This window comes from Petaurus breviceps, unplaced genomic scaffold (assembly GCF_028583685.1).
Source record: "Petaurus breviceps papuanus isolate PSGF00001 unplaced genomic scaffold, PetGlider_PUasm1.0 90752, whole genome shotgun sequence".
NCBI lineage: Eukaryota > Metazoa > Chordata > Mammalia > Diprotodontia > Petauridae > Petaurus > Petaurus breviceps.
Genome location: NW_027187336.1, coordinates 11,816,836 through 11,961,014, shown reverse-complemented (window position 1 = coordinate 11,961,014; position 144,179 = coordinate 11,816,836). Strand labels below are relative to the sequence as shown.

Below are 144,179 nucleotides of genomic sequence, written 5' to 3'. Positions count from 1 at the left end.
GCAAGCAAATCACTGGGGAAGAACAGGATGACGTGCTCACTGCTGCAGCTCTGATTGGATGCAGCTCGGAGCGCGGCGTGTGTTTGGTGGGGGGGGATGGGGACGGTGCATACAGAGGGTACCGTAATGTAGCGTGTAGCGCAGGGGATCACCTTCACTTCAGTAGCAATCTCAATAGGGCTTATTTTCAGGGGAGGGCTTATTTTAGAGGAATTTTACACAGTAAGGGAGGGCTTATTTTCGGGATAGGTCTTATTATTGGGGAAACACGGTATGTATATACATATATGTGTATATATACATATAGATAGATGTAGATATACAAATATATCCAGCTCTCATCAACGATTGTCTGATTGACACAAGTAGAGTACATAAAGGCATCTCAAATTCAATATATCAAAAATGGAATTCATTATATTTTCCAGAAAACCCATTCATTCTTCAGATTTTCCTACTTCTATTGACAGTAACACTACCCTTCTAGCCATTCATGTTATTGATAGGTATCATGTCTATATTAATTTTTATGTACATAGACACATTTCTTTAATCTCACCCTTGAACTCTAGTTGTATGCCAGCAGCTATCTGCTAGATCAGTGGTATCATATTCAAATAGAAACTGATCCCTGAAGGCTTCATATTGATTTGGAAAACCACAAATTAACATTATCTGTGTTTTATTGTAATTTTATTAGACATTCTCCATTGGTTCAGGCCACAGGCTGCAAGTTTGACACCTATGTGCTAGATATCCTGTAAGCGTCTCACACCCAACATGCCATTATACTATCCTCTCCAATTTCCTATTTCTGGTCAGAGAAGTATCATTCTCCCAGTTATCTAGGTTTATAATCTCAGCATCATCCTTGATTTTTCATTTCCTTTTATTTCCCATATCTAATCAGATATCAGGCTTTTTCAGCTTTACCTCCAGCATGTATCTTAATAACTATCATTTATATAATGTTTTAAGGTTTGCAAAGCTTTATCTCAGTTGGTACAACAACCCTGAGAGACGGGTGCTATTATTATCTCCATTTTGTTGTTGTTGAGTTGTTTCAGTGGAATCCTACTCTTAGTGGTTCCATTTGGGTGTTTTTGGCAAAGAACTTGGAGTGGTTTGCCATTTCTTTCTCCAGCTCATGTTTATAGATGAGGAACTGAGGCAGAGTTAAATGACTCACACAGCTAGTAAGTGTCTGAGGCCAGATTTGAATTCAGGAAGATGAATCTTCCTGTCTTCAGGTCCAACACTCTATCCACTTTGCCACCTAGGACAGGCTGGAATTCAAGAATTTAAGAGAGGAGGAGAAGACATTTCTGGTGCAAGGCATAGCATGAGCAAAAGTAAAGAGAAGGGAAAGTATGGGGGACCTTTCGGGGACAACAAGTGGACCAAATTTAACAGAGCTGTTTCTCCCATTAGATTGTAGGCTCTGTGAGGACAGGCACTTCTTTTGCCTCTTTTTGTATCCCCAGCTATTAGCATAGTGCCTAGAATCTAGTAGGCATTTAATGTATGTTGATTACTTGACTGAATGAATACAGATCCATGAAGAGGAATACTATGAGATAAACCTGGAATGGTAAATTGCCAGCAGATTGTGTCAGATCTTGAATGCTGGTCAAAACACTTTTAACTTGGTAAAGAATAGGAAACCACTGAAGATTAAATTAGTCTTGTCCTTGACCTCAGGGTTCTGGTTAACCTGTACCCTATGAGTTTACTTTTTTACCAGAGGTATTTCTTGTTTCAATCACAGGTTCTTCTTATCTTATAGTCACTTCTCCAATTCCAACCCCTTTCTTAGGTCTGACTTGATTTTTTTGTGTGCTGTGTTCTACCCATCATATTTTTAATGAAAGACCACTAAAAGCCTTGATGAAAGTTTGGGGTGACAAGGGACCCACAGTTAACAAGAAGTTATTATTAGGAATTACAAATTCATTTAGCATTTCAACATCAGTCATCGGATGTGGGCATTTTGTTGAAAGAGACTTTGTTTTGAACAGTGACAGTGCAGAAGCCCTGTGGAAAGACCTACTACTTTCAATATGTTGTCTTACTTGGTTATAGCATTAAGAGAAAAACACCAATGTTGTGTTATACTAACAATGTCATTGCGAAAAATATTATTTGGATATTTTCTACTCCAGATAGTTTTGTGCTAACTTCCCCTTACTGCCTGTCTTTATTTCTTTATTTTATTTGTATATCTTTTTTGGAAATAAACTAACATGAATGCATATCTGAGAGGTATTTCACGAACTGCTATCCTTCTTGATTCTTCCCCTGTCTGCTGTAATAGTATCCCTCAAAACTATTTATTAGAAAAATAGTGAAAACGATGTTTTCTTAAGACTGTTCTTATTGGGGAGAAACTCTTGAATTGTCCAAAACTGTTTGCAGCATGCTATATGTCATGTTGCTAAAAATAACATATTGTACAAGGTAAAACCCAGTATCTCACATTCTAGCACTCATATTTCTGTCATGTGTCCTTTAAGGTACATATTTTCCTGCATCTTAAGCAATGGTATATTTAGAGCAATGCCACCGTGGTTAGGAATTCGGCATATTACCCAGTAAAAGGATGAGGTGAGTCAGGGAGGCATCCAGGAGGCAGTGGGAGATGGAGAGCAGCACATGAGCATTTCTTCTTCAGACTATACTGGAACTCTCTGAATTTGCTGGATAGGCAGGTGAAACAGGGAGGAGATAGTATGCTCCTATTACATATATTTGCAACATCCAGCCCTAATGGTTTTAACTCAATATGCATTGACTTCCCACCCTTGCTTTATAGGTGACCTTTCCTCCAATCCAGAAGGAAGGTCCAGAATGTTAGCGTTTGAAAGGATCATAAAGATCACTTAGTCTAACCTCTCACTGTATAGATGAAGAAACTCAGAGTCTCAGAGTAGTTGAGTGACTTGCCAGTAGTTACACAGCACTTGGCAGAGCAGGGACTAAAATTAGGTCTTCTGATTTTTAATCCCAAAATCTTTCCACTATACCAGGCCACCTCCCTATTGTTTATTCACTAGCAGATACAGATACATGTAGCTGTAGCACTGGCAGTAAATATCCTTTTATATACCTATAAAGTAATGAACTTTGAATGATAGGCGCAACTTGAGGACTATGAAATTGAGTCATAAGTAGTCATTAAAATTAACTCAAAATTACATGACTATGTAATCTATGGAAAGGAAAGAACCTAGAAAAATTAAATGGAATTTTTTCATATGACTTGTCAAGGAAATACTGTATTGTTTATTTTACTTTTTTAAACTCATCCTGGCAAAGAATAGGGAGGAAAATCTACAGAATAAGAGAATAGAAAACAGAGGGAGAAGTAGGAAAAGTGGAAGTCAGAGTAGGGTCAAAAGAAAGGGAGGGGAAAGAAAAGACAAAACAAAACACCAAAGTAGAAAATAAAATCAAAATGTTAAAGGATTCTCTTGTTTGATATAAGCTTGGGAATAGTGTTAGTGTGGAGGAAAATAATAAATGAGGAAGGCCTATGGTGAGTGGATGGAGGGGTCCTAACATAGAGAAGAAAAATAAGGTCTTTGAGATAAGTTTGGAGCAAGTCAGTGAAAAATTTGGAACAAGGAGGGAAAATATTATAATAACAACATTTTTTATAAGAGCATTGAAGAAGAAATGAAAGAGGAAGCCAGGGTGAAGGTTTTTATATGTTGTGTTTACACAAGTATGTATTATTTATTTAAAGTTGGTTGAGAAGTCCAAGTGAAAAGCAAGTGGTCAGTGCAATTAATCCATGTCCATCTTTTAAATAATCCAAATGTAACTTGTTTGTTCCATATATTTTAAACACAGGAATTTAGGACAATGTAACTCCTTCCTTTAAAAACAAACGGTTTTCCCTCCTATACACATCATAATAGAATTGTTGGCCTATGCCGTGCCTGATACCCCTGAGTTTGGCCTGCTCCCATCCCTCCCTAACAGCTTTCGGAGTTTCCTGGTGTTATGTGCACTTGAGGAGTTTTCTTTTGGCCCGGACCTGTTTATAGCACTAGGGGAGGAAGAAACAAAGCAATTGTAAAGCTTGTTAAGAAGTAGTTCGAATGATATTAAAGGTGACCTTGCCACTTCCACTCCTATTTATTCTACTTCCTTCCACATCAGGGCAAATCCTTCCTTCCAGAGCAAGAGCACCACTTTGTGGATGCAGCCTGTGGGAACCTCGAAAAGTTCAAGCCCTCAGCTTTCAATTCATTCATTACCCGAGCCTGGAAATACAGTATTTCCCATTGACTCGAATGATGTGTCAGTAAATCACTGCTTCTTGGCAGCCGTGGCTGACAATCGCCTGCTTTTTGCCATTGCCTTGGGGACAGCAGTATTTGTTTTTGTTTACTGGGGAGATTATTCACTTTGGCAGGATTTATGGTCTGGTGAGCTGACCGCTCTAAAGCATTTAAAACATTTTAAATTTTATGTTTCCGTAGGAAAATTATTTTCCTGTTTCTTTTTTGTGACCTTAAAACTTACAAAAAGCATGGGATCAACAACAATCTTTGAACAGCCATTGCAAAGTGACCTAAAGAAAAGGGACCAAAGTTCTTCCCAAGCATGAATTTAAGCTGGCTGTGGTGGAAGTCTTGTTCTGTATTCATGAATTCACCAGGAAATAGAGGCATTTCCTGAAGGTCCTCAAATACCCATCAGGTGCAATGCTATTTTTAACCTTACATTTAAGTGTTGTGATCTTTGGGAATGGAAAATGTTTCTATAGTATTTCATCAAATCTGACTTTTACCGGTCCTTCAAAGTCTAATTCATAGAATCATGGAATATTAGAGTGGAAGGGAAATTTAGAGATGATCTCGTCCAGGTCAGCAAACGACAGTCTATGGGTCATTTTTTAAAGATATTTTGTTGTATTTTTTAAAAATATGAAAAACAATTCTTAGCTCTCAAGTCATACAAAAGGCAGGGAGGGGGTTGGATTTGGCCTCCAAACTGTAGTTTACCTACTCCTGATCCAGTCCAACCCCCGTATTCTAGAGAGGAAGAAAGGAAAGTCCAAACAAGATCCACCTTTTCCATTAAGACTACCCTAGCTATTTTCTATGGCCCTCACTTCAGACCTTATTCTATAGTGACTTGTATTCTTAACTACTTTTCTAGGCATATGTCTTATTGCCCTAACAAGACTGAATCTCCTTGAGGGCAAGAACTATATCTTATACTTCTTTCAATAAATCAATAAGCATTTATTAAGTGCCTGTGTAATCCTAGGAGTCGCTGCATTAGACCCATGTCTTATGAAGCAGGTTTTTTTAAATGCTACCAGTCTATTCTGGCCTTGGAAGCATAGTTTTAATGTATATGAATGGCTTGTGATTATGTGCCAATTTAGAGAGTGGAAACTCTAACAATGGGCTGGGGGGTTGGTATCCCAGGCCTGCTCTAGGAAAAATGTCATTCTCTCCTGTGTGGCTCTCAGAGCTGTCCATCTTCATTTACAGATTCGAGTTGGACTTGTAAGATATAATGAAATTCTAGGACAGAATCAAATGAGTTAACATATACAAAGTGCTTCACAAACCTCAAAGCACTATATAAAGTTAGCATGTATTATTAACATTATTATTAACTATAGGTGTTTATGAGAAAGAGGACTATATCTGTCATTTGTACCAGAGTCTTACCAGAGGGCTGTTATATCTACAACATGCCAAGAATTGTGCTAGGCACTAGAGGCACAAATATAAAAGTGAGACGCCTTTGCCTTCAAGGAGTTTAATTCTACTAATTTTAAAACTTTTTTGACTGAGAGCTTCTGTATAGTAGAATCTTGATAAATAATTGTTGATTAATTTCTATGGAATTGTTGACCAATTCCCAGAATTGTGGAAAAGGATTTTCATTTTTATCTAATAGAGTAAATTTAGGAAAATTTAAAAGAAATTCTATTTCTACAGAAGATAATAAGCACATGAGATTCATTCTCTCAAGAAATTAAAATATAAGTAGGTTTATAGTGCACTTAAATTAGTGAATGGTAGATTTAATATGGAAACCCACATTAAGGGAAGCAAGAGGGCATTTGAGAGTATGTCTATAGTAACCACTTGAATATCTCAACAAATCCATTATTGCATAGATGTGGGTCCATTTCCTAAAAGTACAGAATGCAGCCTATCCATGCCTTACTATCCTGTGCAATCCTTATCTGCATCCTCCATAGAGGGTCTATGGAAGGCTCTGGAGATTTTCATCTAGGTCCTTTAAAATTCTGTTAAAAGAGAAAGCCTCATTCTGCCCATTTGTTGTACACTCTTGCTACATAACCCACACACCTTGTTTTACAATCATACACTTCCTGGATAACATTTTTTATGCTACTTCTTGCACATAAGTCCTCTTTAGCAATATACTACATCCTACTTATACCTACCACCTGCCCCCATTTTCCTTTAGGTCATTCACACTTTTGATTCCTTAGATAGTGGAGTAGGCCATTATGTGCAGTTGTTTAGCATCACCTGAAGAATATTGGTGTTTAAAAGAGATTGTGGTGTGTGTGTAGTCATCTTAGAATCACTGAAAGCCCCATGTAGTTTCTCAAACATGAGCCAGTCTACTCACTTTCTAGTATTCAATTCTGAGCCCAGATCACTATCCATTTGAAGGAACTGTCCAAGATATATATATATAGTGATGGATGGACTAGCTCAATGGTCTGTCCATCCAACTGCATGTCATAGAGAACAAGAGAACAAACAAACATTAATTTGTTTTTTTCCTGTGTTTTTGGTCATCTTTTTGAGTGGTTATGGGGTTCATGGAACCAACCCTATGGTATTCCAGGGTTTGATATAATCCATATAATGACATCCCAAAACAGGAGCATCTGGAAAACCGCATTGCCTCAGGGAATCTCACTTCAATTTAGACTACCTGTTTAATAGATGTTTAAAAAAACAGAGGATTGTTAAAAAAAAAAAAAACCCAGAGGATTCTGTGGTTGTAATCATCAGGAAATACTGTATGCTCTTAACATGTGTATAGGAGGTATTTCATTGGAGGAGAGCCTTTAAGGGTACATTTTCCTTTGCTGAGTCAAATGTTCTTTCACATTGTCAATAAATCATTAAAATTTTATTCTCAATACCTTTTAATCAATTTTGTCAGTGTGATGTGGCCGAAAATAAACCTAATGTGACCTTAACCTGCATTAAGAGAAGCATAATAATTAGGCCAGGACTAGGAAAGTGCTAGTCACACCCCTCTTGTCTGGTCACACGAAATCTGAAATATTATGATCAGTGATGAATGCCATTTTTAGGAAGGACCTTGATAAGCTAGAGATTCAAAGGAGGTTGACTAAGCTGGTAAAGGACCTTAAGCCCATACATGTGAAGACTGGTTGTAGGACCTTGAGATGTTTAGTTAGTAGATGGGTAATTCAGGGATGAACATACTAGCTATCTTCAAGTATTTGAAGAACTATAACAAGCTATAGTCTTAAATAATGACAATGGAAACACTAAATCTGAATTCTAACATCATCGTCCCTGGTGTACCATATTTAATAAATAGCATACAAAAACCCAAAGATGGAAAGAGTAATTATATTAGATCAAGCATATTTGAATTTTGAGGTAATTCAGAACTGATTCTCAAAATATTTGAAAGAAAGGAGGATACCAAATCAAAGGGGGGAAATCACAGATGTTATTACTACTAAGGAAATACCAAGTACTACTTTCCCGTTGTCACAAAAACTTTGTCTATGAGAATTAATTAAAATAGTCTGTATATGTATTGAAAGCTGAAGGTATGAGAAAGTTTCACAAATGATATTATGTAGCAGAAAATTTGACTAAAAGATATAAAGAATGCAATGTTCTATGCTGGTTAGTTTGTTAACCATTAAAAATCCTGTTTTCCATAGAGCTAATGTCATACTACAGGTTCTCCTCCAAAGAGGTGATCCCATGTATATTTACAATTATACAGGATTTCCTGAAAAATGCTAGGTATATCACTCGTTAGAACAATGAAGAATGCCCTATATAAGACCATTATAATTCAAAACAATGTAGCCCAACTATTTAGAATGAAAAAAAACAAATGGATAAAGAATAACTATTGCCATCCTATGCTATGTAGTTGAATAGATGTGACATAGATCCAGGTCATCAGTTCATATATCTTGGATGGTCACTGAAAATGAATAATTAACTAGGCCAAGAATTAAATAGGAGGAAGAAAAGAGAATGAATTACTTTTTTTTTTTAAAGCAATCAGGGTTAAGTAACTTGCTCAAGGTTACATGGTCAGTTATTTTTGTGTGAGTGCCGAGTATCTGAGGCCTACACCGATCCCAGGTCTCCCGAGGCCAGGGCAGTGCTCTTACTCACTGCACCAAGTGGCCGCCCCTAAGCAATTGGGGTTAAGTAACTTGCTCAAGGTTACACGATGAATTACTTTTTACAAAAATTCCCCCATGTTTCTCCCTGAAAAAAGAGCCACCTTTTTTTATATCGCTATTCTCCTGATAAAGCTATATGATTGCTAATCATCAAATATCACATTCCAAAGAATTAAAATCACATGTCACTAAAAGAGTAATAAAGAAAAATGCATGTTGGGCATATATACACTGCAGCATATTATCAACAAAAAAATTGCAAAACAAAATCAACATAAAAGATATTGCCTTCAGTGAAGCATATGGCCAGAAATGGAAGAGGATCAGTCATGTAAAGAGAGTGGGAGATAACAGATGTGATCTAGTGATGTCAAACTCAAACAGAAACTGATGGCTGCAGGGGCATATTGACTTAAAAGACCAAAAATTAATATTATTTGTTTTGTGTTATATTTTTATTTATCCTATTAAATATTTCTCAATTACACTTCAATCTGCTTGGGTAGCAGTGGGAATTTTGCTGCACTTGTGGACAGTGGGCAGCAAGTGTGACTCTGCTCTATACCATGAGAGGGAATACCCATAGTGATGAGATCATTAATCCATATCAAGTATTGAAATTTCATCTAGAATAAGGATTAGATTTATTCTGCTCAGTCCTGGAGGACAGAATTACAAGTAAAAGTGGGAAGTGGCAGAAACATAAATAGACAATGTTCAGAAAAACTTTCTTTTTTGTTGCTTTGTTGTTCAGTTGTGTCTGACTCTTCATGACCCCATTTGAGGTTTTCTTGTCAAAGATAATGGAGTGGTTTGCCATTTCCTTCTTCAGCTCATTTTATAGATGAGGAACTAAGGCAAATAGGGTTAAGTGGGTTGCCCAGGGTCACATAACTAGTAAGGGTCTGAAACCAAATTTGAACTCAGGAAGAGAAATCCTCCTGACTCCAGGCCTGGTACTCTATCCACTGCACTACCTAGTTGCCCTTATATGTTTGATATTAGATCCTTATTATTGATATCAAGACAAAGATTTGTTTCCTATTCAAATACTACCCTTAGAATTTTGTTCATGCAAAACATTTCAATTTTATGTAATCAAAATTATCTCTTTTAGCTCTCATAATTGCTCTGCTCCTTGTTTGATTAAAAACACAGCCCCTACTTACATCTGTAAAAGGCATATGATTGCTTCTTCTAATTTTTTTCTCTTATAATCTTTAATAGCCATGTCATATAACTATTTTGAATTTATTGGGGAATATGATACAATGGTCTAAATCTATTTTTTGCCATACTGCTTTCCAGTTTTCCCAGAAGTTCTTATCAAATAGGTCATTCTTTCCTAAATAACTTTTTTTTCACATTTCCTAAATAACTTATGTTTTTTTTTTCACATTTATCATACACTGAGTTATTGAGTTCTTAAAATTTAGCCTAATTTAGATGAAGAAAGGAGGTATGAGGATCATCAATTTCAAATGAAACAATTTAGCACTAAGTCTCTGTACGAGAGGAAAATATTCCTAGGAACACTTTTAGCATATATGATCCTCCTGTGTACATGGAAATTAACAGCAGCACATTTCGTGTTAGAGTATATGTTTCCCAGAGACATTTAACATTCATCCCATGTTTATCAAGTGTCTGTTATAAATAAGAAGGTATCAGAACTTAAATTATTAAAAACTGGGGCAAGGGAAAGAGGATGGTAGATGTAAACAAGCTTCAGGGTGTTATGATTTAGAACTTGTATTTACAAAGTAGAGGAAAAGACATAACCAAAGATATATATCATCAGAGATTGAAGTCAGATGGCCATGATACAAGAAGTATGAAGAATATCCTGCCTCTCAATCCTCCAGCCTAAAATCAAAATAGATCTTGAAAATGCACCAGACCTAATCAGAAAATCCAAAAAATAATGCAGTAAGTCCCAAGCAGACAAAGAGCTATACAAACAGTGGGGATGGGGTCTGGCCAGGAGCCTACTGCATGGAACACTGCAGGGTAGTGAGGTACTCACATCAGGGCAAAAAGAGCTCCCGGATCCATCACAAAGGGGCCTAAATTTGTGTACGATGCAAGAACAGGTAAATCTCTGTTGCTTACTACCCAGTTCTGGGTCATCTATCCAGAGCAGACTGAGGGAAGGAACTGTGCCTAAAAATGGCATTCCAGGATGAAGAATGGTCCTGAGCAAGGAACAAGTTCAGAAGCAAGTAGCAATAGTATGGGTCAGACTCCAGGAGGGGAGTGGGGTCTCAGTTGCCAGCTTCTAGACAAGTCTAAATTCCAGACCAAAGGAGAATTGACAACTCTGTTTTTCTGAGCCAGCAGGATGCTCCAGCTAGCTGATAGTGACTGAATCCAGCAGCAACTTACTGAAATTCCAAATGGGACAAGCCCATGGAATTGTTGCTCAGACCCAAAACCAGATCAAGAACTTGTGTAACTCAGATCAAGGGGAAAGTGATCAAACTTTACCCAGGATCAGATCACTTTGGGAGCACAGAAAGTTGTAGGTCCCTAGCCAGAGTTGTCCCTAAGAACCTGGAATGATACTATACTCAATATTCCCAAGAAAGCAGCAGCAGGACCAGTCCAGATCTCCAAAAGTACAGAGAGCCTGGTTCTCACATGTAGTCCAAAATCAGAAAGCAGACTGGAAGAATGAATGAAAGAGAAAGTCACCATAAGAAGCTATTATGATGACAGGGACGCTCAAGATACAAATCAAGAAGACTCTAGAATATCTACAAGTAAAACCTCAAAGGAAAACACAACCTGGGCATAAATTCAACTAGAATTCCTGAAGTTATGAAAGAGGTTTTTTTTAAGTTAAAATGATTTTTATAAGGAAATGAGAGAACTAAAAGGGAAAAAATAGAAAAGAAGATGAGAGTTATAGAAGAAAGAATCATAAAGGGAAATAACAGCATGGTACAAGAAGTGCAAAACCTTACTCAAGCAATAAACTAGCTGAAAAATAAAAGGATCAAATAAAAATTAATGGATGACTCCATGACACAACAAGAAATGCCAAAAAAAAAGTTGAAATATTGAAAAAAAAATAGAAGACAATGTAAGGTATCTCATAGCAAAAACAAGTGCCCTGGAAAACAGATGAAAGAGAAAAAAATTAAGGATCATTGGACTACCTGAAAGACATGACCAAAAAGATCCTAGACATCACATTTCAAGAAATCTCAAAAGAAAGCCACCCAAATCTCTTAGAACCAGAGTACAATATGGAAATACAATCCACTAGTCACCTGGAAGAAACTCCAAAAATGAAAACTCCCAGGAACATCACAGACAAATTCCATAGTTTCTAAGTCAAAGAAAAATGCTGCAAGCTGCCAGAAAGAAAGAATTCAAGTTCTCAAAAGCTACAGTCAGGATCACACAAGATTTAGCAGCCATACCTATGAAGGAGCCAAGAACTTAAAATATGATCTTACAGAAAGCAAAGGGTGTAGGATTACAGCTAAAAATAATTTACCAAGCAAAACTCTGTGTAATCCTAGAGGTGAAGGGGATACAGTGAGGGTGAGAATTAGACTTTGATGACATAGAGGATTTCTGAATATTCCTGATGAAAAGACCAGAGCTATATAGAAACTTCGAAGTGCAAACAGAGGAATCAAGTGGATCATAAAGAAGTAAACACGAATGAATAATTATAAGCAACAAAAAAAGGATAAACTGCTTACATTCTATGGGGATATGATACATGTATCTTCTCTGATATCTATCATCATCAAGGAATATAGGAGTCTCACTAGACAAAAGCCTGGAAGTGGTTCAATTATGTCTTGATGATCTTAAAAGAAGAATAAAAATAGAGGAGAAGAGGAATAAAACTGTGGGGCGGGGGGAGAGAGGAAGGTTAAGGAAATTATTTCTCACAAACAAAGTTTGCAAGTAGAAGTCTATAAAAACAAGGAGGAAGAAGTGGGGTAGCAATTGACATTAAACCTCACTCTCATTTGAACTGGTCAAAAGAGGGAAAATACACACAGAATACAGATTAGATACAGAAATACATTTCACTCAATGGGGAAATAAGAGGGAAAGAGGAGAAAGGTGGAATTAGAGAGACAGGAGATAAAAGGAAAGATTAGTCCTAAGCAAAATAAACTCTAAGATGTAAAAAATTTTATAGCTCTTTTTGAGGTAGCAAGGAATGGGAATCTGAGAAGGTGCCCATCAGTCAATTCAGAAATGGCCAAATTGTGGTATGTAAATATGATGGAATATCACTGTGCTGGATGAAATAGCAAAGGGGAAGGTTTCAGAGAAACTTATGAGGTCTTGTATGATGCAAGAAAATGGTTAATGACAACAGTATTGTAAAGACAAGCTACTGTGAAAGAATTAGGAACTCTGATCAGTAGAATGACTAGACATGATTCCAAAGGACTCATGATGAAACATACTACCCACCTCCTGATAGAAATGTGATGGACTCAAGGTGTAGAATGAGACGTATTAGGGGGCAGGGGAAGTGTGTGTGTGTGTGTGTGTGTGTGTGTGTGTGTGTGTGTGTGCGCACGCAGAATAAGGCTTATATAGAAATTTATTTTGCTTGACTATATATGTGTTTTTCTTTCTCAGTTGCAGGGAGAAGATGGTAAGAGGAAGGAAAGGTGCATTTTTGCTGATTGAAAAAAATGCAATTAATTAAAAAAAAAGATATTTACAACCAAAAAGGAAGTTGCTCATGCAGTAAAAGTGAAAGATAGCAGATGAGCAACACAATTAGTATACTAGTATCCTGGAAACACTGCCCTACCCACCTACCCAAACACACTCCAAAAACAAACAGGTAAGCCTCACAAGAGAAAGGCCTATATAGCATTCCAGATAAATCTTTTGCAATGGGGAATATCAAACCCTTTAGGAGTTCAGAGGAAGGAGAACTCATGTCCATCTAAGTGGAGGGTTGAAATAGGGGACAAAATATGATCAAAGAAGGTTTTATGAAGGAAGTGCCAATTGAACTGAACTTGAAAGGATGAACAGTAGGAGTGACTAAGGGGAGTGCCTCCTGGGTGAAGAGAACAATCTGAGAACAGAAGAAGAAACTGGGACTTTTGGGAAATGGTAAATAGTCTAATTTGGTTGAAGGAAAATAGTAGAAAATAAACATAGAAAGGTAGAATGAGATTCGACCATGACCATGGAGAACTTTAAATGCCATACAAAATAATCTGGACTTTAACCTGTAGACATTGGAAACCCATTAAAGGTTGTTAGGTGGAAAAGTGACATGATCAGTACTATGCATCAGAAAAATTAAATTGGTGGTAGTGTATAGGATTGATTGAAGGAGCATGGAGGTAAAGACCAGAGACAGGGAGACCATTTAAGAGACTACTGAAATGAGGTGAGAACTAAAAAGAACCCTGTCAGTGCATAGAGGTATGAGGTGCTAGCTAGAGACATTAGAGAGGTAGAGTGGGCAGGGCTCACAGACCTGGGTGAAACCAAGTGGTATGCTCCAGGGTGAATGATACAACAAAGGGGTGGAAAGCACTTTGAGAAGAGTACTGTACCAGGATTACTTTTTACCATTGATTTTGCTGAAAGACTATATCTCTCTCTCTCTCTATATATATACACACATATACCTATATATGGATATGTACACACACATATACTTTAACTTGAGACTTGAGACTTTGATGTGTTACATCTATGCTTCCTCCACTTTTTTCCTCCACATTGAAGTTGAATTGAGGCAATTTCAGACCAAAGACTTATTATTTAGGAAAAAGAAATTACAATATTTTCATTAGTTCACTTAAGGTATACCTGTTTTTTTTCATTGACTGAAATAGCATATGCTTTGCCAAAAACCAATTTATTCTTTTTTCACATAAGGTGACAATAGAGTATTTCTACATATTCCTGATTATTTTATCATTAAAATATCATTAAATTATCATTGGAGATCAGGTACCAATTAGAAGACAGCTAACCTTATGTAAATAGGTTACAAATAAATACAGTGCTTTTTTGGCAAGGAAGATAGAAAGTAACTGTACTTTGGTATATACAACTATGATTTAAAAGAGGGCTTATACATCAACTCTCTTCAAAGGACATTAAAGCATTTTATAAATGTTAGAAGAGCAATGAAAATGTTATAACACCCTTACTTAAAAGGAAGATAAACCAAAGTACAGACAGACATCAAATTTACCTACCATCCAGAATGGAACCAGAAATAAAAACCAGTTCTCTGCATGGGAGTTTCTAAATAGACTATAGGGGCGGCTAGGTGGCACAGTGAATAGAGCACCAGCCTTGGAGTCAGGAGGACCTGAGTTAAAGTTCGGCCTCACACACTTAACACAAAACTAGCCATGTGACCTTGGACAAGTCAACCCCAACTGCCCTACCTTCCCCCCTCCAAAAAGAAAAAAAAAAAAGTTAAAAGATAAATTAATTAATAGACTATACCTTTTTTCCTAAGCTCATGAAGACAGTAAATGAAAATAAAGACTAACAATAGTGACACATCTCTTAGCAACATTCATATTAGATATGTACCATGTGCATAGAACTAATGGCTTAATTCAAAGCAGGTCTTACAAAGGCCTCCCCCTTCCTCTGCCTTGTAAGTACTCTTTTCTGTGTCGTCTTTCATCATTAGAATTTAAGGTTTTTGAGAGAAGAGACTGTTGTGCTGACTTAGATTTGCATCCCTAGCTCTTGGTACAATGTCTGAAACATAGTAAACCTCTAATAAATAATCTATCAAAGGTTATTGCCTATGTGGTATGATTTAAAGAGCACGGCTCAGAGAAGGGGAGGGAAAAAACCTGCCTCAATTATCATCTCTGTCTTTTGGGTTAAGGGATGCAGAAATGCAAACAATTCTGAAAGGGTCCAGTTATTAGCTATTATTAATTAATTTAATTAGTTTATCAGACCATTTCCAAATTGATAGCTAGTTGAGTGCCTTGACCTTTAGGACAAGATATACAGTATGTCAGTTCTGAGGTAGGGAGTAAGGGGAGTCATGATGAGTTGGAGGATTACAAACCTGGAAATTCTTCTGTACTTTTACATTGCTAGAGCAAGAGCAGCATTGTTCTGCCATCCCTAGAAACTCCTGTTAGTGGCCTGGTACCATTTGTCAAGCCTACTTTCTACAAGTCAAAAAAACCTCACAAACTTTTAGATGTCCATGGAACCTTAACAATCATCTAGATCTTACATAACAGCCAACTGAGGCTCAGTCAAACTAAATGACTTTCTCAAGCAAGGTAAAATGGCCAGTTAGTGTCAAAGCTAGAACTGAGACCAGAGCTCCTGACTCCCAACCCATTGCTCTTTTCATTATACCATAATGCCCTATCGACTCAACAGCCAGCTGTTTCCTCTTCTACTCTCCCCTATTCTCAAAGGACTTCGGCCCATTCTATCTCAGACAAGAGTCTTGGAGCCAAGCCTTGTTACAGACTATAGACCTACCAGTGACTCTGCTAACACAAGCCTGCTCCTCTGAGGACCACTGACAATCCTTTCCTACCCCCAACAGTCCATACAGTTTAGGACTCCAAAAAGTCATAGAATCATCCTCTCCTCTGAGAAACACAGGTTAAAAAAAACAAACAAACAACAATCTTGTCCTACCAGAAGCCATTGACCCTAGTCGGCGTATATGGATAACATTCTAAAGAAAGAGCTGTATCTATGACAGCTATAGGAATAGTGTCCCACGGACCCTATGGTCCTCCCAAACAATTATCCCATTCTAATTGCAGTCTAGCTTCAGGTTTAATCCACTGGGTGACTAGAATTTGGATGCCATATTATCTCTGGAGCTGAAGCTAGCTATTATATAGTGAGTGAAGAACAATGGTATCAAATTCATTCTAGTTTGGATTCCAAAATAGATTGGAAGAATATTGATTTCTAAGGAATAATCCCCTGTAAATTCAGAAGGGGCAAGTAATGGAGGCTGAATTTCCCCTTGACTAGATCAATCCTCTGCTTAATTTTGATTAGGTATAGGAGGCTACCGAAAATAGACAACAAAATAATTCATTGTGCCATATCTCCCATTGTATAGCTCAATGTTACGCATGACTTTTTTTTACAAACTAATAATTCCTCCGGGGGGGGGGGGAGTAAGTTATATATGCATATGCACATATATTTATATGTGTGTGGAAATACATGTATAATTTTCACATGTGGAGATATATTGTGTATATTTCAGCACAGGAGTGCATTTATATGTGTATATGAATGTCTCTTTCACTAACACTGGGGTCATTTATCCTTGGGAGAGGAGTGGAAAGTCTTAGTGCCTTCTTTTTTCTTTAGTAAAATGCTACCTAATATAAAAAACAAAATTTATGGAAAATATTGTAGCCAAATTAATTAATGCAAATTATGCAGATCCATAATGCATAAATAACATCAGAATAAGGGCTCTTTCTCTTAGCTAAAAACTCCATTCTTCAAAAGCAAGTTATCACTCAGAACCCCCAAGTGTTTCTGTAGTATATTTAGTATATAAATGACCCATCTAAAGTATAGGAAATGGAATTAACTGCAGTTTGACTTTTTGCAAGCAATTAATGGGATTTTTGATTAACGAATTAATTTGGTTATTGACCAAAAAAAAGTGTTTAAAATCCAAGGCATTTTAAAAGCCTGATTAAAGTATTTCTCAACATAATTTACATCTCATTTGTACTCCTTTAGCAGGTTTGCCTCTGACAGGCATAAGGGGTCTGAAAATAAACCCTAATAGCATACTTAGCAAAGAAATATTCACCAGCTGACTAACTATTGATTTGCTATTTTATCACCTCCATAGTTCAATCAGACATATCAGCCAGTCACGGTGAATTATTTGGAGCATCTTCAATGAACCAAAAAATGAGCAATTCCTTTCAAACCAAAGAGATGTATTTAATGTGTTGGAAAGATATAATTCTCTGCAAATAACATAATGATCAAGTAAAGAACTGACTCAACCTGAATCAGTTGCTCCCTCCACATTCCTATAAAATTTAGCTTAAAGCAAATTACTCACATAGCATTTGCCACACACTGCCATGTATTATATTTATGTACAAATTTTATATGTTTTACTATACTATAGGCTCTTTGGAAACAGTTGGACCGTCATTCATTTTTGTATCCTCCGGAGTACTTAGAATGGTGCCTTGAACTGAGTAGGTACTTATTAAATGAATGTCGGGTATAAATTTAAAAACCACTACCTCCATTCTGCCTGTTGAAATCCTATCATCCAAGACCCTCCTCCATGACACCTTCTTTGATCATTTATTCTTCAGAGCACTATGCTGGTTCTGTGGAAGATACAAGAAGGAATAAAATGTGGTCTCTGACTCAGTCAATCAACAAACATTTATTAATAATCTGCTACATGCCAGGCACTGCACTAGACTGGAGATACAAGGGGAAAAATAAAACAGTCTCTACCTTCAAGGAGCTGACATTTCTTCTTCTTCTTCTTCATCATCTTCAGTACCAAACATTTACACAATACTTTAATTAAGGTTTACAAAGTACTTTTCATAAATTATCTCATTTGATCCTCAGAATAACCCTATTCTGTTGGGGAGACAACATGTACATATATAATTTTTCATAGACTATATATAAAATGAATACAAGGTAAAATGAGGGAAGGAAGGTAGCAAGCATTTATGGAAAACTTATTATGTGCCAGCCACTGTGCTAAGCGCTTTAGAAACATCGCAACAACCCTATTATTATCCTTATTTTACAGTTGAGGAAACTGAATCAGACAGCATCAGACTTGCCCAAGGTAACAGAGCTTGTGTCTGAAGCAAGATCTGAATTGAGGTCTTCCTAACTTCTTTCCTCAAATCATTCCATGCTGCTTTAAGTTGCAGGCCATTGAGTCAAACACTTTCATTTTGGACATGAGAAAACTAAGGCTGAGAGAGGGCCACATAGATAGCAAGTGCCTGAGGCAGGATTTGAATTCAAGTTTTCCTGACTCCAAACCCTGTACTCTATCCATTGTATCAATAGTAATGTTGATTTTTTTTCAATTGTTCCCAAAGCTTTAAGTGAGGAGTTTGGAGCACAGTATTTTGGATGCAGATGGTTTCCATTTTGACTTCTATTAATAATTGTGTAATTACATGTCTTCTTATTTTCCCTAATAGATTACAAACTCTTTGAGGACAGAGACCATGTCCTCCATCTTTATAGCTCCTGAAACGTCTTGTATTCCTTCAACCTTAGGGATCTATGATTTTGTTAGGAAGATCATTACTTCTGCAGTGTATGGCAGTTCCTCTGTAGCTTAATGGTCTTCAGAAATTGATGGGGTGAAAAAAAATCATCACCCTGAAACTAAACTGGAGATCCCAGTAAAATGTCAGCTTCATGAAGGCAGAAACTGGTTTGTTTTTGTCTTTTTATCCCTTACATCTTACATATAGAGTATATATAACAAAATGTGTTTAATTTAATTGATGAACCTCTACCAATTTAGCTAGGTTGATCCTCAGATTGCTGGCATACTGACCATTATCTGGCTGAAGCTGGAAGTCTTTGCTAGTCGATAGGACTTGCTGGAGATTTGAGATTGCCAGCATAGCCTTCAAGAACTCAGGGTCACCTCCTGACCATAATGATACCAGAATAGGAATTTGGTACTTATTCAGGAATGATAAGAAGAAACTAATTCAGCAGTGTAAAATATTTGCCTTGCATATTGTAGGAGCTTATTAAATGGTCATTGAGTAAATGAATGAAAGAATTAAACTATTCATTCATTCAATAACTTTATTAAGCATCTACTATATATGAAATATTCTACTAAGTGCTAGAGAAGTTACAAAGCTATTTCAAAATGATGCCTGCACTCAAGGAGTTCACAATGTAGCAGGAGGAATATAAAGCATTCACAAATAGGTAATGCCATAGAATAACTATAAAGCATTATAAGAATCAAATGAGAGTTTGGTTTTTGAGTTTGCAAAATGACCTTGTTAGTGAAAGAAGATTATGATACAATTACAACAATGTAAATTCAAAAGAATTTTTTAAAAATCCTGAACAGCTATATAATTATAATGAATAAATTTGGTCCCAGAGAAGAGCTAAAAAAATATGCCTGCCTCCCTCTTTGCAGAAATGGAGTACTGTGGATTTGGAATATTGACGATACAGTTGGTTTTGCTAAAGTGACTTTTTTTCTCTTTTTAAAAAAAATCTGTTACAAAATGGTTCTCTGAGTAGAGGAGTTGGAAATGAAAGTGATGTAAAAACAAGAGATATCAATAAAAATAAGATGGAAAGATAAAGTATGCTAAACCACATTTCTTGTTCTCAGAGAAAGTAACTTCAAGTACATTTAAAATAAAAAGTTTTGAGATCATTATGCATTAAACAGTTTTTGGGTTCATAGATTTTCACCATTATTCCTTTGTCAGTCTGACATAAGAGTGAATGACTTCATAAACAGGGATGAAAAAAGGCAATGTTAATTTTGGTGGGCATTCACACAAATAGAGCTTTGGTCTAGTTAAGGAAGACAATAATGTGTTTCCACGGCTCACACATGATATTAGTATAATAGTTATTATATCCTACTTGCTATCTGCATTGAATAGTGGTTAATAACTCAAATTCATAGAATACTTTGTGTTTGCATAGTGCTTTCCTTACAAAAATTGTGTGAGGTAGGTAGCAAACGATTATTATCCCTATTTGACAAATGAGTTAAACAGGGGTACAGGGAGACTGACTTGATCAAAATCACATAGCTGGTAAAAATCAAGCCCAGTTCTCCAAAGTTCATCAGTCTCTACACTACACTATGCTGCTCTTCTGCCCAAGTAAAAGCAGTTATCATTATTGCTTTGGCAAAAGATTTGTCCTCCCTTAACCTCAATTTCCACTAGTGATAGAATCAAAGGTAGTTGGATCATCAAACCAATCATTTAACTTTAAAAACTTTGCCCTACATCTTAAAAAGTCAGGACAACTACTTCCTATGTCCCACAGCAGTGAAACTGTAGGGAAAGGATGCTCTTCTAATTTTTAAAGGTGGTTTCCTCTCACTTGCCCATCTTTACATATTTAACTAGTGGCAGACCTGGGACCAGAACTCAGATTCCCTAACAGCCAGTGTAGGGCTCTACTATTGTTACATGAAAGAAATATCGCCAAGATTTTTCCCTCCTGAAGGGAAAGACAAGGTTTCATTTGACAACCTTTCATCAAGAAGACTTTTAACATTTGATGAGAGACAAGCTATAGCCTACTGCAATACTTATTCCACAAATGAAGGTAGTTTATCTTCCTCATAGCATAGTAAAGACAACTTGACTGTCACAAAGAATTAAATTCTTTATCTATGGTCCTTGTCAAGCTCTAACCCCTTAAAAGAAATCAGCCTAAAGCAGGTGCAAAGACCCGTCAGACCTTGAAATTTGTTTTGAAACCAGCCACCTGTTACTGTAATTGTGTAGCTGTTTTTCCTGGCTTATGGGATTTTAGTTCAGCTGTTGTTCTCAGGCTAACGTTTATTTCCTCCAGGAATCACCCAATACGCTGGCACTAAACTTAGCATTTACACGTAAAGATCGTCTGGAGGCTGATTCAACAGATATCTGTCTGAATCATCTCTCCAGACTCCAGAAATCAGCAGCAGATTCTGTTGACACAGAAGTCTTGGGCTTTCTACTGAAGAAAGTAAGAAACGTGTTTAAAGTCTTTTGTTACAGATCATCATTTATCTGAATTTTGCCTGAGGGACAAAGGGAAGTTGCTAAAGAATCAGCTTTGGTGCAGACTCCTAACTCGGGTTTTTGCAAATAACAGAGCAGTTCTGTTCCTGCCATTTGTACTCTACACTGAGTCAGCATTTGTACTAGGAATCCTGACTCCACTTAAAAATCTGTGAGCCTGTAAAAGTTTAGTCGAATGAGAACTTGCTAGACAAAGCCTTCACATAGACGCCATTCACTTTTCTCTGAAATTGTGGAGGATTCATAGGAGCATAGATTTAGGGCTGGGAGAGATCTTCCTGCACTCTTATAATTCCTTCCACAATTTCCTCACTTTAACAATGTACGGAGGACAAAGGAGAGAGAGGCAGAGACAAAGAGAGATTTGAAAGGACTTTGTTGTGCTTCTGAAGATCATTTTTCCCCCAAAGTAAAATGTAAGTGATTTGTCTTTTAGTAGTTGGGAAACAATAAATCAAAGAGTCATTGTACAAGTGTATGTAGGGTGATAGGACTGCCAACAATTCAATATTTATCCAAACAGATCAGAATACACAGTTTTTGTTTTGTTTTTTTAATGCAGGGATCTGGAGAAATATTTCAAAAATCAGTATTTTCCAGGCTACCCAGGTAAATTATTAGTGACAGAAGTTGTAGTGATTGCTTAAGCAGTTGCAGCTGCTAACTCTGAAAATTTGCCAGCTAGAAGTTTCTGTCCAACCAGGACCAGGCATGTGGGCACAGGAAGATGGTGAAACACTGTGGAGTGTACCCTATAGATCAAATGCCATTAAAACAAATTGATTATAGCAAAAATTTCTATATGTCACACAAAAAGATCTCTAAGTCCTCAGAACAACAAAATAATTCAGAACAGCTCCTTGGAATTCATCATCATAGAATTTTACCAAAAGCAATGGTAACTCAAGAGGCATCATGGACAGTGAGTTGATAGAGAACTGCCCTCAGAGTCAGCATGATTTCACAGTACTGCCTTTGACACATAAGGGTAAATCCTTTCAATGCCTCTGGCTTTCCAACACTTTAAGTTGCAATGCATCTATCTTGGTACTAGTATGAAAGGAACTCCCTATACCTATAAAATCAGAAGTCTTTTATATATATGCATTTATAAAACATTTTCCTTACAACTATCCAGTGAGGTAGACAATGCAAGTATTATCTGAATTTTACAGATGAAAAAACAATCACAGGGGTGCTGGCTAGGTGGTGCAGTGAATAGAGCACTGGCCCTGGAGTCAGGAGAACCTGAATTCAAATCCAGCCTCAGATACTTAACACTTACTAGCCATGTGCCCTTGGGCAAGTCACTTAACCCCAATTGCCCTGCCTTCCCCCCTCCAAAAAGAAAAAGAAAAAAAGAAAAAAACAATCACAAGAAGTTGTCTTGAGTTGGGATTCAGATCCAAGTCTCTTGATACCAAATCTAATGGTTTTTTTCAACGTAGCATCACCTATTCCTACCCACAGATGGAGGAAGAGTCAGAAGATTATTCTTTAAACAGGTGTCTTGGTAGATAAAGCACTGAGCCTGGAGTCAGGAAAAACTGAATTCAAATACCAGCCTCAAACACTTACAAGCTATGTGACCCTGGATATGTCACTGAACTCCTGTTTGCCTCAGTTTCCTCATCTGTAAAATGGGAATAATAACAGCACCTACCTCACAGGATTGTTGTGAAGATCAAATGAGATAATAGTAGCAAAGTGCTTAGCACAGTGCCTGGCATTATAAATATTATACAAATGTTAGCCATTATTATAATCCTATTCTTATTACTTCATTATTTTCAAGGGTGATGGGGAGGTGATGGGGTGGGAGTATGCTATAATGCAAAGAGTACTGAATTTATATTAGAGGACAAGTCTATGCTTGAATCAAATCCTAGTTCTGAGATTTAATATCAGTATGACCTCAGGCAAGTCATTAAACCTGTGAAGGAGGTTGTGCAGGGGACATTTCCTCATACTTCTAATGAAGAAGGAGCTGGACTAAATGTTCTTTCAGATCCTTTCTAACTCTAAAACCTATGATACTACATAAGCAGATATTCAGTTCATCTATTTTCCTTAAAAATCATTACTATCTATGTCCATCTCTGTCTCTATGAGTATTCCCTGAAGAAATATTTTTTCCAACTAGTCAGCAATATAGGTGGGGCAGTAGGTATGGAAGCAAAGAAACTGGATTTAAAGCCCATCTCTGACTATGTGACCTTGAGCAAGTCCTTTCTCTATGGGACTTATTTTCCTCATCTGTAAGTTGAGGAAGTTACTCCTATCTTTAAAAATGTGATGTTATAAGTCATCAGACACAGATTTTCATGACAATTCTTCTACTTGTTGTGTGACTCTGAGCAAGTCACCTAATCTCTCTGAGGTTTAGTTTTCTTTTCTAGAAAATGAAAATAACAAAATCTAACCTGCCATTTCTTATTCTCTGAAGATCAAATAAGAGGATATAACAATGCAATAAAAGGTGTTCTGAAGACATGGAGTCTGGTCTAGAACAAATCTGGGCCCCATTTGTCACCGTGCGCTGTCCTCAGGGGACCAGAACTTGGAACACAATGCCAAGCAGGAAAACAGTTGTTCATGACTGACCTCACTGCTTAGGACTTCTCTGGCCCTAGAAGTGTGGGTGAAAACCAAAGGGAATAATTATGAATAATTATGGGGAATAGTTGTCAAGAGAAATTCCTACCACAAAATACTAACATAATGAAAGTTTTGTTGTAATTGGGCTATTTTTGTTTGGCAATAAAACAGATAACATTCGTCAAAAATCTCACTATCAGGACAGCCAAGTGGCACAGTGAATAGAGCACCTACCCTGGAGTGAGGAGAACCCGAGTTCAAATCCAACCTCAGTCACTTAACATTTAATAGCTGTGTGACCTTGGGCAAGTCACTTATCCCCAATTGACCTGCCTTCCCCCCTCCAAAAAGACCAAAAAAAAAATCTCACTATCAAAATTAGGAATAAATTTAAAGAGGAATATCATAGAATCACGGATCTATGAGACCTCAGAAAAATGAGGTCCAAGATGTTAATCAACTTGCCCAAGATCATATGAGTAGAAAGCATCAGAGGTGGGATTTGAACCTATTTCCAAAATCAGTGCTCTGTCTACTCCAGCACACTGCCTCATGTCACCAACATGTAATCTAGAAGGAGCCTGACTAATTTTCCAAAGTGAATTCACTCTAATGCAGTTTATTACCAGTGCCTGTTAGGTCCCACCTGCTCATTGCCGCATACTGGCTCCCTGGTACCATCACACCCTTGCCAACCTTGGTATTCCCCTATGACAGCTGCCAAGTTCCTGGTGATTCCTGCCACTTTTTTATATGCTCTCACTATAAATCTCTCACCCTTCCCCATCCCATAGGCAAAGAATGAGGACTGGACTAGATTGGGATGGGATGGAGAAGCCAGGTTTATAGAATGTGGGACTTGGAATCAATTCAAATTCACTTGGACTAAATTTGGATCTTGCCTCAGATACTTCCTAGCTGTGTCACTTAACTTCCCTCATCTTTCATTTCCCCATCTACAAAATGGGGATAATAATAGATCCTACCTTACAGGGTTACTACAAGGAACAAATGAGATAGTGTATGTAAAGTGCTTTGCAAACATTAAAGTGATATATAAATGCTATTGTTCTTATTGTAGAGATTTAGGGATGAGCTATGGGCACAAAAGAAAGAAGATGGCATAACAGAATGCAACAATAAATAATATTTCACCTTAAACAAAACCACCGTTTAATGTAGTTTGTTACAGGCCATAAGATGTGATGTCTTCTCCTAAAGGATAATCTTTCTAAGATTCATTCAGAAATTGGACCATGTACTTCTTAAATGACAAAGGATGCATCTATTATTTGTGTAAACTTTTTGTGGCAAGTGACATATCCCTTGTTTGTTATTATAAGCACGTGCTTTCCTAAATTTCCTGTTTTCGAGAAGATTTATGAATTGAAATTTCTGTTTGTAGGAAGAAAATGATATTATTGAAGTTTTAAAACAAAGAAAATGACTATGACTTTAATCCTCTGAATAAGTCTTTGTTTCCCACTGACTTAAAACTTCCTAAAGGAAGTAGAGCTGGGAAAATTCAGGAAGGATTTGTATTTTATTTTACAAGAGCTTTGTGAAGGAAAAAAATATCATTTGAAAACCTTAGAATTGCTTTCCTCATCAGTGTGCATCAGAATACACAACAGAGTATGGATGGACCTGTAAGCTCTGGCTCCTTGCCCACCGAAAACTTCCGAAATCCAGATGACAATTTTGTTTTGTTATTGTCACACAGACATTCACATACGTTCATCCTGTGCATGATTTCAAATGTTCCAGGGATATGACTAGGAACAGGTGGACTCATAACTTCTTTAAACACGTATTTCTTTTACATGGCTTTAAAAATGTATTTATTTAAATAGATTTAATTTAGCTTTTAATGAACAATAGAAATGTAAACAAGGCCAAGTGTCAGTGAATAAAGGGGAATTATCAGTATTGGCCATGGAGAAAAATTGCAGAAGACCATCAAGAAAAGATATAAAATGAATTCTTTTAAAGTTGCCTCCTAGAACTGTACTTCTAAGTACTTCACTGGTATATATACTGGTTTTTTTTTTTGAGTAAAATTATATTTTCCTCTCCAATTTCTTTTTTTTTTATTTTTTTTAGTTTACAGGATTCAATTCCACAATTCCTTGAGTTTCACATTTTATCCCTCTCCCCCCCCATGGCAGCATACAGTCAAGTACAGGATCTGTAAATACTTTCACATTATACATTAGTCAGGTTATAAGGACGGATTGTACCAGCTGGAATGAAAAATGGTAAAGAGGACATAAAACCAAACAAGAGAAGGAAAAAGATCAGGTATTTTGCTTCCACCTGGATATAAACTCAGTTCTTTCTAGTTCTTTCTCTGGATGCACATATTTCTCTCCATCGTGAGTCTTTTGGGATTGACTTATATCACTGCATTGCTGAGAAGAGTCCAGTCTATCAAAGTTGGTCATCACACATATGTTGTGTCTGTAATTGTGTACAAATTTCTCCTGGTTCTACTCTTCTCACTCAGCATCAGTTTGTACAAGCCTCTCCAGGTAAATATGAAGACCGTCTGCTCCTCGTTTCTTATAGCACAATAGTATTCCATAACATGCATATACCACAACTTGTTCAGCCATTCCCCAATTGATGGGCACCCCCTTAATTTCCAATTCTTTGCTACCACAAAAAGAGCTGCTATAAACATTTTTGTACATATGGGTCTTTCTCTCATTTCTATGATCCCTTTGGGATATAACCCTAGGAGTGGTATTGCTGGGTCAAAAGGTATGAAAGTATTTATAGCTCTTTGGGCATAATTCCAGATTGCTCTCCAGAAAGGCTGGATCAGTTCACAACTCCACCAGCTGACTGGTGAGATGTGGTACCTCAGAGTTGTTTTGATTTGCATTTCTCTAATCAATAGTGAATAAGAGCATTTCTTCATGTGCTTATAGATATCTTTAATTTCTTTCTCTGAAAACTGCCTGTTCATATCCTTTGACCATTTATCAATTGGGGAATGACTTGTATTCTTATAAATTTGACTCAATTCTCTGTATATTTTAGAAATGAGTCCTTTGTCAGAGACATAGGTTGTAAAGATTCTTTCCCAATTTCTCATCTCCCTCTTAATCTTGGTTACATTGTCTTTGTTTGTACAGAAGCTTTTCAATTTCATATAGTCAAAATTATCCATTTTACATTTTATAATGTTCTCTAATTCTTGTTTAGTCATAAAGTCTTTCCCTGTCCACAAGTCTGACAGGTAAACTATTCCTTGTTTTAGAAGACTGCTTACAGTATCAACTTTTATACCTAGATCATGCACCCATTTAGACTTGATTTTAGTATATGGTGTTAGATAATGGTCTATGCCCAGTTTCTGCCATACTATATTCCAGTTTTCCCAGCAGTTTTTGTCAAATAGTGAGTTCTTATCCCAAAAACCAGGGTCTGGGGGTTTATCAAACAATAGATTACTAGTCATTGACTTCTGAATCTCATGTGCCTAATCTATTCCATTGATCCACTCCTCTATTCCTCAGCCAGTACCAAGTAGTTTTGATGACTGCTGCTTTATAATACAGATTGAAATCTGGTAAAGCTAGTCCACCTTCCCTAGCATTTCCAATTTCTTTTTAAAGGATGGAAAAGGCCAGTTTTAAATCTCCAGATACTGATGTGGTCATAGCTTTTACCTCTCTGCTCTGTACTTGACTATATGCCCCAGGCATAAATTATTTAGCATCACTGAAGTCTATTAGACCCCATTGCGTGAGCAAAATGTAGGCCTTGAACATCTGCCTCACGGTTGGTTTTTCAGTGATGTCATCCTCATTCATTAGTCCCTGATGAATGAACAAAGACTAATCATCGTCTTTATAGTGGCTCTCTCTTGTGGCTTTTCCCCAGGTATAAGCCAGGGCACACGTTTCAGATAGTCATCATTTTGAGTATCTTTCCAGGCAGCAATTGCCAATTAAATGTCTGTCTCCATAAATGACTTTTCTGTAACAGAAGGGGCAACGAAATTTGGGGTTTTGTTTGTTAACTATAATTAGAGTAGGAAAAAGTACTCTTTACCCATGTACATAGTAAACCAATGAGCCTCCCTGCTCTTATTAAATCACACACTGAGAAAAATAGAATAGTCATCAGTTAAAATACAGAATCAATTTTCATCTCCTTTCAAATCTGTTTGCTTTCTTCTAATTCAGGAAAGATTCTCCAAATACTTTAAGTGAGAAAGAATTAGAAAAGAAAGGTGGGGAGGAATCTCTAGATTTATATAGATAATGGGGCAGGTAGGTGGTGCAGTGAATGGAAGCACCCGCCCTGGAGTCAGGAGGACCTGAGTTCAAATCAGACCTCAGACACTTAACACAAAAACTAGCCGTGTCACCTTGGGAAAGTCACTTAATCCCAATTGCCCCCCGCAAAAGCAAAAATAAAAATAAAATAAAGTAAGATTTATATAAACAATATTTTTATACTTAAACATTTAGTGTCATAGTACATAAGCAGAGGAGTAGAACAAGCATTTATTAAACTGCCCTCTATGTGCCAGGCACTGTGCTAAGAGCGCAAATATTATTTTATTTGATCCTCACACAAACCCTATGAGGGTTTATTCTGATACAGATGAGAAAACTAAAGCAGACAGAAGTTAAGTGACTTGCCCAGTGTCACACAGCTAGAAAGTGTCTGACACAGCATTTGCAGTCAGGGCTTCTTGGATCCAGGCCCAGCACTCTACCCACTATACCATCTAGCTACCTCTAAACTGAACTGCCTACATAACTACAAAATAGATTACCTTATATAAAAAGAAAATAGAATTTAGTATCCTATGTAACACCAAAAATAGAAAAAAAAATTTAAGGGCCTAATGAATGTCCTTTGAACCAAAGATTCTAATGCCAAAATATGTACCAACAAGTTTAAAGTCAGAAATATCCAATATATAACAAACATTCATAGCACATTTTGTAGTAACAAAGAACTAGAAACAAAATTGATACCCATAAATAGAGCTAAATAAGTTGTGGTACATAAATATAATGGAATATTATTATACCATAAGAAATCGTGAATATTAAGAATTCGGAGAATCATGAATCAATGGCTGACTGAAGTGAACAGAACCAGGAAAACTATAGGCAATGATTATAAGGGTATAATTGGAAAGAACAAAAAGAAATGAAACTGATCTCTTTGGAATTATAATGCCTGAGCTTAGACCCAGAGAAAATTTGAGGAAAAGTATGTCTACCTATATTTTGCATAGGTAGGGGGGTAAATACTATTGTACATAATATCAGCTTTTTAATATATGTGTTGATTTTGCTGAACTGCCGTTTTTTCTTGTCTTTTTTTATTCTTTGTTTTGAGGGAGGGACTTACCAAGTAGAGGAAAGGGGCAAAGATAGACTCAGAAAGTAATACAATGCAAAAACAAATGGTATTAATTTTTTTTAAGGAAGGGCATACGGGCAGCTAGATGGGCATAGCACCAACCCTAGAGTCAAGAGGACCTGAGTTCAAATCAATCTGGCCTCAGACACTTGACACTTACTAGCTGTGTGACCCTGGGCAAGTCACTTAATCCTGACTGCCTTACAAAAAGGAGGAGGAGGAGGAGAAGAAGAAGAGGAAGAAGAAGAGGAAGAAGAAGAAGAAGAAGAAGAAGAAGAAGAAGAAGAAGAAGAAGAAGAAGAAGAAGAAGAAGAAGAAGGAGAAGGAGAAGAAGAAGAAGAAGAAGAAGAAGAAGAAGAAGAAGAAGAAGAAAGAAGAAGAAGAAGAAGAAGAAGAAGAAGAAGAAGAAGAAGAAGAAGAAGAAGAAGCATTTGTAGAGCTCTTACTATGTGTCAGGCCCCAAGTGTTTTACATATATTATTAAGTGCTATTAATCCTCACAATATCACTGCAAGGTAGATGCTATTATTATCAACATTTACAGGTAAAGAAACTGAGGTAAAGAGACTTGCCCAGGGTCACACAGCTAGTAAGCATATGAGACCAGATTTGAAATCAGGCACCATCTAGCTGCCTACAATACCACCTAGCACTGAGTTTTCATAAAGAAAAAGAAACATCTCTCTTCAAGATAGATGATAACTAATGAATTTTTTTCTGGTGACAGGATACAGAAAACACAATCATAATTTTTATCATCTAGCAATTTAAATTCTAAGAAGATATGACACATTTCAATCATGATGGGTTTTAACGTCTTTCTTGGTCACATGGGAAGAGACAATTTTTAAATCTGATCACCTGGGGAAGTGTACTGCACAAAGGACTTTAAATAATGATTAAAGGAGAGGTTTTTGTTGAATGGAAAGCAAGAAGTTCAAGACCAATAATTTCTGTGTTTGGGGCAAATACAAAGACATTATTTTTTATTCCCAAACAACAGAGAGCCTCAGAAAATGAATTGTTCTGAATTCCTGAGTCAAAGAATTTGTCTTGTTCTATTTGTTCCAAAGAAGGAAGAATTAGGATGAATGTATGGAACTTACAGCTTGACAGATTTCACTTCAAAATAAAGAATACCTTCTCTGATGATGACAAAATTCCAAGAGACATAGTTTCCAGGTAATGTAGTTATTTTATTAATAAGGCCAGCATATTATCAATAAAAGGATGATCATTTGGCCATCTCTCTTAGATCAAAGGCTTCTAACATTATATGACCTTCAAAGAGAAGATGTTCCTGAGGGGTGGCAATCAACTCTGACTGGTTAACACAATGGGAAGTGGGCTATATTAAAATGAGGGTCTTGGGGTACGTGACTTGGATTACCCAAATCTTGGTCAAAAAGACATCAATTTCCATATCACCTGTCTTGACAAAAGGGAAAAATAACACTTCCCCAGATGTATCTGAGCAAACATAATGAGCAGTAATACACCCATTAGCCCAAACTTAGAATTTCTACTATCTGATGAGATCTTGACCTAGGGTAAGTCTTTAAGAGAGATTTCCCACACTGGTTGGTTTCTAGATGAGGGGATAGAAAAAGGGAAAAACCTTGACCCTGATACAATAATTAATTATTAAATATAAGAGAGAAATAATTTCTCACACTTCCCAGCAATTATGAAATATTAAAAAATGGAAGGAGTTACCTCTGGATTTAGTGAATTCTCCATCACGGAATGTCTTCAAGCAGAAGCTAGTTGACTTCTTGTTGGGGAAGCTGCAAAGGCTCTTATTTCAACTGGGGTTGAACTAGATCACCTCTAAAAAGAATTCTTTCAATATTAAGATTCTACATTTTTTCTATATTGCTGTGAGTTCAGCAACAAGACTCCTTTTATTTTAGCAATTCTGAATTGTTTCTGTTTAAGTGGCAATAACATACCATCTTACTACCCTCAGTAAGTGAAAAAAGATCTTGTCTTTCTCCTCATGGTGGTCACGAAGGAGAAGAGAACCTAAAAGCATTGACCTGCTTCTCCCTTCCAGCCCCTTCACTATCTTTCCAGCCACAGCCACTGCGAAGTTCCCTTCCCCAACAAAATAGGATGATTGTCTGCTTCACCTGTACTAGTTCCACACCTTTTATCAGGCTGGTCACATGCCATAGGATGCCTTCCTCGAAGGCTCAGTTGTGTTCTGTGCTGACAGCGACAGAAAGAGCAGCAGTGATGGAAAGGGGGGGCACATGTGCACTGATGACAAATCCCTAATGCTTGGAAGGTTCTTCCTCCTCACTTTTGCCTCTTTAAATTCCTAATTCCCTTCAAAGTTCACTTTAAGAGCCACATTAAAACTTTCCTGACCCTCCCAGCCAGCAGTTCCAAGCCATTTGCCAAGAGTACTTTGTATTTACCCTTCTTGAGCCAAGGTTAACTGCGGTTGAAACGCACTCCCTCCTCACACCTGGTGGTCATGCTGTAGGTATGCAGTCCAAAGTTTGAGAAAAGAGCTCCACCCCCTCAGATCCTGTTTTTGTACTGTACTAGTGACCCAAGTCTTAATGCCCTGACCAGTTATAATACCTTTTAGGGAAAATCTAGACTAACCTGGCTAGGGCAGGACCTGAGTATATGGCTTACTTCACAATTTTGTAGGTATTAATGTATTCAGATTTATATTTATATATGTATATATGCTTATTGTTTGATTGCTATGTAATACATGCATTTTTAAATTAAATTGAGTTGGTATGATTTGCTTTTGAGCTATTTTTAAAAAATAATTCATTACTCCTTAGGCAATGATTTAAGACACTGAACCAATATAAGGCTGGTAATCACAAAATATAATGGCTGGCATTTGTATATTTCTAAAGCACTTTACATGCACTATATTATTTGATCCCCATAATAACTATGTTATATAGGTACTACAGATAGAGTTCTCCCCATGTTACAAATGAGCAAAGCAAGACTGAGTGTAAGTTACTTGCCCTTGATCACATAACAGTTAGTATCACAAGAAGGATCTAAGCCCAGGTCTCAGCTCCAAGTCCAATAGTTTATCCTCTACTGACCTTCTACTTCCCATATAAATGGAATATCATATATTTGGCCAATGATCCCTGTCCTTGAACTCTGCTAGTTAATTATTCAATCAAAAAATATTAAGGGGCAGCTAGGTAGTGCAGTGAATAGGGTACTGGCCCTGTAGTCAGGAGGACCTGAGTTCAAATCCGACCTCAGATACTTGAGGTCACTGTGTGACCTTGGGCAAGTCACTTAATCCCAATTGCCATGCCTTCCCCCCTCCAAAAAAAATTTAAGTGCCTACAATATTATACAGAAGTCAAAAATTCACGAACAACAATATCTATAAGCACCTACTTCAAGCAAAGTAGCATAGGGATAAAGATAAAATTAAAATAGTGCCTCTTCTCAAGGAGTTTACAATTCTGCTAGAAGATTATAGCACCTGAGTTGAACCCTGCATGGTCTTTTGCTTCCTTCCCACAACAGCAAAAAACCTAGTTTCTACAAAATGTTAAATCCTAATAATGTTGTGGAGGAAAAAAATGGTAGGCCCTGGTAACTAACTTAATTTGGCAAAAAGAGTGGAAGAGAATTCAAATTTACTCCAATATTACTGGCTTGAATGACTAGGGCAAAGATATAACTAGGAATTTTCATATCTAGGCAGATAATATAAACCTTGCTTGATGCTCATAGCTTAAAATGCAACATTAGTTGAATGGGGTTAGGTAGGAAGAAGACAGACACCATGGCACACTAGGAGAGAAGATAGAGACTGCAGGATATTGGCCTCTGTTTGGGAGTCCATTAAGGTGGAAGAGACAAGGACAGGGTGGAGAAGAGGTCACCCTAGTCAGACATCTGGTAGTTTTCCTTTTTTGGAAGTCAAACTTGTAATTTCATCTCTAGGAGAGATTCCATTGTGGAGATTTCCTTTAAAGATGCAGAAAACAAAGAAGACATCTAGTAATCCAACCCTAGCACAAGATGAATAGGCATGGAAGAGTTATGATTTGCACTGTGAAAGGGCTCGCAATTATGAGATAACAGATCTATTGGACTATTAGAGTACCAAAAGCAACTCCTGGCGTGGTGACTCCTTCCACCAATGCAGATCAAGAACTTTTCTATAATTATCTTGGAGAGTTTCTTGGATCATTAATAAGAGACTTACCCATGATCACACAGATAGTATATGTCAGAAGGAGGGCTTGAACCTGGGTATTCTCAACTCTAAAGCTGGTCATCAATTTTTTAAAAGGGTTGGAGTTTGGGTTTGGGGGAGAGGGTTGTTTGTTTTTGCTGACTCATCCAGACTCATCATTCAGCTCTGGTTCCTTTCCACATTGTCTGATTATCCAATACCACACTGCCCTTATAGCTTTTAACTAATTATTCTTGCTAACTAAGCTGCTGAAGAAATATAAGTCTTTTAAGAGCCCTCTAACTTCAGCACACTAGAGAAAAGATCCAGTCATTCCATCATGATTACACTTCTCAACTACAGAGTAGTTGTACTTTCTATAGAAACTATGAAAGTGGATAAGGGGAAAAGCAGATTATTGATGGGAAAGAATGGAAGAAGGATAAAAAAGACAAAGATTTTGGAGTTTCAAAGTAGAATATTTTGAGAAAAAGAAGCAACTGTTGTTTTCATAATATATGATATATTTTCCTTACTTTTCTTTAGGATAGAAGCCCTACTCATTTTTATTTTATGAGGCAGTGCGTTTTTATTATTCATTTTACTATTTGTCATTCATTGAATACAGTTTCTACCCACTATGTTTACAACTCACATAAAATACTGAAGACAATCAACTATACAGAAACAAGACAAGGAAAAGCAATTCACTCAGCAGAAATGTAGTTGGTTTCTAGTAGCAGCTGCACACTGTAAAACCATGGGAAAGTCTACCACTAGAAGGCCAGCGGAAAGGGCATCATCCGTTTAGGTGATAGGAAAGGCATGAGAAATGAGTTATCTTGAATGCTGGGGTAGAAAGTTTTCTGGGAGAAAAGCTTGCTCTAAATGATCAATCAGGGACCAAGAAGAAGTTATTTTAAAAAATTTTTTAAAAGAATCTAATGAGAAAAGAATAGAGAGAAAAGTGCAGTATTATAGCAAAAAGAGGCATTAGAATGCCTCTAGGGTAAAATTACTAGGGCAAAAATAGTAGAATAGGGGTAGATGCCAAAATGGCGGAGTTTTAAGAAGCAATGCTGTGAATTCCCTCCCCCACACCCTCTTCAAAATCCTCCAAACTAGAGGGCTAGGGTTGGAATTGCAAAATGCACCAGACAGACTCTTGATGGAGCCATCAAGAAAAAGTCATGACGAACCATTTGGACAACCCAGCTTAGCACAGAGAAAGAGACAGAGAGGTCTTTGGATATTAGAGAAGGGTCAGGCTAGGAGCACACTGCATATAGAACACTGCAGCACCTTAGAAGAAGCTGCAGACTTGTGCAAGAAGAGGTCGTAGACCATAGTGGGGCTCTGCTGGACACATACTGGCACACCACCACAGGGACAGGTGCCAACTGACAGCTTTATCACTTAATACCCAGTTCCAGGGGTGAAGTGAGAAGAGGACCTCCACAGGGGAGGGGCATCCCATGGATGGAGGCCTTGAGAGTCATATGTAAAAGAAAGAAGTTCAGAACCAGTACTAGTAGCAGTGTACAGATCAGACCCAAATCTCAGAGCAGGGTCTCTTCTAGCATCTATTTCAGCCTGCAGAGAAATAATCAGAGCAGGAATCCCAGACCAAAAGGCACCTTACACTTCTGATACTTTCTAACTGACTGAGTCTAGCAGGTTGCTATTGCTCAGGTCCAATGGACGTGGGGTGGTGCTTAGAGGGCTCAGACCAGGAGGGGCAGCAATCAGACTTTGCCTAGATCAGACCAGTTGGGGAGCACTAAAAGCTTGCAAGTACCCAGTATGTCCCTAAGATTCTAAAATAACTCAACCCTCAGTGCCCCCAAGAAAGCAGCAATAGGGCCAACCCAGGACTTCCCTCTAGAAGTGTGGCAGAGCCCAGCCCTAATATCAAGTCCAAAGTCAGAAAGTAGGCTGAAAGAATGGGCACACAAAAAAAGAATCACACCATATTGTGCTGTTATGGTAGCAGAGATGTCCATGATATAAATGCCAAAAGAAATGACTCCAAAACATCTACAAGTAGTACAGTATCTGGGGGTGGGGGAGGAAAACAAATCCTGAGCACAAATAGAATTCCTGGAAGAAATGAAGAGTAAAAATGTGTTTATAAATTAAATGAGAGTATTTCAGGGGAAAGTTGAAAAAGAAATGAGAGATGTAGAAGAAAGAATTGGAAAGGGAATTAACAGGTTGGTACAAGAAGTATAAAACCTTGCCCGAACAGCACATTCCACAAATATCAGAATGGACCAAAGAAAAGTGAATAACTTCAGGAGGCAACAAGAAATTTTAAAATAAAGTCCAAAGGCTGGAAAAATAGAATAAAATGTAAAGGTATATCCTAGAGAAAACTGACCTAGAAAATAGATTGAGAAAAAAATTTAAGAATCATTGGACTATCTGAACACCATTACCGAAAAATGAAACTAGACATAATGTTTCAAAAAATCTTAAAAGAAAACTCTTAGAATTAGAATAGAAAATAGAAATAGAAAAAAATCTACTGATCACCTCCTAAAAAAAACAAACACACACAACCCTGGGGCAGCTAGGTGGATCAGTGAAATAGAGCAACCAGCCCTGCAATCAGGAGGACCTGAGTTCAAATCTATCCTCAGACACTTAACACAAACACACACACACACACAAAATTAGTCGTGTGACCTTAGGCAAGTCACTTAACTCCAATTGTCCTTCAAAAAGCAAAAAAACAAAAAACAAAAAAAAACCAACCCAAAATGGAAACTCTCAGGAACACCACTGCCAAAATCCAGGGCTTTCAGGTCAAAGAAAAAGTACCACAAGTAGCCAGAAAGAAAGAATTTAAATACTGAGGAATCACAATCAGGATTATATATGATTTAGGAGCCACTACTATAAAGAAGCAGGAAACCTGGAATATGACATTACAGAAAGCAAAGGATCTTATAGCCAAGACTAATTTACTAAGCAAAACTGAGTATAGTGCTATAGAGGAAAAAAATGGACCTTTAATGAAATAGAGTATTCTCAAGCAAAAGATCTGAGTAGCAGAGCAACTATGAAGTACAAACACAGGAATCAACAGAAATATAAAAAGGTAGGTGTGAATGAACAATAACAAACTAAACAAGAATAAACTGTCTATATTAAAAAATGGGGAGATGTGATATGTGTCCCCTCTGAACTTTATCATCAACAGAGTTCAGGGAGGGAGTTAAATTAGGTAAGATCTAGAAGTAGTTTTGTTTTGTCTTGATGATTTTTTAATTCTGAGTGCAAATTGAACTATAGTTTTTTACTCCATTTTTCTTGCTTTTTTACAACACAGCTAATATGGAAATATGTTTTGCATGATTTCACATGTATAATTGATATCATATAGTGTGCCTTCTCAATGGGTGGGGAAGGGATGGAGGGAGAGAGAGAATCTGGAACTCAAAAATAAGTAAAGCAAAACCAAAAAAGAATAAACAGTGGGATGGGGGGCAAATGTTAGGGGAAGTCATCTCACATAATCAGAATGTACTAATACATTTCAATACAAACAAGGAGAAACTGAGGAGTGGCCATTTGAACCTCACTCTTATCTGAATTGGTCAAAAGAAAGGATGCAAACAGAGTTGAATACAGAAATCCATTTTACTCAACAAAGAAATAGGAAGGAAAGGGGGAGAAGGAGGGAGAGGGCATTAGAGGGAAAGTAGACTAAGAGATGGATTAGTCCTAAGCACAACAAACTCTAAGGATGTACAGAAATATTTATAGTTCTGCTTAAAGTAGCAAAGAGTAGGAATCTGAGGGGATACCCATAAACCGGGGAATGAATGAACAAGTTATAGTATATAAATGTGGGGTCTTGTGACATCTAGTCCAGCCCTCTTCTTATAAACCAGTCAACACAAATGAGTAACCACTGAGTGCTTACCAGGGTTTTAGCAGCATAGATCAGTTTATGACACTTATAAAATCTTCTTCTATAAGGACTCTCTTGGGATTCCTATCCATTTTTTCACCCAATTCTTCATGTTTGGTTCCCAAACAAATCCAAATATACTGCAAATAGCATAAAAGAATCTATTTTTTTTTTGTCCTGCAACCATTTGTCTTTATGGTTCTACCTTACTGCTAATAAGTATTTTAATAGATTTTCTATTTTTCAATCATCACACTCTCTCAAAGACTGACACCACTCTTTTTCTGCTCCCTTTCACCAGTGCTTTCTCACATGATGATGCAAGGCATGTGAAAACAAAACACTAGCAGAATATAATGGTGAAGAATCAATTAACAAACATTTATTAAGTGTTTGCTGTGCCTGGCACTATTTAGAGGTTGGAGATGTAAAGACAAAAATGAAACAGTCTCTGCCATCAACTTACATTCTGTGGAAGAGATGTTGTACATGTGTATAAGTAAGTATACTAAGAATAAACACAAAGCAATTTAGGAAGAAGGCATAGCAGCTAGAGCATCAGAAAAGGCCTCTCAAGTAGCTGGTGGCATTTGAGCTTAACTTGGAAAGAAACTAGAAATTTTAAGAATGGATAATTAGGCGACCCAGTGAGTAGAATACTGGGACAGGAGTCTGGAAGACTCATTTTCCTGAGTTCAAATCTGACCTCAGGTACTTAGTAGCTGTGTGATCCTGGGCAAGTCACTTAACCCTATTTGCCTCAGTTTCATCCTCTGTTAAATTAACTGGAGAAGGAAATGGCAAAACATTCCAGTACCTTTACCAAGAAAATCTCAAATGGGGTGATGAAGGGTAGGACCAGACTGACCAACAAGAAGGAATTATAAAAAGCAAAGGTGAAGAGAAAGTGCTTATCAGACATGGGGGACCGCCTCCCCCTGCAAAGGTATGAAGACAAGAGATCAAACAGCTTTTTGAGAAACACTGCCAGTCTTCGTGGAACAAAGTATATGGAAGGGAGTACTGCTTTCAACTCCAGGGAACAAGTTCCCTTCCTCAATCTGGTCCTCCCTGAAATCCTCTTCCCCCTTCCCACTTTGCTGCCTTTTGTGTTGTCTCTATTGTATCCCCAGTGCATATGTAGCATATACAGCATATTGAAGTAGCTAGCCCAAGTTAAAGGTGAGGAGAGCGTGAAGTAGTGGTGGTGGCTACATCAGTGGAGAGAAAGGGACTTCAGTGACTGTCTTTTGTTTTTTTTTTTTTTTTATATCCCCAGCACGTAACACAGGTCTGGCGCTGGCGCGTGTTAGGTACTTAATATTTATTGACAGATTGGGGTGTGGTGGAGGTGAAATTCACGAGACTTGGCAAATGATCGTATATAGGAAGTGAAAAAAGAGGGGAGGATGTCACCGTGATTGAGAGCCTAGGCCTTCTGTAATATTCCTTGGATGAATGACAGAGAAATGGAGCTCAGGAGAGAGGTAAGGGCTGGATACATAACATTTGGGAAAGCACATCTACATAAGGACTGAAGCCTTAGGGAGTCGATGCGACTCCCACGAGAGGACGATGAAGAGCAGTCCCAGGACAGGGCATGCTGGGACACCCTGGGTTAGAAGGTCGGAGAAGAGCTAGGAACCTGTAAGGAGAAAATTGGGGAGGGGGGAGAACGGGAGGAGTGTTTCCACTCCCACCCCCATAGTATCCCTAGAAAGGATCTGCCCGCAATGTCAAAACTACACAAAAGGACTCAAGAAGACCACTGGATTTGGCTGGTAAGGAATGAATAGGGAGATCAACGTGGTGAAAACAACTTCAGGTTCTTAGATCCAGAGATCCAAAACACTGAACGACTCCAGTCCCAGGCGTAACTTGCATTTCCCCCCAATTCCCCCTTTAGAGGAATCCCGCGAGAAAACCCTCAGATCACGCACACTTTGCCCAGTCCCCGCCCCCGCCACAGCCGACTAGGGTCGCGAAACACCCGGAGGTCTTGGCCCCGCCTTCCTCCCATTCTTGGCTCCCTCCAGATCTCGAGAGAGTGGGAAAGAGAAGTCCGTCTCGCGAGCTTTTCGGACGGACACTCGCAGCGGCGGCGGCGCCGACGTGCGCGACGTGAGTGCGTGTGCTGCGTGTCTGAAGAGCCGTCGGGGGCGGGAGCAGGATCAGGTGGGGCGGAGGGAGCGAGAAGCTCTTGGTCGACGAGTTGAGGAAGCGTGGCGCCTTCGCCACAGTCCAGTCGTTCGCGATGCCCAGCGCCAGCAGCCAGAGTCAGGAGAAGCCCCGGGAGATCATGGAGGCGGCGGAAGTGGGTTTCCTTCTTCCCTGGGGCCGGGAGGACTAGGTCGTCTGGGCGGACCTGCTCTGAGGGGTGGGGGAGAAGGGTGAGCTCGGGTCCTGCCCTAGAGGGTCACCGAGAAACCCAGGCCAGCCCAGGCCCTGGGGCCTACTCGCTGTCTGTAGTCTCAGTGACCCCCTTCTCTCGACGAGGCCTCCTGAGTCCGGAACCTGGACTCGCCCTAAAGCGTGGCGGTGTGTGTGCGCGCCTGTATTCCTGTGGGTGCTTTTTGCAGAATGACCCCGGCCATGGGGGTCCTTAACCACCCCCCAATACACAACGGGAGACCTTAACCCCCCTAAACACATGGTGGAGGCTCGATATCACCCTCCCCCCCCACCAAATACACATACGGGGGTCCTTACCTATCTTCTAACAAACATGGGGGGGAGGTCCTTACATAGCCCACAAACACACACGGGGGTCTTTACCCCCCCCCCCCCCCCAACACACTCTCATCCTTAACATAAAAAAGTAGACACCCGAAGCTCCACTGATCCCTCTGGCTTAGGTCCATACTTGTGCTCTCTGCCCTCACCTCCTGACCCTCAAAAGTGTTCTCTGTGGAGAAGGTAACTTATGTACCCCCAAATGTGCTTTAAAGTCGGCCCTTAAAGGTGTATTCAATACTATTGGTTCTTAAAAAAAAAACAACCTAATTTAATTAATTTTCACACCCATAATTGCAATTTCTTCAGGATTTATCAGAGGTGTTAATTTCATTTTTCCAGCATTAGAAACTGAGATGAAATGTTTTTCCTAAATTTGGTGGTTGTGGCAGAAACACACCACCATTCCCCTTTTGCAAAACTAAAAAGATTTAAAGCAGACTGGCAACCCCTTGTGCATTTTTGTGCTAATATTAGAGTATCTTAATCTTTTCTCCTATTCTCATAAAGAGTTCTGAATAGATAATAAATTGAATAAAGTGCCTTTGTCATTCACAAATCTGCGCAATAATTGTGAGTTTCTAGACAAGGCATTTAATCTCTTGCCCTCAATTTTCTCATCTATAAAATGAGAATAATACCTTCTACCTCCTCACAGGATTGTTGTCAGGATCAAAGGTGACTTGTAAAATTATTTGTAAACCTTAAACCATATGTAAATGCTAACTATTACTAATAAATATGTGTTAGATGATATTTATGTTCTGATGGTAAAGAAATATGCCATGATCCTTTCTAAACATGGTGTTTGTGTAGACATAGCCTTTTCCTTTATTGCTCATCTCAGTTCTCTTAGGATTTTGAACATTTGAATCAAAAGTGGCACTGACTATTAAATCTCTTTTTAGATTCCATAATTGTACCATATGTATAACACTTAAAACCTGGCATATAGTAGGTTGCTGATTTGAATTCTCTGTGGAATAGAGTTCTTAAAATATGAAGGTATTACAGGCATAGGAAGACCCCATGAAAAAAGCTGGACTTTAGTTCTTTGGCTAAGATGCTTGGTAACCCTAGCCAAGTCACTTAATCTCTGCCCTTTCCTTAGCTATAAAATGAGTATTTGTACAACCTGGCTCACATAATTGTTTTAAATTGCTTTAAAGTTTACAAGTGCTGTCTATGTAAATGAGAGCTGCTATTCTCTATAATAATTCCTTGATCAAATATTAATCCAGCTCACAAATTCACAGAGGCCTACTAGTGCATAGAGGGATCTGTGGCTACTTGCAGATTCAACTGCTACATGGATGTAGTTTTGATGCTTGTGAAAATGAAAGGTTTGAATTATCCTTTTAGTATTGTGGTTGCGTATATGCATATGGTCCAGATTAATTTCTTGACTTAATATTCAAGGTTCTGTGTAGATGCAAGGAGGGAATTTCCCTTTTCTTATAATAAACCATATTTTATCTAATAGCAATATAATGACTAGACAGAAATTGACAGATTACATTAGAAATACCTACTATTTACACTGTCACAAAACTAAGGAAAATTTCCTTTTGATTTTTGAGATACGAACCTTTGAATTAATGATAAAGCTTTACAAATACAGGAGTTCTAGATATAAGATTGAGGTCATGAAATCCAATAACACAAAAATCATGAACCTTATAATGTACAATAACTTGTTTTCTATGAAAGAGCCATTTTAAATACAAAATTAGGAGGTGAGGCATCTTTTGATCTCTTAAGGGAAAAGTATAAGTTATTATGTTAAATATGTCAGATCTGAAGCCTATATAGAAATCTGGAACTCAAAAGAATTTCCTCCAAAATTGGTTCTAAGTCTTTAAATACTTATTCCTGGAATAAGAAGAAGCTAATAAGGTAATCTAGCCAGACTAATCTGTAATATTTGTCTTCCTCCTAGCATATAGGAATTTATTTCACTGCTTTGAAACAGTCTGACACATTTTGGAGAAAACATTAAAAGTATGTAAGTTTATGCTTGGCACAGTGGATCAAGAATTGGAGTTGGAGTCAAGAAGACTTAATTTCAAATCTTGCCTCAAAAATAGCTGTGTGGCTCTGGGCAAGGCACTTAATCTCTTAACCTTGATTTTTCTCATCTGTGAAATGAAGATAAGGGTAACATCTACCTCACAGGATTGTTGTCAGGATGTCAAAAAATGCATATGGGGTGGCCAGGTGGCTCAGTGAGTAAGAGCACCGGTCCTGGAGTCGAGAGACCCTGGATCGGTTCTGGCCTCAGATACTTAGCACCCACACAGAATAACTGGCCGTGTAACCTTGAGCAAGTTACTTCACCCCAATTGCTTTGAAAAAAAATGCATATAAAGTGATTTGCAAGGTTTAAAACATCTGTGAATGTGAATGCTAGATATTATTAATAAATGTGTTTTGTATTAGATGATATTTAAGTTCTGCTGGTAAAAAGACATGCCATGTCCCTTTCTAAACAGGGTATATATCAGCTTAGCCTTTTCTTTTATTATACCTCTCAATTCCCTTGGGGTTCTGAATATCTGAATCAAAGTGGTACTAAATGTTAAATCTATTTTTATATTCATTTTTTAAAAAATAAATTGATTTACTGTATGACTTGGTATTTTCAGTATAAAGACATAACATACAAAATCTTTTTTTAAATTTAGGATTATGCTAAAGAAAGATACGGAATATCTTCAATGATACAATCACAAGAGAAACCAGGTTAGTTACTATTTTTTGCAAAGATTAAATTTTTTCTTACCTAATGCCAAGAAAATGTGTTTTAAATTCTGTGATACAGTGAAAACAATGATGAATTTATAGTCAAAAAACCTAAGTTCAAATCCTTGCTCTGTCACAAGTTATGTGACTTGGGAAAGTCACTTTCCTTCTCTGGACCTTAATTTCCTCATCTTTTTTCGGTGGGGGGAGGGGGGATAGGAAGTTGGACTAGATCAGTAATGTTAAATTCAAATAGAAACCAGCTTAGTAAACCATATGTATGGATCCCTGTGGGCACATAATGACTTAGAAAACTATGTATGTTTTGTTGTATTTTTTTTTGTTGTTGTTAAATATTTCCAAGTTACATTTTAATCTGCAGCACTCAGAAGTGTGGTAGATATGACACCTTTGGAATAGGTTATCTTTCATAAGGTTCCTTCTAGTGGTTGATGTACAAGCCTATCATCTTAAGAGCAATAAAATATCTAATTAGAAAATGTGAATCATACTATGTTATATCCTATTAAAAAGATATTAAAATATATTCATAATTCTATCTTTGTAGGATCTTTGATTTAAAATAAAATAGTAAAGTAAGGTCTCACTTGCAGAAACATTTAGTATTTTAAATGAGAACTTAGCATTATTCAATGGAAGGGAAGAAGTAAATATTTTTAGGAGTATTGATATTTTAAAGTTAATTTCTTCAAATCCATTTACTTTGGATTCTTTACAAAGTTTTGCCTATTCTAGGCACATATCTCTTTAGATATAATTATGATTGTTTCTGCCTGCTTTGAATTTGCTAAGTCTTTCCCATATTCTCATTTCATTTAATTCAAAATATTTGGGGATGGTATTGTAGTTTAAATGTATGCCATGGTAACCTTTGTAAAAGTGTTATCTTGAGATTTTTTTCATTATTTTAGTCTTTAGCTTGGTATTTCATGATTATTTCCTTTGAAATCTGATTTTCTCATTTGAATTCTGCTTTGCCTATAACTTTTTGCCCAATAAAAAGCTTAATTTAAAAAAATTCTTTTCATTTCTCTTTATTAATAACTTATTTTTATTCTTTTGCCTGATACATGGATTTATATTTTTGTAAAACTAAAACTGCTGCTATATATTTAGACAGCTGAACGCTTCAAATAAGAGAACTGCTCAACAATTTTGTACTCTTAGGATATAGGACATTCATAGTTTTATTTACATCCTTTTGAACTTACTCTAGTCCCTTATCACAAATTCACTTTCCCTTCCAAATTTATTTAATCAAACTACAGTGTACCTGATATAACCAATCAGTAAAGTCATTCCCTGTGCTAGTTTTATATTTTCTGAAGTTGTAGAATCATATAATCTTAGGTTTGGAATAAACCTGAGTTCATTTATTCAACCTTAATTTTTAATGCCATCTCACATACAGTTTTATAATACTTGCTACCATAGGTTTTCCAAATTTGTATATTGAATGTAGGTCGAATTTTAGGAGAAGGAAGTGAAATATCTTCTGTTTCCACAGCTCATCAGAACCCCCTCGGAACTTTCAATCTCCAGAACTGTCAACTAAACAATCAACTATTCAAAATTCTCTCTTAGTGAATTCACTCTGTATTGCTTTGGCTTCACACTTCATCTTTCTGGCTGCCTTACTATTCTAACCTTGACCTTTTTGTAACTTTTTCTTTTTGAGTTACATTAATTTTTCTAGTAGGAGGTTATACTGTTTTTGCCTTTGTTCCCTTTCTTGTCTCCTATTGACTGAATCTACACAAAGGAGAAATAACTATTTAGTCCAGTTGGAAATAGACCTCGGTAGAGATTTGATCTCAAATTTAGGAAGTGCTAGTTGCAGAAAATATTGTTTTGATTCATTGATCTGTTCTTTTTTACTTTTGGCTGTGAAAACTGTTCCTCTCTCAAAAAATTAACTCTTTTCTACCTCTTGCTTGTGTGAGTATACTCTATGTAGAAGGATCATAGTATTCTACTTAGATCTTGAAGGGATCTTAGAGGACAGCTAGTCCAACTCCTTTTATCTTGCATATGAGGAAACTGAGACCAAGAAAGGTTAAATGATTTGTTGAGGGTCACAAGAAACTAAGTGGCAGAGACCATAGTGGAACACAGTTCCACCAATGGCAAATCCAGGGCTCTTTATGATCTTCAAAAGAGAAAAGAAATTGTAAAGAAGCATATTTACACCAAAATATGAGATTTGTGCTTATGTACTTTGTGTTAGAGTGAGTACTGTAATTACAATTTCAGTGTTGCATGTGACATTGACTGCTTTGCTTTTCTAAGGCAATATAATAAACCTTTGGGAATAAGGAGCCTTTTCATAATTATAAGTATGATTTGATTGAGTCAAAGGATGTTATCCCTGTCTTCCTGCTTTTCTTTTTTCTTTCTAGATTAATGTGAATAGTTTTCTGTGCAAACAGTTGGAAAAAGAAACTATATAAAAACTGAAAATGAAGTGGGGTTGGTGGGTAGTTGTGGTCTGGGTGTATAGTCGGGCCCTGATTTTCAAAAAATGATAGGCAAAGTTTACCATAAAAAATAAGGGCAAAGCCAAGAAGACAGAGTAAAGGTAGGGACTTGCCTGACCTCTCCCCCATACCCCTCCAAAAAAAAAGACAAGTCAGGATCCTCTTGTTGCTTCTCAGAAGTATTTTTATTTTACAAAATGATTCACTAATTCCCATTAACCCAGCTCCCTTAATGCATTTAGACTCTTTTTTTTTTTAATCAGGAACAACTCAAACATAAATTGAAATAATTTTTTGTTTGAAATTTAAGAGGATCAACAAGCATCAGATAAGGTAGTTTTAGCCCAGCAGCACAAGCTCTAGATAAGTTAAAAATTTTAATTGCTAGAGGGAGCTCCCTATAGTGATGAAATAACAGGTCCACACTGAAAAACCAATGTAGGTTAGAGATGTCTGATTATTTGTTCAATTACGTGGATTGATGTATATGTATGTAGTGTAATTCCTCTGCACTAATAGTAAGAGTCCTTTAGTTCAGACCAGATGGATTTTCTGGTCTAGATTGGTTCCTAACAGTGTCTAATAGGTGGCATAATAACTTAAACCATGTTTTTATCATGCTCAGGTTAGTCAGTGTATAGACTGTAATAATATAGAATAAATCAAAAATGGTTCTTCATCTAAGATCATCCAAAACTGAGATTGTACCAGTTATCATTGTCTAATATAGGGGTTCTTGACCTTTGTTATATCATGAATCCCTTGGGCAGTCTGGAAAAGATTAGATCACATACAATTGTATATCCATACAGTACTGTACACTATTGCAAAATCAGATAAAAACCATTATTTTATATTATTCCTACTTAATCCTTTAGTGCATCTTACTAAGTGCATTGATCTAGTTGTCACCATCATTTTTGCCACAGAGTTTTATCTGCCAAGAGTTAATGTTTTTATGTTTCCTAGAACATTTTGACAGCCTTGTGGAGTCTTTAGATCACTTCAGTTTTTTAAGTGAATAAAATAAAATACATAGGATTATAATGGGGAAAATTGTGTTTAAATACAGTTATCAAAATATTTTATGAAACATTTACAGATCCCAGGTTAAGAACCTCTACTTATAGTCACTATCTTAAATGCAGGTCACTAGCCAAACCTTTTTATTTTTCAGCATATAAAATAAACCAGTCTCTTCTCTTGGTAACCATTTTTGCTCCTCATCATACCCAACCTCACCCTTAATTATTACTTTGTGCATTTCCCTGTAGTCCTCTCCTAATTTCAATTGTAGGCTTTAACATTTTTAAGTAGGAAAAAAAGACATAAGCATTTTCTCCTTGTTGTCATTGAAATTTTGTTATACTTGGTATTTGGCCCAGCAAAACTGAGTATCATGTTTCAGAGGAAGATATGGTCATTCAGTGGAATAGAGGACTTTCAAGCATTCTTGCTGAAAAAAACAAAGTTGAATAGAAAATTTGACATTTAGATACAAGAAGCAAGAGAAGCATGAGAAGGTAAAACAGGGAAAAGAAATCATAAGGAACTTATCAAAGTTGAACTATTAACATTCCTACATGGAAAAACAATAATTGTAACTTCGGAAACTTTTCTCAGTAGTTGAAGGGATTAGAAATATATATATATGAGGGTATATGGGCATATGAATACATATGTGAATGTGTGTATATATGTTTACAGGTATACATAGATAGAGGGCACAGGACCAATTTAACAGGAAGGGATGATACTTAAAAGGTGAAATTAAGCGGTGAGAGGAATATAATGAGAGGAGATGGGGAGAGACAGATTGGGGCAAACTATCTCATACAGAAGAGGCAAGGGAAAATGGTTACAATGGAGGGGAAGAATAGGAAGGCAAAAGGGAATGGGTCAACCTTATTCCCATTGAATCTGGCTTGAGGAGGGAGTGAAAGACACACTAAATAGGGGATCTCACCCTCCAGGAGAATAGGGGGGGAAGGGGATGAAAGGGGGGATGATGGAAGGGAGGGCAGGCTGGGGGGAGAGGGAAGTTGGAAGCACCCACTTTTGAAAAGGGACAGGATCAAAGTAGAGAATAGAACAAGTGGGAGGTGTGATAGGAGGGAGGGAAATATAATCAGTCTTTTACAATATATCTACTATGTTATTGTTTTGCATTAGTCACACATATATAACCTATACTGAACTACTTATCTTCCTAGTGGGGGTGAGTGGCAGGGGGGGAAGGGAATGAATCTGGAATTGAAAGTTTTAAAATCAAATATTCAAATATATATATATGTGTGTGTATGTGTGTGTGTGTGTGTGTGTGTATATATATATATATATATATATATATATATATATATATACTATTATTAATACCATCTAACATGTAATTAAGAAATAAGATATACAGGCATTGAGGCATAGAGATCCACTGGAAAAGTCCAAACGAGTATGGGAGAAAATGTGGGAGAGAGCAGATTGGAGGTGGGGATATCCTGTGGGACTGCTGTTTTGGGGGGATGGGTGGGGGAAAATGGGGAGAAAATTTGTAACTCAAAATCTGGCGGAAATGAATAATGTAAATCAGAAGTTAATAAAGCATTTAAAAAATATATATACTTGGTATTTGGTAGAGTAATGATATAAGAAATAAGAAATCCTAGGAGCTATCAAGAGATGACAGGATAAAACTATTCACCTAGTTTTATGCCAATTACTGAAGCTAGTAGTTACACTGAAATAGGATTGAAGGTAGATTGACTTGATTTAAACTGTAGATTACTTGTTCAGACTTGTTAACTTGCTTAACTTGTTTCATGCAGATCGAATTTTGGTTCGAGTTAAAGACCTGACAGTACAGAAAGCTGATGAAGTAGTTTGGGTTCGTGCCAGAATTCATACAAGCAGAGCTAAAGGTAAGATTATTGGTGTATTTTTAGTTATTTATAAATACCTTATTTGAATTTTATTACTCTAGTTTCTCATATAAAAATTCATGAACATTTTACTTTTGGTATGTAATTTAAAATATTTGCCCATGACTAATTGCATAAGACATTTTGTCTTTTCCTAAAGGGCTGTAATAGACCTTAATCATTCAGACATTTATTAATGGCCTTCTATTTGAGGTGGTGAGGATAAATATACAAGGAATGAAACAATCCCTGCTCTCAAGGAGCTTTCATCCTAACTTTAAGACTCTACTGAGAACCTTGTACAAATTAAGTGCTTTACTAGCATCCCTTAGAAGTTGAATCATGAAGCCTAATTTGACTTACCTTGGTTATTCAGACCTCTGGTTATCAAATAATGCCTTAAATTTTTACATTTTCTTGTCTGCTGTCTCAAAACAAGCCCTCCCACATTTGTGTAGCTCTAGTTATTAGAAAGCTTTTTGCTACATTAAATCTAAATTTGCTTCTCTGAAGTTTCTCTTCATTGCTCCTAATTCTACCATATGAGGCCAAGAAGAATGCATCTATCTTTCATATGGCATCTTTAAAGATACTTGTAGCTATAATGTCCTCTTCAGATCTTCTTTTCTTCATATTAAACATTTCCTGATTCTATTAGCCAGTCCTTGAATAGTATGGTTTCTGGTTACATTCTTCTGACCAGCTTGTCAGTTTCCTTCTGAAAATATTAGAATTGAATAAATTACTCTAGATGTCATCTGACTAGGGCAGAGTATAACAGAATTATCAGCACTCTTCTTTCTATGGACACTGATTTTAGTAGAGGATAGCAACAGTGTGTTTTTGGCTACCATGTCACACTTGTCTGAAGCTTCAGTCCAATAGTTCTTTTACCACCAAATTATTATTTGGCCAGCCTTCCTCTAGCTTAAAAGTTACCAGGGCAGAAAACTAAGTATAGAATTGAAATTTTACCCTATTTGATTTGATCCATCATTCAGACTTATTGACATCTTTTAGTATACTGACCAGTCATCTGATTCATCACCTTTAACTCTCAGCTTCATTCAGTCTGCAAATTTATCTCCAACCAAGTTGACAAATTTTGCTTTTTCTACTTTGCATCTCTCCCATCTAATTCCTTCTGCTCAGTTATACAGCTCCCATGCCAATTCAGACCCTCATTATTTCTTTTCTAGATTATTGCAACAGCCTCCTAATTTTTCTCCCTACTTTTAAGTCTCTTAAGTTGCAGTCCATCTGATATACTGCTACCAAATGATTTTCCTTAAACACAGATCTGAACATTATATTCAGCTAATTCTAGTAGCTTCCTATTGCCTCTAGCATAAAATATAAAGACAGCCAGGTAGTGCAGCGGATAGAGTGCTGGGCCAAAATTCAAGAAGATTTCTCTTCCTGAGTTCAAATCTGACTTCCGACACCAGCTTTATGACCTTGGGCAAGGCACTTAACCCTCTTTGCCTCGGTTTCCTCATCTGTAAAATGAGAAGGAAATGACCACTCCAGTATCTTTGCCAAGAAATGGGGTCATGAAGAATGAGACACAATTGAAAAACGGCTGAAATAAAATATAAACTCCTTTTATTTGATTTTAAAGCCATTCACAACCTGGCTCTTTGAGTATTAATCCACCTCCAACAGGCTATGATCCAAGCAATCCAGTCTTCTCTCTGTATCTCACATGATATTCCACTGCCTCCTGTCTCTGTACCTTTGCATTAACCATTCCTCATCCTGGAATGCACTCCCCATGACGTCATAGGATCATTAGTCTTAATGAAGTCATGCTGGTGCTTATTGACTACTTCTCCACATAAATACCACATAACCTAATCTTTTAATGTAACATTTTCTTGAATTTTGTCAAACTGAAGTCATACTCACTAGCCTATAGTTGGAAACTTTGCTTCTTCCTTTTTTTTTTTAAAGTCTGTACTGTTATTTTTCTCCTCTTCATTTGTACAGTTATCACTTTAGTTCAGGGGTCTTACTGTTTTTTTCCTGGACTGCTACTGCAATCCTCCTATTTGATCTCCCTGCCTCAAGCTTCTCTACATTCTAATCCATTCTCCATACAACAACTAAGTTGATTTTCCTAAAATGCAGATCTGGGGGCGGCCAGGTAGCACAGCGAGTAAGAGCACCGGCATGACCTGGGGATCGAATCCGGGCTCAGACACTTAGCACTACGCCCAGAAATAACTGGCCGTGTAACCTTGAGCAAGTTACTTAACCCCGATTGCTTTAAAAAATAAAATAAAATAAAATGCAGATCTGATCATCAAACACAAAGACATAGATACACATGCACATGTGCACACATGCACATGCAGCCTTCCAGCTGTATAAAATTCTTTTTGGCATTGAAATCTTTTTCACATCCTGGTCCCTTCCTACTTTACTCCCCCTCATCTCTACAATCCAGCTATCCTGTCCTCTACCCATTGTTTAACCCAAACAGTATTCCATCTTCCATCTCTGTTTCCAGGCATTCCCTCCTCATTCCTGCCTTTTGGAATTCCTTCTAAAGGAATTTCCTTCAAAACTCAGCTTCACATGAATCTGACTTCACAAGACTTCATCTTCTACATGAATTCTTTTCCTAGTCATCCAGCTGCTAGTGCATCTCCTGCCCAAACAACTTTTATTCATTTTATGTATTGGTATATACTTAAGTATGTACAGTGCCCAGCACATAGTAAGCACTTAACCACTCAGTCATTTATTAAATACTTACAGTGTGTCAGGAACTATGCTATGTGTTAGAGATAGAAATACAGATAATGAAATAGCCCCAAATTACTTATGTCCTAAAGAGGGAGACAACAGGTACATATAGAAATATATATGGAATCATCATAAGGTAATTGGGGTTAGGGAGGAAATGCATTAGTTTGGGGTCAGCAAAACTGCATGTAAAAGGTGAATGTTAAGCTGCATTTTGAAACAGAGGGAGTATATTAATAAATACTTGCTGGTCAGGTTATTTCAGTGTGCCCCCAGTATCATTGAAAGAGATCCAGGAATCCATTTTTCCAGTACCCTAGGGTTATTTTTTTTGTCCAAGCCTGTGACTTGCACTTAGTGAAGGTGGCTAGGTGCTCTTTACTTCTCCTTTATTTAGATTTCCACTGTCTGTTTTTCTTTCCTGTATCAGCAATGCAATATTCACAATGCCTACAGAAATTACAGGTATGCTGATGTAATTATCAATCACAAAATATATCAGGCTTTCTATATGGGGGAATAAGCTAGAACATTTATTAAAATATCAAAAGACTGAGTCCAAAAACCAGAAAGTCAAAGCCATCAGAGTAGTTATGAAATTGGCACAGGTAGATAAAGTAGAAAGCACCCACATTCTCAAGCCTTTAAAATAGAACAGGCTACCTCAGGCAAAGGTCCTCCTCTCCCCACTCACAGCAACCACCCAGTGTCCAGGAAACACGCTCCCAGCAGCTCTGGCCCCTGGCAGTCCTCAGCAGGAGTCCTTAGCAGAAATTCTGGCTGACTCAAAAAGGGGTTCGCTCTTCTGCTGCCGCTGCCTCTGCTGCTGCTGCTGCCATCGCCACCACTGCTAGCCACTGCAGGAACTCTAGCTTGGCTCCGCTTCCTCTTGCTCCGCCCCTTCCTGCTAAGTCAGCAAGTCCAATGGGGCATGGAAGATCTTTAAATCCCATAGCCCTTACACTTCCTAATTGAGTAGTTGCAAGAAAAACAAGCAAAATAAGAGTTGGTTAGTTTGACTTTCTCTCTGTAGTCTGCTATCGTGTCCATCAAACCCAAGAATCAGTCTAATCCTTAATTTGATCTTCCCTTTGAATTATTTACTGAAAAAAATTTTCTCCATATACAGCTCACTCTGAGTGTTCCAGATGCTATTCTTACAAGATTGTTTTCCTCTTTCATGTTTATACTTGCTACCATCTTTTATGTGCAATTTTTTAAAATTCAAGTTTATCAGAAAGTTCCTTGTGTCTATTTATTGATCCCTTTAATAACGGTAACAACGACAGTGAACATGCCAGGCACTGGGGATGTTAATACAAAAATGAAACAATCCTCCTTAAAGGAGGTACATTCTCTTGGGGGAGATAACTAAAATAAAGTACTTTTTTTACAAAGTGCTTAGAGAGACAGGACACTATTAATTGGAGAATCAGGAAATGTTTCTCCTCTAAAAGGTGGTATTTTATTTACATCTTGAAGGAAGAAAAAGATTCCATGAGAGAGAGGTGAGGTTGAGAGCGTGTTCTGGTCAGCAGGGACAGCCAGTGCAAAGGCTTGGAGATTGGAGATGGAGTGTCCTGTGAAAGGAACAGAGAGGTCAGTTGTCTGCATTGCAAAATGCAGGAGGGAAGAGTGTCATATATTGAAATTGGAAAAATAGGTAGCTGCCACATTGTGAAGAAATTTAAAAACTAAACATAGGAGTCTATATTTTGTCCCAAGGGCAATAAGGAGCCACTGGAGTTAATTAAGTAGGGGAGTGTCATGGTCAAATTTGCATTTGAGGAAAGTCACCTTGGCACCAATATAGGATACACTGGAATGAAGAGAAGCTTGAGGTAGCTAGACCAATTAGGAGACTATTAGAATAATTTAGGGAAGAAGTGATGAGATTCTGAACTAAGGTGACTGCCATGTGTGTAGAGAGAAGGGGTCAAATGCAAGAGGTGTTACAGAGGTAGAAATGGAATAATTTGTCAGTGAATTAGATACATAGTGTGAGACAGAGGGTAGAGTAAAGGATAACACGATACCAATCTGAAATGCTGGAAAAATAGTAATGCCTTCAACAGAAATCGTTAAGCTTGGAGCCAGGAGTGGGTATGAGAGGAAAAGATAGTTGAGTTCTGTTTGTACAGGTTGAGTTTGCAGTATTCCCTGGAATATCTGATTGTAGTGTCTATTAGTGATGTTAGACTGAAGCTCAGGGAGAGACTGAGACTGAATATATAGATATATCCATCATCTCCATAGACAATGATCAGTCTAGAATTCAAGTGCCTGATATGTGCCAGGATACAAAAACAAATGATACAATTCCTACGCTCAAGAATCTTACTGATAACACAACTAATGTGAAAATGTTTAATATGAATGTATATAGAGAACCTATATTAGATTGCATACTGTCTTGGAGAGGTGGAAGGGAAGGGAGGAGGAGAAAATTTAGAACTGATATTCTTATGGAAATGAATGTTGAAAACTAAGAATACATTAATTTTTTAAAAAAAAGAAGGAAAGAGGGGCAGCTAGGGGTGGTGCAGTGAATAGAGTGCTGGCCCTGGAGTCAGGAGGACCTGAGTTCAAATGTAGCCTCAGAAACTTAACACTTAGTAGCCGGGTGACATTGGGCAGGTCACTTAACTCCAATTGCCCTGCCTTCCCCCCTCCAAAAAGAAAAAAAAAGAATGAAGGAAAAGGAAGACAAACCTTGCCCTCAATTCTAATGGGAGAGGAGAGCCAATATATGGAAGATTTCAGCTACATGTCGAATGGAAAGATCCTGTGGTCTTTAGGGGACAGTACAAAACCGATGGTAATGCTTCTTCTTTAATGCCATTTCCACTGATAAAACTATATCAGTTTTTGGGAAATGGGGGAAAATCTGTGTCTATGTAGAGCAGGGCTTCTTAACCTGGGGTCCACTTGTTTCTTTAAATATTGGGTCCACTTTGAGAAAAAAAGTTGACACTTGTATTTCAATATAATTTGTTTTCATTCTAACACTATGTATTTTATGAATTTAAAAACATTATTCTGAGAAGGGGTCCATAGGTTTCCAAAGGAGTCCATGATGCACAAAAGGCTAAGAACTTTCGGTGTGAAGAAAAAAGAGGACCAAAGACATGGCCCTGAGAAGAAAAGGAGCCATTGGAGAAGTGGGAGGAGAAGCAGTAGAGAGTGGTCATGAGTACTCCAAGAGGAGAGAGAGTGGTCAGCAGGGCCAAAGCAGCGCACAGGTCGAAAAGAATGAGGGCTACGGCTGTGTCATTTGGCTGTTAAGACATTTTCAGTAACTTTGGAGAGCGATTTCATATTGTGATAAGACTGAAAGACTCACTGCAAAGGGTTGAGGAGGGAGTGAGAGAAAGAGAATGGTAGGGTCTAGTAAAGGCTTTTTAATGATGAGGGAGACTTGGGCATTTTTTAAGATTCTAAGGAAAAAAAAAACAGTAGATAAGAAGAGGTTGAAGATGGAAGGAAGTGATTAAGGTGGGCAGTATAATTAGAAAAGATGGGGAAGATTGGAATGGATAGGGTCAAGGAGAAGAAGATGGTGAGCTTGGTGCTGATGTGTTTTGAGAATGGTGGGGAGGATGACCTGTGAGAATTGGTATATAACAGCTGCCATGATCAGAAATAGGTCAAAGATTTTAATCAAGTGAACTTCAGAGGAGGAGAGGTTGCTGAGCGAGGGCAGGAAATGTACTCATTGTAGCCCAGTGATAACACCTTTTCCTACTAGTATGTAGGATTGTGAAAACTTTGAAAAGTCTGTTAACAGTGTTCAGTGCTACTCTTTGACCTTTTATAGTCTATAAAATACTTTTGAAATCTAGTACAGTGATACATGCATAAGAGTATTTTGTTTTTGATGCTATTTTTAAGAAATTCTGTTTTACTCTTTTATTTCCTAATTAATATATTCTTCTCTTCAGATAACATTGATTTACAGTATATATATATTATCCAGCCATTTTTTCTCCACAAAACCATATTTTCCTCTATTTCATAATTTTTTTTAAAATGGCACCACCATACTCTTAGTAGTTTAAAATCTAAGTTATGATTAATTCTTCCATATCTTCAGTTAACTGATTAATTGCCATGTCCTCTAAATCCGCTTCCACAATACTTCTGTACCTCTTGTATCCAGTTGTTCTAACCTCAGGGTGGGAAGGGGGACCCTCCCTCACAAGCACCGGAAACCAAGGTGCCCACCTCAGTTGACTTCTGATTAGTGTTGGTTGTATTTGGGGGGGGGGGGGGAGAAAAAAAATAAATCCTACTTTCTTTGCTCTGTAACACAGGCCTGCTGGGCCTGCAACCCTTGGTGTGAAGACTTGAGGGCTTCTCCTGCTGGGGCCCATACCAGGCCTGTAGCCCAATTCTGCCTCTGCTGCTTGACCAGTGCTCCTGGTCCTACCCTCTGGGGCCAAGCAGACAGCTTGTCAGCATCTTGAGCATGTTCCCTGGTACCTTCTCCTTCCATTAAAGAAGGCGATGGGCCCCTAGCATCTCCAGGCGTTTGCCACCTTGGACCCCACTAGTTGATGCTGATGCCCCAGCAGAGCTCTGGCAGTGGAGCTGGCTTCCATCTCTTCTTCTTTTTCTCTGCTTCCCATAGAAGGGCCTACTCTTGCCCACCACGCTGTCCAGCGCCAGCCAAGCAGAAGGGACCCCTTGCTTACTTAATGCTGTGTTCATACTTAGTGCTATTGCCCTGTGGCCCCTTGGACCAACCTCCTCAGGAACAGTGCTGCAAAGGGGATTCTGAGGCCTCACCCCAAATGCTTTTCCCAGGACCTCGTAGGGTCTCCTGCTTCTGTACCCAAGTTTAGATTCCTAAGTTAGAAGCTGAACTGTACCTCACCAGCAATCCATAAGGCTTGACTGCTACCCCCCTTCCCCAGTGCCATCTTATCAGTAGATACCCTTCCTTTAATGCCCCAAGGTATGGTATGCATCTGGGGAGAAAAGCACACACCCCTGTTCTCACTCATGCTTCAAAACTGGTGAGAATAGGCTGGTGGATAAGGTGCCCCTGCCAGAGGGGCTCCTAAAATTCTCTCCTTTGTTTGTTTCCATTGAATAAAACTTAAATGTGAAAGAAAAAAAGACAGCTCTTTCGCATTCTGATGCAATTGCATTTTTGAAACTTGGAGATTTTCCTTAAAGTACTTTAATATAGATGTTGGGTGTTGTTTGTTCAGTTGTGTCTCACTCTTTGTAACCCCATGGAACATACTGTATATGGGGTTTTCTTGGCAAAGATACTGGAAAGGTTTGCCATTTCCTTCTTCAGTGGATTAAGGCAGAAGTTAAGTGACTTACCCAAGGTCACATATCTAGTAAGTGACAGGCCAAATTTGAACTCAGGAAGATGGTGTCTTCGTGACACCAGGCCTACCACACTATTTACTGTGCCACCAGCTGCCCCCTAAATCTGCATCACAAACATTTTCTGCACCACTTTGTTAAATCTAGGCAATCCACAAAACAATAAATCAAGTCTTGATTTTTGTTTTGTTCAATCACATCCTACTTTTCCTGATGCCAGTTAGTGTTTTCTTGTCAAATATACTAAAGTGGTTTGCTGTTTCCTTTTCCAGCTTGTTTTACAGATGAGGAACTGAGGAAAGCAGAGTTAAGTGCTCAGGGTCACAAAGCTAATAAATGTCTGAGACCAGACTCCATCAGTTCTTTCTCTGGAGGTGGATAACATCATGAGTCCTTTGGAATTGTCTTAAATCATTGTATTGCTAATAATAGCCAAGTCATTTACAGCTGATCATTGTACAATATTGCTATTACTGTGTTTAATGATCTCCTTGTTCTGTTTGTTTGCATCAGTTCATGTAAGTCTAGGTTTTTCTGAGAGCATCATGCTAATCATTATAGCATCATAGTATTCCATCACAATCATATACCAGAACTTGTTTAGCTATTCCCCAATTGAAAAACATCCCTTCAGTTTCCAGTTCTTTGCTAGCACAAAAAATTAGGAAGACTTTTTCAAAAGTGGTGTTCTACAGGAGCAGTATTCTAACAGGAGGAGGAGAGTAGAGTGAATTAATTACAGGGAATTGCAAAGTTCTTTAATGACTTCAAGCTTCCCTTTTGTAATACTGCTGTCCAATGTGTACCACAACAGTTTCTGAAAAATCAAAAGTAGCTATTACACAGAAGACAAATGGAAAGTTGTATGATGCAAGTGAGCAGGCCACATCATCTTACCAGTGAGGAACTTTGAAGAAAACCAAGGGTAGATTTATGGGAAATATGTAATAGGAAGAGAGAACCTGGGATGATAGGTAAACAGTCCAAGAACTCCACTGTTTCGAGGAAGAGAAATCAGGCGATGATGTTAGGTAGAAAAGAGTTGCCCAGGATGGGTCAAAATTTGCATTACAGCAAGCCTTTATTAGATGCCTACTATGTGCCAAGTGCTAGGAGTACAAATAAAAGAATAAAATAATCCCCAGTCTCATGAAGCATGCACAGATATATCTGGGCATATTAGTGCATTTCCAAAGAAGGAACAAAATCAATGCTACAAAAAGAAATTAAATCCTTTATTATGTCCAAGTTTATTTTCACAGAAAGGAAAGAAGTTATTTAACTTGAGATGCCTGGAGGGGAGAGAGTGAGAGAGGGACAAGGGAAGAGAGGAGGAGGATATATCAGGATCACAAAGATTCAACCAGAACCTCTAGAAGGGACATGACACATAGTGTCCTCACCTTGGATATAATGATCTTTAGACCGAGCAGGAGGAGAAGTTCAAAGTTCTAGATGAGAGGTGCCATTCTATTCTTGCTTCCAAGGTTATATCATTTCTTTGATAACACCTTGGCTGTCCCACAGGACAGAGTAGTTCTTCAATGCAGAAAATAGCCAAGAGTCTTTATAGAGGTGGAAGTCTCATTTAATTATGTCAGATTAGTTTCCTACCCTTGGCGTAGTAGACACATTGATGCCAATTACTTATGAATTTGGAAGTTTCTAAGGAAGTAGGTTCCCAGTAGATTCCAGAAGAGGCAGAACAGGGTCAGAGGATTTAGGCCTAGGAAACTGGAGGTTTTTCTGAGCTGCCCATAGTTCCCTTCAAGTAAAAAAAAAAAAATAGTAGCATTTGTCCCCTTCTCTCCCCCCCCCAACCCAGAATGGGCCCAAAAAAGTTGTAGGAGGATTTGAAACATCAGTCATAGAAAGTTTCTAGACAGAAATATTCTTAATGCACTGCTTATAAACTGTCTTCAAAATAAGTCATTACTTTAAAAGTAATGATAGAGGGGCGGCTAGGTGGCACGGTGAATAGAGCACTAGTCCTGGAGTCAGGAGGATCTGAGTTCAAATGCGGCCTCAGATGCTTAACACAAAAACTAGCCATGTGACTTTGGGCAACATTTTTAACCCCAATTGCCCCCCCCCCCCAAAAAAAAAAAAAGTAATGATAGAAATTCTGTTGAGTAACACTTTTTTTTGATGGACATCAGTGGTTTATAGGTGGAGGGTGTTTTAAAAACTTGTAGAGATTCTTGAGATTTACTAAAATTGCAAAACTTCTCTATTGATTTGAAGTTTCCTTTTTCATTGTGCCTAATGAAAGTCACACAAATGACTTTCATTTATTTGGGGTGATGCAGCATATCCTGTATTCAGCTATTGAAACTGCACTCAAATTGAATTGAATTAATATTTAATTGAGCATCCTATACATTGTATTTTACTTGTACACAATACTGTCATGTAGGAATGACTTATATTATCTATTTGCAAAGCTCACTACCTAATCATAGATTCAGCCATTGACATCATGAATGCCACATATTTCTGGGGTAGAAAGTGGAAAATTAAAAATTATTACTTAAAAGATTCCACTGCTACTTCAGAACTATTACTAAATTGGATTACCATCTTTCTAATCTCTCTAAAGCAGAAGTTCTTAACTTTTGAGTCCATGAAAAGATTTCAGGGCACATGGACTTGTATAGGAAAAAATTATGTATTTTTATTTTAACTAATCTGCAATTATGAATACAGGTAACAAACATTTTGAGAAGGGGTCTGTGACTGAGGGATTTTCTATTGAAAAGTCTTTCCCATGCCTCATTTCTAAAATATACAGAGAACTGAGTCAAATTTATAAGAATACAAGTCATTCCCCAATTGATAAATAGTCAAAGGATATGAATAAGCAGTTTTCAGAGAAAGAAATAAAAGATATCTATAAGCATATGAAAAAATGCTCTAAATCACTATTGATTAGAAAAACACAAATCAAAACAACTCTGAGATACGACTTTTCATCGGTCAGATTGGCTAAGATGACAAAACAGGAAAATGATAAATGCTGGAGAGGATGTGGAAAAATTGGAACACTAATGTATTGTTGGTGGAGTTGTGAACCGATCCAGCCATTCTGGAGAGCAATTTGGAACTATGCCCAAAAGGCTATAAAAAAAGTGCATACCGTTTGACCTGGCAATACCACTTCTGGGGATGTATCCCAGAGAGATCATAGAAATGGGAAAAGGACCCGTATGTGCAAAAATATTTATAGCAGCTCTTTTTGTGGTGGCAAAGAATTAGGGGCAGCTAAGTGGTGCAGTGAATAGAGCACCGGCCTTGGAGTCAGGAGGACCTGAGTTCAAATGTGGCTTCAGACACTTAACACAAAAACTGAGTCGTGTGACCTTGGGCAAGTCACTTAACCTCAATTGCCTTCCAAAAAAAAGAATTGGAAATCAAAGGGATGCCCATCAGTTGGAATGACTGAACAAGTTGTAGTATATAAATGTAATGGAATACTATTGTGCTATAAGAAATGAGGAGCAGACGGACTTCATTACAACCTGGAGAGACATATATAAACTGATGCTGAGTGAGGAGAGCAGAACCAGGAGAACTTTGTACACAATTACAGACACATCGTATCTGTGATAACTAACTGATAGACTGGGCTCCTCTGAGCAATGCAAGGTTATAAGACAACTCCAAAAGACTCAAGATGGAAAGGAATATCCACATCCAGAGAAAGAACTACAGAGTCTGAATGCAGATTGAAGGAAACTACTTGCTCTCTCTTTTGTGTTTTGTTTCGTTCCTTCTTGTTGTTCACTCTATTGGTTATAATTTTTCTTTACAACTTGACTGGTGTTTAATGTGAAGGTATTTGTAGAGCCTGTATCTCGGATTGCATGCCACCATGGCTGGGGAGGAGACAAAGGGGGAGAAAATTTGGAAATCAAGGGATTGTGGAACTGAATGTTGTAAACTAAAAATAAATAAATAATTTTTTTTTAAAAAAGAAAGAAAAGTCTTTACCAAATTGCCAAAGGGAATCCACGAGACAAAAACAGTTAAGAACCTGTAATATAAAGTAATTTAAGGGTTATTGGATAGCAAACTGTCTAAAACTGAGTTAATCTGTTTCCTAGAAAAAATTCTTTCTTATGATCTTCTATTTCTTCTCTCATATAACCAATGTTCTCCTAGTCACTAAATATGAGTGATTTCTCCTTCATATTGCTTCAAATCTTTCCCTCCTTTTCTTTGTCTGCCTCTCTTTTCACTCCAGTTTAGATCCTTTTCCTGATTCCTAAGGAGCCAGGATAGAGAGCTGCAGTTGGAGTTAAAAGACTTGGATTCAAGTCCCACATCTGACATGTACTAATGGCATTATCTTGAGCAAATCAACTGTTGTAGGAAGTTGTTAGAGGCAGCTAGTGGCACATTGGATGTGCCTATACCTGGAGTCAGAAGGACCCAAGTTCAAATTCATCCTCAGACACTTACTAGCTGTGTGACCCAGGGTTAATCTCTGTGTCAGTTTACTTATCTGGTAAATGGGATAACAAAAGACCCTACTTGTCAGTATTGCTGTGAGGATTAAAAGAGATAATAATTGTACAGCACTTAGCAGTGCCTAACATAAGCACTGTGTAAGTGTCATCTTATCATTATTATTATTAATCTTTCTCCAATTCTAAGTTAAATGAAAGGTGCCAACCTATGCAACCTATGTTAGTTTCCTATGTTAATTTCCTCATCCGAGAGTTCCTCATACCAATGAAATCACAAGTCCAGTTCCTAGACCAGCTCCTTCCTATACTATATCCGTAGTCTCCTAATGATTTCTTATGCTGCAGAAATTTCCTATGCAGTCACACCACATTATTCTTAATAAACATTGTTTTTATCATCTGCTCAAAAGTCTCCAGTGGTTTACCATCGTCCAGGGATAGAGTATGTACTTCTCAGCTTCTATTCAAGATGGTATAACAATTTGCCTTCAGATTGCTTTTTCTCTTATCTTCTCTTCCCATCCCCCCAGGTAACTTTTTTTTTTTTGCCTTTTGGAGGGCAATTGGGGTTAAGTAACTTTCCCAAGGTTACATGGCGTGTGTGTGTGTGTGTGTGTGTGTGTGTGTGTGTGTGTGGCTGTTATGTGTCTGAGGCCAGAACCGAATTCAGGTCCTCCTGACTCCGGGGCCAACGCTCTACTCACTGCGCCACCTAGCCGCCCCCCCAGGTAACTTTTCTTTATAATCATAGGCAAATAATTTAGAACTCTTATACTGAAAGTTAGAATACAACTGAAGTCTGCGTCATTCAAATAAAGAATGCAATTTCAGGGAAAGTGACAAATAAAAGTGTGTCATTTTAAAATTATGTTGGTAGCTCTTGCTGTCTGTATTTCTGAACTGAGTAATATCTTCTGAATTTGCTCAGTTGTGCTAAACTTGTACTTCTGTGAATTCTTTTGATATATGTATCTGCAAGGCACTGAGTCCTTTGATAATTTTCCACATATTGGCATATCTCAGCTATTAGTCTTTTAAAAGTACATTTTTCGGGCAGCTAGGTGACGCAGTGAGTAAAGTGCCAGCCCCAGAGTCGGGAGGACCTGAGTTCGGTTCCGGCCTCAGACATTAACACACACACACACAAAACTAGCCATGTAACTTTGGGCAAGTTACTTAACCCCAATTGCCCTCCAAAAGTCAAAAATAAAAATAAATAAGTACATTTTTCCTAGTCCTCTTTTGTACACAGAACAGAGAAATCTCTTCTAAGATCTGAATGTTAACTTAGAGACAGAGGAATAAGAATACTTTATGAAAATTAAATTAGGGGGTGAACGATACACATTGTATAAAGTGAATTTGTTCAGGAAGTTGCTTAGGAATCAAAAAAGTGTGAACAGGATCACTTCCATTCACCAGGAGGTATCTGTACATTCCTGGCTCTCCCATACTGAAGCCCAGACAGGGTTTGTTAACATTTCTCAGTTTTTCATTCAGACGTGATTGCTTGCTCAGTTTTCCAAATCTCAAATAAGTGGCATGCAGAGTTATTGTTTAGTGGTCACCTAATATTGACAGAGTCAGGTAATAAGAGAGAAACTCATAGGATTTCAGTATTTAGCAATTTTGTATGATCAAAATAAATCCAACCCTGGCTCTTTAAAGCTCTGTAACTTCTTGGAGCTTCAGTTGTGAAAAATGAAGAGTAACAGATGCCCTCATTACTTCAAAAGAGCTGTTGTAGGAATCAAATAAAGTAGCAAATGTAACTTGCGAAGTAAAACATTTTTCAGGCTAAAGTTATTGTTACATAATAGGTTGCTGGAAAAATCAAATCTGGTAATGTATGTGAAAGAACCTTGTAATCAGAAAGTGCTATATAGTAAGCTGCTAGTTTTTTTTCCCTTGGATTAAACCTCACCAGTATGAGGAACTCCCTCTACGAAAACAGATTAACCTTATATTCTTAATGAGTGTCTTAGGTATTGAGCAGTTAAGTGACTTGCCCAGAGTCACACAAGTAAAAGCATTGTGTGTCAGAGGTAGGACTTAAACCCAGGTCTTCTGGACTATAAAGCCAGACCTCTGTCTAGTACATTGTGCCACTTTTCTAAGCTGCTCTTATTTAGGATTTTTACTGAGTTGGTGATAACAATGTTAGAACCTCCTCACAAAGTTATTGATGTCAGTCCATCTACATATTTTCATCACGTGCGCTTTTTATCTGTATCCTTGGAAAAATTCTAACATACTAACATAGAGAGTAGGTCCTTCACCTAAATTTTTTTAAACATTACATATGTTCTAGTGCAGCACACAAGTTGTACATCTGTTATCTTTCATTCCTACTGCATGACCAGTCTACCTAATTTGCCGATCATACACCTCATGGGTAATACATTCTTGACTATAAGTTGTCATTGATAAGTTGCAGTGTAATTACACCTACCATATGTCTGTTGCCCTGAGTCATACACAATCTTGATTCTTCAGAGATAGTGACATTTCAGGCTATGAAGCCAGATAGTATCATTAGAATAACTAATGATAGGTAGCATTTTCAAAGTGCTTTACATATATTATCTCATTTGAGCCTCGCAACCTCCATTGTGGAACAGGTTTTATTGTTATACCCATTTTATACTTGAAGAAATTAAGACCAAGACTTGGCTGTGACTTGTCCAGAGTCATGTAGAAGGTAAATACCTGAAGTAGGATTTGAATTCAGGTATTCCTGATAAATAGAAAATAATTAAGAGATGGAAAGCAATAAAATTAAGAAGGGATTCAGAAAGGCTTCTTGTAGAAAATGGAAGCCAGTAGGCAAGATGAGGAAGGAAAGCATTCTAGGCATGAGAGACAACCAGAGAAAATGCCTGGAGTTAAAAAGGGGGTTTCTTGTTCATGGAACAGCCAGGAGGCCAATGTCATTGGTTCAAAGAGTATATGACAGTGAATAAGATGTAAGAAAACTGGAAAGGTAGGAGGGTAGGTTGTGAAGGACTTTGAATGCCAAACAGTATTTTTTAAATTTGATCCTAAAGGAATAGGGAGCCATTGTGATGGAATCCTAATAAAGCTGTCTCTAACCCAAATGTTCTAACTTCATTATAGACCCCACTGTACCTACCTACCTAACCACCTCCCCCCAGCCCCCAATATCCTAACTTCTTCATATATGCCTCACTGCTCACTAGAACAACAGGTGTGTACCTGAGCTCTTAGTTCCCACAGAAACAGCATGTGTGTTCATGTGATGGGAACCCAGCTACTACCTCTACCTGGTCATTTCTCTCAGACCCATTCCCACAGAAACAGGTGTGTTTTTGTATTCAGTCACAATCAAATCATCCATCTAACCTAAGACAGGACCACAATACCTAACTATCAGTTTTAACCAGACAGGACCACAATAGCTATCCAATTGGAGGGCAGCACGACCAGAATGTTTAACCACTGAACCATAGATGGAACTCCTCCTCCGTTACCTAATCCCTTGACAAACTCCTCCTGCCTTGTTAATATGAATCCTATTCCTATATTCTATGTAAATTTTGATTGTGTGATCAACATCTTTACCCTATAAAAATCCATCTTGCTTTCTCTGAAGTTGCTGGTTCCTCTTGGAACTTAGTCGATTTCATGAGACGCGTCAATCTCAATAAATGCCTGTACTTGGATTAGAGGTGGTCTGGCTCAGAGTTCTTTGAGATAGTTCCACCACAACACATCATGAAACCCCAACGTTTTGGGGTGGGAAGAGCCCCTACCGCAACAATTAGAACTTATTTAATGGAGAGTGACATGGTCAGGTCTGTACTTTAGGAAAATCACTTTGGCTGCTGGGTGAAAGAAGAATTGGAGTGAGGAAAGTCTTGAGGCAGGCAAACCCATTAGCAAGCTGTTGCAATAGTCCAGGCATGAGGTGATAAGGGCCTACACCAGAGTGGTGGTAGTGTGGAGAGAGAAGGGGAGTGTGCTCATGAGATATTGCAACAGTTCAAGAAAAAAAAAGATTGAATAGGTGAAGAAGGGGGTGAGGTGAGAGATGGTGAGGAATTGAAGGTGACACCTAGGGTTGCAGACATGGATAACCGAGAAGATAGTGGTGTCCTATACAATAAGAGGGAAGGAGGATGGGAGGTTTTAGGGGAAAAGAAATTCTGTTTTGGACATGTTTAGTTAAATATACCTAATGGACATCCAGTCCAGGGTGTCTGAAGACAGGTGGATATTTGAGATCAAAGGTCCACAGAGAGGTTAAAGCAGGATAGAGTAATTTTTAAAATTGTCAGCATAGAGATGGTAATTAAATCCATAGAACTTATAATCATCAAATGACATAAAGGGAAACTAGAAGAGGGAACCTACAGAACCCTCTAGGACACCTGTGGTTAGAGGATGTGATCCGAATGAGGATGCAGCAAAGGAGATTGTTAGTTAGAGAAGAAGAGAACCAGGAGAGAGTGATGTCCCAAAAACCTAGAGAGAAGATAATGTCAACAGTGTCAAAGGCTGCAGAGAGGGAAGAGGAGAATGAGGATTAAGAAAAGTCCATTGGATTTGGCAACTAAGAGACCATTGATGGCTTTGGGAAAAGCATTTTGGGTGGAATGATAAGGTCAAGCCTGATTGTAAAAGGTTAAAAAAGAGTGAGAGGCAGGGGGAGGCTAGGTGGTGCAGTGAATAGAGCACTGGCCCTGGAGTCAGGAGGACCTGGGTTCAAGTTCGGCCTCAGACACTTAAACTAGCCGTGTGACCTTGGGCAAGTCACTTAACCCCAACTGCCCTCCAAAAAGAAAAAGAGTGAGAGGAACTAGAGGTGCCTGTTGTAGAAGGCCTCAAGGAATTCAGCTACAAAAGGCAGAAGAAATACAGGATTAGAGTTAGCAGGGATAGAAAGATGAAGGAATGGGTTTTTGGGGGTGGAAGAGACATGAGCATGTTTGATAACAATAGGAGATGAGCCAGTAGATAGGGAGAGATTGAAAATAAAAAGTGATAGAAGGGGGATGACAGATGAGGCAGTCTGTTGGAGGAGACAGGAGGGATTGGAATGAGTTAAGCAAGTAGAGAAGATGACGATATTCCTTGATAAGGAATAAGGCCACCTCACTGTATGTGACAGATGAAGGAAGACATTGGCACAAGATAGCTAAGTGATAGGATGAAAGGGAGCTTCTCAGCAAATAGCCTCAACATTTTCAGTAAAATAGACAAAGTTATTCAGCTGAAAAAGTGGCTGGGGTGAGGCGAGGACACCACCGGGAGTTTGAGAAGGAATGAAAAGGTTTAGAAGAACCACTGAAGAGTAAGAGAGTGAGTTGATCCGGGAGCGCAGGAGGGTTACCTGGCACGGGGAGGGCCCAGGGGGGGCTGGGCAAAAAACCGGTCAAACTGGTTGTGTGGTTTCCATCTTCATCCAGCGCTATCTGTATAGGAGCATAGGCAGCAGATGGTGGAAGTGACCCAATGAGGCTTTACTGGGCATAATTGTAAATGTGCTAAGCGGGTTAGGATTCAAGAGAAGAGGATAATATAGAGTTGAATTGGTTTACCAGGTGTTCAAGATGGGGAAGAGAAGAGAATGGCTAGTGCAAGGGAGAGAAGAGAATTGGTTTAAAAATTGGAGGTCATGATAAAGGTAAAGAGTAGGATTTGGGAATTCTTGAACAAGAAAGAGGTATATTTGAGGGTCTGACCATCTTTGTTGTGGCTGCAGTGGGACAGAGGAGTTATGCGAAGTGAACAGGTTGAACTGAGTGCTTAGGATGTTTGGAGGAGAATCAGTGTGAAGGTTGAAGTCCCATAGTATGAGGACATACTGTGAACATCTGTTTGATAAGATTTTATTTAAAAATTTTAGATTCCTACTCAGACATGATCTTGGTCTATAGACCAAAATCTTACCAAACAAACTAAAGCAATTTATCCAAGAATTAATCATAACCAAGTTAGATTAGACCAGAGATGCAAGAAGGATTCAGCCTTAGGAAGACAATAATCAACTGGCCGTGGTCTCCATCTGCAATGCTGCCTGCCACTACCACCATCCCTTGTTTCTGCCTTTTACAATACTTCATTTCTTTCAAAATTCAGCTCAAATGCTTCCTTCTACCTGAAGTCCTTTCTGATGCCAGCAGTTGCAAGTACCTCTTTCTCCTCCCTAAAAAATTTTACACTGTATTCATTTGTGTTGTTCTTATTTTACATATCTTATGTGGTAGTGTTCCCCTCTATAGAATGTAAATAAATACCTTAAGGAAAAAGTATTTGTGTCTTTGTATGAAAGGGTCATATATCATGGGATCATAGATTTAGAGCTGAAGAGGCCTGAACATCTATCAGCTCACCCCTCCTTATTTTTCACCTGAGGTGCCCATCGAGTTTGAGAGATTTGCCTAAGGACACACAGATGATTCCATATCCAGAACTCCTTTTTTTGTACCATCCTGCTCTGTGTTAGGGTCTTCTGCAGTGTCTGGCACATGGTAGGTACTTTGATGGATTTATGAAGCAATATTGCACTTATTGGTCAGTGGAAGTGCTGATGCTTTTTTTTTAATCTGGTAGTAGCGCTCTAGCAGGTATTGGGGAAGAGCCACACTGCTCTTCTGCTCCCTGTGGTACAGATAGCAGTGTTTTCTAGAGCTATTGCTTTTTAAGTCGTGTGCAGATTATTATCTTCTCTTTCGATGTTAGAAAAATTTTCTTAAAATTCTGCTTTGTGCTTTTCACTAGAAGAAATTTAGCCAAATAATATTATATAGGTTTGTTCGGTTGGTTGTATTCAGGAAAATAGTAAATTGATCTTCCCATCCCTTTGTACACTTAATACCTCCTAAACTTCAGAATTGTATTAAACCAGGGGCGGCTAGGTAGCGCAGTGAGTAGAGGTCGGCCCCAGAGTCAGGAGGACCTGAGTTTGGTTCCAGCCTCAGACACTTAACACCCACACAAAAATACTAGCCGTGTAACCTTGGGCAAGTTACTTAACCCCAATTGCCCTCCAAAAGGCAAAAAAAAAAAAGAATTGTATTAAACCTAAAGGATCAAGTAGTACACGTTTTCACTTTACAGGTGAAAAGATTAAGAATTGGAGAGGTCAAAAAAAATAAAAAGAATTGGAGAGGTCAAGTAGCTTCCCCAAAGCAGGTTAGTGACAGAGAGCAGGTCTTCTCACTCAAGTCTCTGTGTGTTGCTGTCTGTCTTGTCTCTCCCTCCCTCCATCCTTCCTTCTCTCAACACAGGTTAGAGCTGTATCTTCAAAGGCTTCTGAGTTGAATGCTGGAAAACTGAACCCTGTGTAATTATAATGACTAAGTTTGGCCCAGACAAGAGGATCCTTTTTGAGAGGGGGGCTGAGGCCATAGGATTATGGGTGCAAAATATTGTCAAACTAATATTTGTTTTGCTTTGTTACAAGAGATGGCTTGCTGAATATAAGAGGTGAGAGGAATATTTTCAGAAATGAAGTTCATATGAAAAGACATCAATAATAATTTTTTAAAATTTTGAAGCAGTACTAGATGTTGCTTCTCCCCACCCCAGATGATATATCTATATCTATGATATCTGTCTCCTCTGACTTTTTTTTTGCTTCCATGTTAATATCAGTGTCTATTATTCCTAGTACTCTACTCCAGCTGCTCCCAGTTCTAATCTCCGTCATTCTATTCTTGCTGCTTTTCTTTTTTATCTCTTCTGTCTCATATTACTTCTCCCATGCATCTCAACTTTCTAGAGAAACTTCTGGCCCTTCAGTCCAGATGGTCCTGTCCCTCTGGTCAGCGATATGACAAGAAGCCACACAATGGGGATAATCCTCAGCTCTTCTTGGAAGTTTTCATTGTAACTTGTTGCTTGGTCTTATTTTGTTGCCAGAGCCTTGGAGTTTGGGGTTGCATTTCCGAATTCACTGACAGTTGAGAATTCTAGAAGTCTGGTCTCCAGATCCAGCACAAGTCATTAGAGTAGGGTGATAGTAAATATACCTTCCTCTGTGACTCAGCCTTTTCTTTTCTTTCTTTCTTTTTTTTTTAAATTATTATTAATTTATTTATTTACTATTAGTTTACAACACTCAGTTCCACAATCCCTTGAGTTTCAAATTTTCTCCCCATTCCTCTCTTCTTCCCCTCCCCCCCCAAGTTGGCATGCAGTCAAATATAGGATCTACAAATACCTTCACATTAAACATTAATCGGATTGTAAAGAAGGATTATAACCAATGGAATGAACAGTGGGAAAGAGGAAAAAAACAATAAAAAGAAAGAGAGCAGGTAGTTTGCTTCAATCTATATTCAGACTCTAGTTCTTTCTCTGGATGTGGATATCTCTTTCCATCATGAGCCTTTTGGAGTTGTCTTTTAACCTTACATTGCTGAGAGGAGCCCAGTCTACCAAAGGTTTGTAATTGTGTACAAAATTTCTCCTGCTTCTGCTCATCTCACTTAACATCAGTTTATGTAAGTTAGGAGAGCTGATTTTTGTCCAATTTGGATCCCAAGCTCATTAATCTTTTGTGCAAAAGATTTCTCTCCTTTTTTTAGGCATTGTCCAGCAGACAGAAGTTTTGAATTGGCCATGTCTAAAACCTACACCCCTCAATCTGCACCCTGGGTCCCCCACTTCTTCAGTTTGGTAGGTAGGTAGGTAGTCATTCTGCCATTGAGTTTGTAAGTCTTATTAGAAAGGGTCATTCTCCTGGTTCTGCAGCAGGTCACAAAGGAAGCATTCCCCTCATTGTTTCTTAGGGCACCATGGCACATGGCACTCCATCCATGTAAAGTGAGATGATTGTACTAGATTGGGGGGGGAGGGGTCTTAACCTGGTCTCTTGCCCTGCAGGCTTTTGGAGAGAATGTGAGCTTGATTCGGAACAAGAGTGACATCTTTGTTTTTACTGTATGTACTCGGCTGAAACAGCATTTTCTGCAGTTGTGAAGGCAAGCTTGTGGCCTTCAGTGGGCACAGTCTCCATAGGGGCCAAGCCCTGGCCTCCGGAAACAGCAGCTTCTGCCTTAGGCCTCTGCCTTAAAAGGTGATGGAGGGGTCCCTAGAGATCATGTGTTCAGCCCCTTCTTTGTTGAGATGAGGAAACTGAGGCCCGGACTAGACAAGCACTTGGATGCCCTAGGTAGCCGTGAGGCTTTGGGCTATGTGGTCTGACCCCCTCCCCTACCTTTCCCTGTTTCCCCAGGGCACCTACATCTACTTTGACTATGAGAAGTGGGGTCAGCGGAAGGAGGGGTTCATCTTTGAATACTGCTACCTGGAGGAGCAGGACCTCCTGTGACCCCTCCCCTCCCTGTCCCCAGCACTTGGGGCCAGGGACTCCTTCCCCCACCCCTCCCCAGCTAGGGAAGGGCCTTGTTTTTCATAAACCTATTTTCATTTTTGAAGATATTTGTGAATATATCATTTTACATGAGGTCTGCGGTCCTAGCGCCAAGGGGGCTGGGCCAGCTGGGGATGGAACTGAGAGTTGTACGCCTCTTGCCCTCGTCTCCTCTTGGGGCAGCTCTCCTCGCATCTTGGCCATCAGGGCCTGCTCAGCTCTTTACCTCCTCAGGCGCTCTTGCCCACAGCTGCTCCAGCGAGGGTCTCCCAGGGCTCTCGAGGCGTGGCCTCTCCGGACCCTTGGGATGGCTGCCCCCTTGGTTCCCCTTGTCCTTGCCCAGCTGCCTCTTCAGCTCCCTGAGTGGGTCCAGGTAGCTCTTGGCTTTTTCGTTGGTGGCTGGGTCGCACTGTGTGCCCCTGGGGTCTGGAGGGAGCTGACTCTATGCCTCAGCTGCACTCTGGCCCAAGTAGGTCAGGGCCCCCAGGGCCTTCTCCTGTTGTTTCTTGGCCTGCCTCTTTTCTTCCTCGTACTCCTTGCTGCAGCAGGTCGCCTCCTTCCCTTCCTTCACCAGCTCCCGAAACAGGTCTACGGGGTGAGGGCCCGCCTCGGGTGCCTCTGTCACCGTGGCAGGAAGGGGTGTCCGGGGGCAGGCTCTTTTCCGGAGAAGGTCAGTTCGGGCTTCCTGTTGGGCCAGGAGCACCCGCCACTCCCGCTCCCTCTGCTCTCCCTGAGCCTGGGCTTCATCCCGCTGTACACAGGCTACATTGTTCTTATTTCGAACGTGCCAGCTCTTCTTAGGGAGGATATTCATGGTCCCACGCGCTGCTTCCTCCTTCCAAGTTTTGTTGGCACCCCTTTTCTTTCTTTCTTTTAAAAAAAAAAGCAAACAACAGTCTGAAGTTAGGTCAAGGCTACTCTTAAAGATGGACATTACTGTCTTTATGTATCTAGAGTTTCTCTTGTGGCGGTAAGCTACCATCTTGAGGCCATGACACAAAGTGTTTTCCCATTGTATGGTTTTTTAAAATTATTTTAGCATATAGATTGGAAAACAGAATTGTGGCATTGGGGTAAAGAAATGGTACAAATATTCCAGTTAACAATTTAAGTAGATTATGTACCCTTTTATGTTTAACTGGAGATTGACATCCAATTGGAAGACTCAACAAATAACATTTTGATATGCTAAATATAATCAACTAAGCATCTCTTTAGACCTTACTATATGCCAGGTAATGGGAATGTAGAGATAAAAAATTATATAATCCATATCCTCAAGGATATTTAAGCTTATGTAAAACATTTGAAGTAAATACAAGGTAGTTTTGGGAAGGGAGAGGATTGGCAGCTGGGGAGAATCAGGAAAGGTATCACAGAGAACATCTGCTCTCTTTTTTTATCAAGGAATATTCTTAGATTTTCTTTTCTTTTTTAAAGCTCTAGGTGTGTGATAATGCAAACAACAATTATAAATCTTCAATTGAATTTAAATGCCATATGAGGAAACTTTTTCCCAAAGTTCAATTTGGAGGCTCCTCCAGATTCTGCCTTCACAGATTAGGAAATAGGTGGAAAGAGGTGAAATTACATTCTAGAATTCATATACTTGATAAATTATAGAGCTTGGAGTCAAAACCTAAGATTACGTGTGTGACCTTGGGCAAGTCTACCTCCCTGGGCCTTAGTTCCCTCATATATACGTATCATAAGGGGTTAGACTAGGTGACATTTTTGAAGTATATTCCAGCTCTAGATCTATGATCTATGATTTCTAATTCTGATGCCATTGTTCTTCAAGGGGATGACATTTTTATATTAAGAAAAGAGGAATGTAGAAAAAAAAAAACATTTTAATGTAGGAGACCTGGATTCTAGTTGCTGCTCATAAAATTTTGAACAAGTCATTAAACTTTTCAGTCTGTTTTCTTACCTGTAAAATGAGGGTAGTGGATTAATTAGGAATGCATTGTGGCATGGTGGGAAAGAAGTTTGGAGTCAGGGGTCCTGGATTCAAATTCTACCTCCAAAGAACACTGCTATGTAACCTTAATTGCCCTGTGCCTGTTTTTTCATCTGGAAAATGAGTAGATGGAACTGAGCTTGTGAGGGCCTGCCAGCTCCAGATCTGTGGTCCCTTCTGTCTCTAAAATTATGTGATTTTGAATTGGATAGGAAAAAAGCAAGACTTGAGAGGTATGAAGAGAAAAATCTTTTAAAGAAAAAAGTTTAGATGGGTACCTAGAAAATCTGTGATAGAAAATGAAAGTTTGGGGCAGCTAGGTGGTGCAATGAATAGAGTACTAGCCCTGGAATCGGGAGGACCTGAGTTCAAATTCAGCCTCTCAGACAGGTAACACTAGCGATGTGACCTTGGACAAGTCACTTAACCCCAATTGCCCAGTCTTCCCCCCTCCAAAAAGGAAAAAAAAAAAAAAAAACTTAAAAAGAAAATGAAAGTACTACTATGGGTAATTTTAGATGGAAAAGTGAAGGAAACCAAGAACATGAGCTTTTTACTAATTTACTATATTGCTCTTTATAGAAGTGACTTGAAGTTAACTTTAATACTAACGATTTATAATGCAAGAAAAAAAGCATTTTTCCTGAAAGATTTTGTATATTTTGTTAAAAGTTGTGTTTTTACCATGTTGTTCTGATATGAGTTCTATAATTTAAATAAATATTTTAAATTACTTATTAAAGGTAGATAACTGGGTAAGTGGCCTTTTTTTTTTTTAATAGGGAAAAGAGGTTTTCATATGCACACAAGAAAATCAAAATCATTTGATTGTGGAAATTTGGCCTCATTTTAAAGTAGAGAAACATTTTCCTTCTTTGTAAAAAAAAAAAAAAAAAAAAGTGGTTTTATCCTAATATACCTGCATTGTTTCTATTTCTTTATTCAGGGAAGCAGTGTTTCTTAGTACTACGTCAGCAGCAGTTTAATGTCCAGGCTCTTGTGGCTGTGGGAGACCATGCAAGCAAGCAGATGGTAAAATTTGCTGCCAAGTAAGTAAGCAATTATATCCTGTTGTCAGAGTAAACAATGGTGGGAACCAAGACTCCCAGGGGTTGGGACCATTTTCACACATTAACATCAATGCATCGTTTGTTTTTAAATGTAGTTATTTAAATTGTCAGTTCACTATTGCTGAATACATTAAACTTACAAAAGATAAAATAGAGCATAGCCTTGAAATTCATTTGGAAGTGCTGAAGTAGCAGTCTTTCCAGAGATAGCCCACACTGACTTTCAGACTGAGTAACAAAAAGCCTGGCAGCTTCAGCATCACAGGACAACTTCATTCTCTTACATTTAGATGTCTTTTTTTTTTTTTTTTTTAGTGTGAGCTTTATAGTTGAGCAACAGGTTTTTCAAGCTAAATTAATAAGAAAAACAATATTACTTTGAAAGGAAGAAATGTTGTAGACAGGTTCCTGAGTTAGACAAAAGTAAAAATGGTGCTACAAATCTCATTAATTTTAACTTCTCCATCATTGTTTGTATTTTATTTTGCCAGCTCATGGAAGACTAAAGATTTTTAAAAGGAAGAAAACTAAGTGGTAGGGGTGGGGGTATACACATATTTATATGTTTTTTAAAGGGGAGAAATATTTTACCTTGTTTTTATTCACATATGTGCCTGTACACATATGTGTTAAACTTAGTACATCTAACCTGCAGTGACTTAGATGGCCTTGTTTAAATTGTGACTTAGAAGTAAGAAAAGAGATTTCTTTTGTGATTATGAACATAGCCATATTGTTTTATATATGCATGTTTTCATGGTCATTTGGAGAATTTGTGTGTAATGTTAGATGGACCTTTCTTAGTTTTTCCCTCTCCCAGGCAGCATACTTTTCTTTTTGTATGAAAGCATCTTTTTTAATCTGTAGTCAGTTTGTACTTATGAGGACAGGTTTAGTACAGCAAATAGTTATTAAGCAATTACTTGTTTTTGTTGTTGCATGCCAGGACAAAGTCCTACCCTTAAAGATCTTTTAATTATATATGCTATTGTTGGTGCCATCTTGCATGTGGTTGGGAGGTGAGGTGTGCAGGCACTGGGGCGTGGAGATCCACTGGGGGAGTGGAAATGGGAGAAAATATGGGGGGGGCGGATTGGAGGAGGGGATGTCCTGTGGGGCTGCTGTTTTGGGGTGGTGGGTGGGGGAAGGACGGGGAGAGGGTTTGTGGCTCAGGGTCTGGCGGAGGCGAATGATGTGAATCAGAAGTTGGTGGAGCATTAAAAAAAAAAGATCTTTTAATTAGATTAGATACTCCATCCCACCCCCCCCCCCAAAAAAAAACCGTTTTGTTTTTGTTTTTGGTTTTTTTTGCTATAACAGATTAGTAGACCATTAGCCTTGATGGTATCCTTTGAATCCTTGAGAGTTGTTTGTACATTTTATAGCATACATAAAAAAGGAGGATGACTATAAAAGCTATGTAGAACAAGCCATGTTCCCTTGATTTTCATCCGCCCCCCCAAAAATGTTTAAATTTATTTTTAATGTTCATTTTTTAAAAATGTGAATTCCAAATTTTCTCCTTCCCTCTAGTCCTTCCCACCTATTGAGAAGGTAAGCAATACGATGTCAATTATATGTGTGAGATCATGCAGACTGTTACAGTTTTAGCATAGTAGTACATTCCCATGGAAAATATTTTCGTTTGAAGATGCAGTAAGGAAATAAGTTTCAGAATCTTGACATTATTTTGAAAGACATTTTGCTATTAGTGAAATATAAATTAGTCATGCCACATGATGCTTTATGAACTCATTAAAATATGTATGTTCAAATATACAAAGTTAATTTGATGAAATTTTGATTGAACTCTACAAGGGACTTGATTAAGCAACTGTAATGACTGTGCTAGATGTTTGTCCAACAATAAGTAGACTTTGGACCATTTAGAAAAGTTTTAGTATGTACACTGATAGTTTGTGAAATGCTCAGTTCAGGAGGTAAAGGAGGATGTAAAAATTGTTATTGTGACCATTATTAAAATTATTCTATATTTATATAAGTAAGGAAAGTTTCCCTGAGAGTGATTTTTGTTAAACATTAGCATGTCCAAGATGCTATAATTCTTTGTTTTGAATTTAAACTTTGGCATAGTGTAAGCTTAACAGTGCGTTTGCAACTTGGTTTTTATGTTTAAGGCTAAGCATTTGAAAATAGTCTTTTAATAATTTTGAATTTGTTTTATACGGTAACATATTGAGGATATTTTAGAAGGCCTTCCAAATCAAATTAATGTGCTTATAGTTAATAACCGGGCCTAATCACAGCAACCAAGAATAATCAGCAGGCATTAATTAAGTGCCTACTATGGGACAGGCACTATTTCTGATACTTGGTAGCTTGGTTACAAAGGTGTGAAAGGGTGAGGATAGAGAAAAATATGTTGGAAAGTATGGTACAAGAAAAAGAAAAGAGAGACTGAAGATTTAATAGATTATACAAAAGCCTAACACCTGTATCATGAACTTTTTCTTTTTTAAAAAGTTATAATTGGTAGGTACATAACAAGCACCAAATAACATCACAAAAAATGACATAGACTACATTTTAAGGGACATGGGAGTTATCACCAGATTATGTGTCTGTGTACATGCAGACCACCAGCTCCTCAGTATTTATGATAAACTAGTGATCATAGCTATAATCAGTATTTATAATAAAGAAGAATAGTATTGAGGAAATATATGGTATACAATTAAGAGCTAACCCTAAATTATTTAAACCATTATTGAAAACAACAAATGAGAAATAGGCAACACAAATAGCATCAGCACTGACTGTAACAGTTTTATTTAGAAGTTAAAGTAGTGTAAATTAATTATTACAAGGAATCCTAAATAGTCCAGAAAGTACCTACAGTCAATCAACATTTGATTTACTTGACAAAAGGAGAAAGGTAGCTGCCAAAAGCAACACTGGGTTAGAATTTAAACTCATTTGTAACATTTTAAGAAGAATGATGGTATATGATAATGAATCATGCCATCTCATAAAGCAGAGAGAAGCAGTGAAGGGTAAAACTATCTAAAGAAAGTTTGGCAAAATACCAGTCAATCATCAAGCATTTATTAAGCTCCTTATGTGTGCAGGTGCTTAGGCACTAGGTAGACAAATATGAGTGGTGAAATAATGGCTATTCATAAGGAGCTTAACATTCTAATGGAAAACAACAAGCGCATATATAACTATATAGAGAATTAGTCTAAAGAGAATAAATACAAAGTAGGTAAAGGGAAAGGGTATGTGTTTTAGTACTGAGCAAAGGCATCCCAAGGGCACGTTTAAGGATAAAAAACGAAAAGACAACTGCAAACAAAAGAAAAACAAACTTTTTTTCTCCATCAAGGATAGTGACCCCACTACATACCACAGTCTCTGAGGTGCTTTAAAGGGAATTTGAAATGACAGTTAAAAAAAAGCAAAGATGGGAAAGGCAGCCAAATTGCTTCAAATAGAGAAACGAGATCTCTGTTAGAGGTGATACAGTTATGAAGGCATTGAGGGACCAATTTATAAACTATAAGGAGGAGAGATACCAGTGACTTGGGGAAAAATAGTATTATATCAGTACTCAAAAAGAGGTGACCAAGAGAATATCAGTAACTATCAACTTATATGGCTACTCTTCCATCTATAGCAAATTTTTTTGAGGGTTATCTTATCCATGAATTAAGGGCATCCTTAATAAAGAACAAGTACACTTTTGCCAATGGTTTTCAACAACATATTGTGTCTTTACCATCTTACAATTGGCTAAAATGTATAGAAAATTTGAAACATCATTGTACTTTAATTGATCATTTTGGGGAAAGCATTTAACTCAGTAGAAAAAAAATCCCCTTTACAGCCTCTTGTGCAACAGGGTGTCTTACTGCTACATTAAGCATTCAGGATTCCTTAGAATGTGTTAAACAGTAGAAATAACCCTGTTTACTAACCATCTGATAGTGAACATTGAGCAGAGCTTGACACAGATGTTTGCTTTAGAAAAACATTTGCTACTATGATAGAGGAGATCCAGTGCAGAGGCCAGGTTAAGGAGAGATTCCCTATTAATGGTGCTTTAAATGCTGTTTGCAGTTAGTATTGTGTCAGTTGCATTTCCTCATGATATTATAGAACTGTCAGGTTGTGTAATTACTCAAAGGAGTTGGGGTCTGTCCAGCCACATGGGGAAAAAAAATGAATGAAGTCTGATGTCCAGATTTTAGCATGCATCTGTCTACATGGACACCCTATATAGCTCTTGTCCAGCAAAATATATCTGGAACAGGTGATGCAGATAGATAATGAATTGGGTCTCAGATTTTTTAAAAAAAGGATTGCTTTTGGAAAAGGCAAAAATACTGAGCCATACCTTTACTAAACTTGAACTTCCCATAACAATAAAGGCCCATCTTTTCAATACTTGTGTTGCTCAAAAGCAGCAAGCCCTGAATCACCACCTTTTCTGAAGAACTAAAGATGAATATCATAGATGACAGTGGAAAGGCACATAGTAAGTGTGAAGAAAAGAAGCAAAAAAATGTCATCAAGAAATTATGTCAAAGAAGAGATAGATGGTCACTTGACAGGAACAGGGAATAATAGGTGGAAAGTCAGAATGCTCTACCAGTTGTTGTTTCTGTTGTGTCCAACTCTTCGTGACCCCATTAGGGGTCTTTCTTGGCAGAGATACTAGAATGGTTTTCCATTTCCTTCTCCAACTCATTTTACAGATTGGGAAACTAAGATAAATAGGACTAAGTGACTTGTCCACGGTCACACAGCTAGTGGCTGAGGCCAGATTTGAACTCAGGAAGATAAATATTCCTAAATCAAGGTCCAGAAGTCTATCCACTGCCCTTTCTAACTGCCCACTCTACCAGTACTCTCACCATAAACAAAAAAAATACCCTCAAACCTACCATGTTAGATGTACCCCTTACATCGACCTTTTGGGAGGACACGGATGAGAATGGGCATAGATGGGTGGGCAGTTACCTTGTGTCATCAAATAGAACTTTTAGTGTGAGATCACAGAGCCATTTGAGTAGGTGAGAGAAAGGGGGCTTCCTAAGCAAACCTGTGGCAAAGTAGCAAGGCCTTGGAACTGATTATACAGAACTCTGTGGAATCGTTTTGTATGATAGGTTTAATGTAGCATTTGAGCTAGTTGTTTAGTTCCTGAACTCCTTTGAGGAAGAGAAGTTCATTTTTATATTTTTATCACCACTGCCTAGCACAGTGCCTGTCCCATAGTGGGCACTTAATAAATGCTTGTTGATTATTATTCTCTGTGTCTTTAATCAGGCCCAGTTATTAACTATAAGCATGTTAATGGTTTTTTGAAACCTTAAAGGAAAATTCATCCAATATATGCTACCTGTGATTTTAGAGATTGGTGATAAGTTAACAGTGAGAAATCTTTACCTGGACCAGTTAAATCAGCTCTTTTATGTGACTTCAAGTTACATCTCTGTCCCAGAGAGTGCTAATAAATGTTTGTCATTGGTCAGAAGAGGGACAGGCAGAGACCACAGGCAGGAGGAACACTACAGATCCTTAGGTCTCTTGGAAAAATAACTCAAGACCCATAGCTTTGTGACATTGGATTAGAGCAAAACAGAACATTTTTCACAGGGCAAAGTGGGATCAGATTTGTCCCCTGACTCCTTTACTGGTATTAGTGAAGTAGTAGTGTTCTCTGAGGAACTCTACTTTTACACAGGTATTAGAGTAGCTTACATAGGGAGAACGGTGTTCAAAAAATGCAGAGAAATCACCGGACTGATTGACAATTGGGTTCTATTCTCAAGTTTGTTGTTTCTTTGCTATGTGACCTCCAGCAATCATTTAACCTTCCTAGCCTTGTTGTCTTCTGTAAAATCAGAAGTTGGACTTGTCATAAGGATTACCTTCACAGACCTAAACCCTAATTCGAACTTAAAATACTGCACTAACTACCAGTCAACCTTTCAGCCTAGCCCTTACAGCCAACATTTGAGGAATCAACCCTTGTAGAGTCGTGACCTGGTAGCTGCTTCTGCAGGTGTTGGAGCCCCTGCCTTCTCACCAGAAACAGCTGCTAAAGACCCAGAAAAGTCTTTCCACTGAACTCCATGGCACTGTCAAATAATTCAGCATCGGAAATGGATATGGTCTTTTCAATGTAAATAACATTAACAAAGATTCATTACCATCTGCTTTGCCACTGTACCCTAGGGACCATGGGGCCTTTACATGTGACTTATAACTGAAACCTCTTCCCCAGTTAGAATATGAACTCCTTGACAGCAGGGACTGTCTTAGTTTTTTTCTTTTTGTATTCCCATGCCTGGCATAGTGCTTTGCAAATAGTTAGTAGTTAGTCATTTTTATTTGTACATAAGGGTTTTCTAGAAGATTTAATAGTTTTACACTATAAAAATTTTAAATTTTCAGTAAGAATTTTGGACAGCCTATATTGCATTTATATAGTATTTTAAGGTTTGTAAAGAACTTTACAAATGTTACCTCATTTTATCCCCACAACAGCCCAAGGAAGTTGAAGCTATTATTATCCCCATTTTTAGAAATGAAGAACTGGAGACAGGAAAATCACACCTTAAAAAACAGACTAACTCAATTGGCAAAAGAGGCTCAAAAAGGCAATGAGGAGAGGAATGCCTTAAAAAGCCAAATTTTCCAGATGGAAAAAGAAGCTCAAAACCTCAATGAGGAGAATCATTCCCTCAGATTTAGAATGGAGCAAAGGGAAGCTAGTGACTTCATGAGAAATCAAGATGCTGTTAAACAGATCCAAACAATTGAAAGAATAGAAGGCAATGTGAAATATCTCATGGGAAAAACCTCTGACCTGGAAAATAGATCCAGGAGAGATAATTTAAAAATTATATTGGACTACCTAAAAGCCATGATCAAAGAAAGAACCTAGGGATGGCCAGGTAGCACAGCGAGTAAGAGCACCAGCTCCAGAGTCAGGATGACCTGGGATCGAATCTGGACTCAGACACTTAGCACCCACCCAGAAACACCTGGCCATGTAACCTTGAGCAAGTTACTTAACCCCAATTGCTTAGGGTGGCCAGGTGGCTCAGTGAGTAAGAGCACCGGCCCCAAAGTCAGGATGACCTGGGATCAAATCCGGGCTCTGATACTTAGCACCACACCCAGAAATAACTGGCCGTGTAACCTTGAGCAAGTTACTTAACCCCGATTGCTTTAAAAAAAAAAAAACCTAGAAATCATCCTCCAAGAAATTCTCAAGGAAAATTTCCCTGATATTTTAGAACCAGAAGGCAAAATAGAGGTTGAAATAATCCACCGATCACCTCCTGAAAAAGATCCCAAAAAGAAAACAGGATATTATAGCCAGGTTCCGGAATTCCCATATCAGGGAGAAAATGTTACAAGCATCCAGAAGGAAACAGTTTGAATATTGTGGAAACACAATCAGGATAATGCAGGATCTGGCAGCTTCTACACGGAGGGATCAAAGGGCCTGGAATATGATATTCTGGAGGGCAGAGGAGCTGGGATTAAAACCAAGAATCACCTACCCAGCAAAACTGAGTATCATGTTTCAGGGGGAAATATGGTCATTCAGTGGAATAGAGGACTTTAAAGCATTCTTAATGAAAAAACCAAAGTTGAATAGAAAATTTGACATTCAGATACAAGAAGCAAGAGAAACATGAGAAGGTAAACAGGGAAAAGAAATCATAAACCACTTATCAAAGTTGAACTACTAACATTCCTATATGGAAAAACGATAACTGTAACTGATGAAACTTCTCAGTATGAAAATAGTTGAAGGGAATAGATAGATATAAATATATGTCTGTCGGAGGGTGTATGGGTGTATGAATACATATGTGAATGTGTGTGTATATGTTTACAGGTATACATAGAGGGCACAGGACCAGTAAATAGGAAGGGATGATACTTAAAAGGTGAAATTAAGAGGTGAGAGAGGAATATAATGAGAGGAGATGAGGAGAGATAGAATGGAGTAAACTATCTCATAAAGAAGAGGCAAGAGAAAGCGGTTATAATGAAGGGGAAGAATAGGAAGGCTAAAGGGAATGGGTCAACCTTATTCTCATTGAATTTTGCTCAGAGAGGTAATGACATACACACTAAATAGGGTATCTCACCCTACAGGAGAATAAGGGGGAAGGGGATGAGAGGGGGGATGATGGAAGGGAGGGCAGGCTGGGGGGGGAGGGAAGTTGGAAGCACCCACTTTTGAAAAGGGATGGGATCAAAGTAGAGAATAGAACAAGTGGGAGGTGGGATAGGAGGGAGGGAAATATAGTCCTTCTTTTACAATATATCTTCTATGTTATTGTTTTGCATTAGCCACACATGTATAACCTATACTGAACTGCTTATCTTCCCAGTAAGGGTGGGTGACAAGGGAGGAAGAGAATGAATCTGGAATTCAAAGTTTTAAAATCAAATGTTTAAAATTACATATATATACTATTATTAATACTATTTTACATGTAATTGGGAAAGAATATATGCAGGCACTGGGGCATAGAGATCCACCATGCTCTACTGGAAAAGTCTAAGGGGGTATGGGAGAAGATAAGGGAGAGAGCAGATTGGAGGAGGGGATATCTTGTGGGATTGCTATTTGGGGGTGGTGGGTAGGGGGAAAACGGGGAGAAAATTTGTAACTCAGAATCTGGTGGAAATTAATTATGTAAATCAGAAGTTAATAAAGCATTTGAAAAATGAAAAAAATAAAAGAATTGTTTTAAGGGATGTATGCATTGCCACTACCACTTAAACTTATAGTCTGAATATTTTTGCAAGTCCCCATCATGTTTTTTGTATTTTTTTTATGGAAATAGTTATTGTGTTTTTATAAACTTACTTCCCAAAGCTTGGTCTGCCAGATCTTCATGTGTCATACCAGTGATAACATCTTAACTTTTAGAAGGTCTTTCAAACTAACCTGTTATTGTGTGTAAGATAAATTTGTTTTTAAAGCTTCATTTTAAATTAAATAATAATGCAGAACTTAGCCATTTTAGTGTGATAGTTGACCTTGCTTTTTCTTGCTGAATTTTCTGTTATTATAAAAGTACTTGATTAGCGGTACTATTAACAGTTTCCTTTTTATATATCCAGCCCACCACACGGTTATTAAGAATCTGCTTTGTGTGTGAGGAGGAGTAATGTTCAGTGAGGCTAGAAAGATAGGTTGAAGCCAGATTGTGAAGAGCTTTAATAGGTAATTTAAAAAGTTGATGTTTTATCCTAGAATCAATAGGGACTCACTGGAGTTAATGATTGAGTAGGGAAGTCAGATGGTCAGATCTAAGCACTGTGACCAGAATATGCTCCTACATTATTTCCACCACCTCTTAAGGCAGCCATTAGGAAATTTTTCCTAATATCAAGCCAAAATTGGCTTCTTTGCAGCTTCCTTCCGTTATTCTTGGTTTTCTAGGCAAACAGAACAGATCTGACCTCTTCTCTGCATAAGACAGCCCTTTATATACTTCAAGACAATTCTGAGTCTTCTCTTCTCTAGGCTGAATGTGCATAGTTCCTTTAAGTGATCTCATGACAGGGATTAAAGGTTTTTAATCATCCTAGTTGCCTTCCTCTGGGCACTCTCCAGTTTATCAATGTCTTTAAACTGTGATGTTCTGAATGAACATAATATCCTAGGATCATAGGTGTCCAACTTGAGTCCTGCATAAAATAGGGTTAGGGTCATGCAGCTGCATTACTCTTAGGAAATATTTAACAAAATAACTAAAAATGCAATACAAATATAGATAGTATTAATTTACAGTTTTCCAAGTCATTTTGCAATCTGCAACCATTGCCTTAAATGAAGTCTAATGAGACCAGGTTCTTTCCTGACAGCATATATCTATCAGTTGTCAAGTCCTGTTAACTGTTACCTTTATTTTTATCCCACTGTTACATACCACCTGCCTAAATTATTACAAAAGCCTCCTACTTGGACTTTACCCCTTTTGCCTCTACCCTCATCCTAACCAGTCCTATGTACTTTTGACATATCACTCTTCCATATGTCCAGATTTGTTCCTGGTGCATATGCTCAAAACCCTTAAGTGACTTCCTATTTCCTAATGAATAACATTCAAACTCTAGCCAGGCTTTCAAAGGTCCTGCACAGTTTGATACCTTATCTGTCTAACCTTATCTCATATTTTTTCCTTCTACACATTATATACAATGCTTCAGCCAAACTGTATTCTTTATTATTCCCTAGACAGATGCTTTCTTGATCCTTTACTTCTTTGATCTTACCAGTTCCCGTGCTTGTAATGTCAAAACAACACCCAATAGATATATTTGCTACCTCTTACCAGACTGAGTACAGATCTTATTAATCCCTTTCTTCTGAATTTTGGGAATGTGATTTTTAACAATTATATATTAAAGGAATTTTATTTGTAAAACAAATCACCTACAATGTTCAAATTATTTTATTGTGATAAATTTTATTATAAATAACCACTTTAGTTTTTGCATTCCCAGTGAACAGGACAAAGTCTTATATCTGGCCTCTCTAATGGACTTGTATATGAAAAAGGGGGGGGGGGGCATTACAATCATAGAAATTTAGCCCTTGAGGTTCCTTGAAAATTATTTAATCCAACTTCCATTTTACAGATAAGTAAAATGAGATTGGGAGATATTACCGTCTGTGATAGTAATGGCAATTAAAGATTCCCCTGTATTGGCTTGGTTTTCAAATTGATTGTGTTAAAACCCAGAGTTTGTTAATCCCACCTGTGGGATGGGCTTGTTGATGTGAAAAGAAAGTCCTGAACTGGGAGGAGCTGGTGAGGTAGATTTGGAGAGACACTAGAGAGAGGCGGAAGATCTTTTTGGAAGCAGCACCTCGTGGAGAGAGAGAGAGACTAAGAGAATTGCTGGTGGCCGCTTTGAATTGCCCTGGACTTTTGAGACCTGCCCCCTGAGCTGCCAAGGACTGAGGAGACATGGCTGTTTTGCTGGTACTTTGTCTGTCTGTTTTGATGTTGTTTTGCCAGATTTGTCCACTGGTGAAAGACTGTCCTTTTGTTGAAGAAGTCCTGGAACCTGGCTGTTCGCTAAGAAGGCCTGCGACTGTCCTGCAGACAGAGAGTGAATACTGTCCACTGGTGAGGGACAGTACTGTTGTTGCAGGGGTCTGGAGACTGTCCTGCAGACAGAGTGAATACTGTCCACTGGTGAGGGACAGTGCTGTTGTTGCAGGGGTCTGGGAGCCTTTCTGTTGGTTCAGAAGCCCTGAAGAAGGATTTTCTTGTTGTATGTTTACAGAAATCCTGGGAGAGGGCTTTGCTAATGTGTTCAGGGGTTCTAGGACTGTTCTACAGACAGAGGATGAATTCATGAAGGGACTGGCAATGTATCTTATGGCCTTGCTAAGCCTTGTCTCCCCAGGAACTAAGATTGCTGAGAACTTGCCTGATGTCAAGATGAAGAAAAGACCTCTATTTGGGTATTAAGTGCTGTGTTTAAACTTGATGTAACTCTGGGGTAGATTCAATTGTGATCCAGGGGTGGGGAACTTTTGACCTTATTGTGCTCTGTGATTGACAAATGAAGGTACTTTACCTATGTTTGGAAACTAATCTCCATTTGAGAAGAGGGGTTTTGTGGTGGACTAAATGAAGGTATAGCCTAGGGGTGGAGTAGTATTTAGAACCGGGACTTTGTAATTGATTGAATGATTGGAAGGTCCTGGGGTGGGGTAGTACTTGGAGATTATTTAATCACACTTAGTAAATGCTGTATTTTGAATGATGTCATGTTTTGATCTTCTCTGTTCTTGGTTTGTCACTAAATAAAATAGAGAGCACCTATGCTGGTATTTTGAAAGTGGTTAAGAAGGGACAATCAAAACTAAAAACTTTGATGTTTTGATTATGCTTGTTAGTGGACCACTGTTGGCAAAGCCAGTAGAAGAAAATAGCCAGTTTTATGTATATATAAATACCTTAATCTTGTCATTCTACAAGTTTATAGTAAGTACTTAATGAATGTTTTCTGAATTAAATTAAATCTAATCTCAGGAATCTTGATTGAAGCAGCTAAGCTCCTGTTAATTTAGACAGTTGATATATTTTAGGGAGATGAGGCTGGAAGGAACATAAAAAGATGATGGACAGAAAGTGGAAACCTGCATGACCTTAGGCAAGTTATCTACCTTCCCCCACCGTTCTTTTCTCCACACCCTGATATCTACAAAATAAGGGGATTGGGAACTCTTGAGATCTCTAATAGCTCTACATATATGGTCTTAATTTTTTTTTTTATGGTATTTTTTATAGAGGACTTGTTTTGTCACCTAAGTGACAATGTATCTTTCACCAGGACATAGAAAAAGCTCTTTTATTTGCAATGAATTTCCTTATTTACAGTAGTGATATTTATAAAATAGGGGAAGTCTGCCATCTGTGCCTCAGTTTCCCCATTTCTCTATCTTTCCTTTCTTCAGAAGCCATCTTTCTTTTATCTTCTCCCTCAAGGGCAGCTGGATGATACAGTAGATTGAGCTCTGAGCCTGGGATCAGGAAGACCCAAGTTCAAATGTGGCTTCAGATACTTGGTAGCTCTGTGACCCTGGGCAAGTAACTTAACTCTGTTTGTTTCTTCATCTATAAAATGAACTGGAAAAGGCAAACCACTCGAGTGTCTTTGCCAAGAAAATCCCAAATGGGGTCACAGGGTCAGACACAACTGAATGACAACGAAACTCCTCCCTCAGTCCTTTGCTTTCTTTTCTTTCTGTTTCTGAAAAAACTTCTCAAATTCTTCACCCACACAAATATTTTCACAGTTAACTTTAGTATAACCCCTGCTGGTGTTTATATTTTTAATCTTCTAGCACCAGTTAGGGAGATACTAAATGACACCTTCAATATTGTGTTGTCCTCAACTTTTATTTCCCATATGTTATTGCTAATGCTTTTTCCACTTAGATTGCCTCCCATCTACTTTGTATATAAATCTTATATGCACCATCTCTCCAACCATTGGAATGTGAGCATCTTTAGAGCAGAAACTACTTTTGCTTTCCTTTATATTCTCAGCAGTTATTATCATAGTGCCTGGCACATAGTGAGCCTGATATGTCTGTTTGGAAGTCATCTGAATAGAGATGATAGTTGAATTCATGGGAACTTAAACAATTATGATGAGAATGTAGAGAATATATATACAAATACAACCCTAAAAATTATTTGCTAAAAGTAATAAGACTTTTATCCAAATATGAATGATAAGAATAAGAAGTATCACGTTGTGAAAATAGCATTCACATATATCAAATTTTGTTCTCCCTGATGTTTTCTGATCTCCACGTGATCAGGCATTAAGTCCTTACCATGGAAGAGAGGGGATTCTAGAACATGGCACAATTATCCTTTCCATTTGGTAACTTACCCATCTCAATTTTGATATATCATGGGCTAACACAGGAAATTAAATGGTAATATTTCAGGAATTTTATGGAAGCCGCAGGTGACACAGAGTCTATAACCAAATCCTTAGCCAAAATTTTACAATAAAATACTGTAAATACCTCATAAAAGAAAAAAATCAGACATCCTCTCCCGTACAGAAGGAGGACCAAAAATTTTTATACAAATTTTCCAGATCTCAGGGGCACTGCACTCATAACACCAACACCACCACCACCATCTCCTCCCCCCACAATGTGGAAGGGTAAATGTAGTTTCTGCTACCAATGTGAAGCTCATATCTTGACTTGACTATTTTAATGATCCAAATACCACTAGGCAAAGATAAATCTTTCTTCTAGATGAATATTTTAATAGCCTACTATTTGGGAAACAACTTAGTGGCCCAATTAACCAATCCATCAGAGTCTGTGGTTCAGAAAATAGTAAACCTAGAAATATGTTTATATGAAAGGTCTGATAGACTACAGAAGATCTTCTATTTCTAGTCCCTATTAAATTTTCATTCTATCTTAGATCTGTTACGGTTATAAACATTTTAAGTACCTATAATATGCAGTGCTAGGTGATTTTATATACATATACATACAACATTTCTACCTTTAAGGAGCTTTCATTGTGAATACTATTGCTAACATAAATTTCATATTCAAAACAGGTTTACAAGGGCAGCTAGGTGGCACAGTAAGTAGAGCACTGGCCCTAGAGTCAGGAGGACCCAAGTTCATATCTGGCCTAAAACACTTAATACAAAACTAGCTGTGTGACCTTGGGCAAGTCACTTAATCCCAATTGCCCTACCTTACCCCCTCCAAAGGAAAAAAAAAAACCCAAACCAAAAAGATTTACCTCAAAATACAGGAAAAAACATTTATGTGTTAAGCCATTAGGCCCTATCTATTTATTGACTATAACCATTATTGAGGCTATTAAGGTATATGTTTCCAGCTAGAGTTTCAAATCATCTAAAAGGTAAAATTATTTTAATATCCTAATTAGATTACTGCACAACTGACCTAAATGCGCCTTATTGACAAGACTGACCTCAGAAAGCTTATCATGTTAGAATTTTAAGTATTTGAGAATTTTTCTTAAACCTAGTTAGTGAAGAATACTTTTTTCATTCATATATTGTTCAACTGGATTAAAAATCATTTGCAAAAAATAGTTAAAGTCGACTTCATGTTGAGATTTAATGTGGCTTTATGGAAAAATTCTCAAATTCAAGTGTACCTTGAACACTCTACTCCCACTTCCACCTTCTTCTGTTCAAATTTTTTGAAAAGTCCATTTTTTAAATCTTATTTAATATTTCCCCCAATTACATGTAAAAACTATTTTAACTTTTTTTTTTTTCAAATTTTGAGTTCCAAATTCTCTCCCTCTCCTTGACCCCCTTGTTATGAAGGCAAGCAATTTGACATAGCTTATACGTATGTAGTCATGCAAAACACATTTCCATGTTAGTCATTCCGTGAAAGACAACACAGACCAAAAAAATGAAGAAAAAGTATCTGATTTGCATTCAGGCTCTACCAGTTCTTTCTCTGGAGGTGGACAGCACCTTTCGTCATAAGTCCTACAGGATTGTCTTGGATCATTGTATTGCTGAGCATAGCTAGGTTATTTATAGTAGATCATCATACAGTATTGCTGTTGCTATGTACAATGTTCTTGTACTTGTGCTCATTTCACTTTGTATCAGTCCAGGTAGGTCTGAAAGGTCCATTTTTACATAATTGAGTAAACATAAATATGAAGCAGCTGAGTAGATTACTAAGGAGAAACAATATGATTCACTTGGGATTTTAAAGAATAAAATGTTTATCCACACAGCTAAATGGTCTTTTTGTTTTTACTTCTGCCTTATTCACATAGCTAAAAGGTTTACGTCTTTAGATGAAACCTATGTAGGAACAGGAAATAGAATTTTCTTTCCAAACTTCTGTTTGTTATTCTGCCTTACATTGATATTATTTGACAGTTCTCTTGTATGTATCAGAGTTCTCTATCTTACTTTCCTTTATCAGACTGCCTTTGAATATTATCTGTAAAATTAACAACATAGCAATATGGTAATTAAAGTTACTCAAGTATCAGGTTTTAAAATACAGTCTTTTGAACCTGTGTGTAACTATTGATTTAAAGTTTCAAAATCTTTATTTTGGCTTTTTTTCTAGAATAGTTCTTTAATGTTTAGAGGTTTTTTTGTCTCTGACAATCAAGACTTATTGGTATTTTTTTCCCCTTAGTTTAGATTTCTTTATTATATTAATTACTATAGTCAGTGATCAAGGTTGTGTTAGTTTTAAAAACTGAAGAGTCATGGTTTTTTCTCATTATATAATGATTGCTTATATTACTTTTTCTTTTGTTTTCCTTTGTCTCTAGATCTGCCCTTTTAAATTAAATATTCGATTAGTTGGTCATATTGGCACTAAAAGAACCAGGGAAATTGACATTATAGTTTTACCTTGAAATAAAAATTTCTATCCTACTATTTTTATTTTCTTTGCCTTGTTAAAAAAAATGCACTGGAGCATTCGATATAGCTTGGTCCTTTTGTGATCTTCTTAAAGTTGAGTGTTCCTTTCAAATTCTTACACTGGCTTTTAAATGGGAGTCTCTTAGATTACTAATTTTATCTTAATGGAATAGTTCTTTTTTTGATGACTTTTGTTTTTATATCACTTTTATTTTTCTGTCTTTACACACACATACACACACCCCTCTTATTCCTCCCCACGACACATCCATGCCTGATAACAGAGTTTAAAAAAAAAAAAAAGCTGGGGGGTGGCTAGGTGTAGCAGTGAGTAAAGGGCCGGCTCCGGAGTCAGGAGGATCCGAGTTCAGTTCCAGCCTCAGATACTTAACACCCACACAGAAAAACTGGCCGTGTAACCTTGGGCAAGTTACTTAACCCCAATTGCCCTCCAAAAAGGCCAAAAAAAAAAAAAAGCTGGGAGGGGGTGGTGGGAGTGGATCAAAAGGCATCAAGAAGGGTGGTGTAGAACAGCAAGAGAACTGCCACATCTTGCAGTATATGTAATATTCCACACTGAGAATCCCCAGCCACCACCTCTGCAAAGAAGGAAAGGATATCCCCTTGCTATTATAAGGACTAGATTCAAAATGCTGGGATTAACTGTTGTCCTCCTTGGGTAAACTATATACTTTTATTTTAACATTTTCTAGAAAACATATTTAACATGATATGACAAGATATATTAGGAATGGCCACCTGGGGGATAGGGCAATTAACTAAAAGCCTCTCTGGGTAAAAATTGAGATTAATGAATAAATATCAAATATTGCTGCAGTTTGGAATGCTAAAAACTGTTAGACCAGAGATGAGATAACACGTTTGGGACAAAAATGTCTTTTCAGTAACAACAATCCTGTGAGGTAAAGTGAGACTAAAATAACATTACTATTTATAGCATTTAATATGTGCCAGGCACTGTGCTGTGCCTTTGCAAATATCTCATTTGATCCTCACAACTATCCTGGTACATAGGTACTATTATTATCCCCAAAGTTGAGGAAACTAAAGTACACAGAGGTTTAGTGACTTGCCCAGGGGCACACATCTAGGAAGTATCTAAGATTACATGTGAACCCAGGTCTTTCTGACTCTGGGCCCAGCATTCTATCACTGCTTCATTGGCTGTATCTAAAATTGTATGCCGGCCTCCCTCTGTATTTTGAAACTGCCATTTCTCTCTCAGGAAGTGGGTCACATGTTTCAACAACATGTGATCAGGCACTGCTTAATTTCTGTCGGCCTGTTCCTCAACTGTAAAATGGGGTAATAATAGCATGTATTCTGTAGGGTTGTTCTGAGGATCAAATGAGTTAATCTTTATAAATTGCTTAGCACAATACCTAGTACATAGTAAGTATTATATAAATAAATATTAATGTTATTTTAGTCTCACTTTACCTCACAGGATTGTTATGATGCTCAAATAGGATAATGTATACAAAATATCCAAAGCTTATATAAGGGTCAGTTATCTCTCTTTTGTCATATTTATGGTGTCAGCCTCTCCTTTCTCACTAGATAGTAAGCTTTCACAGGGCAAATCCTTGTTTCATTTTTTACATTAAGTAGGTGCCTTGCACATAGCAGATGTTTAGTAAGTAGCTGTTCAATTCCTTCACGTTCTTGGATAAAACTGTGTATTCATATGTATAAATGTTATTGAAAAGACACGTTTGTGGCCAGTAGGCTTTTCTGTTCAATATAACTATAAGGATATACTGACAGCTGCTGCTTTTTCTTTACAAAATGCTTTTTTCTCCAAACATGCTCTCTCATCTCTGGTCTAACAGTTTTCGGCATTCCAGACTATTGCTGTTATTGTCATTATTGTCATCATTACATCTCACTAAATTTCTGTGCTCACTTTCCTACCATCTTTGATTATTTTCTTCAAAATTTCAGCATATTTAACTACCTTGTATACATCTTCACCATTATGCAGTTGGGCTTGATTTTTAAAACTATTGAACCAACCAATACACAGTAAAAGTTTCTTAACCATCTACTTCATTTCCATTTTCTTTCACTTTCTTTTGTTTCTTTCACTTTAAGTAAACTAGAAGCTTTTGTCTGAATACTAAGAGAAATGGGTTTTTTAATTGTAATTTTCAGTCTATACATCTAAAAGATCATTTATGTTACTGTAAAACATCTATTCTTTGTAGTTTGGGGTGGCAGTGTGTGGGAGTGTTTTAAACTACACAAAGCTAAGACAGCTTTGCCTTTTTCTTTTATTTCATTAGCATATATTATGAAATTCTGTGGGCACTGACGAGATCTAATGAGGATTTTTTTAAGGATGGTAATAGGTTAATTGGTAACAGAGAAGGAACCGAGAATAGGTGATGATAGTGGGAGCAGTCAGATGGAGATGATAGAGGATGGGCTGGAGGCAACATTGTTTGGTTACCTCATCGTCAGAGACTGGGGTAAAAAAAGAGTGGCACAGCGAGCAGGTCTTGGTGAATTACCCTATTTTTGAGGTAAAGAGTGAGGCAAGCCTCTCAGCTGAGAGGGGGAAGAGTAGAGTGGGAGGTTCGAAGAGGGAAGAGGTTTAGAATAGATATTGTGGCAAGTAGAATAGGGAATCAGCTGAGGAGGAATAGGATTACTTTACCCAGGTGAGGACCCATTTGTGATTTGCTAACATAAATTTGTGGTGTAAGTATTCAACATGTTTTCAGGATTTCCTCCCATTCCATTCAGCGTGTCATTAGCTTTAAAGGAGGCAGATAGAGAAATTTAGGGCTGGAGCTGGGCAAGACATGATAATATGGCAAGGGCACAAAGAATTTAAGAGTAATAGTGTGTGGAGTTGAACTGATTCACTATGGGATTGAGACTTTGAAGGAAGGATAGAAGGGATGGGGGCCTAGAAAGGTACTGGAGGATTGGAGGTGAGGACAAAAAGTAGGTGGTGGCAAGATTGAGAGTATGACCATCCCTTTGTGTATCATATAGCTGGGGTGCAGGAGTATATCATGGGAATTAAGTGGATTGAGGAAAAGAAAATATATTGAGGGAACTTCATCATGTATGTTCAAGACTCTTAGAATAAACATAGGAGTTAGGACAGAAAGAACAACTGTGACTGGCTTAATTCAAACTGATCAAGGACTTAGCACATAGAATTGCAACAGATCCCGAGCCCATACCTCAATTCTTCACTACCACCCCTACCCCCGCCCCCAATGCTATGGAGATCTCAGCTGCAGGCCACAGCACCACAGTGGGAGCTGTGTCAGATAGTGCTGCAATGGACAGCGTTTTGTGCTGCAGAAGAACACGGGATCAGAGAGAAAAAGACAGGAGACATATCTGGACTTGAAATAGAGCTCAACCCCAAACTCCACTTCCCCGTCCTCCCAGAGCCTCAGTGAACCACATTACAAAAATCAACACAGTAACACCAGCACATCAGCTCTCTAAACGGGGAGTGCCAGGCCAGAAAATTGAGGAACAGAGGAAGCCAGACAGGAATCTGGAGGATGGGAGAGAGCAGAATGTGGCACTCCACGGGGAAAGAGCTCAGCATCCACATGAGGCCAGTTCTGTCCTTCCAGAAGTCATTTGCAGCAGAGACTTAGGCTGATGAACCATGAATTTCCCAGTAGGAGGAGTCTGGGACACACTTGGAAATCTAGCCCCCAAGGAAACTAACATTATAATAGGGAAAGGGGTCAGAAAATGAACAATAGGGGGAAATTATGGGACTTGGGGGAAGATTGGAATTTCCAAAGATCTCAGGAAGAATAAAACCCAAAAGGCCTTGAACATTAGCAGATAAATCATCAGGAGAAATAATAACAACCGACAGAAATATGGCATCCAGAATTTAGCAAATGTGTTCAGGCATTTTTGAATAAATGCTGCAAAACAAAGGGAAAAGAGGAGAATATGGAATCACAACATGATCTTCAGTGATTCAAGAGAGAAATGATAATTACGAGAGCAAAATTTATGGCTTGCACAGCAAAAATAATGGACAAAAAAGGGGGTCAGCTATGGCAAGTCTTCATCAAAGAAACAAAAGGGAACATTGGATTAGAAAGGCATACACACAGAAGTGAAAAACAAAACAGTAACACTAAAATAGAACATGCTTACTGTGTAAGCAAAACATACTCCTCTTAAACATAGGATGCATAGAGACAACCTGCCATAGGTCTTCCAGAAGAACACAAGACAAAAACTTAATATCAAAATGCAAGATTTAAGAGAATACCCGAGAACTTCTGGGCACAGAAAATGAAATGACCAGTTGGAAGAATTCATAGATTGCCTCAGAAAACAAACAAAAAACCATGATTTCAGACTCCAGGATATGTAATGATTATACTTAACAATTAAATTTAAAAATATCAAGTTCTGCCAGTAATCAGAAAAAAGTCTTTCACATACAGAGGAAATGACATTCAAACACTGCACCTACCAGAAAATGTAGGTGTTAATGTCATGATAGTATTCTGAAAAGCAGTGAAGCTCAGGATAAGAGTCCAGGATGACCTAACCTACTTTGCAAATTTGAGCTTAATTATAAATGAGAAAATATGGCTGTTCACTAAAAAAGAGGTTTTTGAAGCATTCTTGGAAAGAAAATCAGACCTGAAGAAATTTGTGTCTTAAATACCCCAGACAACAGATGCAGAAGGAGAGAATAAATGAAGCCCCCAAGGAAATAACAGCAACAGAATGACAACAGAGAAACCAGTAGGAGGCTTTTTTCTAAATGTACACAAGAAGACATAGTTGAAGGCATAAGTCAGCTGGAGGTAACAGTGAAGATGCTGCCCTGGAGCATTAAGGACAGAATCTCACAGCACCCTGTCTGTAGGTGAATTGATTTGGTTTGTTTTTATTTTGGTGGGACTAAGACAAAGTGGGAGGGCATATGAAAGGGAGGGAGAAGAACTGGGGACAAAAGGAAGTGTGGGGTGCCCCCCCCTCACATCAAGGGCTATCAACAAGAGGGAAATGACACTTGTGGTTTCAGGAAGAAAGGAGCCTGCAGGGGGAGTAGATGAGAAGGAAATGAAAAAGATTCAAGATGGAAGTGGAGGAGGGAAGCTTTGCTTTGGTGGTCCAAAGGACCTTTTGGAGTTCCTACAGATGAAGAGAGATGTTCTGTGAAGCAAGATAGGGACTTTGAGCTGAGTATTGTGTCAGGGATTTGGTTCTTGAAAAGACCACTCATTTTACCTTGGGAAGGGAATGAATTGTAATACCTAAGGGCATGGATCCAGGAAGGAGTTTTTGAGGAATCAGAATTTGCTCAAAGAGGGAATAGCATACACACTCAATTGTGTCTGAAAATCTGTCTTACCCTACAGGAAAATGGGGTGGGGGGTGATAGAAGGAAGGCAGATTGTGGGAGAGGGTAGTCAGAAGCAAAACACTAGGAGGGCCAGGATAAAAGGAGAGAGAGAATAGAATAAATGGGGGGGGGGGGGAGTGGGGCAAGAATAGGATGGAAGAATATACAGTTAGCAATAGTAAATGAAAAAAAGGTTTTGAAGCAAGTTTCTCTGATAAAGGCCTCATTACTCAAACATATAAAGAATTGAGTTAAATTTATAAAAAATAAGAGCTGTTCCCCAACTGATAAATGATTAAAAGATATGAAGTTTTCAGATGAAGTAATCAAAGCTATTAGCAGCCATATGAAAAAGGTGCTCCAACTCACTGTTGATTGGAGATATGCAAATTAAAACAATTCTGGCTTATACTTATTAGATTGGATAATAGGGAAAAAAGAGAAATGACAAATGTTAGAGGAGATGTGGGGAAAATGAGACATTAATGCACTGTTGGTAGAGTTGTGAACTGATTTAGCCATTTTGTAGGGCAATTTGAAACTATGACCAAAGTGGTATAAAACCATTCATATTCTTTGACCTAGCAATACTGCTACTAGGTCTGTATCCCAAAAGACATCAAAAACAAAAAAGAAAAGGACCTATATATACAAAAATATTTATAGCAGCTCTTTCCTGGTGATGAAGAATTGGAAATTGAGGGGATGCCTGAACAAATTGTGGTATGTGATAGTGATAGAATACTATTGTGCTGTAGGAAATGATGAGTAGGGGAGGGTAGGTGGCACAGTGAATAGAGCACCGGCCCTGGAGTCAGGAGAACCTGAGTTCAAATCCGGCCTCAGACACTTAACACAAAACTAGCCATGTGACCTTGGGCAAGTCACTTAACCCCAGTTGCCCTCCAAAAAGCAAAAAAGAAATGATGAGTAGAATGCTCTCAGAAAAACCTGGGAAAACTTACATGAACCGATGCAAAATGAAATGTACTGTGTCCAAAGTAACAGCAGTATTGTAAGATCATCGGCTATGAATGACAGCTATTCTCAGCAGTACAATGATCCAAGACAACTCTGAAGGATTTATAATGAAAAAATGCTCTCCCTCCCCAGAGAAAGAACTAATGGTGTCTGAATACAGATTAAAGCATACTTTTTTTAACTTCCTTTATTTTTCTTGAGGGATTTTTTTTGGGGGGGGGGTCTGTTTTCTTTTACATGTCTAATATGGAATTGTTTTGTATGACTACATACATGTATAACCTATATCAAATTGCTTGCCTTCTCAATGAGAGGGAAAAGCAGGGGCAAGGCAGGAACGGAGAGAATTTGGAACTCAAAGTTTAAAAACAAGTATTAAAACATTTTTTTACATATAATGTGGGGAAAAATAAAATACTAAATAAATTTTAAAAAAAAGAATTGGCATTGTTCTGGTAAGGCACAGTGGAGAAGAAGCAATGTCAGAAGCTCCCTAGGGAGGAGATTGCAGAATGGGTACCTTGGAAGTTTTAATTACATGAGAAATAGAGAGAATGGAAAGAGACTAAATAATTATAGAGGTCATGAACCAAAGAATGAGGGTCTTGAGTAGACAGAGAGGATGGATAATGAAGAGAAAAGTAATTAAAGAAATCCTATCTGGAAAGGGGTGTGAAAAGATGAATTTTTTGAATAACGAATAGGACTTGTTGAAGAGGATAAGAAGAAAGGGAACATCTACTTAACTGAGAGGGAAAAAGTGGGGGAAGAATTATATGACCACATAAAAGCAAGAAAGAAAAAGAAACGAGTGAGTAAAACCCCAAAGGGAAAGGGGTAACAATTAGAAGGGAAGGTTTGGGGGTGATAGGAAAAAAGCCAGTGGGAATAGGGCCACCTTAAAATAATGGTTTCTGCATTTCGGAAAACTTGAACAGCTTGAAAATACTCTTCACCGTCTTAAATCCCATTATACTTTGTTTGAATTACTTCTTTGAATTTATCATCATCCTATTTGTATTATACTTGTTTACATGACTTACCTTCCCTTCTCCTCTTCTAGATTGTTAGTCTCTTCATAGTCGATTTTCTGTTATAGTTTATGTTAAATTTTTGGTTGTTTATTAAATTGTTTTAGGATAGGTTTTAAGGCCATTTGTCTTTGCTATGGCATTTATATACTCTCAGCTGAGTACCTCTCTTAACAACCAAATGACAAAATAGATTTCAAGAAATAGAGAGACAAAGAGAAAAAAAATGTGTGTATTCACAATTATAAAATTAATTTCCCACAGTGGACTTTTGTATTTTTTTTAATGATTATGATCTTAGTAGTAAGTCAACCATCTAAGAATAGATCATTGACAGAAAAGCTTTCCCATTCTCAAAGTTGTATATTTTTTAGGTTTGATTTTTTATTATGTTCACACAATTACTAAATTATGACATCTCTGAAATTAAGTATTTTTTTCTGTGGGTAGGAGTCCAAATGAGTACTGATACTTGAGGATAATTTAAAGTTTACTGTTTTATTGACAGCATCAACAAAGAGAGCATCGTGGATATAGAAGGTGTTGTGAGAAAAGTGAATCAGAAAATTGGAAGCTGTACTCAGCAAGATGTTGAGCTTCATGTTCAAAGGGTAATTTTTTTTTATTAAAGTTGTACATCGAAATAAATTTAAGTAATTTTTATTAATAGTTTTTCAAATCAAATGTATGTTTTTAATGGAATAACTATACAGTGTGGTAAAGGGTATTTGAAATAAAAATCAGTAGAAACAAAAGCAGTATTGTTATCAGAATATGCTACAGAAAGGAAATTGATCAGGAGTTTGGGAAATGGATCAAAACCTGGCATAGAGGAATGATATAGTAGTGAAGGAAGATTTCAGTTGTGTAGACATCTGCTAGAACCCTCTACCAAAAGTACAGATACTATTTATTAACTTTAGTGATAATTTCATACTTTAAAAGGTAGAGAAACCAACAAAGGGAAATTCTAATATGGATTAGGTCCTTACCAACAAGGAGGAAATGATGGTAATCTTAAGAGAGAGTAACCCTTCCCTCTTAGAAGTTGTGCTAGTAGAGAGAAAAGCTAGGCATTTAGTCTTTGGAAAAACAGATCTGAAAGGGTTCAGGAAATGGAGATAGGTAGGATCTCATAGCTTAAGATTCAACAGGAATAAGACAATTATTGAATTGTCAAATCTATTATATTTAATAGATATAAAATCTCATTAGGATGTTTGGGGAAACTCAAGGAGCAGTTGTGGAGACACAAAGAAACTATTCCAAAGAGGAAGAAAAGAGAAAATTGTCTAAAAGACTTATGTGGATGCAAACAGCAGAGAATTAATCCACCAGCTTAGATTTTAAAAGAGAGTCATGGGAATGGAACAACAGATAGAGAGGCTGAATATAAAATCATGGCGTAGCCTTTTTAAGAGCAGTATCAAGCACTAAAACTCAACCTGGCAAAAAAAAAACTAAGGACTGCAATGAGGTATTTTTAAAGTTATAATAAGGTGGTTGTTAGGGTAGAAGGTATGATGATAACAGAGGGAAGATAGGGACACTGAATTCTTACTTTTCTTTCATTTATTCTGCCAAGGAGAATGGTTTTTGAACAGTAAAGGACAGAAAAATAATGTGGCTAATGGGGAGTTGAAACAAGATCTGTAGGGAAAAGCAGTAAAAGAACACCTGCCTCAGGTGAGCTACGTTTAGGGGTACTGAAAGAAGTGACAGATTTGATTGCTTCACCAGTCAGTGATATTTGAAAAATCCTGCAATATAGACAAGTCGCTCTGCTATTGGAGAAGGGTAGCTGTTGTCCTGATTTCCTTAAAAAAAAAAGAGAGAGAGAGAAGAGTAAAATTCACAGACTGTAAGTCACTTTCATTCCTGGTTAAGTCCTAGAGTATTATTAAAAGATTGGTCAGAGGAGGGGTGAGTAAGGATCACCAAGAGCAAGAATGAATCATGCAAATGAACTTAATTTCCTTTTTTTTTTCTTAACATGTTACTAGATAAAAATCAAAAGACAAAGGCTCATCCAGTTTTGGAATAGATGAATCATTGTGTACCAAATAGTCTGACAACTAGGTGGATTGACAGAACTGTTTGAATGGCCAGACTCAAAGAGCAATCATAATGGTGTTTAATGTCAACTTATGAAGGGGGGCTTTTTGTAAAGTATCCCAAGGACTTGTGCTTCACCCTATGCTATTTAATATGTTGGTCAGTTTATTAAAGTAAATGTATAATTCACATGCTTATCAGATTTATAAGTGACACAAATGTAAAAGAGATAACTACCACATTGTATGATAGTTAAGATCCAAAAATATATTGACAGAATAGAATGTTGGACCAAAACTAATCTACTAAAATTTAATAGACATAAAATCTCGTTCTTGGGTTTAAAACATCAGCCTCAGAAGTCTAAATTGGGGGTGGCTTGGTTAATACAGCATTTTACCTGAAAGAGATCTGAAACTTTGTATAACAGAGGCTCAATATGACTCAACAACCAAAAAACACAAATGCATTTTATGTTGTGTTAAAAGAAGCTAATATTGGGGCAGCTAGGTGGCGCAGTGAGTAAAGCGCTGGCCCTGGAATCAGGAGGACCCGAATTTGGTTCCAGCCTCAGACACTTAACACCCACACAAAAAAACTAGCCGTGTAACCTTGGGCAAGTTACTTGACCCCAATTGCCCTCCAAAAAGGCTCAAAAAAAAAAGCTAATATTATTGTCAGGTCTTAAGCGATGCTAAGTCTCACTGTACACTGGTCTGTTTATACAACATCTGGACTATTATGTCCAGTTCTGGGATTCACTTTTTAGGAAAGACATTGACAAGCTGGAGAGCATTCAGAAGAGGGCTACTAGGATAGTGAATTACCTTGTAATCATGTGATACAGGATCAGTTGAAAGGGCTGGGGAAGGGAAGACTTAGAGGTTTGAGGGATTTGATTTGGGGGGCTGGTTTATTGAAGAAGAATTAGATTTTTTTCTGTTTTATTTCAGAGGACAGAATTAAGAGTAATAGGTGAAAACTGCAAAGAGGTAGATTTAGGCCTGATGTAACAAAAAAGCTTCCTAAGAACTAGACCTATCCAAAAGTAAAACATACTGCCTCCCTCCTCCCCCCCATCTTCTTCTGCCCAACAGAGGACTTCAGCCAAAGGCATTATAACTACCTTTGGGGAACATATTATAGAGAGCATTCTTATTGGGGGGTGGATTGGACTTGATATTCTGTGATTCTCAAGTTAGGTTTGTTTTTAAATTAAAAACTGTCACTATCTAATTCTCTTTTGTGTAGAGTGAACAATAATATTCTATAAACATACCAATTATAGAATCTCAGACATTTTGAAGTATAGGTACTTAGACCAGTCAAAACAGTAGAAGAAAAATCCTTTGTCAGTGTTCTGTTCTATTCTCTTATTGAATTGTCAAAACTGATGATGCCAAGTTTGGAACAACATACTTTTCTTTGAGTTAACCAAAAGAGCTTTATTTCACCATGTGTTCCAGAGAAGGTGAAAAAAAAAACAAAAATACTTGGGTTTAGTTTTTGTTTTCAGATAATGGATCATCAATGGAGTATTTAAAAATTAGGGACAGGACAGAAACGGGTTTTAGAATAAAAAGGACAGTAGCTATTACCTTGTGTAGAACATAAGATATAGTAAAGGTGAAATAAAGCATTAAAAGGAGACTTGTATAAAGCATATGGAGTTGAGTAGAAATAGGGGAAATAATGTAGGTGAGCCAAATCGGTCCTTAAGAGTGGAGATAAATAACTTAGAGTTGGTACACTGCTTAGTTAGCTTTCCTCAGTTTCACTTAAAGATTTATGGAAATAGTGCATCATATTTTACCAGTATGGACCGTTTTATACATAGTATGCTGTATTTCTGTGTCCGTTATATTTGTGATATTGTTTCAATTTCAGATTTATGTGATTAGTTTGGCTGAACCCCGCCTGCCCTTACAACTGGATGACGCAATTCGACCTGAAGTGGAGGGAGAAGAGGTGAAAAATTTGTCTTTGAAATAACTGACCTTACCCTGTATTTTTAGTTAGCAACCATTTGAAAGCATGATACTTTAATATAACATTAAAATCAGTCTATATTTATCTTAAACTTTTTTCGTGTCACCTACTATCTTTTCTTAATCTCCTCTTGCTACCCGGACCATTGAGGTCAATGTAGTCTTTGGAACCCAGCTCTCATTAGAAAAACATGTAGTCACTACATCTAAGAAAGGGAAATTCACAATGGGTGGCAGATAACTTCATGAAATAGAGAAGGGCCTTTAAGAATCAGTTGGGGCGGCTAGGTGGTGCAGTGAATAGAGCACCAGCCCTGGAGTCAGGAGGACCTGAGTTCAAATCTGACCTCAGACACTTAACACAAAACTAGCCATGTGACCTTGCGCAAGTCACTTAACCCCAATTGCCCTCCAAAAAGCAAAAAAAAAAGAATCAGTAACCACATATTCAGTGTCATTTCTCTTTTCTAACTTCTCTTGAATCTTTTTCTTTCTCTTTTCTCTTTCTGTCCTGTCCCTTTTCATCACTAGCCTTTCTCTGGTCCTCCTTCCCAGGTATTGCCATCCTTTTGAGTCAGGAAGTCCAGTACATTGAATAAAAATGGAAGTAATTCTGAATTAGGGGTCTGGAAATAACAGTGTCATCATACTCCCTTTTTCTAACTCCAGCTCTGCACTGATAAAGGAGGTTCTATTGCCATGGATTGTACCTCCCAAAGAAACTGAGTATCATTTCATTTGGCAATTGATATGGCATGCTCTCAGTGATCTTAGTAAATCATCATCATCGTCATCATCATCATTTTTTTTTGTTGTGTTTTAATGGCTTATGTTAAAACAACTGTTTACTATTCTGTGCTTTTATTACTTTAGTCTGTAAACTGTTGAGGAAAGTCAATAAAATATAAAATACTCTAATAATTCTAATTAAATTTTTTTGTTTTAATTTAAGGAAATTTTATTGATCTGTTTTTAGGAAGGAAGAGCTACTGTTAATCAGGATACAAGACTAGATAACAGGGTCATCGATCTTAGGGTAAGATTAATTTTCTTTTCCATATTGTTGAATTTATTATTAACTGGACAAGGCCATGTGAGAGATTGGTGACCTCATATATTGGGAAGTACATAAAAAATAGTTAAAGGCATAAAGAAAAAGTATTTTGGGATAATAACTGGTTAGACATTTACTTACAGATGGATAAGGTAATACAGCAAACTTAGTCTTTTGCTGCCTCTTTACCCAAATAAAATGCGATGACATCAGAGAGTGTGGAAATAGAGATTTTTTTTTCCCCCAAGGGACATGAGGCTAGATAGAACTAAGCAAAGTACATACTTCTTTTTTTGACGCTTACTCCAGGAAAGTCAAACAACCATCATATATTTTCTCTGACTGATAAGGAATGTGTCCCCAAAGCTCAAAGGACTTTCCCTCCACCATCTGCAAACTCTATTCACTTATCTTCTTTCACTGCTGGACTTCAAGAAAGATTGGTCTAAACTTAACTCTTCTACACCATTTATTCATTCATTCCTCAGAACCTTGCACTGTGGCTTCCCCTCTATCACTATTAAAATAGTCTTCAAATTCAGTGGCTTTTTTTTTTCTTCAGTCTTTACCCTCCTTTATTCTCTCTGCCTTTGGCTTCCTTGACTCTACTCAGCTGTCTCTTTCACATATTCCTTTTCCTAACTTATAAATATGAGAGTCCTGTTCTTGGCCCTCTTTTTTTATACATACATATACACACTCTCTTTAGAAATCTTAGCTACTCCTATGATTTTTAAGAATCATTTTTATGTGGATGATTCCCAGTCCCAGATGTACATTCTCAGCCTCTCATTTTCACCTATTTCCTACACATTTTCACTTTATGTCTTATCAACACTTCAGTGTCAAGTGTTCAAAACCAAACCAGTGTTGCATCCCTGGTCATGACATCTTAGAATTGAGAGGAAAATTTGAGGTCATCTAGTCCAACCTATATTTAAACTCCCTCCCTGTCCTTTTCTCCTCCTTTGGCTTTTAGAGGCACTGTTGTCCTTCTAATCACTCAGTCTGAAAATTTAAGTCATCTGACTCCTCCTTCTCCTTCATCTTCACATCCAGTCAATGATCATGTCCTCTTAATTCTACTTCTTCTGCCTCTTCAATCTGTATCCTTCATTCTGGCTGCCACCATCCTAGTTGAGGCCTTAATCTCACCTACCTTTTAGCTAGACTATTTTTATATATTCCTAACTGGTCTTCCTGCCCCATTGTCTCTCCCTTCTGGTGTATCCCACTTCCAGAATAATTTTTTAATACACTACAATGATTACCTCACTTCCCAAAATAAAAATGGAAATTTGTAGCTTGGCATTGAAGTTTTTCTGTAATTTAATGATAATCTACATTTCCAGTTTTATCTCAATGATATCTTTTGCATGCTCCACATTTCCACCAAAGCAATTTACTCATTCTTGATATTTTTGTATACTATTTTGCCTAAGTTCACACTGTCATCCATGCCCAGAATGGATTCTCCCACCCTATCTCAGTTAAATTCCGTTCACGAAACCCTATCATCTGTTTGTTGGTATACTTCTCTTTATTATGGCCTTGAAACCTTTCTTCCCTCACTAGCTGTAGTATTTTTTTTTGAATACCTCTTTTCACTATATTCTGACTTGTATTAAAGTTTGTGTATGTGTTTCCTATCAGTAGATTCTAAGTTTCCTTGAGGTCAGAGTTTATTTTTATATCAATAGTGCCATCTACAAAGTAAGCTTAATAAATGTTAAGATGAAGTAAGAATTAATTCTCATTTTTATTTATTAATAAATTAAGATTTATAAAGGAAAATCATGGCCCAGTTTTTAAATGGATGTGCTAAAGTGATGTTAAAAGTTCTTTTGATATTGGCTAGGCCATGAAATACTGGACTCACTGATTTAATGTGGTAAAAGTAGTTGGTACTAGTGGTTTTTGCAGTAGTCTCATTGGTCTTCTTTTTCCCTTCAGATTCTGGTTTGGTTTGCAAGTGAAAAGTTCGGTGGTTTCATCATTGTAGTAAAACCAATGTCATCTTTCTTACTTAATATCCTAACCACATCTTCCTCCTTTTCAAATTTGTTAACATTGTTTCATCATTTATTCTACTTGTTTTTTTTTTTACCTTTAAAAATCCTTTCTAATTATTTTCCTTTCTTTCTTGTCTGCCCTTATACTCAGATTCTATTCCTATTTGACTCTTGTCTCTTGTTTTGTCCCCTTCCCTTTATGTCACTTTTTGCATTTGTTTAAGAGCATTAGTAGTAATCATGTGACCAATTTTCCTCTTTCAAAAAACCCCAAGCCCAGCTGTCATGTATTTTTATATTGTGCTTTGTTTGTTCATTCTTTTCTTCATTAATGCTTCAAGATTCTACATATTCTGTAATTCGCTACTTTTTAGGTAAGCATCATGTATAGTATAATTCCAGTGCATATCACTAAACCACTGATGAGTTGAAAATCAGATCCAATTAGTCTTTGTAAGCATTGACTTGGAAAAATGAAAATTTTTAAAATAACTAGTAAGTTTATTTCTGACTTAAGTACCACTGTTTTCCTGGAATCATGAAATCCTTGGAAACCTAGGAAGAATACTACAGATTCTGATTTGGGGCCTTCCTCAGTTGAAAATTTCTGATATCACTTGTCTCTTCCACCCTTTCCTTTTCTTAGTCTTTGGCTCTCATCTTTAGTGGACTGACATAAAATTAACCTGGGAAAAAATATTAAGGCAAATTTTATGTTACCAAGCAAATATGAATAAAAATTGTCTTTGTATTTGTCTTGTGCTCAGCAAAATCTCACAGGACACATCTAGTTTGGGTGTCCAGAGCCATTAGGGGACATTTCTGCTTAGAAGGGTCAGAAATGGGGAGAGAAGGGAGCATGAAACCAAGGCAAATAATTGAATATGCCTGCCCTGTGAGCCATCTGGAGAATGGAGGAGGTTTTCATGTTCTGGGAGCAGTCTTATTTAGTCAACAGGTGTTTGTATTGAATGGTTGTTTTATATGCCTCATAATATTCTAAACACTATAGAAGAAGATACAAAAGATAGTGTCCCTACTTTCAAAGAACTTTTGACTTTGTGGTAGACACAAAATATAAACTCTTACAACAATTGAGAATGATGTAAGTGAGTATATAATCAAATGGTAAATTTTACTTTATGGAGAATTGTTACAGATATTAAGAGGCAGCAGGTGAGACTTGTTCATAGAAACCAACCCAACCAATAGAAATTGTTTCATGATGCCGGAAAAACTGGTCTGTATTAGCATGCATGTACATAATGGTCATATACTTTTGAGTGTAACCTACTCTTTCCCTTTAATCCATTAGAATTAAGCATATGTTGGAATGTTGTGGCACATACCTTCCTGAAGTGTTATAGGACTTCTCTTTACACTTACATAACAGCAAAACGAAAACAAAAAAAGCAGTTGAAACCCTTTCCTGCTAAGACTGCCTTAGCTCATGGTTTCTCAGGTTCTTGGTGCCTTGAAGGCCAGCAACAAGGATTTATGTATCACTTTGATATTCAATAGCTTCTTGAAATACATTTCAGATATTAATTCAAAGCTATCTTGTCCCTTTTCCATTTCTTTTATGCCTTATAACTTGAAAAAATATAATAAAAAAATATAGCATCTAATGCAGCATTTAGCCCTAAACTGACAGGAAGTCTTATGTGACAGTACCAAGCAAAAGCTATGGTGGGTGTGATTAAGATGGCAAACTATAAATGGTTTTTAGAGCAACAAGCTTCACTTAACATAAAAGTAATTGGTTGTGGGAAGTTTAATGATTTTAGTAGAACTAGAGGCTGGGTAATAAAGATTGAAATTGTTTTCATTTTCTTGTCTCCTTTTAGAGCTCTTGAAAAATCAGAAAATTTTACCTTTTTTTTATATCTTCAAACACTTTCAGAGGTCCTCGGGGAAATGCATTATACTGAATATCAAATGCTTTCCCTCCTTTCTTCAGATTTGTCTGTGATTCATTCAGAATGCCAATATCATTTTAATAACATTATTTTAATAAATTGCTAGTGGAGGAAAAAGACCCATATTTTAGGAAAATTTCCTGTAAAATAGAAAAATGGTCTCTTGTCTATAAGGAATGGCGCAGGCATTTTACGGAGCCAAGTTCAGAGAAAAAGGGATATTTAAAGTAAAAGACTACCTACCTGACCCCTTAAAAAGTAAAGAAAACAAGTTCCCTGCTTCCAGTTGTCCTGTGAACCTCCTGAAACATACCTAGTACTTAATCATACAACTCTTGTTACTAAGTTTTAAGGAGTATATTTCTAGGTTAGTGAAGTTAGTGCGTAATTTTTACCTTAATGACATTTTTGAACTTTGACATTTTAAGATCCCAAACTTATTTTCTGTTTGTGATGAGACAGTAAGAATAACTAAAAATGACTGTTCCCAAAGGTTCTGTGTCTTTTTGTAAACCATGATACTTTCCCTGTAATGAATAAGTAGCCTTTTTATTTAGCCTGCCTTTATGTTTAGTAGAAAGTTGAAAAAAATGTAGATGTGTAAAATGTAAGTTTCTGATGTTAGTATGTAAGTATTTATACAATTATAATGTTTTTGGTTTTTTATTTACTATAAAATTGAAACCTATGTAGGGATGTAAAATTAGGTATTTAAGGTAATTATGCTTCAGCTTCCCAGCTAAAAAACAAAGATCAGATTCTGACTTCTTAACACCATGATAAAAAGACGAACTTTTTAAAAGCACCTTTTAAAAACGAAGCTTACATATACAATTTCATTGTTTAAAAGCACTTTCTTTTACAAACTCATTTTATACTGCAGTATGAAATTGCATCATTTTGATATTTTAATTGTCACATTCTCCAACTGTAATTAGAAAAAAAATCAGTTGATAGTCACTCATAATGGGAAAAATACTTCTGTGAAAAGAATCATTTATGTTCTCTTAAATATATTTTTTATGTAAAATCAAAAAAGTCCTTATTTTAAATTTTTTTAAGCAAAAATAATGCCACTTGCCTACCTTTGTAAACCATATACCTTCAACTGTCTGTTGTTATAGATCCTTTTTATAACCAAGAACATGATTTTGCTTTAGGCGAAATGTATCTGTGACCATAAAGTCAAATTTTTCTTTGTAATGTTAATTGCCTCATGGGAATGAACAACGCAGAATTGAACTTCATTGACACTTTTCTTAAGCAACTGGGATGGACAGCCCAAACTTAACTAGTGGAATATGATTCTTTTAGCAGTAGTATCTGTTTTCTATGTAGTGAGTAGTAGGAGAATGTTTTTTTTCTATTATTATATTCCTAGGTCACACTTTCATTTCCTTCTACATATTTTTAATCACCTTTCCTTTAAACTTTTCTTGGATGACATTTCTCTTTTCACAGTCCATCAAATTATCAATATCCAGTTTAATGTTAAAAAAAATTCAATTCAGTAAACATTTAACAAATGTTTGCATATAGATATTATACTATTGGGTGTATGAAAACAAAAATGAAAGAGCTCCTACCAGCCAGTAGCTTACATTATGCTAGGAGGATATAACATGTGGACAATAATATACAAGGTAATTGAAGAGGGAGGAACTCTTAACAAATGGTGAAGATTAATAAAGTTTAAAGGAGTTATTTTGGGAAACATGATAGAGAATCAAATCAAGAAAAAATAAGAAAATTGCTATGTAGTATTCGATAATAAATTTAGAGTGAACCTATTTGGCACTCTATTACTAGTTCCTCCAGCATTCACCTCTGGAGTAAGATCCTAGAAAGTATTGGGTAGGTATGGACGGGTGTTGGGGATTGATGAGCAAGAACAATGGGAAAGAACAAATGGGCAGAGTTTTTCAAGAGTTGAAGGATAGCAAATTGTCATACTGCTTAATTTATAGGGCTAAAACTGGAGAGAGAAAAGTAAACCCAAAGCAGGGATAATTAACCTGTAGAAGAAGAGATTAAAGGATTATTTAAAAATAGGACTGAGACCAGTGGAAATACAGGAGATTATGATAAGGTAGGAAATTTTCACAGTTCGAGAGCATGGAAGTAAGTAATAGTGATATCTGCTATGTTTGAGGTAGAGCAAAACTTTAGGCTACCCAAGTTGAAAAGGCTGATGAACTGGGAGCCCAGAGTGTTCAGAAGCTCAGTATTTGAGATACTAAGTTTGATGAATATGAAAGCAAAGGTGAAGTAAAGAAGAAAACTAAGCCAAATACTGAACTCCTTGAGAAAGGGGAGAAATAATGACTTGGAGGCTAGTAGAAAACTAACACATATCCTGACAGTGTTATAGACAGAAAGTACACTTTGAAAGAAGAAGTTGCTGATTGATGGTGGCAGAGGGGAAAGGTTTGGAAGTGGCAATAAAGAGTATGCTAACTCCTCTTCATAGACGCAGGAGAGGCTGGCAAGGGGTAATATATCTTCAGGGGAAAAGCCAAGTTTTTCTCAGCACAGTAAGATAGAAAGTATATGATACAAACATATTTAAAAAGAAAAGAATTGTTAACAATGAGACAGGGAGGGTAAAGAATAGAGATTAGGGATTGGATAAGGGTTAGCTGAAAAAGTATAGGGAAAGATGTTTGCTTTAGCTAGCAGTAACTTCGAATTACAAGGATTAGGAAATAGGAGGGGGGAATTTGCTAGCCTTAGGATGAGTTATATAAGGTAGTCACTTGATTAGAACAGGGAGCTGGGTCAATTAATGGTGATGACATTTGGGTAGGTCCACTTTGAAGAAGGTCACAGATCCAGTGTGCTTCTTCAACTACCGTCTCACTCTTCCATCCATCTCCAGTATGCTGCTTGAGATGGACTGTTACCAGGCATGAGACAGTTAATGTGGCAGCTGGGTGTACCAGCTAATGTACCAGTTAATGTGGCAGCTGGGTGTGTGATGAAGAGGCCTCAAGTCCCAGGCAACATTTGGGCCACTTGATTTGGTTATTCTACCCCATAATTCCAGTGAATGCCTGTGGCCCAAGCCAGGGAAGTAGTGTTAGTGACAATAGTTGTAGTACCTGCTTTTTCCTCCTCAGTGATAGCTGCCACCTATCTGGACTCTTAAACATGAGGGGACTGTGGAGTTGGGGCAGTCCAAAGCAGATAGTGATTTCTAAATGGCAATGAGATCCAGGTCATGAAGGGTAAAAGTGGTTGCCATTTTGCCCCATGGCAGCTAGGAGAGCAATGAAAATTCCCAACATCTGTCGCAGAATTTTCATCTTTTGAATATTTGGCAGAAAGTAGAATAGCCTAACCACTGTATAACCAAGGAAAAAATAGAGGAAGTTGCTCTGACATCATAGAATAGTACAAAGGAAACTTAGAATTTACTTTACAGATAAGAAACTTGGTCCCACAAAAGTGAAATGACTCGTCCACAGTTTCACAGTTGGCAGGATGAGGACTCCCAGCCTGTCTTCTGACTCCAAGCACAGCGCTTTTTCCATTGTGCCACGCTGCCTCTCCTTAGTTCATATTCTATTTGGCAAGAGGCCAAAATGAATTTAGTTAGGCTAACTAAGTGAGAGAAAGTGTGGCAGTAAAATTCCCGTGAATTTTACATGGTTTAAATCAAACTAAATTTTGGTAAAGATGTTTCTTTTGCAGTGAAGGTGAAACCAACTTTTTTTTTAATGGGTTACTGGGCTTTCTTAATTGAAGGTTATGCAGTTTGTTTTGATTGGATGAAAAGAATGTCACAAAACCACATATGAAGTGAAAACCACAAGTTTCTCTCTCTAACTGAAAATGCATATACCTTGAAAATGAACAAGTAAACATTGTGATGAATGACGCAAATCTTTTTTGAACAGTTCCTCATTTGTGTGAAAAATTATTAGTAAGTGCATTTTAAGCATATCTTTAGAATGTGAATAAATAAAACATATGTACATTCAGTCAGATTCAAATGGTTATGAAAAATTATAGCATTAGTGGTATATTTCAGTTTGAAGATGGGACAACTGCAGCATAACCCTTCTTAATTAACTGTTTGACAAGCATTTGGGGATATAAGTTTAAAGTGTTGTAAATGAGCCAGTTCTTGAGTTCCTTCTAATGAGATCACAGAGAATTAAAGTCTTTCCAGTTTTGCTGCTACATCCCATTCACAAGACTGGCTCAGTTGGATTGATGGTCATACATGTGGCTAAAGCCCCAACTTGTAGACCAAGAAAATTCACTACCATTGGTCCTGACATGCTTTTTGATATGAAACTCCAAGTCATATAACTGCACTACCTGTGAGCCAGAAACATACAGAAATTCTAATCCAGATAACAATGACCTCTTTGGCCTCATATATCAACTGAACTAATTAATGTCCATTTTAGAGTAGAGACATAAGAAAGTAAAGGATAGCAAAAAGGGGAGGATTGTGTTTTTTTTTTTTTTAAGTATAATAGAGTGCCACCAACAGTTACTATAAGTGCTGTTCACAGCTCTATCATAAGTTATTTAACCTTTTTTATATGAGACCGTCTTCACTTTTTTTTATTGTGCTTTCAAATAGTTTTGTATAGTTAAACAATTTCCTTTTGACCTTGACTGTGCAAAAGCAGGGATAGCTATGCTGGTAATAAATGGAATGAGTATACTGGTGGTTTTGTTTTTAATTGAATATATGAAAATTTTTAAATGAAGGAAGAATATGCAATTTTTCTAAAGTGTTTTTATTTCTGAAAGAAAAAAAATTTTTAAGAATCCGCTTTTCCTAAGCTAGCTTTTTACTAGGTAATGCATAGGTCAGTGCTACATCCTACTTATTGAATTAGCATTTTCATCCTTTCTTTGAAATAGAAGCAGTTGTGTGCTTCTAAATTCAAGACACTGTCTACATGGAATGGGGGTTTTATTAATTGCTGAAAATTGTATTACTTTCCTGAAACCTCTTAGAGTTTGATTTGCCTGGTAATGATTTCTTTGTGCTTTAATCTTATTTTATTGATTTAACATACAAAATACCATTTATCCATTAAATTGTTTTAAAATTCATTATTTACTTCTCTTACAGACATCAACTAGTCAGGCAATCTTCCGTCTCCAATCTGGTATCTGCCACCTCTTCCGTGAAACTCTGATTCACAAAGGGTTTGTAGAAATCCAAACCCCCAAAATCATATCAGGTATTTCTCTAAATTTGCAAAATTGAAATTGCACTACCCAAAGTTGAGATTGTACAGTGGACAGAGTGCTGGGCTTAGAGTCAGGAAGACTTGAGTTCAAATCTTAGTAAGCTACAGAATCCTGGGCAAGTCATTTAACATCTATCTGCCTCTATTTCCTCATCTATAAAATGAGGATAATAATATCTCTATCTCACAGGGTTCAATTATGAGGATAAAAATGAGGTGATATTTGTGAGGTTGGCTATATAAATGCAAACTTAATATTATTATTTCATTTTTCTTAATTGATGTGTTTGAGAAGGCCTATTCTCCATAATATTTTTTATCATCAAACTACCAATGTGTTTCCACCAAATTTAACTCATTTCTCTTATTTTTAAGAGGTTTTATGTCATATAAAGTAGTTTTAAAGTGAAGCAATACTGCGTGTTCCACAACGCAGCAAGCAAATTGCATCAAGAACTATTTTCATTGCTTGGGTTTCTTTCAAAACTGGTGTTGCAGCCATCCTATTTGTTTGAGTAGATACTATTTCATAAAATTACTAAATACATCAAACAGGGAAATCTCATAAAATTCTCATGCTTTAATATTTTAATGATGCCTTTTAGATGCTTGCTTAAATGATTGCGGTATGTTTAAAAAGAAGTCCTGACTTTCACATGTATCTGTAAATTTTTCACTTACATTTCATTTTAAAGGTAAACAATTTAAGTTTAAAATTTAAGTTTAAATTGTTTTTCCTGTGAGGCTACATATGTGCTATTCTTTAGTTTGGTTATTCTTTATTATTATAATGTGAATATTGTTCTTTTTCAGCTGCCAGTGAAGGAGGAGCCAATGTATTTACCGTATCATATTTTAAAAGCAATGCATACCTGGCTCAGTCCCCACAGCTATATAAACAGATGTGTATTTGTGCTGATTTTGAAAAGGTTTTCTGTATTGGACCAGGTAAGATTTTGACCTGCTTGATTTTATTTGGCTAGTACTATATGTATGTTTATAATTTGGGGGCAGTTAGATGGCACAGTGGATAGAGTACTAGACCTCAAGTCAAGAAGACTCACATTCCAGAGTTCAAATCTGGCCTCAGACAGTTACTAGCTATGTGACCCTGGGCAAGTCCCTTACTTCTTTTTGCCTCAGTTCCTCATCTGTAAAATGAGCTGGAGAAGGAAATGTCGAACCATTCCAGTATCTTTGCCAAGAAATCCCCAAATGGGATCATGAAGAATTAGACACAATTGAAACAACTGAACCCAAAAAAAAAATTATAATTTAGGAATGTGTTTAACCAAAATAATAGTATGCTTTGAGTGTTAGAAAAATCCTTTCACTGATTAGGACTATACGTTAAACAAAAAGCCTTGTGGGCTAAAGGACAGACAGTAAAGGCAGGAAATTTAGTCCAACCTCTCCCAAATAATGAATCCTGTCTATAAATTCTCATATTATATTACAAATGGTAATCCAGACTATGATGGAAATCATATGATATGAAATGCATATCATTATGGGCAGGTACCCCAATTCAGTTTACCAGGTTCTGATACATTTTAATAGGCATTAAGTGCCTGTTTTGTGCAGCTAATATAGATACCCTCACCCTCAAGCTTACAGTCCACTGAGGAAATGTGACTGTTAAGTACTACACGCTAGGAACAGTGTTAAACTAGAGAGTGTTTTTTTAAAAAGAACCAGACTGTCCAAGGCCTCAAGATTTTGCTTGATGAGGGTCAGTTGAAAAGATCAGGGATGTTTAAACTAGAGAAGAGATGACATGAGGGGAACATAACTACTATCTTTAAGTATTTAAAGGATTCTCACATGAAAGGATGAAATTTGTGTGCTTTGGCCATAGAAAACAAAGCTACAAATAATAGGTAGTAATTACAAAGAGACAGATTTAAGCTTAATATAAGGGAAAGATTACTAATAATTAGAGCAGATATGTAAGTGAAGCGGGTACCTCAGGAAGTATAAGATTCCCCCTCGCTAGATGTCTTTAGGCAAATACTAGATGACTATTTGTTAGGTTCATTGTAGGGTAGACTCTTATTCAAGTATCAGTTGAACTATATGGTCCTTAAGGTCCCAATGATGAAATTATTGAAAGCTTGTGATTATAATTTTGATTACTTCAAAATATTTGCTTTCCTTAAAATCTAATTGGGGGGGTGGGGTTGTGTGTTTTTGTTAAAGTCTACCCCAAAAAAAGGTATTTGAGTAATATATAAATTATAGTACTATTGAAAGTTACTTAAATTTACATTCTGAATGAACCATTTAGTAAATATTAAGTGCATAAGCTATACATACCTACATTCTGCTAATTATAGTAAAATATAAAAGAATTAAGATACTGATCCATGATCACTGAGAAACTTAAACTCTGGTTGATGAGAAAGGATATAATGCCATCAGTAACCTTAAATCATCAGTTCTCAGATTTTTTTTTGGTCTCAGGACTTCTTTACATTCTTAAAAATTATCTAGGCCTTCAAGTTGCTTTTCTTTATGTGTATTATATATTGATATTTACCATATTAGAAATTAAAATATCTTAGTATCTTATATAAGTGCTTTTGACCTCAAAGACTTCCCGAAAGGTTCCTCAAACTATACTCTGAGAACTGCTTCCCTAAATAATAGCTCCAGATTGTAAGGTACAGGAATGTGCTAAAGTTAAGAGAGTTACAAAACATAGGCAGGAGTCATTTGGGAAGTAGAGATGGTGTTTGGACTAGTTGTTGAAGATTGGGTAGGATATGGAGAAAGAGGTGGGAAGAGCATTCAAGCAAATAATATGAGAAAAGGCAAGGAGACAAAATTAAGCTTGGAATCCAAGAGTAAAGAGAGAAGATACCAATCTAGTGGATTGGTAACAGGATTTTCTGTTTAGGTGTTGGGAAGGTAGAGAGACCAGGGCTCCAGTTGCTTCACCTGCTGTGAGCAGATAAGGTTAGATGTTCGTCTAGAAGCCCTATTTTTTGCTATTAGGTAAAATCGTTCCTTCAGGGTTAAGTCCCTAGGTAGATAAAAGCTTTGGTGGAAGCAATTAGACCCCTGTGCAGATAAAATATATTTACTGTTAGTCATCATGGTTATAGTTTATCACTTGTTATGGTCTATATTTGAATTAACTAGTGTGCACAAAATTAAAATATAGTTAAATATATCCAAAACCATACAAAACAAACTTTAATATATTTTTCTTGCTTTAGAAGATACTTCAAGGTCTTACCCTGTCTTTTAGTCATCGTGAACATCATTTATCTTTGTACTAATGTTCATTGATCGTAATCAGATTTCTAGCTTATGGAAGGCTAGATAAAGCCACTTTTATTGGATTAGTTTTCTTATAGAAGTTTGTAATAAACTTTTACAATCCAAAGGGAAGTCAAAGCAGATACTATGTCATAACCTCTCCCAACAGCCTCATTTGAGTGGCACAAATGGGGCAAAATATGTTTTTGAAAGTATAGTAATTTCCTCAAATTCTGGAGCACCGTTTATAGTATAATCCTTATTTAATGTTACAGTATTCAGAGCTGAAGACTCTAATACACATAGGCATCTGACAGAATTTGTTGGTTTGGACATTGAAATGGCTTTTAATTATCATTACCATGAAGTAGTAGATGAAATTGCTGACACATTGGTACAGATATTTAAAGGACTTCAGGAAAGGTAAGGAGTATTATTTTATATTTCTCTGTATCTCCTTAATTTCTCATTATAAGTCTCAGAAAAGTAAGGGTTCTTGCATAAGAGATACTTAAGCTATCACTATCAAACAGTGTAAATGAAGATTTGTTAATAGATTTAATCAGTGAAGAGGGTCATACTAAATATCATATTAATCTAAATATAGGCTTCACTTTTGCCCCCAAATCTTTCTTGTAGAAAACTCTGGATGACTTATAATCACATTCTCATAGCCATAGACAAAGCTTAAGCATAGCTGGTCTCCCCAGCATAAGTATTAGCATTGGCTTCCGCATTAGCTCACATTGTAGAGAAGGCTATGCCAGATAATCCCCGGTGTTTGTGCTTCAAGAGAAAGAAGGTACATCCCAACTCATTTACACACACTGAGGGGCTCTCCACATCCAGTATGGATTATGGATAGAGATCTCACTGTAAGGTCCTTCATCTCTAAATTAATTCTTTCTCCTTTTCTCTCATATCTAAGAGCAGGGGACTTGTAAAAATGGGAGGGGGCAGCAGAAGTGTTAATAATGAGTTTCTATGACTATTCTCAGGAGAGCCCAAGCAAGTAATTTCAAGGGCTCAGAAATGAATTATTGATTTAGGATAGCTATTCTCTTAGCATAGGCACAGATATTTTCTAGCAATCTTTATCATTGCCTTATTAGGATATGAGAATGATCTCATATCCTACCCCTACCTTCCACCCCCAACACATCCCTATCCCCCGTTGCCAAATACTTATATGTCCTGTTTTTAAGTCTTTGTTTTGGAGTTCAGTACAACTCATAATTCCCTTTTTCTAGCTATAATTAAGAGATCTTTTTATTGAATTGAATAGCCTTTTTAAAAATTTAATCTTCTTTTTCACTTTTGCAAGTCAAAAATTTGATTGTAGAATTGTTACCTTAACCATTTAAGCTGGGTTTTTGTTTTTGTTTGGGGGGGGGATGTTATGGAAGCAGTTTGCTTTGGTATCTTCCCAACTCACTGCCATTTTTTTAATAAACCCAGCTTGAATCAGTCAACAATTAAAGAACCATTTACAAATTAGAAAATAACTAGCTACCATTATCATTGCCCTCCTTTAAGTTTATCCAAAAAAAGGATACATATTTGTCTTATAATAAATTTGTAATATTTGACTTGCTTTTGTTAGGTAAATTTATCATTTGTTGACCTGAACATTTAAAATAAAAGCTTGATTTAGATAAGCCCATACAATAATTTTAAATTTCTGTGTCAGCGTTATAAATTGGAAAATGAGGTAACCTAGATTAGTCAACTGACTGACTTATTTATGATGGACAATAGCTAATATACAGACTTTTGATATAACATTCATACCTTGAATTCAGTATGAAGAATTTAATTATTGAAACTAATCATTAACTAAGCATCTGTGTTTCTTGAAAGTTTCAATGGTCTATTAAGAGACGATATAATGTTTGTCCAATTATACACCTTTTGCAGCTGCTTGTAATGAAAGAATGAGGTTTTATACTTCTCAAGAAAAAATATGCTTCATAATAGATGTATTAGAAAAATTCATGTTCTTAAATTTCTTAATTTTTTTTCCAAGCTGGTAATGTGTATTGACAGAACTTAAAATTTTTTAAATCGTTGTTTTACCATTGATATACCAGTTTTAATAGGTAGGATGCTTCCTGATCAAATCCTGTGGCAGCTGGAAGCCCACTCTCTTCCTCTGAAAAGAACTAGTGTTGAGTGTGAAGAAATCTTAATTGTAAAGTTGTTGCTATGGTCATGACAATAAATGATTAAGTGTGAGAAATTCCATGAAATATTTGACATAAAGTGTTTACATTAAGTTTTATATTAATTTAGATAACTTTGTGTCCATAGCATTCTTGGTCTATACTCTGATTCAGAATATGATTTTGTGTATTGCAACAGTGGCATCTTGTGGGGAGAAAATGTTCATATAAGCTTTTTTTTTTTTAAGAACCCCCAAAATATTTTCTCTTCATAGGTTTCAAACTGAGATTCAAACAGTAAATAAACAGTTCCCATGTGAGCCTTTCAGATTTTTGGAGCCAACCTTGAGGCTAGAATATCGTGAGGCTTTGGCTCTGCTCAGGGAAGCTGGAGTGGAAATGGGAGATGAAGAAGATTTGAGGTTTGTGCTTTGGAAAATGAGAAGGACCTTCATTAATATTTTGCAGTTTTAAAAACTATAAACTTTCAACAGTTGAGTTTGACAAAACTCTTTCTCATGAGTTTCCATAGAATATGGTTTACAGTAAATATTTTTTCTTATATACCAAGTTATTAAAGTTTAAAAGTTTGCAAGGACTTTGTGAAAACTTCTGTAGTTTGAATTTATTGACTAATTCATTACTTTTGTCCTAAGTCAGCAGCTTTTAAACTAAAGCGTATGTGCTTTGCAATATATTAAAAATTGGAGTTTGCAGAGAACCTACCTCATAACAGCCCTATGAGGTAAATAAATACAAGCCTTATTATATCCCAGTTTCACAAATGAAAAAACTGAGGCTCAGTTCTCACAGCCAGTTAATGTCAAAAACAATTCTCAAAACAAAGTCAATATTCTGACACTTCTTGATGTTCCTTTGCTCTCATTACTTTTCTTGAGTATCAGCTACGTATTAACCATTTTTATTCTGAACTTTCCAGTCTAAAGGTAATTCTTGGCAGCAAACAAAAAAACAAAAACGAGTTGATACCTCTCCATCATTCATTATCATCATCATCCTAAACACCTTGAGTAATGTTATATTTATCTTTCTTTGATCTTCTTGTAAAACTTTTTAGTTGTCCTTAGCATTCATTGCCAATATTATTAGTTCATTTTGAATGTTAGTCTTGCTCATATTATTCTTATAGGACCATGCCACCTTTTTATTTTTTTAATCATCCTTAATTGCCTTTGCTTTCATCTTCTATATTTTAAAACCATTAATGTGTTATGTGTGTATGTCTGTCTTTAGCACCTCTCCCACACTGGAATTGTTTGTGTTGACAGCTTCAGAATTTCATCTTGAGAGCTTTCTGTGTACCCCTTAGCTCATCTTTCCTTGGAGATTTTTAAGTCATGGGATCTACTTAACATTTCTCTGAAAGCTTAACCCCACCATAAGATAACTTCATATTGGTCTCTGCCCAAAATCTTGTTGTCTTTTCCCAGATCTTCTTTGCTACAGCAAACAAACAAAAAATTCTATTGACTTACATTTTCACCTTACCATTTTAGTCAGATTCATGAACAAGAGGCCAAGAGAATTTTCCTTCCTTCCCATCTTCTCTTTACTCTTCTGTGTCACACATTCTTAAGATGATTTTGGCAGGTGTCCCCAGAGTTTACCATTCTTTCTTTTTGAGCAACCAAGTTCCTCCTTCTTGGTTGGTCAGAATCATGCAGAGAAACAGTTCTCTTCATTACTACTTACTCTGCCTTTTGAATTTACCCAGGATCACACAGATAGTCAAACCAAACTCCTTTCTACCTTTCTGCCTTATGTTTTTCTGTATATTGGATATGTCATCTTATAGGTAAATAATTGTTCTAGTACCGTTTTATATAACCTTAAATTTTTTTTAACTTTAAAAAAAGTTTTATTTTGAATTATTTTTTTTTTCTTCTTCCTCCTCATCAGGAAAAAGAAAAGAAATAAACCCTTGCACAAATATGCAGCTAGGCAAAGCAAATTTATATATTGGCCACATAGAAAAATAGTATTTTTGTGTGTGGATAGATTGTGATGGCACAATCATGTATCACAACTTGTTCAGCCATTCTCCAATTGAAGGGCATCCCCTCAATTTCTAATTTTTTACTACCACAAAAGAGTTGCTATAAATATCTTTGTACATATAGGTCCTTTTCCTATTTGTTTTTTACCTCTTTGATTTACAGATCTAGTATTGGTATTTCTGGATCAAAGGGCATGCACAGTTTTATAGCCCCTTGGACATAGATCCAAATTGCTCTCCAGAATAGCTGGATCAGGTCACAACTCTACCAACAGTGCATTAATGTCTCATTTTTCCCATATCCCCTCCAACATTTGTCTTTATTCTTCAGTCATATTAACCATTCTGATAGGTGTGAGGTGGTCCTCAGAGTTGTTTTAATTTAAGTTGTATTTAATTTTTCTAATCAGTACTGATTTAGAGCATTTTTCATATGACTATAAATTACTTGGATTTCTTCTTCTGAAAACTGTGTTCATATCCTTTGACTATCAATTGAAGAATGCTTGTTTTCTTGCAAATTTGATTCAGTTCTCTATATATTTGAAAAATCAGAGAAATTTGCTGTAAAAAAAATTTTTTTTCACTGTTGTAAATCCTGTGTATTTCCTTCCCTTCTATTTTCCCCATTTATCCTCTCTCTTTCTTTTCACCCTGTCCATCATCCAAAGTATTTTGCTTCTGACTACCACCTTCTGCAATCTGCCTTCCCTTCGATCAGGTACTCTCCTCCCCCAACCCCAAGCCCTTTCTCTTGTACTGTTCCCCTCCTACTTTCCTGTAGGGTCAGATAGATTTTTCTGTCCAACTGAGTGTGTATGTTATTCCATCTCAGAAGTTGTTTTTCTTTGAAAGTTGTTATTGTATAAATTTTTCTTCTAGTTTTGCTCACTTCACTCTTCATCAGTTCATAAAGGTCTTCCTCGACTTTCTCTGAAACTATGCATTCATTTCTTTTTTCTTTTTCTTTTTTTTAGAGGGGGAGTGTAGGGCAATTGGGGTTAAGTGACTTGCCCAAGGTCACATGGGGTGTGTGTGTGTGTCTCTGTGTGTCTGTGTCTGTGTGTGTGGTGTCTGAGGCCGGATCTGAACCCAGGTCCTCCTCACTCCAGGCCTGGTGTTCTACTCACTGCAACCACCTAACTGCCCCGCATTCATTTCTTAAAACACAATAATATTCCATTACATTCATATCATAAGTTGCTTAACTAGTCCCTAACAAATGGATACCGCCTCCCCAGTTTCCAGTTCATTGCTACTACAGAGCTGCTATTAATATTTGTGTACATATGTCACCTTTTCCTTTTCCTTTGATGTCTTTGAGGTATCAGCCTTGCCATGGTACCACTGGGTCAAAGGAAATGGGCAGTTTAGTGATCTGGAGAGGGGGACGTAGTTCAGGACTCTTCAGAATGTCTAGACCAGTTCACAGCTCCACCAGCACTAGAGTGATGTTCTCATTTTACCACTCTAACAATTACCACTTTTCTTTTTTGTCATCTTTGCCAATTTGATTTGTGTAAGAAAAAACCTCAGATGTCCTTTAATTTGCATTTCTATAATTTTAGTCATACAGATTGCAAAGAATGCCTCACCAAGGTGTTTTATTTGCATACTTTTCTTAAAATGGTCACATAAGTAGCCAGTTTTACCTTTATGTGTGGAAAGGAGACCCAGTAGTGATTGGTAAGTAGCTCCAAGCTGGTAGTGAAAACCCTTAGCCCACAAGGAAGTAGAAACAAACTACAGCCATTTCCCTTAGGCACTACATTCCCCTGTTAGGTAACACAGCTTTGATAAAGGGAACTTTGATTTTAATTCCCATTGTTCCTTGGAATTCCTTCAGGAAATAAAAAATCCTGTTTTTTCTTTTCAATTTTAAGTTTATATAAAATCCCAAGACAGTTATCTTGTCATTTATCCTTTGTTGAAGGGCAAGATAAATATACTATTATTGTTGGAAATGAGCAAGGTTTTGACTTTATACTGTTCAGAAGGAAGAAAGTGTTAAATTTGGAGTCAAAGGACCCGGGTTCAAATTCTGCCTCTGATATCTGATACCTGTATGACTTTGATCTCTGTAGGCCTCAGTTTCTTCATCTGTTCTCTTCTGATTCTCCTATTTGTCTGCTCCTCGGTATCTAATGATGGATCTTCATGCTTTGCCTATAGTTATACATACAGCATAAGGCTCTGTCCCTGGTCTTCTTTTCTTTATACTGTTTCACTTGATCTCATCAGCTCCCCTGGATTCAATTATCATCTCTATGCAGATTATTCTCTGATCTATTTGTCCAACCCTAACGTCTTTCCCAACCTCTCCAGTCTTACATCTCCAGCTTCCTAATGAAAATCTCAAAACTAAGTGTCCTTTAGTCCCCAGATTCACTATGGTCCAAACTCAACTTATCTTCCCCTACTCCTTTCTCCAAGCTGTTCTTTTTTTTTTTCCAGAATTTATTTATTTTTAGTTTTCAGCATTCATTTACACAAGATTTTGAGTTCCAGATTTTCTCCCATTCTGTCCCCTACCCCCCAAGATGGCAAGCATACTGATTACCCCTTCCCCTCTTCTGCCCTCTCTTCTACCCCCTCCCATTCTCTCCCTTGTCCCCTTCCACCTTACTTTCTTTTTTTTTTTCTTTTTTATGTTTTTTTATCCCCACCTCTGATCTGCTCTCTCCCATATTTTCTCCCATACCCGTTTCAACTTTTCCAGTAGGGCATGGTGGATCTCTATATTTCCCAATTATATGTAAAACAATATTGACAATAGTATATATATATATTTAAACATTTGATTTTAAAACTTTGAATTCCAGATTCATTCCCTTCCTCCCTTATCACCCACCCTTACTGAGAAGATAAGCAGTTCAGTATAGGTTGTACATGTGTGGCTAATGCAAAACAATAACATAGCAGATATATTGTAAAAGACTGACTATATTTCCCTCTCTCCTATCCCACATGCCACTTGTTCTATTCTCTACTTTGATCCTGTCCCTTTTCAAAAGTGGGTGCTTCCAACTTCCTTCACCCCCAGCCTGCCCTCCCTTCCATCATCCCCCCCTCACATCCTCTCCCCCCCCTATTCTCCTGGAGGGTGAGATCCCCTATTTAGTGTGTATTTCCCTCCCTCCTCAAGCCAGATTCAATAGGAATAAGGTTGACCCATTCCCTTTTGCCTTCCTATTCTTCCGCTCCATTGTAACCATTTTCCCTTGCCTCTTCTGTATGAGATAGTTGCCCCACTCTGTCTCTCCCCATCTCCTCTCATTATATCCCTCTTACCTCTTAATTTCACCATTTAAGTATCATCCCTTCCTGTTAAATTGGTCCCGTGCCCTCTATCTATGTATACCTGTAAACATATATACACACATTCACGTATGTATTCATATGCCTGCATACCCTCATATAAAGACATATATATATAATATATATATATATTTCTAATCCCTTCAACTACTGAGAAAAGTTTCATAAGTTACAATTATTGTTTTTCCATGTAGGAATGTTAATAGTTCAACTTTGGCCAAGTGGCTCAGCAAGCAAGAGCACCGGCCTCAGTGCCGGGACGACCCAGATCAAATCCGAGCCCAGACACCCAGCACCACACCCAGAAACAACAACTGGCCGTGCAACCCCGAGCAAGCCACCTAACCCCAATTGCTTAAAAAAAAAAAAATAGTTCAACTTTGATAAGTTCCTTATGATTTCTTTTCCCTGTTTACCTTCTCATGCTTCTCTTGCTTCTTGTATCTGAATGTCAAATTTTCTATTCAGCTCTGGTTTTTTCAGCAAGAATGCTTGAAAGTCCTGTATTCCACTGAATGACCATATTTTCCCCTGAAACAGGATACTCAGTTTTGCTGGGTAGGTGACTCTTGGTTTTAATCCCAGCTCCCTTGACCTCCGGAATATCACATTCCAGGCCCTTCAATCCCTCAGTGTAGAAGCTGCGAGATCCTGGGTTATCCTGACTGTGTTTCCACAATATTCAAATTGTTTCTTCCTGGCTGTTTGTAATATTCTCTCCTTAATCTGGGAATTCTGGAACCTGGCTATAATATTCCTAGGAGTTTTCTTTTTGGGATCTTTTTCAGGAGGTGATCAGTGGATTCTTTCAACCTCTATTTTGCCCTCTGGTTCTAAAACATCAGGGCAGTTTTCTTTGAGAACTTCCTGGAGGATGCTTTCCAGGCTCTTACTTTGGTCATGGCTCTCAGGCAGTCCAATAATTTTTAAATTATCTCTCCTGGATCTATTTTCCAGGTCAGTGGTTTTTCCCAGGAGGTATTTCACATTGCCTTCTATTCTTTCATTTGTTTGGATCTGTTTAACAGCATCTTGATTTCTCATAAAGTCATTAGCTTCCATTTGCTCCAATCTAATTCTGAAGCAATGATTCTCCTCAGTGAGCTTTTGAGATTCTTTTTCCATCTGGCAAATTCGACTTTTTAAGGCATTGTTCTCCTCATTGCCTTTCTGAGCCTCCTTTGCCATTTGAGTCAGTCTGTTTTTTAAGGTATTATTTTCTTCAGTCAGGCTGTTGACTCTTATTTCATAATTTTCTTGCATTGTTCTCATTTCTCTTCCCAATTTTTCCTCCACTTCTCTTATCTGCTTCTTAAGGTCCTCTATGGCCTGTAACCAGCTTGTATTTTCCTTTGAAGCTTTTGGTGCAGGAGTTCTGACTTCACTGTTTTCCTCCTGTTCCATGCCTTGCTCCTTCTTATCCCCAAAATAGGGGTGTAATGTTGGAATCTTCTGTCTGCTTTGTTTCCTTTACCTGCTCATTTTGCCACTCAATGATTTGACTTTTGGGCTTTTTGCCACAGTAGGACTCTGCCACCAGACAGGGGAGTTTTCGTCCCAAACGCTGGGGTTTTCTCAGCTGCCGGAGGTATTAGATGGGTGCCCTCTCTGAGGTCTCCACACGCTCTGGCAAGCTGGACACACACCCCAGGACCTCCACCCTAGACTGCAATCCAGATCCAAGCAGGTTAAAGCAAGAGCGATGACCCCTCAGACTGGTGCTTGGTCCCCCTACACTCTGCAGGCCAGGAGCTGAAGCCGCCACGTGGCGCTGGCAGGCTGTGCCGGCGTCTCAGCGGTTTCTCGCCCCGGGGGTAAAAGCCACACACTCCCATTTACTGGGTCCCAAAGTCCAGAATGCACTGGCCTCTCACCTTGTCCTTCGCATCTATGTGTTGATAAATCTGGAAACGGCCACAGCTGCTGCTGATCTGGAGTCCCTCTGGCTGGCGGCTGGTCAGGCCTGCCCTGGGGCTAAAGCCTCGGCATGGGGCTGGGCTCGGCTCCCAGAGCTTTGCGCTGGCTGATTCCTGCCGGCCTGCCAGGCTGTTCTCAGCAGGAGGTTAGCTTCTCTGTGTCATTTTGTGGGTTCTGCAGCTCCAAAGTTTGTTTAGAGTCCCCTTTTTACATGGATTGGGGAGGGTGGAAGCCGGAGCTGCGGGAGGGTCGTGCTTCTACTCCGCCTTCTTGGCTCCGCCCCCCCACCTTACTTTCTCATAGGACAAGATAGATTTCTATACCCCATTGCCTGTATATCTTATTTCCCAGTTGCATGTAAAAACAATTTTTTAACATTTGTTTTTAAAACCTTGAGTTCTAGATTCTCTCCCTTCTTCAAGCTATTCCTTCTTCCTAACTTCCCTGTGTCATATCTTGGAACCTAGGTGTCATCCTTGACTCCTCATTCCCTCCTACCTTGCCATATCTAGTCAGTTGCTTTTGCTGTTGTTGTTTGGTCATTTCAGTAGTTCCCAACTCTTTGGGACCCCATTTTGGGGTTTTCTTGCAAAGATACTAGAGTGATTTGCCATTTCCTATGAGGTACTGAGGCAAACATGACTTGCCCAGGATCACACAACTAATGAGTGTCAGAGCAGATTTGAACTCATGAAGATGAGTAATTCCTGATTCTAAGCCAAAAGCTCACCAACTAACTGTTCCAAATCATTTGCTAAATCATGTCATTGCTAACTTTGTAAAATCTCTAGTTTGTGATTTTTTTTTTTTGCAGGGCAGTTGGGGTTAAATAACTTGCCCAAGGTCACACGGCTAGTTTTTTGTTTGTTTGTTTTATGTGATAAGTATCTGAGGTTGGATGGGAACTCGGGTCCTCCTGACTCTGGGTCTGGTGCTCTATTTACTGCGCCACCTAGCCGCCCCGTCTGATTTTTTTTCTCTGCCACTTTCCAGCACCCTAGTATAGTCTGTCATTACCTCTTACCATTGATTGGTCTCTCTGCTATTCCAATCCAGTCAGCCATCAAATTGATCTTCCTAAAGCAAAGGTATGACCATATTATACACACCACCACTTTAGTCTACTCCAGTAGCTCCCTATTATCCCCAGTATCAAATACAGAGTTCTCTGCTTGACTTTTAAAATTCTTCATAACCTGGTCCCTTCTTGCCTTTCCAGTCTTCTTCTACCTTACCCCTTTCCAAATACACTGTGATCCAGTGACACTGGTCTCCTTGCTGTTACACAAGATACTTCATCTCCTGTCACCATGCATTTTCATAAATGTCCCCCTGTCTGTCTACCTGGCCTTCACTTCTCAGTTAAAGTCCTACCTTATGCAAGAAACCCTTGCTGAAGAAGTGGGTTTCCAAAGAGAATATCTTTCCTTGGTTCTTGGACAATTTTCTTCATTGTGGATAATATCTGTCCCAAGTAATGCTGAAGATACAGGACATTAAGTAATTTGGATGTGACAATTAGACAGACAGCCACCTTGAACTCTTAAAAAACAGACTCACAATCAGATGGGCTGTCTGGAAATTACTTTTTTCTGTAGGTGAAGTGGGCTTTCTGTTCTGTAGACCATCCAGGATGAAGTATTGCTATTCATATTTATGGAACACTAATATGAATCCATTGCATTTGCTAAGCCCTGTTATGTTACAAATAGCCAAAAAGTGCTAGAATACCAATCTCATGATGGAGAAAGTGTTCAAAAGGATGCCTTGTTGCAACATTTTTTTTTTTAAGCAGTTGGGGTTAAGTAACTTGCTCAAGGTTACACAGCCAGTTATATTGTGTGGATGCCAACTATCTGAGGCCAGAACCGATCCCGGGTCTCCTGACGCCGGGGCTGGTGCTCTTACTGTGCCACCTGGCTGCCCCCTGCAACATTTTTAAAAGAAATAAGTACCCTAAAAAAAAAAATAAAAAGAAGCCCTTCTTGGTCCTTCTAGTACCTTCCCTTTGAGATTATCTCCAATTTATCCTGTGTATATTTTGTTTGTTCATTAACTGTTTGTGTTTTGTCTCCCTCATTAGACAATGTGAGATTCTTGAGAGCAGAGACCTTTTTTTTTTGCCCCTTGCTGTATCCCTTTCTTTGTACTTCACACATAACTAGGCCCTTAATAAACATTGTTGAAGCAAAATTTATCTGATAAAGGGGTCATTTCTCAAATACATAGGGAACTGAGTCAAATTTAGAAAAAGAAGAGCCATTCCACAGTTGATAAATGGCCAAGGAGTGTTAACAGGCAATTTTCAGAAGAAATCCAAGCTATCTATAGTCATGAAAAAATCCTCTAAATCACTATTGATTAGAGAAATACAAGTTAAAACAACTATGAGGAACCACCTCACATCCACCTATCAGAAGTGACAAATGCTGGAGGGAATGTGGAAAAGTGGGTACACTGATGCATTGTTGGTGGAGTTGTAAAGTGATCTAACCATTCTGGAGACTAATTTGGAACTATGCCTAAAGGGCTATAAAACTATGCATACATCTTGACCCATCAATACCACTTCTAGGTCTATATTCCAAAGAGATTGAAGAAAAGGGAAAGGGACATATATTTACAAAAATATTTGTAGCAGCTTTTTGTGGTGGCAAAGAATTGAAAATTGAGGGGGATGTTCATCAATTAGAGAATAACTGGACAAGTTGTAGTATATGATGTGATAGAAAACTGTTGTGCTATTAAATCCTGAGAAGACTTTTATGAACTGATACAAAATGAAGTGAGCAGAAACAGATCATTGTATACACAATAACAGCTGTATTGTAATGATCAACTGTGAAAAGACTGCTCTGAGCAATACAATGATCCAAGACATTTCAAAAGGACTAATGATGACAATTGCTCTCCACCTCCAGCGAAATAATGAGCTCAGAGTAAAAATTGAAGTACAGTTTTCTCACTTTATTTTTCTTGACTCTTTTTTTGCTAATATGGAAATATATTTTGCCTAATTCCATGCTTATAATGGATGTTATTGCTCACCATCCCAATGGGAGGGGGAAGGACTTGGAGGGAGGGAGAGAATTTGAAGCACAAAATTTAAAAATAAATTTTGAAAATAAAAACAGAAAATGCTTGTTGATTTATAAAATGAGGGAGTTGGACTAGAATAATGTCTGAGGTTCCTTACTGCTCTAAATTTGAAGCGAGGTATGAAAGTTCCAACATAGTAATTTTTAAAATTACTCAGTGAAACTTAAAAGGGCCTTTTCTTTAAATGTTCCAGCCTTGACTAACTCATTTCAAATTTCAATTTCAGTACACCAAATGAGAAGCTTTTGGGTCGTCTGGTAAAAGAAAAGGTAGTATTTATTATTTCTTTCTTGGAATTTCCAAAAGACTGAAATGTTTCTGTATTCCAGTGTTAAATCATTAATACAGCTTGCTCCAAATGTATCTAATAACAAGATAAGAATAATAGAACAAATTTCTAAGAAAATTTATGTTGTTTAGTAGAATCTGGTAGTATTAACTTTGAGAGTTGACTAGTATATTCAAAGGTATACAAAATGATTTTCCGAAGATAATACCCCTGCAAATATTAGCTCCTTTAATATTGCTTAAAATAATTAGAGTTAAAGATTTTTAAGCATATAAAAAGGATCTTAAAATTCCTTGGCATTCTTTTGAAATGTTTATTCTTTAGCAGTCTTGAGACTTCTGTGTGTCTTTGAGAGGAAAGAGCCCTCTCTGAAATAACAGTTCATTTTTAGCCTTCTGCCCAATTCTTTGATGTTTTGAGAAAGGAAATTTAAAGCTAGAACTTAAAGTTTTAATTTTGTCCTAATGTAAATACAAACTTGGGGAGGGAGATTCTAATAAAATTAAAAGCAGTTCATGAGCTCCTCCTGCTGGCTGTTAACAAGTACAAAACAGACTTAGAAGCAAGACATTTCTGGAAATAAAAAATTAAGTAAACAAAGTTGAGTAATTTTGTTTCTGCTACATAAAAAACTTTTACAATGCCACTTCAAGGGAAAAATCAGAAATGTAAATTTTCATTGCATTTTCAGTTTAAGTAAAAAATATATATATAATTGTTTCTCTGCCCATTTAAATGGAAATGCTACAGTCTCGAGTAAACTATATTTTATTGAATTTTCTTTTATTCCAAAAGGAAAATTGTGGTCTCAATTTATTTTATTGCCATTAAATATATTTCTTATTAACGCTGTCAAAAATATTTCTTCTCTTTAAAGTATGATACTGATTTTTATATTCTTGACAAATATCCTTTGGCTGTAAGACCTTTCTATACTATGCCTGACCCAAAAAATCCTGTAAGTACTTTAGTTTTAATTAGTGTTGGTGTGGGGGGTAGAGTTTATGTTCATTTTGGGAAAATTACTTTCATTATTTTATTTCATTTAAATTACAGCAGTTATATAGATTTTTACTATTGTTTCTGCCTGTAAAAGCAGGTCTAATAATACTTGAAATCTGAATGTTATTCCCTCAGTTTTCTGTTATATAACCTGAGACTAATATCATTAACATGGTAGGCTATGTTTTTTCATAATGCTTTTGAGGGGAAATGATCACATAATTATAAAATTATTATTATATTGTATAAATTATCTTAGAAGTTTACAAGTTATCCCATTATTGTCAACTAACCTGATAATGAATAAATTGACATAATATAAAATCCAAAATTATTTTGCTTATTTTTTTTAAAGTCTTTGAATCAGATTGATAATTTGCTCAAGTATAATAGCCTAAAAGTATTCTGTTGAGATCAGGGTAGTATAATCAAACGAGGAGGAAAATGTCTGATGATAAAATAAATTAAGGTAAGTATCACATATTTAACTACTCCCTGAAATCTACTGTAGTGTCATGCTTAGTGAATGGTTGAGGGGGTAATGTTGACAGTAATATGATTAAGGTTCATTCTCTTGAGCAGTATAATCTAGTTTTTTGAAAAAGTTAGTATATTGTTTGGAACCATTGATAGTATTAGTTTGTTAAGGAAGTAGAGATGTTCCTCACTTTGGAACTATAGTATTCGCCAGCCACAATTTTTTTATCCCCATATTTAAATAGAGATGTAGGACTTTTTTTTTCTTTCTCCTTTTTTAAGATTAGATTTAAGCACAGTGTAATGGATAGAGATCTTCCTTGGTGCAAAAAAGACCTGAATTGAAGTTCTGTCTCTGGCACTCAGGTTTTGTGATAATGGGCAAATCATTTCATTCTCAGTACCTTAGACAACTCACCAAGATCATAGGTTACAGAACATTCCCATTTTGGGGTGGTAAAAGTTTCCTTCTCGGGAGTTACCTTCACCATTCAAAGCACAAGTCCAAACTGTGTTTGTGTTAATAGGTCACATGGCTATGAATAGGAATGGGGATTGCACCTAGGATGTGATTGGTGTAGGGAACCCCTCCTAGGTGAGGAGATTCAGTCAACCAGTGCAGGCTGGCACCTTCTCTACATCTGTAAATACTAATAAAAAATCCATGTAATAGGTATTATAATAGATAAATAATTCATGATGGAATAAAGCCACTTTTGCTTTTTCTAGAAACAGTCCAACTCTTATGATATGTTCATGAGAGGGGAAGAAATCCTGTCTGGAGCACAGAGAATTCATGATCCTCAGCTGCTAACAGAGAGGGCTTTGCATCATGGAATTGGTAACTTCCTTAAATGTATCTGGGGAAGAAGGAAGGCAAAGTTCATTTTAAATAAACAGATTTGCCCATTTCTATGATGAGTTAATGACATGAAAAAAACTTTCAGTTGAATAAGTTGAAAATTATGCCTGTTTTTGTTCTTGTTTTTTTTTTCCCCTCCTTTTGTAGACCTGGACAAAATAAAGGCTTATATCGATTCCTTCCGTTTTGGAGCTCCTCCTCATGCAGGCGGTGGCATTGGTAATATTTTTTTAGTATTACTGTGTCATATCTGGTTACAGTTAGAATTTTATTTGAGAAAATGATAAGTCCTAACTAAATTTCATTGTAACTGAATTTCAAAAGTGTTTTGCTAAGGCTTAAACAAGAAATGTCAGATAATGCTCAATTTTAAATATTTGTAAATCCCACAAATTGAATTGGAAGATCTCTTTTAAGTGAATAGAATGAAACAAAAGATTGACGAGACAAAATTCATTTACTGTAGTTTTTTGGAATTTTGTGTTCTGAAATTCTTGTTTTCAGTGCTCTAAAATGAGGAATGTCAGGCAGTGATTTTATTTTATTCATAATGAAGTTCAAAATACTGGATGTACTTAATAAATTGAATGTCCAATTTTCCATCTCAGTCCTTGAAGATTCTCCTTTTGTGTCAATTTTTTAAAAAGTGAACTCTATGATATTAATCAATAGGGTTTAGTTGAGATTTAGAATTTCATTGAAATAAAGAACAGTTTTCAGAATGTGGAAAAGTGTTTAATGTAATTTATTATTCTATAGCTATAATTGAGTTTTCTGATTTTATTTTAGCTAAGAATTGTTTAAAGTAAGATTTTCCTTTTTTTCCCCCCATTAGCATTTGGAAGAAAGTTGGGGAAAGTTGGGTTAGCTGCTTTTCCCCACCCTGACCACTTGTTCATAGTTATCTCTGTCTTGTCTATTTTGTATAGGGAAGGATAAACTAATTTTAAATATCATAGTATCATGGATAGAGCTGGAAGGGACCTTTGTCTAATAAGATGAAATTTAATAAAAATAAACCTAAAGTCCTACATCATGGACACACACAAAAAAATCAGCTGCAGACATGTTTGTTTGAAACAAACATGTTTGTAATGTACGAGATCTGACCATTTTCTATAGGCTCCAAATGAATCAACTCTGACATGTCACCAAAGAAAAGAAAAGTGCAAGTCTTCTAAGGTGATAGCCTGTGTTGTACTCAGTTGTTGACTTTTAATGAGGACATTGGCAGCCCTAGAACATCTCCAGGGTTAAAGAGCCAGGATAAGGAACCATGGACCATGTGGGCCACATAGTGATCAATTGAAAGAAGTAGAGATTGAACAAAAGATTTAGAAGGGATAGGAGAAGTCTTCTAATTCTTAAACATGGAAGCATTGGTTAGAGCTTACAGGAGCAGATTTGGGGCTAGATCTGAGGAATTTTTTAAAAAAAACAAAAATACAATGAGAACAATCCAACAATGGAGTGGGCTCCTTGGGGTGTAATAGTGGTTTGAAAACCTCAGTGGAAATTTCTTAGGTGAGGTCAAATAGCCATGTATAAGGAATGTTGTCAGGGATGGATTGGAATAATAGCTGAGGACCCCTTACTACTCTTCTATAAAATGTAAGATTAGGGAAATTGAAGTATACTTCTTAAATGTAAGCTCATATTATTATAAGGTTCACTTATGACAAATAATCAATAGTCTTTTCATTAAATTGACATAAAAAGAATAATTAAGCAGTTTAATTTTTTTCAACCAGCTTTGCTATTTGGTCATTTATCCTAACAAATATTCCCAGTGGATAAAAAGATATGAAACTACTTTCTTAAGTTGCCCCAAAAAATAAATTTTATTTTATAGTCATACTTCATACATTCATTTAATTAAATATTTATTAAACATCTTTAATATGTAGAACACTGCTAGTTACTAGAGGAAATGCAAAATTTCAGTGTTGAATCCTTGATCGATAAATGATTAATCCATGATTCAATCCATGAATCTTAGACAATGTAGTTAGGAGAATGTGGCTTATACACAATAACTATGTATTACAAAAGAAAGTAAATTCATAAAGAGGGTATTGTGCATTTGAGACCCAAGAAAGAACATCATTGGGAAGAAAAGACTAAAGAATGCTTTGTGAAGGGTATTCTATTTAATTTGGCCATATTGGGAAAAGACAGATGTTACTTGAAGTATTCTTTTAATCCAAGACCATCCTGCAGTTGAATGTTATAAAAAAAACCTCATAAGGTGTTAGTGACATGATTTTTATTGAATTCTGTACTGTAATGAATTAGTTTCAAGTGTGACTTGAAATATTATAAAATTCTATACACCAAAATAGAATTCATTCATATACTGTTAGCATTTTTTTTTTCTAATGGTCACATTGGTTGAGGTAATTTATCTTTGGGCAGTAGTGGTGAGCTTATTACAGAATACCTTCTGGAGAAGATTTTTAAATCATCTGATCCAGCACCTTAAGTGTAATCTAGATTTCTGAATTGACAATTAACATGTGCCAGTAGCTCAAAATAATTTTGTTTTTCTTACTGAGAGCAACTGTAAGATCTATTTCTATTCCATTAATATTGATCATTTTGAGTGAGTCAGATCCTAAGAAGATTTTTGGAAAAAGAAAAGATTGCTAAAATCTCTTATTTTTACAGGGTTGGAGCGAGTTACCATGCTGTACCTCGGGTTACACAATGTTCGTCAGACATCCATGTTCCCCCGTGATCCCAAAAGATTAACACCTTAGGAAAAATTACTTTTTTATTCTGTCCAGTAACCTGCTGTTGATCAGGCTGTTTGAGTGCTCAAAATATGCAATAGAATAAATATCTTATCTTCTGAAGTGCCACAATTTTTTTTGACTCACTAACTGCAGTTTAGAGAAGATTTTAAGTGTCTTGGACATTCTCTGATAGGAAGTGCTTAAATATTTTGTATGAGGATTTCATATTTATGTTCATTCATATTCCGTTATCAAATTTTAACAAATTTCTAGTTAACATTTTAAAACTTTACAGTTGTGCAATAAACTTTTTTTCTATCCTATCTTACAAGGGCCATAAAATTGTATCTTAAAATTCAGTATTTCAGCCAGTTTTTAACAATTGTGAGTGACAGTGTTCAAACACAGCCTAGAAAAATATTGTGGAACATGAGCACCTTTCTGACTGGGATATCATGGGAAAAAGTAGGAAATAATAATGTTTTAATTTTTTTTAAATTATGATTAGACATCATGTTAAAGCAGGTGGAAATGCTGGTAGGAAAACAAAATTTTAATGAAATATTGTACTGAGTTGTCAATTTTAAGATTGAGTTGCAATAAAATTCTAAAATTGGTCTTTGTCTTTTTTATTGGGGAGGGGATTTCAGGGGGATTTGAGTTTAACAATTCTAATGTCAATTTATGTTTTCACAGGGAAGATCCTAATATAATTGATTTATGTGATAACCATCTTTTTTCTAGTTTTTAAAAACAGAAACAGATACTTGTCAGAGTTCAATATAATAAATATAAAGAGTGTACTCTGTATTTGGCAGCAGAGGAAGTTAAGGAGCCTTCTGTTTGGTTCTGTCGCAGTGCTGAATAATTCATAGACTGAAAGAACTGGAAGATTCATGGGATCATTTCGTCCCGCCCATTCATTTTTTTTTTTAAAGCAATTGGGGTTAAGTAACTTGCTCAAGGTTACACAGCCAGTTATTTCTGGGTGTGGTGCTAAGTGTCTGAGCCCAGGATTTGATCCCCAGGTCATCCCGACACTGGAGCTGGTGCTCTTACTAGCTGTGCTACCTGGCCACCCCAGCCCATTCATTTTTAAACTTGGGGTCCAAAAGTATTGGTACTTTGATTAAGGTCACACAGGTGTCGGCATGGCGTAGACTTGGATTCCAAGTTTCTTTATTAGCTATCCAATTCTTTTTTAAAAATGTTACTTTTTATTATCAATCAGTAAACATTAAGCACCTGCACGTGTGACTGGCATTGTACTGAACACTGGGGATACAAAAAAGAGCCAAAATGCAAACAACTAGACAGTTATATATAAAGGGAGGATACTAGAATTAAGAGGGATTGGGGAAAGCTTTCTATATAAAATGGGATTTTACTTTGTACTTAAAAGGCAGCCAGGTTCCTTCAAATCCTAACTAAATCCCACCTTCTATACCCCCCTCTTCATTCCAGTACCTCCTTTCTTTTAATTATTTCCTAGAGAGAGAGAGAGCTCACTTTGTATGTAGTTGTTTGCATGTTGTCTCCCTCATTAGGGGGGAAAAGAAGCCAGGGAGTATGCTGTAGACAGAATTAAAGGCATAAGGGACAACCAGAGAAAATAGAGGGAACGAGTATTTTGGAGGCCAGTGTCACTAGATCAGAGTTGGTGTTGGGGGACTAGGTTATGAAGACTTTGAATGTATTTTGGGTTTATTCCTGCTATTAAATAATCAGGATGTGAGGTGGTAAGGGCCTACACCAGTGTCAGGAGAGGAGGTGTACTTGAGGTATTACAAAAGTAAAATTTATGAGCTTAAGTATCAAATAGAAACATTTCAATATATAAAGAACAAAAAGGGATTGTAAATGACACCACTTCGTCTGATTTCTTAACATATATTAAATTCAACATGGTAGAAACAAAACTGCTTTGGGTCTTCATTTTAAACTCTTGCATTTTTTCAAATATTTCATTGATAGTTTGGGATTTGTATTTTTTTACATCACTCTCTACCTACCAATTCAAACCCTTCCCCTACTCTTCCTTGTAATAAATAAGCATAGGCAATCAAAACATTGACCATGACTAAAAACCTGTGTTATATTATACCCGGGGTATTTACTTATCTGTCAAAAGGTAGTAGAAATTCTTTATCAGTCTGATGGAGTCCTGATTGGTCACTACACTGATCAGTTATTTCTGGGTGTGGTGCTAAGTATCTGAGCCTGGATTCGATCCCCAGGTCATCCCGACATGGACCGGTGCTCTTATTCGCTGTGCTACCTGGTCACCCCTATTTGTTTTTTAAAGTCAGGTTGTATAGTGTATATACACTTTTAACAATTAAAGGACCACCTTTAATGACATCACCTCACAGGTCTTTCCATATGTCCTTGTATATTTTTTAAAAATTTTAATATTTCATTCAGAGACAGTATTGAGTAGTGGATAAAGCAAGAATTCTTAACCTTAAGTCCATGAATTTGGTTGGATTTCAGGGGGTCCATGAACTTAGATGGCGGGGCGGGGGAAATGCATCTTATATTTTCAGTAACCCCTAAATTTAATATTTTTTTCAAATACTTTCTAAGAGACATCCATATGCATCAAATTGCCAAAGAGGTCTGTGACATTAAAAAAAAAAAAAAACTAAGAGCCCCTGCCCTAGAGGAAGCATTTTTGTTGTTGTAGAAGTGAAAGTGTTGAAAATCTAGGCATGAGAGAAAGCATATAAGACAAGGAAGTGGGAAGATAAGGGCAAGACTAAAGAATGGCCAGGAATCCAGAAGGTTAAAACATTGTGGGGTGGCTAGGTGGTGCAGTGAATAGAGCACCAGCCCTGGAGTCGGGAGGACCTGAGTACAAATCCAGCCTCAGCCACTTAACACTTACTAGCTGTGTGACCTTGGGCAAGTCATTTAGCCCCAATTGCCCTACTTTCCCCCCTCTAAAAAGCAAAAAAAAAAAAAAATTAAAAGTTTGGGGTGGCCAGGTAGCACATCGAGTAAGAGCACCGGCTCCAGTGTTGAGAAGACCTGGAGATCCAATCCTGGGCTCAGACACTTAGCACCCACCCAGAAACACCTGGCTGTGTAATCTTGAGCAAGTTACTTAACCCCAATTGCTTAGGGGCGGCCAGGTGGCTCAGCGAGTAAGAGCACCAGCTCCAGTGTCGGGATGACCTGGATCGAATCCAGGCTCAGATACTCAGCACCACACCCAGAAATAACTGGCCGTGTAACCTTGAGCAAGTTACTTAACCCGGATTGCTTTAAAAAAAAAAAAAAAAAAAACATTGTGTGTATGAAATAATGCTGGCAAAAGTAAGGTTAGAACTAGAATGTGGAAAGGTTTTCCAATATCCAGAATTTGTCATCCTATAGATTAATGAAGCCATTTTTATAGCATTTTATAATGTGCTTTTACCACAACCCTGTGATATAGGTAGTATAAATATAACTATCCCTCATTTTACAGATGAGGAAACAAGCTCAGAGAGGACACTACTGTAGAGAATATTTACATTTAGATAGCCATTCATTTAAGGTTTACAGGCCACTTATGATAAGGATATTGGCACCAAAATGTCCTCTCCCCTAACCAGAAACTTTGTCCCTGGGGGAAAACAATGAAAGCCAATATAGTGTTATGAGAGAAATAGCTCCTCTCTGAGTTCATGGATGAATAACTGCAGCTGAAACTTTTACCATAGTGTAGAAATCATAGAGGTAAAAGCTTACATTTTATTAAGTGCAACCATAGATTCAGACTACAGAGAAAGCAATAAGTCTGATAGGATTCTAACATGGCCTCTTAATAGGAAAATTATGTCCAAGTGATAGAAAAATAATTCATTTCCATATTATAATCTTGTCCATTCTTCTTAGGACATAAAAGGACAACTCCATAATCCTATAATCCTATTCTTCAATGTCATAAAAATTGAACAATATTAAATGGTCATAATCTCATCCATAAATAAACCTAAACAGACATTACAAGTAAATTAAGTCAGGTTACAGATTAAACTACATTCATAGGGTTCATAAAGAGGCTAATTGAGAGGGAAGATTTACATGTCAAGAAATCAGGGAAAGGAAAATTGTATGAATTAATATCATGATTTTCAGAGGCTCAAGAAAGCCTTTGATAATGAAATAGGAAAAAAAATTTACATTCATAAACTTACCATCAGAAGACAATGTCTCATAGTAGAGAGCTTTGAAGTCAAAAAGACCTAGGGTTCAAGTTCTGACTCTGGGACTATTAGTTGTATGACTGTGGGCAAGTCAAAACTCAGTGATCTCAGATAACTAAAACTTTTAAGTTTTAGACAAACTGCCAAAATGCAGTGGTAGAATGTGTTTCTACACTGGAAACTCCCCACACCATTGAAATCCAGACCACCTCACCCCACAAAAATCCAACACACACAATGTAAAAAGAAAAAACAGGCAAAAAAAATTATGTATATATTTCATTTATTCTATCATAATATAATAAGTATTGCATTTACCTTTGTAAACTTTTGACTAAAAGACCATTGCATGACCTTTCTTCTATAAACATACTCCACATAAGGTTGCCCTAACCAACATTTTGCAATAACATTGGATCATAAAGCTAGAACTGGAAGGGAGCATAGAGGTCCCTTCTAATGCTCTCATTTTACAGATAAAAAAATGGAGACCCAGACTGGTAGAGTACCACGTGTAGCTGAGAAACATACATTCTCCTTTCTATTTCTATTCAGTAATCACCAAAGAGAAACTTATATCTAATTTTTCTAAAATTCTACTCAGGTCTTTAATTTCAATCTTTTTTGTTGTTTTTTGTTAAACTGATCTCAGGCTGATGGGGTAAATTGAGGTTCGCTATTATAATTTTGTGGTCTATTCTTTCTTCTAATTGATTTATTCTTCAAGTATTTAGAAGCTGTTATCTTATACATATATGTTAATTCGTTGTCTTTGTTACCTTTCAGCAAACTGTAACTTCCTTCTTATATCTGTTTTAAGTCTATTTTTGTTGTTGTCTGGTCTGAAATCATAAAATTGCTATGCCTTTTTTGTGTTTACCTGAGGCATAATAGATTTTGCTGACCCCTTATTTTAACTTTTTATGAGTCTATATTTCAAGTGTGTTTCTTGTAAAAACATTGTTGGATTTTATTTTCTACTCACCTCTTCCATTTTATGGGTAAATTCATTCTATTCCCAACAACAGTTATATTAGCTAATCATTTATTCCCTTCCATTCTATTCTCATACTTTTTCTTTTTTTATTCTTTTTCCTTTATTTTCCTTTAACCTTCTCTTCACTATCCTTTGTCCAAGTTTAAGGTTTGTTTTGCTTATGACTAATCCCTCCCCCTTATGTTCTCCCTTTTCTTACTTCCTTATCTATATAGTACTGACTTGAATATATTTCTATGCCAAACTCTGTATGTGTGTGTTCTGTGCTCTTTTGACCAGTTTAGAAGAATATGAAGTTCAAGTGACACCAACTTTCCCCACTCCTGGGTTTGGTTATGGTTCTACTTATACAACCTGATTATGTATCTTTAAAAGTTTTCCTAACTTTTCTCCAATTTTCTCCTCCCCCCTCCTTTTTTTTCTTACATCTTCAAAACATAACAAAACTATGTATAGGCCTTCTGTCTCACTCTATCTAACTATGATGCCATGTGATATTAGGACTCTAAAAGAACCCTTTTGCCATTCCCCCTATCCATTAGAATGTAAATATGTTTTTTAACATAAAAACTGCACAAATAGATGCAAAAAGACAAATGTATATATCCTTTATTGCTCACAATGCAACAAAATTATATTAAAGGGCCACTGAAAAAGTATTAAAAATCAACTGAAACTAGATAACAACCCTAAAGGAAGTATTGATTCAAAGAACAAATAGAAACAATAGGTAATTTAATTAAACGTAATTATAACAGTGAGTCAACACTCTCAAATGTTGAGGTGCAACCAAAGAAGTCATTAGAGGAAAATGTATATCTCTAAACATTTCTTAAAAAAAAAAAAGAAAAGAATTGGAAATGCAACTAAAAATATTAGGAATCCAACACATTAAAATACTCCAATTAAACACCAAAATAGAAACCTTGAAAATTAAAGAAAAAATAAGCAATGTTGAGAACAAAAGAAAAGCATTAAATTAAATTATGAGCTAGGTTTTAAAAAAAAAAACTAATAAGTTGTTAAATAATTTGATTTTTCAAAAGAGGAAAATCAGATTACCAGTATCAAAAATCAAATGAGAATTCACAACAAATTAAGGATCAAGATTATTAAAAACCATTTTGCCCAATTATATGCGAACAAGATCAATTCCTATAAAATAAATTAATATTTACAAAAATATAAAATCAAATGAACAGAACAGAAAACGGAGTTAATTCAATTTCAGAGGAAGAAACTGAACAGGCCATAAATGAACTTCCCAAGAAAAAAAATCAATATTTATTGAACACCTACTATATGCCAGGCACTGTGCTAAGTGCTGAGGATACCAAAAAAAAAAAAAAAGATAAAAGACAGTCCCTGCCCTCAAAGAGCTTACAATCTAATTAGGGAGATAACATGAAGATAAATATCTTTGGAATGAACAGAATACCTACAGTATAAGTAGGAAATAATTAAAAGAAGGAAAACACTAGAATTAAGAGGGGTTGTTCCTGTAGAAGATATGATTTTATTTGGGATTTAAAGGAAGTCAGAGAGGTCAGGAGACAGAGCTGAGGAGGAGGCATGGAAGACAGCTGGAACAGATGCCCAGAACTGAGAGATGGGGTCAAGGAGGCCAGTGTGATGGGATGGAAGAGCATGTCAGGGAGTAAGGTACAAGAAGACTGGAAAGGTAGGAGGGGCCTAGGTTATGGAGGGCTTCGAATGCCAAACAAGACAGTCTGTATTTGATTCTGGAGGCAATAGGAAGCCACTGGAGTTTACTGAATGGGGGGAGGGGGAGGGATGATATGATTGTATTTGGGTTTTAGGAAAATCACTTTAGTGGCTGAATGGAGGATGGGAAGAGGCTTGGGTGAGGAAGACCCACCACGAGGCTATTGAATTATCCAAGCCCAGTGATGGGGGCCTGCACCAGAGTAGTGTCAGGGTCAAAGGAGAGGGGGCATATTTAAGAAATGTTGCAAAGGTAATTGACAGGCCGTGGCAACAGCTTGGATGTGGGCCGGGCAAGAGATAATGAGGAATCCAGGATGGCTAGGTGGTGAATCTGAGGGACTGGGAGGATGGTGCTAGTTTTACAGAAGTTTGGGAATCAGGGTGAAAGATAATGAGTTCTGTTTTGGACACATTGAATTTAAGATGTGTGAACATTCAGTTCAAGAAGATTGAAAGGCAGTTGGAGGTGGGAGATTGGAGGTCCTCAGAGAGGTTGAATCATCAGCATAGAGATGTTAATTAAATGCATGGGAGCTGATGAGACCACCAAGTAGTAGAGAGGAGAAAGGGAAGAGAATCCAGGACAGAACCCTGAGAACATGATCTGGAAAGGATCCAGAAAAAGAGGTAGCGAAGAAGTCAGGTAGGTAGGGAGAGAACCAGGAGAAAGGTGTCCTGAAAAGTTAGAGAGAAGAGAGGATGGAGGAGAGAGAGCGATCAGCAGCATCAGTGGCCACAGAGGAGGAGGATTGAGAAGAGGCCACTGGATTTCACAGCTAAGAGACTAGTGGTACTTGTAAAGAGAGCAATTTGGGTGAAAAGATTAGGTTGGAAGCCAGACTGTAAGGGGTTAAGAAGAGAGTGGCAGGAGAGAAAGTGGAGCTACCTATTGTATTTCAAGGAGTTTACTTACAACAGGCAAAAGGGATAATAGTTAGCAGGGGTGGAAAGATCAAGTGAAGGGTTTTTCAGAATAGGAGAGACATGGGCATGTTTATAGACAGTAGGAAACTAGAGTAGAGAGAAAGATTTAAAATAAGTGAGAGAGCAGGCAATCTGAGAGGAGATGGGATGGGATGAAATGCCTTGAACATTTAATGGGGTTAGCCTTGGTAAGGAGTAAGGCCACTTCATCATGTGAAACGGGGTGAAGGAGGAGAAAATGGCAGAAGGCAGAATGACAGGAGATGAGGAAAAAGAAAGAAAAGGGAGTTCATGACAAATGACCTCAACTTATTTTTTTTATAGTATGAAGCAAGGTTTTCAGCTGAGTGAGTGGGGGGCAGAGGGCAGAAGAACCAGGAGAGGCTTGAGGGAAGATGGAAATGTTTGGAAGAGCTACTGTGGAGAGTGGGTTAGCAAGTTGATAAAATAGTATTGCCCAGTGGCTGTGAGAGCTCATTTGAGGTTATGTAACATAAATTTGTAATAAATTCAGTTGGAATGGTTACACAACTTTTTCTACTTTCATTCAGAAACATGTGTAGGACCAAAGGCAAAGAAAAAAAAATGGAGTGATCCAAGGCTGAGGCTTGGCTAGTTCTAGTCAGTGATATGATAAGGGGGTTAGGGATTCAAGAGAGGACAACAGCATAGAGTTAGATCATCAAGGAGTCAATATAGGCAAAAGAGGAGGGAGTAGCCAGTGCCGGGGAGATGGCCTGGGAGAGAATTGAGGGGTCAAGGGAGTAGAGTATGAAGAGAAGGGTTATATAAGGAAAGGCAGAGAAAGAGGGAAAAAAACTAATAGATTATGATCAGGTAAGGGGATTTCAGAATTCTTGTACATGTAGGTAGTATATTTGTGGATGAAGGAAAGATAAAGTGTATGACCACCCAGAACCAGATGGATTCACAAGTTAATTTTGTCAAACATCCAAAGAACAATTAATTTCAGAGGTAAAGTAATTTGCCTACAGTGGCAGAGGTAGGATCTGAACTCCTTTACTGTGTCTCCAAATTCAGCTCTCTTGGCACTGTACCGTTCTTTGCTCCCAAAATTTTCTTATGAGGGGGTTGGAGTAGATGGCATCTGAGGAAAGGAAGCACTAGATCATTGATCCTATGAACATTAATGTCTTGGAACCAAACCTCATAAAATCTTAGAACCTCACCACACCATTTGTTCAATCACCCATTTATAACATTATTCCTATATAAATAACAGCTTCTTTCATAATCCCTCAACATCGTTTCTCCTAATATCTTGTGAAATCAATGAACAGTTCTAAGTGAGATATGACAGTAATCTCTGGTTAAAAGTGGCAACCAAAAGCATACCAAGTCAAATTCATTGATGTCTCTCCTCTCTATTGCTACATATACACTTTTGCTTATTAAACTAAGCCACCTAACAAAAGAACTAAAAACAATGTATTGGGGAATGTCTAAACAAATTGTGGTATCTGAAAAATAATAGAATATTCTTACATTATAAGAAACTGAATATGAGGAATTCAGAGAAACCTAGGAAAATTTATAGGAACTAATGAAAATAAGGTAAAGAGAATGAGAAAAACAATCTATACGATGACTACAACAATATAAACTATAAAAGTAAACATTAAACTTACCATTCTATAATTACAACACCCAATTCTAACCACAGAAAAAAAGAAATGAAAGAAATGTACCACTTTCCTTTCATGGGAAGGAGATCTGTATGGGGGGGAGCAGAATTACAGGTGTGGAATAATGTTGCATATTCTGTCAATCATAATGTGGAATAATGTTGTATATTCTGTCAAACATAATACTTCAGTGATTTTACTTAACTTTTTCAAGGGAAGTCTCATTGCATGGGAGAGAAGGCAGGAGAAGGGCTTATCCAAAAGTGACCATGATATAAAAACAAAAGCTATTAATAAAACTTTATATAAACAAATAAAATAAAGTGAGCTACCTCATCTATAACGACTACTCACAAAGCTGATCTCTTTGCTGCCACTGTTTCTCTGGAGTTTGTATCTATACTATATTGCTGAAACCCAGGCGCATTATTCATGTCCTTATGAGGTTGATTATTGTTTTAGAGAACTCTGCCTGTAAATAATAAGCTATTGAAGTGATCGCTCACCACTTGCCATTAAGAACAAATAGATTATAAACATTGCTAATTATCCAAGTTTCAAAATAATCACTTATTCTCCTAATTCAGTTTAATTTGACATGGAATAATTAATCAAATTCAGTGACTACCCTTTCTTCAGCATTTAAGACAGTAACGTCTCTGTATGAGTCTTTCTTGGAAACCTATTTCAACAAATGGGAGTCAAGGTCCATACAGTATTTCAAGCTCAGAGTTTCCTGGAAGAACAGATTTTCTATTAGTCAGTGAGATGAGGCGTGGTCTGACTTAGTAAGCAGAGTGATGCCGCACTTCCTTTATACACTAATTAACCCAGGCAGTAGTTGATTGCCTTTTTAGTCCTTCTCACTAACATTTCAATTGGCAGGAAAACCTTTGACACAAAACGATGCTGCTTCTTCTCTAAAGGCATATTTGTCATTGCCTCCACATCTGCAGCCATTTACTTCTTCTAGCTCCAGACAATTGAATTTTCCAGTTGTGGGAAGCATAAAAATGCTAATGCCCAAGTTCTTTGGTTGTCTTATTACCGTAACCAGCATATGTATGTAACCAAGTAAGCAAACACAGGGCAGGGCTACGCTTGCACATTGGGACTTCACCATTAAAAGCGCTGAGGGCTTTGATCCCTGTGGAGCACATTTCTTATTTAGGTGGTGTCAAGTTGAAGTATTTCTTGAGAATTTCAAAGAGCCTATGTAGTATTAGGGGATCATAAAAGGAGATCTGTTCAATGGATTTTGCCTTTGCCTTAACAGATGTTGAGGTAATAATTCAATTCATTTGAACATTTCATTTGGCCAGTAATCCCTCCTCACGGTTCCCACTCAGAATCCTCATATTCCTTCAAGGTTTGGCTCCTCAGCTTTTCCTGATTCTCTTGGTGGGAAGTGTTGTCTTCCACCTGGACTTTATTTACTAGTATATGTTTTATTACTACCCTAAAGCATATAAACGCCAAGGGGGGAGGGACTGTTTTCATTTTCTTCTTTGTAGCACCAGTTCCTTGCAGTGTCTTGGAAGCTCTTAATTAATGTTTGTTAGGGGCAGCTAGGTGGTGCAGTGAATAGAGCACCAGCCCTGGAGTCAGGAGGACCTGAGTTCAAATGTGGCCTCAGACACTTAACACTTACTAGCTGTGTGAGCTTGGGCAAGTCACTTAATCCCAATTGCCCTGCCTTCCCTTCTTCAAAAAGACCAAAAAATTAAATGCTTGTTCAGTTGAATGATTAAATGTCTATTATATGTAAGAGAATTGTGCAAGACCTGGGGATGTTGACTAATTTTGGTAGTGCCTTATCTGTCACTGCTACCTTTATGGAGCTATTAGGAGGACAAGATAAAAACACAAATAAGTGTCATGCAAAATAATACTTAAGTGGATATGAGTGGTGCAGAGGGTTGTGGGATGTATGGAAGTAGGTGAGGGTAAGGTTGTGTTACAGTTGGGCGTTAAAGGCTGGGTAGGTTGCCCTTGTAGTGGCAGAGATCTATTGAAATGCCCCATGTAGAAGGGACAGCTGGGTACTTGGTTCAGACCACCAGTCAAATTCCCATTATGATTCAAGGATCCCTAGAAAGAAATTTGAGGTCCCAGCACTAAATATACATATAAGTATGGGTTCAAAACAAAGGGGCCCTGGATATGGGAGAGACTAGAAACAGGAAGACTATAATTAGGAGGATATTGAAATAGTCCAGGTAAGAGCTGATGATGGCTTGAAGAGTGATACTGGCTATGTGAGGGGAGGAGAGAGATATGATGCATGTCCAGCATGTAAGATTAACAGCTCAACTAAATTTACAAAAATTACTTAATATGTATAACTCACAAGACTTCCACAATCTGTTGAGTTTTCTTATTCAATATTTCCTTTAATTCCTGATTTGGGTTTTCTTTTGGAGGGTGGCAGAGGGCTAGATAAGGAGAATGAACAGTGAAAAATGACTTAAGCTGGTAAAACTGGGTGACAAAGAATTGAAGTTTGGAAGGAGGAAAAGTTTAGAAGGAAAGATGCTTAATTCCGTGAATGAATGAAAAAAATATTTACCAAGTACTTATTATGTACAAAATGCTGTTCTAAGTTATAATGATACAAATAGAAAAGATCTTGAGGAGTTCACATTCTAATGGGGGAGACAACTCATATGGAAGCTTTCAGCTACAAATAACATGGAAAGGTCCCACAGTCTTTGGGGTATGGTGGCAAAGCAGATAGCAATGCCTCTTTCCCAAATGTCATTTCCATTGATTAAAATATATCAATTTCTGATGCTGAACCACTTGATAGTTCCAAGGACTTTGGTGGC

General features: G+C 37.3%; 1 protein-coding gene and 1 pseudogene across 3 annotated transcripts; one reads left to right on the top strand and one right to left on the bottom strand.

Annotated features, from left to right (window-relative positions):
- The first annotated feature begins 38,676 nt into the window (after window positions 1-38,676).
- DARS1 (aspartyl-tRNA synthetase 1) lies at window positions 38,677-132,480 on the top strand. 3 transcript variants are annotated; one of them, XM_069067853.1, is made up of 16 exons: window positions 38,677-38,794; window positions 42,725-42,782; window positions 48,103-48,195; window positions 73,011-73,113; window positions 96,983-97,085; window positions 100,417-100,497; window positions 101,494-101,553; window positions 110,601-110,712; window positions 111,535-111,669; window positions 114,261-114,408; window positions 116,423-116,569; window positions 126,725-126,767; window positions 127,665-127,745; window positions 128,996-129,107; window positions 129,276-129,347; window positions 131,796-132,480. In XM_069067853.1, the coding sequence occupies exons 1-16, from the start codon at window positions 38,762-38,764 to the stop codon at window positions 131,885-131,887; spliced, it is 1,473 nt and encodes a 490-aa protein (XP_068923954.1). In that variant the 5' UTR covers window positions 38,677-38,761; the 3' UTR covers window positions 131,888-132,480. The 3 variants fall into 3 exon arrangements, with proteins under 3 accessions (XP_068923954.1, XP_068923955.1, XP_068923953.1); XM_069067852.1 differs by lacking the exon at window positions 38,677-38,794 and adding an exon at window positions 39,431-39,621; XM_069067854.1 differs by lacking the exons at window positions 38,677-38,794; window positions 116,423-116,569 and adding an exon at window positions 39,429-39,621.
- LOC138146070 (leukocyte receptor cluster member 1 homolog pseudogene) lies at window positions 69,556-72,957 on the bottom strand (annotated as a pseudogene).
- Window positions 132,481-144,179: the final 11,699 nt, after the last annotated feature.

What these genes read in the sequence shown, in the direction of transcription:
- DARS1 (XM_069067852.1), top strand. Translation starts at nt 39,562, where the DNA reads ATGCCCAGCGCCAGCAGCCAGAGTCAGGAGAAGCCCCGGGAGATCATG. An exon ending in ATGGTAAAATTTGCTGCCAA is followed by an intron (nt 73,114 to 96,982) that starts GTAAGTAAGCAA and finishes TTTTATTGACAG; the next exon opens with CATCAACAAAGAGAGCATCG. An exon ending in AACCCCCAAAATCATATCAG is followed by an intron (nt 110,713 to 111,534) that starts GTATTTCTCTAA and finishes GTTCTTTTTCAG; the next exon opens with CTGCCAGTGAAGGAGGAGCC.